General features: G+C 37.4%; 1 protein-coding gene across 1 annotated transcript; it reads right to left on the bottom strand.

Annotated features, from left to right (window-relative positions):
* Nucleotides 1–11,257: 11,257 nt before the first annotated feature.
* Nucleotides 11,258–77,103, bottom strand: LOC150077864 (uncharacterized). The gene is made up of 5 exons (XM_090384385.1): nucleotides 77,016–77,103; nucleotides 64,989–65,326; nucleotides 51,000–51,149; nucleotides 40,805–41,024; nucleotides 11,258–11,318 (listed from the first exon to the last, which is right to left on the bottom strand). Exons 2-5 carry the CDS (start codon nucleotides 65,263–65,265, stop codon nucleotides 11,258–11,260), a joined length of 708 nt encoding a protein of 235 aa, XP_090240511.1. The 5' UTR covers nucleotides 65,266–65,326; nucleotides 77,016–77,103.
* Nucleotides 77,104–121,734: the final 44,631 nt, after the last annotated feature.

Consider the following 121,734-nt stretch of genomic DNA (forward strand, 5'->3'; position numbering starts at 1 on the left):
CTCTGAATTACCTTGCGCATGACTAAATCATATGAAATAGCGAAGCAACTTCAACAACTCTCAATTAAAGCATAATTATATATTATTATACCCTAATTACGAGTTTCTGAAACATTGTTGTATACTTATTTCATAATAAAAATATTTTTTTAGAAAATGTTGAAACTTTAACAGGTTTCACAATGGACTGCTGTATTTGTAAACAATACTGATGCAGGATCTTTCGTCCACTTACCTAAAATAGTCCCTTCGCTGGCAATATTCCATTCCTGGAACAGGAGGAATCTCATTACAGCACTACAGTTAAACTCACTGGATACACTGCAATAAATAACTATTAAATCTTTATTGCGCAATGAGAGAAATGGAACAATACTGTTGTGAAGTCCTTCAGAGCTAGAAGAAGGGTTTTGTTAATTACAATGCAATTTTTGAATTTGTTCTAAAATGTTTACCATAAGCATAGAAAAGTAAGCAGAGCTGTCATCCTTCCCAAAATGAGGCTTCCAAACCTGTGTGAAGCATTCCAGGTGTGGCCAAATCATTTTCTAATTTGACCACATCAATGCTTTATAAAATGGAATAATCCCTTCTTTGTCCCTGCTAGTAAAGTTTCTATGTATCAATGACAAAACCCCGTATCTGTCCTAGTAGCCTGGCTGCTATTCAGAGAACTTCATGTCTGACTGCACAATAATCCTCATGGCCTTTTTCATTTTCTACCACCCTAAGTGTAGTACCACACAGTTGGTACGTTAATCTGTGATTACTAATACACATATGCAGTACCTTGCATTTGTCGAGGTTAAACTTCAACTGCCACTTCTCAGCCCGTCTGCCTAATTTTCTAGATTCTGTTGAGGTAGCATACCGCCCTTCCTGTCATTAACCATTCTGCCAACCTTTGTACCATCTGAAAACTTAGACATTCAGTCTGATGTACTTTCATCAATAGCCTTTGTGTCTAGCACAGCTGGTAGGATCACCGTCTTCCCCACACCGGGTGAAAAGACCTGAGCTCAAGTCCGTCGATGACGTGAGGTATTTTCATGATCCTTTTTCTCAACGTGACTGAGTTAGTCGAGCTCAGGCGAGGCTAGCGTGGTTTTTCCTCCCGGAAACTTGGATTTTTGGTCCATCAAGCAGAAAATCGACACCAGAAAACACCCAATTTACAGACAGTATATATATGGAGCAATATAACCTTAGTGGCTGATGCTCATACAACTACAACAACTACTACCTTCATCAATAAATAGAGAAAACAATAATGCGCCCAGCACAGACCCTGGTAGACTTACTAATGACATTACTCTCTCTATCTCTCTCTCTATACATTAAAAAAGTTTTCCTCCTAGTGATATTTCAATGGGAGAAGAGGTCGGGGCAATTATGTCACTACAAATGCGCAGGTAAATAATTACATTGTTGTCTTCTATTAAAAGACAACTGCCTCCATATCGTTCACCAACCTCGTGCACGTATTTCACTGTCAAGTACATGACTACGCACAGCATCATTTGATGTTCCAATTTAATGTCAGTTGATGAAGGGACCCGATATAGTTTGTATATTTGAAAATAGTTTAGTATTTTGTATTTTAAATATTTGTAGAGTTTGTAAATCATCATCATCAACTGTCAGCGTTCCGCTATTCGACGGGTCGCCATGTGAAGTCTCTTCACCATGCCCTGTCCATATACTTCTCTCCGTTGTTGATTTCACTTCAGTTTCCTCCTCTTTTAATGACATCAGTCTTTATCATATCCTGCCACCTCATTCTTTGTCTCCCCCTTGGTCTTTTGTCTCTTAATTGTAAATAAAACATTCTCTTTGGCAAACTCCTCTCGTTTATCCTCTTGACATGTCCAAACTACATATTTCAAACGGGACCTTTCAATCCTATTCTGGAGGCTTTCAACCTGAATTCTCTCCCTGATCACATCATTTCTGATTTTGTCGCGTTTTGTCTTTCCGGCTATGTTCCTCACAAATCTCATTTCTGCTCCCTGCATTCTGCTTTCATCCTTTTTCCTCATAGTCCAAGTTTCAGAAGCACATGTCACAATTGCTAGTAATAGGCCTAGTATATAGCCATCTTACACTTTAGTGGTATGTTCCTGTTCCAGATCAGACCTCTTGTCTGCCTATAGAAATTCCCGCCAGCTTGAATCGTTGTACTTATTTCTTCGTCTATCACTCCAGTCTTTGTAATCGTGCTTCCTAGATACTTGAAGTTAACCAAATTTAGCCCTTTCTCTACCATTGTAATGTATCCGTCAAGCTTGCCACTCCTCTTTAGAACCATTACTTCACTCTTCTCCTGACTGAAAACCAGTCCAAATTCATTGGCCATACTAGCTCAAATATCAGCTTGCCGTTACACTTGTTCCCTGCTCTCTCCCCAGAAACAGAGGTCATCTGCGAAGAGCATGACTTTCATCTGGTCCTGTCCAAGTTGTTCCACCACTCTACATTGCACATCATTCATGACAGCTATGAACAGTAGTGGTGACCTCCTTGCCTCAAACCTGATGTTATTTCGAAACTGTCCGTCAACCCCATCACTGTTCTTACTTTTCTCACTGTATTGGTGCACATATTCTCAATTCTCTCCGCAAGATGTTCCTCTATCCCCAAGTTCCTCGAAACCTCCCACACTTTCTCTCTCTCTCTCTCTTTACGACATCGAACGCTTTCTTTATGTCCAAAAATGCTATTCATAATTTTTTATTGTGTTCATAACACTTTTCCATCAGTTGCTTAATGCAGAAAATTAGATCCGCCGTCGATCTGCCAGGCCTAAAGCCATACTGCTCCTCAGCCATCCTACTTTCAATCGTTCCTCTTATCTTCCGCTCTAACTTTTCGTACAGCTTACTCACATGTGATGTCAGTGTGATGTCTCTATAATTGAAACACTTCTTCCTGTTCCCCCTTTTTGAACAACGAGATGATCAAACCTTCTTTCCAGTACCTTCAGCACCTCTCATCCCAGATCTGTAACCTTCAGCATCTCTCCGTTTATCTGCTCTATACCAATAGATTTACCGTCTTGATGTATTTCCATGCCTGCACTACATCATTTCACCTCAAGTCTGTCTGGTCTCTCTCCGTATCTTCTCTTTCATCTCCTCTTTTATGATCACTCTGCCTTTGTCCCTTTTTCTGGCTGTCCTGGACGTTCAACAGATTTTTAAAATACTTCTTCCATGTTTCTCTTATCTCTTCATCCTTGGTTATTAGATCCTTATTCTCATCCATTAAATATTTGCTCTGCTCACCATCTCTTCTCCTATTCCTCACCATACCATTCAGCATCTTTTTATTACTGTCGATATCTTGTCGTAAAGTTTCACTCCATTCTTCCAACCATAGCCTTCTCTCCTCGTTAACTGTCCTCTTGGCCTTTCTCTTCACGGTTTCATATCTCTCTTTATTCTCATAATTTCTGTTCTGAATGCATTATTCTTGTTTTCCATAGCCTCTCTCTCTCTCTCTCTCTCTCTCTCTCTTCCTCTCATTCCACAATGGGGGTTTCTTTCCATCTCTTTCTATTACTTGTCCTTCCGCATACCTGCTCTGTCAGTCCTACTATGCAGTCTTTGAAAGCTTCCACGCCATTCACCACTGTCTTAGGTATAACCTTCTTGAATTATTCTCTGAACATCGTCCTTTTTTCCTCTTCTTTCAACTTCCATACACACATAGTTTCCTCTCTCTTGTTATTTTGATCCTCTTCAATTTAGGGAATCTTAAAATCCCAACAACTAATCTGTGATTGCTGTCCAGGGAGACACTCGGCTGACGACGTTCTTCTGTGTCGCTCTTTATCCACGAGTGTATAGTCAAGGAGGGATTCCTGTTGACCGCCCCAACCGTATCGTGTCACTTTGTGACTCTTTCTCTTCTTGAACCTGGTGTTTCCTATGACCAAGCTGTTCCGTAAGCAGAAATCCAACAGCCTGTCGCCATCATCATTCCTAGGGCCCCAACCATATGGACCCAAAACGTATTCTAGTCCTTGTCTCTCTACTCCGGCTTTTGAGTTCAGGTCACCCATGATGACTATATCTCCACCTGTGATGTTCTCTTCGAGCCTGTCCTCAAACTCCAGTTTCTCCATTTCTTTGCAACTGGTTTGCGGCACATAACGGACTCTCGAGACCTACTGAATCGATGAATTTTATCGACCAATTAGGTTGTAAGTTGAATTTTATTAAATCTTCATCTTAGGATGTACAATTTTAAATATATTTTCTGTTAAAATATTGTATAAAATTATTTTTTGTTTCAAAAAAATTAAAAATATTAAAATATTCTAAACATTAACTAAAATGTGTATTTTTCTGCAGTACGCCATTTTTTCTGGACATATTTCTTTAAATAAAAATGCCAACAATAAAGATAGTGAATATACTGCGCCATCTATCGACATTTCAGTGAATTTAAATTTGATATTTCAGAATTTTTCATTTCTCCGTTTAGTAAAATTCAAAATTGACCGTTAGGTTGATTTTTTTTTTTTTTTTTTTTTTTTTTAATTTTCATGTTGTCATGATTTATACTGTTTTAAATAAATATATTATTATTATTTTTTGCTAATTTTAGATATCTAATTTGTTTTTCTTCCGAAGAATTAAAAATAAAATGAAAAAAATTAACTAAAATACTGTACATGTACACCATTTTTATCTGGTTCTTACGTTTTTCTTTCTTTGAGAGGAAAGTTTACACAGTGAAAGAAAGAAATTCTTACTCGAAGATTAAATCGCTCAGTGCTGTTGAAAATCAGTGATCAAGACCCTGTTAGAAGAATTTTCTGTGTTACTCTTTTCTATATGCATATTAATTGATAACATTAATAATTTCTCTTACTGACAAAATTCTATAAGACCCCATTAAATGCTGTGTATATTGACGATGACACAGATATTTCAAAAGGAAACGTGATTGGAAGACCTTTTTATAATGACCAAAACGCAAAAGTATTGGAACCTCCATTGTAATTTAAGTATCGTGGATTGATAAGACAGAAGAACACCAAGTTAATGCTGGACCTTAAGTTTCTGTAGACTAATTTTCAGGAAATGCATAAGGAAAGTTGTTTCCAAGTGGAGGGGATAAATGAACAAAAATTAGTTCATTGAACTTCGATTTGAACTGTAAATGAAGTCGACTAGCTGACTGGATCGGTTTCTAAGAAATAGGTTGAATTACAGATGGCCATTCAGAAGAACAGTTAGTAGGCGATCTCTAGGAGTTTGAAGGAGGATTTGTGGGCATCATCCGACAAAACTTCCAATCAAATCAAACCCTTATCCTTTTCCAACTGTCCAACTGTTCAAAAACAAATTTCCAACTGTCCATCTGTTCCAAAACAAATTTCCAACTGTCCATCTGTTCCAAAACAAACTTCCATCTGTCATTGTAGAAGTTGACAGCTTAAATAAATTCAAGGCAGAACTAGACAAACATTTAGGGGAATGGACGGAAGAAATGGGAAGGTTTTTTTTTTTTTTGGCTGATGCTATATGAACTTTCTTTCTAGCTTCATATACCTCTACTGATGGTAATATTAAAACCTCATTGTATATACTGCCCTATCATTAATATTCAGACACCCTCCGTTGATAGTTGGTCACGTCCTACACAAGTAGCACGTGCGAGAACAACTATAAATATGCTCGCAGATCTTCTAGGAGACAGACAGTAGTAAGACTGTAAAAATAAAATGCTACGATCGATGGAGTTAATAGACTTCCAGCGTGGAATAATAATAGGGTTCCACATGAGCACTCTATCTGTACTTGCCATTTCAACGGCAATGAATATCCGTTGGTCGACGATTGGTGATGAAACGGACTGGCACTGGCGCTGAAACCGTTAAGAAAACGACCCGGATAACCTCCGAAGTTGACCGAAGTGCCCTGCAAAGAATTGTTCGATAGGAATGCAGGTTGACGTTGTTGCAGCATACACAGGTTCTCAGTGAGACGATTGGGACATATATCGGAACCAGCATTTTATAGAGGATTCATAATTCTGTTAGAGAATACAAAAATCCTAGTATTTTACAATTTTTTAATCATCAATTTGAAATGAGAATTTTTTTACACATTTATTTGTTATTAAATAATTTAAACTGATTTTTTAAATATTAAAATAATTAATATTAATACAAAAAAATTCGCCAGGGACTGGGTTTAAACAGATCTTATTTCATGAAGCGAGGTTTAAATTTCCAGTTTTGCAATTGTCAACTTCGATAGTTTGCAAACAGGTGAGGTTTTTTTCCTTTCATACGGTCCACGGATTCAGAGGTATCGATAATACTTGTCACGTATATAACAAGAGATGACACATGATGACATGCTTGAATGAATCTGCAGGCGAAATTGTGTTTTATGGAGCTCTAGCTGTCTCATATTTACTTCTTTGCTTCAGCCTTTCCTTGACGTTAATAGTTTTATTTTTAGACTTTTTAGAAAACAACATTGTCATTTTTGGAAATGTAGTTTGTTATTAAACTGTGCAACGTCGGTATTACTGTAAGTTTACGTGTAAACATTTTAAGTATTTTAAAACATTTTTTTAAAGAAACGGAATAATACGAGGGGAAGTGCTTTATGGTATATGCTATATTTTCTTCTCAACAGCTCTAAAATCCGACATTCGTGGGGATTGAGAGGTGCCAGATAACACAATGGTATTCCTAGTAGTTGAGCAGTTTTGGAGAAGCACATTTTAAGGAATATTAAGCATTAACAACTGAACCAGTAACCATTCATAATGACTAAAAGATAATGCTAGTGGTTACAAAAGTAACACTTCAGTTTGCTAAATGTAGTCACAGCAGATGTTTCTCCCTTGAATTTATTCAACCCATCCATTCCATAACAACAGATGGAAGCCTGTTCCAATAATCAACGACCCGCCAGCTGAAGACAAACTTCCGCATATCTACCCTTCAACCATCCTTCCCCAACTTGAATTTATGCCCTCTCATGTGTGTAGTCTCAGCAAGTGGAAGAATGCCATTAATTCAGCTTGCTCGATCCTTTCTTCCCTGGTCTGGAGACGCTGCAATTTGCAGAACTGAAGCCTTTCTAGGTAAGAGCACTCTTTTGTTTCCTTCACAATCTCGTTGCCCTTCTCTGCACCCATTCCAGCAGATCTACATTCTTTCTAAAATGAGGCCTCCAGATCTGTATGAACGACTCAAGATGCGGCCTAACAATGGTCTTATTCAAAGGGATAATCACGTCCTTATCCTTGCTAGCAAAGTTTCTGTAGATCATTGACAAAACCCGTGCAGACATGTGTGCACTGCTCAGAGAATTTCATGTCTGACTGCACAGTTACCCTTAGGTTTTTTTTCATTCTTCACTACCCTGAGTGTAGTACCACACTATTCATAAGTTACTCTGCGATTACTGCTACCCATGTGCAGTACCTTGCATTTGTTAATGTTAAACTTCAGTTGCCATTTCTCAGCCCACAGACCAATAATGTTGTGTGAAATGGGAAGGCTTTTTTTTTTGGCTGATGCTGTATAAGCTTGCTTTCTTGCATCATATGTCTCTATAATGCTAAAAATGCTAATTTGCAATCTTTATCAATTTACATGACATTTTGATTTTAATAATTTGCTTTGGAGAAACTGGTTATGTGAAGTTAAATCCATTGTTCGCGAGCGTCAAGTGGCTGTTTCTGAAAAAGATTAAGAAGAAGAAGAACTGTTTATTGCAGGGGTGGCCAACTTAATTTGTGATGCGATCGACTTTTTTTCTTCAAAATGTGCCGCGATCTACCATCTCAAGAATTTCATTGCACATGGTTAAAAAGGTTAATCAACAGATTGAAAAATGTTGTTTATAAATTTTAAAATTAAATACAATTCAGAATTCTTATTTTAAATTCATACGTTTTTTAATTTATGTGAAGTTTGTGTCTTCGTATCATCTGCGAAGCTTTCAAAATCGGGGATATACTGTGATAAGGCCGACCCTAAAGAATCTTAAGTATGCAAGTCTGTAACAGTAGAGCGATTCTTCGTCTTTTTTTGTTTCAGTATGAAAAGGCCAATTCATATAGATATGTGGAACCAAAACAGGAATTTAAAAGTTCACTGCATTTTTTTACATTTGGATACTTTTGTCGGCAAACATATTTTCAAGTAATATTTTCTCCGTTTGAAAAATCTCATCGATATTTTCTGCAGTTTGTTTTGTATCTAAGTCGACATTAAATGGATAAGAAATATATTGAACAATGTCTTAAATTGTTTTAAAATCACTGAATCTGGTTTCAAAATCATCCACAACTTTCTCGATTTCATAACCATATTTTTCACTATTAAATTCAAAAACAGGATATTTTTGCAAATGATCTTGCATAACTGCAAAATGTTCGAATTTTTTTCCCTTTGAGATCCTTTGCCATTGCCAAAAATTGATATTTATATGCAGAAATACTACTAATCATATCACCCACATTTTTATTTTTTCTTGTAATTCCAAATTTAGATCACTTAATTTACTGGTAAAATCTGGAAAAAAAACAAAGCCAGATCACACAACCACACCGTATCTTGTAGCTGCTGATAATCATTCCCCCTTTGATCAACAAATTTTGAATTTCATTCAGCAAATTTCGAAATCTGTAGAAACTTACTCCGACTCAGCCACTTCACATCTATGTGTAATATCATATCCGGTTCATGTTCATCGAGGTGCATTTTGAAAAGTCTCATTTGAAGAGATTGTCCTCTGGAATTCACGATTTTGAAAGCCATGTCCATAATACTTTTAGTATTTAATCTCTTGCTGGCTAACACGTTTTGGTGGATGATACAGTGGTAACTCAAAAAATCTGGGAATTCGTCATCCTTTTGGTGCAATGCGATGAATCCGTTAAGATGTCCTGTCATTGCTTTAGCTCCATTTGTTGTTTTTGATACGAGCTTAAATAGTGGTAATTTAATTTTTTTTTCAATAAAATTTTTGAATGCGTTAAATAAATCAAGACCTCTAGTTCTTTCTTTTAACGAAATGTACGCAGCAGTTCTTCTCTAGTGGCAGAATCATCAAAAACCATACGAATAAAAACGAGCAATAGAGATGTATCACTAACGGCTGTAGATTCATCCAGTTGTAAAGAAAAGGCCACTCAATTACCAATATGAGCACGCAATTGTTCGCTCACATTTTTACTCATTTTTTCGATGCGTTGCATCACAGTATTTCGAGATAGTTGCAGATCTTGAAGAGCACTTTTAATTTCATTTTTGTTCTTAAAATTTTCAAAAAGAGAATCTGTTATTTCTAAAAATGCGTCTTTGATGAATTCTGAAAATACAAACCATTTTCTGATGACCATCAGAAAATGGTTTGCATTTTTTTGCAAGAAACGACTCACTTTAAATGATGCTACAGTTCCTGCTTTCGATTGTAAATTAGGTGTCACGAAGACATTTTGTTGTGCGAATAATAATAACATTTAGATTTTGACTAATCTATTTTTTATATACACGTATATTTAAAATTCTTCGTGATCGACCGAAATTAAAGCCACGATGGATTGGTAGATCGCGATCGACTTGTTGGCCACCCCTGGTTTATTGTATACAGAACGCACATTGCTGTACACAACACTCTTAACACTACTTTTAAAAATTGCACTACTTTCAAAAGATGAGGCACTCCTAAGTAGACTCTCATCTGATAGCAGGTGGTCTCTAGTGGAAAAGTAAAAAAAAAAACCAGATAGCTTTAGCTATATTGCAATCTTATAGCTCTGCAGCATGGCAGCTTACATCGAACAACTTTACAACTGTTTTGTCTGAATGTTGTCACCATAGACCACCTGCTGTCCGTTGAGGGACCAGTTAGCCCTGAAACAAACAGTGACAGCAGCATCACACAGACAAAAAAAGACCAATTAACCTCTTGGCGAAGCCATTGGTTGAAAATAGCGTAATACCAGACAACTCGTTACGAAGGAAAGGTTGATCTGCTGTGAGAATTAATACCATTGTATTATCTAAGCCAGGGTTTCCCAAACTTTTTCAAGCGCGGGGTGTTTGCAGATTTCTTGAACCTACGAGTACAATACTTGTACTCGTAGGTTCAAGAAATAATGACAGTACCATTAGGACATTTAACATACCAGTAATAATGCAATTAGGTATTCATTAACATCAGTAAATATAAATAAAAGATGGGTATTTCATTTCTTTGTTTATTATCAAAATTTTACATAAAATTAACATATTTTTGTGTCTGTTTTTGGGCAAATAAATATTTATTTAATAAGTATTTTTAATATAACTAGGTATTTGGTATTTTATTACATTTTCATTTCTTCAGGAAATTTTCTTATAGATTTATGTAGGTATATTTAAAATAAGTTGTTCGCGGACCGGTACCGGGCCGCGGACCACACTTTGGGAAACCCTGATCTAAGATGTTTAAATCCTGCTGGCCAGAAGAACAGATAGAACAAGATAGCCCTGGAAACACAGCAAGAAGAATTCATGCCTTGTTTTTTCATAGATTCAACTAATTTTGGATTGTAAAATATTAACACTAAGTTAAATACAATAAAGAATATGACCAAAATCTCCAGTTCAGTTATCCGATTTTCCAAAACTTTCGAATATCATTTCTAGAAGTACTGTAATATATCACAGCTTTTAAACAAATAAATAAATAACTTTTCTAACAAGAAAACACAAAACAATTTTATTTACAGAATACGAGGTTTTATTTAATATATATATATTTTTACTTAAACTTCTATAAAAATTAATACAGGAAATTGCATAAAAAAGACTCATTTTCAAAAAATAATTATTATCTACATAATTCGAATATTTATTTAAACAGTTTGAAAGGAACTGGCATTTAATGTAAGTAACAGACTTATCGAAATAAGAATACAAAATAATAAATATTAAATTAAAAAAATCAGGAAAAGCTAAAGAAATTAAATACATACAATACATCCGTTTAAATCAGGAAAAGCTGAAGAAATTAAAATACATACAATACATCCGTTTAAATCAGGAAAAGCTGAAGAAATTAAAATACACACAATACAACCGTTTATGATTAATCACACCATTTTGTTATTTCAGTTTAGCGCCCTCTACCCACAAGCGGATACCACACAGCAAAAATAATTGATATTAATTTGTATTATGGGTACAATAGATTTATAACTGAAAAACAAAAAACTTTAATAGTAAGAGCAGCTAAATTTTGGAAGCATCTGGGTCAGGATTCTGATGTCCGCTAATAACAGAAACAGTAGACCTGAAACATGTAATTAAAATAAATGGATTATAAGCGATAGCGTATCACCATTATGTGAATATTTGTGAAATTTTACCAATTAACTTGCACATTTTATATAAAATGAAATAAACTTATACATTGTGTATTTAATATTATTAATAAATATTTTAAATTGAAAAGTTACTATCTCCATCACATTTTGTAACTTATTATAATTAACAAAAAAACAATGTCTTGTTTAAAGGGTCCATCTCCTTTAGTTTTGACCATCAGATTGTTTTAAACTTTCCAAAACTTCTTTAATTTAAATTGCATTTAAATCAAAGAAATTTCATATTTTGTTTAGGCATTATAAATAAGTTTTTAACAATAATTTGATGTTTAACAACAATTCCATTATGAATTAGCAGATCAGCTTAAAAATTTACTGACCAACACCTGACATTCTCCTGTAGATCTTTGTACTGTTGCACCACGTATGCATCGTCATTGATTAATCTTGATAGGTCACGAAAAAGGAAAGTTTTTGTAGCCTTTTTCAACAAATTAAAATAAACGTCCCTACTTAATTTCAGAGGAATTAAAGGAAGGCGAAATTTAAGTGAGTCTACATTTTCTCTCTAAATGATATATTACTCTTTTGTACATTATTTTACCTTGCGGTTTCTGCTTTCTGCAAGGGTAGCTCATGGAGTATTGTCAATGATATACAGGAATTTTTCCAGCAGGGATAAGGAGGTGATTATTCCATTGTATAAGGCAATGGTCAGGCCACACCTAGAGTACTGTATACAGGTCTGGAGGCCTCATTTCAAGAAGGATGTAGAGCTGCTGGAACGAGTACAGAGAAGGGCAACAAGATTAGTGAATGGAACAAAGGGGTGCTCTTACGAAGAAAGGCTTAAGTTTTGCAAATTACAGTGTCTGGAGACTAGGCACCAGCGAGGTGATCTGATAGAGGTGTATAAAGCCTTGAATGGTTTAAGCATGCTCAATGCTGATGAGATTCTTCCTCTAGCTCAGAAAAATCACCTGAGAGGGCATAAATTCAAATTGAGGAAAGACAGATGTAGGATAGACGTGAGGAAATTTGCCTTTAGCCAGCGGGTGGTTGGTTGGTGGAACAGACTTCCATCCCTTGTGGTGGAGGTTGATATCCTAAATAAGTTTAAGGCTCAGCTGGACAGGTATTTGGAACGAACAGAGGGGTGAAGTGGAAGTGGGTTTTTTTTTTTTTTTTTGGCTGATACTGCATAAGCTTGCTTTCTTGCATCAAATGCCTCTACTAATGCTAATGCTAATGCTAATAACGTTCAAAAGCGTCAGCGGTTTTTATTTTCAAGAGGGTATTTTTGCGGTGAAGTCGGATCCAAGACACTGTCAAATCAACCTCCCCCACCTTCCAAAAGTTAGCAATATTCAATGCTACAATATGAATGACATCCTGTTTTAATGAGAAGTTAAAAGAAATGACTGGAAAGAAGAAGAAAATATGCCTGATTACGAACAGAAACGAAAGAAGATTATGAAGAATACAAAAAACTGGGTAAATAAAAAGAATACAAAAAGTAGTTGCTGCAGTACAAAAATCAAAAGAAGGCTTTTTGAATAATTACTCTGGCCAATTACAACATGGAATTTACGGCAGAGACAAATATGAAGATTTATCAGAAATCAAAGAAAAGAAATTAATAAATATATTAACTTGGATAAAATATCAATGTTTTGATATATCTTCAGAATCAGGAAACATATTTTCAGAATCTTCACGCAGATTGCTGTAGTAGGGTTTTAGGAGTATCAGCAACTAAGGCCATATTGCTCCGTATATACTCTCTGTAAATTGCATGTGTTCTGAGGTCAAGTTTCTGTTTGCTAGACAAAAAACTCGAGTTTCCGGGAGGAAAAACCATGCTACCCTCGACGGAGACCGACTAATTCAGCATTGCTGAAAAAAGGTCCATAAAATTCCTCCCGTCATCAACGGGACTCGAAATCAGGTCTTTTGCACCAAGGGTGGGGAGGACGGCGATTCTGCCAACTCTGTTACTCGCGGTGGCCTTGATGCAGAGGACAGGAATATAACATATACCTTACCCCCGGGGGCTCACATCTGGTGAGTATGGACTTGGCACACCTAGGGTCCTGAGCTGAGCTGGATATCATCATTCTTCTCCTTCTTGGTGATTCCCTTCTACTCTCTCTCTCTCTCTGAGTAATTCAGAAATTTTTTTTTTTTTTTTTTTTTTCAGTTTTTTTGCCTAGTGCAGCATAAGCCTCAGGCTCCCTTGCACCATATGGCTAATAATAATAATGTGCAACAAAGAAAAAGGCCTGGCCAAACTGAGGATTGCTGGTACCCACTGTTATTGCACTACCTCCAGTGGGTGTGGGATTCGTCCAGTCTCGGACAGTTCACTTATGTATTTTTTTTCTTTTCTTTTCTTTTCCTTTTTTTTTTGAGCCCATACCCCCAGTCTGGGCAACTATAGGTATGACTTTTTTTTTTTTACTTTTATTTATAATTTTTTATTATCTTATTTTACCTTTACCTTCATTTTATTATTATTTTTTTTTTTGTTTGTTTTTTTCTCCATGCTGGTTTCCTTAGTTTGGGTAGCTGTGGGTTCGGGATTTTGCTGACACCCACTATTATAGCACTACCTCCAATGGATGCAGGAGTTCGTCCTCTTCCGGGCAGACAACAATTGTAATGGTCTTTCTCCACTCGGCCAGGGATATGTCTAGTTGTGGCCTACCTCCACGTGGTGTAGAATGGCACTGGGCACGCTTTCCAGGTGATTGCCTTCCCGGGGGCAAAGAGGCCAGAGACAACATAACAACAAACTTAACACTGCCCACATTTTTGTCCGTTCTACAGGGTTTTGCATAATCACAGAGTACCATCGCAGAGTATTGCAAAGAAAAAATATACCTGAAAACCTTATTAAAATAGTGAGAGAATTTTATACAGAAAATCAAACAAAATTTAAAACTGAAAACACGTTATCTAAAGAAATACCAATTAGAAAAGATATACGACAAGGCAATTCATTGAATCAAACCATCTTCACTCTTATTATGGACAAAATTATTAGAGAAATAATTTAGAATTTAAGAAAGGTGTTAAACTAGGAAATAAAGAATTAAAAATGTTAAATATGCTGATGACTCTGTACTACAGCACAAACAGAAGATGATATACAAATATTACTGCATAGATTTCAACGAATTGCATAACACATAATATGGAACTTTAAGCAATAAAACAAAATCGTTAACAGTTACTAAGGTCCCTGCGAGAGTTAAACTGAAATAAGAAGGAAAAATAATAGAAGAAGTAATGAAATTTAAATAGTTGGGAATAGAAATTGAAAGCAGGAATGGAATGGTGGACTCCACTGTTCTATTCCTGCTTTTGACATGTTTTGACATCATACACTTGGATTTCAGGAAGATTTTTGATACTGTTGCCCATAAAAGACTGCTGTACAAACTGGAGCAATGTGGCATTAAGGGCAAGTTACTGCTATTAATAAAAAGGATGGTTCAGTGGAAGAAGACAGAGACGACTTATCAATGGGCACTGCTCTTCATAGACTAATGTTATTAGAGGGTTTTCCCAGGGTTCAATCCTGGGTTCATTGTTGTTTTCAATATCTATCAATAATATTGATGAAGGTATATCAGGTTTAACGTCTAAGTTTGCAGATGATACAAAGGTTGGCAGTGGTGTTAACGCAGTCATCAGGGTGAGTTACAGCAAGAAGATCTAGGAAAACTGGGTCGATTTGCGGAGAAATGGCAGTTTAAGTTTAACATTGACTAATGCAATGTACTACACAAGGGTAGTGGAGAATGAAAAAGACCTGAGGGCAACTGTGCAGTCAGAGATGAATTCTCTGGGCAGGGCAGACTACTGCCTGGAAAACTCATGGTGTTTTGCCAATGATATACAGAAAAATTTTGCTAGCAAGGATAAGGAAATGATTATCTATTTGTATAAGGCCATGGTTAGGCCGCATCTTGAGTACTGTATACAGGTCTGGAGGCCTCACTTTAGGAAGGATGTAGATCTGCTGGAACGGATGCAAAGAAGGGCACCAGATTGGTGAAGGGTGCTATTGCTAAGGAAGGAAACAGTTTTGCAAATTGCATCGTCTCGAGACTAGGCACCGGCGGACAGATCTGAGTGAGGTGTTTAAAGCCTTGAATGGATTGAATAAGCTGAATTTTAATGGCATTCTTCCAATTGCTAAGACTACACACATGAGGGCACATAACTTTAAATTGGGGAACGATGGTCGCAGGATAGATATGCGGAAGTTTGCCTTTAGCCAGTCGATGGTTGATTTTTGGAACAGTCCTCCATCTGTGTGTTGTCGAGGTGGATGAGTCGAATAAATTCAAGGAAGAACTACACAAATTCTTAGAGGATATGGATGGGTGAACTAAATAATTTTTTATTTTTCTTTGGCTGATGCTATATAAGCTTTCTTTCTTACATCACTTGCCATTGCATTATTGTGTAAGAATTACCCCAGTGTTTAGAAAGCTGCGTTACTACCCGCTTGGTGGCATTATAAAAGTTATTCACGTGTCGCTGTGAGAACCAATAAACGTGATACTGCAGATTCGTGTGAGATGAGAGATGAAAGTGAAATTGAACTCATAAACAATTGGACAAAAAGATAGAAGACTAACGGGAGGTCTTGTCAAATGAATGAAAGATAAGATTAGTAAAGAAATAAGCAAGAGAGACATAGGAAGACCCAAATTACAGTGGAACGATGCAATCAAAATTGAATGGACTTGATAAGTTGCAAGCTTAAAGTGGAAAGGAAGAAACAGAAAACAAGCTTAAAATTTGAAACTTTCTACTGTTATAAAGTGGACAAAGAACCTTTATCTTATACTGGCCTGCTAAACTATTCTTTAGACATGTGACATAATATTACATATTTTAACAGTAAGATGAAATCAGTGAATATTATACTGCTCTACGAAATTAAGAGAACGTGGTGTAACCAGAGGTGGACTGGCCATAAGACTTACCGGGAAAACCCCGGGAGAGAGGCAGAAAGTCGATGGAGACCGGTGTGATTTTGGCCATAAACACTAGTATGAGGTGGGTATAAGCTTTCTCCGGTAAGAATTTTTGACCCAGTCTGCCTCTGGGTGCAACGCGTGCAGTTTGCAATGAAGCTGCCGTACAAAAATTTGGTATAGTGGTATACCATAGAATAACGATGAAATGAGGAGACAGCGAGAAACTTCGAACAGGTATAAGGGACATTTTAAGGGTTGAATAAGAATTACCAAAAAGGTCACATTACATAATTCAATACAAGTTTCTTGAAAATGTGGTCACATGACATCAGTACAGTGGATAATCCCCTCCCCTCTAATATATCGAGCATGGTTCAGGGCTGTTTAGCCTTGAACCATGCTCGATATAAGGGTGACTATACTGTTCTGTGGCAACAAATCCCATTCTTCCATCAACAGACATTAGCAATGACTGCCGTTACGAGTGGACACGTTTTTCTGCGCTCTGTAATCAACGCTCTGGATTATGTATTTTTACTTTAATTTTCAGTTCAAATTTTATCCTCACAGCAAGTATTCATCGGGCGGATTCTAGTGGTGAGATATTTTCAGTGTCCATTGGGTTTTTCGCCGGATACTAGCGTTTTTCTCTGTTTCCTTTATTTGTGAGACTGTACAGTCACCATGCAGCTCATGGAATGGAAATAGAGAAGAGCTCCGATATAACGCGGCCGCTGCGCTGGTATATGGTCCTTGACTGAGGTGGGTGACCCCCATCAGTGCATACCCTGGGCTGAAAGAGTTCCCCAACATTTCTGTGACTGAAAAGTGCTCGGAACAGTATAATTATGAGTTCAGTGACTTCCCTTCTATCTGCCATTAACTGGCCATGGTGATGTGCCAACTTTTTTTCCTGTCTACTCCATCGAAAATCTGATAAGATCATCGACTACAGGGGCCATTAAAACCCCAGAAGTAGCCTCCCTTCCTCTGGGAGCATTTTTGAATTGGGTGTTCCCCCCTCCAAGTATTCAGGAGGGGACAGCCAAAATCTTTGCAGATGTGCTGCACATCGACAAATTGAGCTCAGACTTGTAGCAATGCCCAACAACTTCCCTATAACATTGTTCCGCGATCAGAGTAACGGATCCCCGCTAATCTGAAATCTGACTGATTTTCCGGATTTTGAAAAATATGGAGGGAAAGCCGAAAAAGGACGATGCAGCGCCTTCACAAGACCAAAACGACGATCCGGTGTTACTCGAACACTATGAAGATATAGAGGAAATCCCAATGGAACCCCTCCAGATGAAAATAAAGAATAAAAGACCAACGGTCCCAAAGTCAGAAAGGGAGACATGCTCCAAGTCGGCACAAAAGGAGTCGCAACATCCATCACTGTCCCAAAATGACCACATGGAAGAGAAACAGCAGGACATCCCCCTGCTGGACCCCACGTTTCCCGAGGGCTCGGTCATCGAGAAATTTCTAATCCTAAAAATGGAGCTCGAGAACCTGTTTAAAGAGCACACAAACAGGGTAACTACTGTCCTAAGGGCAGAAATCGGGTCCTTATTGACAAAATTGGAGATTAGCATTAGCATTAGCATTAGCATTAGTAGAGGCATTTGATGCAAGAAAGCAAGCTTATGCAGCATCAGCCAAAAAAAAAAAAAAAAAAAAACCCACTTCCACTTCACCCCTCTGTTCGTTCAAAATACCTGTCCAGCTGAGCCTTAAACTTATTTAGGCTATCAACCTCCACCACAAGGGATGGAAGTCTGTTCCACCAACCAACCACCCGCTGGCTAAAGGCAAATTTCCGCACGTCTATCCTACATCTGTCTTTCCTCAATTTGAATTTATTCCCTCTCAGGTGATTTTTCTGAGCCAGAGGAAGAATCCCATCAGCATTGAGCATGCTTAAACCATTCAAGGCTTTATACACCTCTATCAGATCACCTCGCTGGTGCCTAGTCTCCAGACACTGTAATTTGCAAAACTTAAGCCTTTCTTCGTAAGAGCACCCCTTTGTTCCATTCACTAATCTTGTTGCCCTTCTCTGTACTCGTTCCAGCAGCTCTACATCCTTCTTGAAATGAGGCCTCCAGACCTGTATACAGTACTCTAGGTGTGGCCTAACCATCGCCTTATACAATGGAATAATCACCTCTTTATCCCTGCTGGAAAAATTCCTGTATATCATTGACAATACTCCATGAGCTACACTTGCAGCCCGTCTGCACTGCTCAGAGAACTTCATATCTGCCTGCACAACCACCCCCAAGTCCCTTTCATTCTCTATCACTGTCAGTGTAGTACCACAGAGTTGATACGTTGCTCTGGGGTTGCTGTTTCCCATGTGTAGTACTTTACATTTGTCAATGTTAAACTTCATTTGCCACCTCTCAGCCCATCTGCTCAACCTTTCCAGATCCTGTTGCAGCAGCATAGTGTCAGTAGTGTCTTTGACAACCCTGCCAACCTTTGTATCGTCTGCAAACTTGGACATTAAGCCCGATATACCATCATCAATATCATTTATAAATACAGAAAACAATAATGGACCCAACACTGAGCCCTGAGGGACTCCACTAATAACATCAGTCCACGATGAGCAGTGTCCATTGATTACCACTCTCTGTCTTCTCCCCCTCAACCACCCCTGAGATGATACAGGTTGAAACAAATATGGAGAAAGAAAGGGCTCTGGTAAAATTGGAAGTATACCAAGCGAGTGGGGAAAACCAAATGCCATAGCACGTCCCATCCTATGCACAGGTGCTGAAGACATAGGCTACAGCCGCTACTAAAGTTGACCAAGCAGAGCACAAAGGGAAAATCCTCCTAAAAACACCAAAACTAATAATCCTACGCCCCAAAGATGGGGGGAAACCAACAACAAGTGAAGATATTAAAACTAAAATCATCGAATCAATAAAAGAAAACTTCAAGAGAACAAGGATCAAGTGAATCAGAAAGATGAGTTCCGGAATCACAATTGAAACGGAGACAAAAAAAGGAGAAATCAAAGCAATCATGGACAACCCCAAGCTAGTGACTCTTGGTCTAAACCTCCCTGAACCTCCCAGAAGAAGAGGCTCAACGGCCATCATATTTGGCCTTCCCAGGAACATCAACCCATAGGATCTAGTAGACGAAATCTACGAAGGGAACCTATGAGAGACTCTACCAGACCAAGACCCGAAAAAACTTATAACTCCAAGATATTCGCTCGCAACTGGGTCGTGGACTTTGCCCCAGTTGTCTGGCAGATAGTAAAAGACCTGACCCGACTATACATGGAATGGAGCTCACACAGATTTAGGGAGCATGTGGTAATGCGAAAGTGCTTCAGGTGCCTTAAGTTTGGTAACATCACACATACTTGTACACAAACGACTCCAATCTGCGGCCACATGAATACAAAAACTGCCTAAATAAGGCTAACAGTCCCCACATGCACAAACTGCAAGATACTAAAAAAGGATGCCAATCACGCAATCAGAGATTCCAACTGCCCAACCTACATTAAAGCAAAAAGCATATACCAGAACAGAACTGATTATGGCTATACACAATAAAAAATATAACCAGACAGAGGTTATACCTTTCAGTATAATGCACAGAGGGCCAGGGCAGTGGTGGACCAGTTGAGGGTGAGAGCTGATGAGGAAGGAGCCGATATCCTCATAATCCAGGAGCCCTATGCACATGATAAAATGGTAAGAGGGTAATCTTTAGCGTATAAGCTTATCCAAAAGAATGGGGGACACGCTATGGGCAGCAATATTAGTGCACAACCTGAGTATAGCAACTACAAAGGTCAGACAGCTCTGTACACTATTGGTTGCCTGTGCTCACATCATCTCACCAATTGAGACCTTCTTTGTGGTCTGCTTATACTGCAGACCAGGCCAAGAAATTATCCATACCACCAATTACTTAGTACCTACTAGATGTGTTACCCAACGAAAAATAATCGTAGGCTCAGATGTCAACTGCTGCTCACCTACACGGCACAGCACCACTAAAGACAGAAGGGGGAGCCACAATGGAGAACTCCTGGGGGATTTCCTCTGGTTCGCAGCTGACGGTCTTAAACAAACCAAACCAGCTTGCAGCCTACACTGGGAGGCGACAATTGATATTTCCCTCGCCACAACAAACCTGGCCTTACACGTCTCCAACTGGAGGGTGAGGACTCTTGGACCACTGGTAATCACCTTCCGGATCACAAGAAACCTTGCCAAAACCCCAACAACCAGGCAACAATGCAACAGGTTTTCCATTAACAAGGCAAACTGGAACCTCTTTGCTTAAAGGCTCACCGAGGCCACACAGTCTAGGCAGCAGGAATTGCTGACTGAGGATGATCCTGATGTCCTGCAATGAAAGATTACAGACGACCTCATAACAAAAGTCACGCAAACAGCAATGAAAAGGAAAAACCCTATGCTCGGTACGGTGCCGTGGTAGTCTCAAGAGCTACAAGAGTCGAGGAGAAAAGTTGCTAGAAGGAAACTTCCAGAGAGCTTGCAGAACCTGGCTGGTACATGAAGTGGAGGCACTCAAACTGTGATACAGACCGGCAAGAAACCAGTACACGGATAAGATTCAGAAAAGCAAAGAACACGCTTGGGAAGAGCTAGTGAAAACAATGGGAAACAGTGACCCTGGAGGGAGGGGGGACAAGGTTACCACCAATAAACTCTCCAGGGTGAAGTACTCACGACTACTAGAACCACGCAAGGCCATCTAACTACTACATGGGAGCAATCAATGAACATCCTGGACGCTATTTACAGGTAGCAAGTAACACCACAGACCGACCAAAAATGTGAACTCTGCCAGCAAAATGACAATTCCAACAGGCGGCTGCAAGGATCAGAAATATGAAGTGTCCTGGCTTAAACCAAATTGAGCTTGAAATTATGAAGCAGGTAGCGGACCTGGCGCCCAATCTACTCCTACAACTATACAACTGCTGCCTAAAAGCAGGATACTTTCCAAAACAATAGAGAACAGCCAACATAAAACTAATCCTTAAAAACTGTGGCAAAACCCTGAGCAATCAGAATCGTACCGTCCCATAGCGCTCTTAACCGTGGCAAGCAAACTCAATGAAAGCCTCCTTCCAAGCGACTGCAGCAGCACTATACTTCAACAGACATGAATGCACCAAACCAATATGGCTTCAAGCAGGGACTTTCCACAACTGACGCCATGATAAAACTCCTAATTGCAGCCAAGGAATGTCAAAATAAGTACCTCCTGACATTTCGGGGGACTTCGCTGGGGAGTTCGACTTCCTCTGGTGGCCGAGTGTCCGGGGAAGGCTCCAACTAGCACGAATCCTGTCAAACCTCTTTCCATCAGCTTTTACCTCTTGCAGAGAAAAACAAAAATCATAACTCCATGTTAAAGCCTAGCCAGAGAGGGTCCATAGGGGTATGTTCTGGGCCCATTACTGTGGAATATCGTCTTGATGAATTCCTACACACTGACCTAGGGGATGTCAAGTTACAGGCATATAAAGTCACCGATGACCTTATATTGACAGTGGCGGCTGACTTCAGAGCCCAGCTGGAAATCTCAGCAAATCGAGCTCTTATCACCCTGCAGAAATGGGCAGAAGAGAATGATCTCATCATATCACCAACCAAAACTACATCTGGGAAGGTCTTGGATCAAGGGAACCCTTGATCCAAGACCTTCCCAGATAAAAATATGTGGAGCTACATAAATTTTGCCACTCAAATGAGATATTTTGGCATCATTTTTGATTCAAACCTCTAATTAAAACCACAACTCAGAAGGAAAAGCGGTAATTATGCAGCCATGGTTTCCCGAGTCACGTGACAAGCTTGGGGACTATATAAATGGACACTGGCCCTTTATTACAAAGCCACTTTTATCCCAATAATTACATATTGCTGCTATTTTTTATCACAAAATGACGGTCACCAATAAAAGGATACTGGATTCAATACAACGATCAATATTGCTAAAAATAACACGTGCCTGTAACACTGTCAGCACTCCAGGTCCTGGTGGGGGTGCTACTGCTGGGTCTCGAAATTATCAGATGTGGCATGAAGTATTACATAACAAAGGGAATCACCATTACCTTCTTAGGACATACAATGGAACTGATGAATGGAGTAAAACAAGAAAAGAATACTACAGGCACAACTTAAGCAAATGTGGTAGACCAGGTGGTCAATCTCCTCTAAGCGTGAGGTCACGAGAAAATTCACCCTCCTCATAGAAAGAACCTATCCAAAATCATCTGCCTGGTTTCAGCCAAGCCTCTGCTCAACCTTCCTTCTGATGGGCCATGGCCCCTTTAATGATAAGCTTTCCATACTTGGACTGCTCTAGGATCCAAACTGTACTTGCAGAGATGGGGAAAGCTGGGAGCTTTCCAGTGCCCCATATATCAGACCTGCATGGGATCTTCACAACACGACTGAGGTAAATACCACATTATATCTTGGATTCAAAGGACGAGTATCCAAACTTCACCAGATTTGCTCAGGACCTCTTCGCAGAAGAAACTGGTTTGCGATCAGAAATTGAGAAACCAAACTTACTGTACATAGATGGCAGCTGTGGAATCCGATTTATCCTGCTGCCTACCCCAGAAGACATATTGGAAACCCCAGAAGGAGACAAACTACTGGCTGCAACGAGACACCATTGGGATTGACCCACTTGACAGGACCTAACTGACCTATGGGATGGGACTTGGTCTCTGGCGCAACTTCACAGAAGTGATCTCACTTGACAAACGTAGCTGTGCTGCCTATGTGCCATCTTGGCGATATGTGCCCTGCTCTTGTGGCATACCTTTATGAAGCAGATAGTGGACCTGGTGCCCAATCTACAACTATACAATTGCTACCTGAAAGTGGGATACTCCCCTCCCCATTGCTCCCCTCTGGTGGGGTGTGGGCTCACCCTGCTGTGTTGGGGTTGCCTTCCCTACTTGCCCCATATCTCTTCCCCCCAAGTCAGTCTCCCCCCTACTCTGTTTAAACTTCACTTTTGATCTACGCAATCAAAAATTTAACTGGCCAAATTAAAATGTGCATTACCACTTTTGACTCAGTGTCTCGTCCTTGAAAATTTTAGCATAGGCCCTAGCTACTGAAATCTCAGGAATCTAGGTGGTAAGGCCTGCCAGAGTAATAAAATTCTAAACTATTGGGTACCTGATCTGCCTCCACATGGCTGCGTGCAGGCAATGTTGGCCCTCAGCAGGGGTCCAGCGGCTAAATGGACAGAAGAACAACAGTACACATATACACAATCCACACTTTTAAATCTCTGGCCTACCCAGGAAACTGGTACATCCACAATGAAAGTAACATAGAGATGGGGGAAACCCCTGGTGCCACTTGACACTAAATACACACTACATGCTTCCATCAGCACAGGCCTTAGCACACCAAGCTACCGAGTTGGCTGTCCACATGCAATGCAATGCCCAAGGGCATTGCACAAATGTTCGATCAGATTTAAGTCTGCTCATTGTGCTGGCCATGGCAGTCATTGGATATCTTGTTTCAAAATATTTCTCCACCACTTGAGCTCTATGTGCAGTGGCATTTTCGTGCATGAAAAGATGATGATGGTACCTAAAAATCTGTTATCGTACCCTTATCAAAAACATGAAGAGGGATGCGACCATCGATTATTATTACGCGTGACACGAGAACATCGCCTCCACCGAGTGTTTCTTTTTGTTGTTTAAGGGATGGTACCACATTCCTCATTGTCTCCAGATGAAATAACATGTAGAATGTTTGTAGGCTAAAACTCAACTCATCAGAGAACAGAACTGTAACCAATTTGTCAGAGCTTCAAGTCACATGTTCATGTCCAGTTTTGACCAACCCTGCTGTAGGTTGGAGTTAATGGAATACAAACCCCCCAGGGGCTCACATCTGGTGAGTATGGGCTTGGCACACCCAGGGTCCTGAGCTGGATATCATCATTCTTCTCTTTCTTGGTGATTCCCTTCTACCTCTCCCTCCCTCTCTCTCTCTTTTTGGGTAATTCAGAAATTTTTTTTTGCTTGGTGCAGCATAAACCTCAGGCTTCCTTGCACCATATGGCTAATAATAACAAACCACTGCCTTCCTTGCATAGAGTCCACTTGAATTGAGCCTTCTTAGTCATTCACAAGTAGTTATTTTTTGGTGTTCCATCTCAGTTGGTGAAACATGTTGGCTAATCGTATTTATGCAAAAAAAAAGTAAGCATTGGATCAAAAGTTATACCTAGGTTGGTACTGTTTATGACTATTGGTATTTCCAGTCCACACGGTAGCACAGTGGTTATAATCATCCTTAACACATCAAATGAAGAGAGGCTGATTCGAATCTCGTCAATGATGCAAGGAACTCTGATGGGCTATTTCACTTCGTGGATGAGTTAGTTTATCTCAAGCATAGACAGCAAGGTTTTCTCCAGAAACCCAGTGTTTTTCATTCAGCACATTCAAACTGACCAGAGAACACAACCAATTTACACACACACACACACATGTATAGATGAAGTTCTTCAGTGGTGCTAATATGACATTTTTTATTGATATTTCAGGTTAAGAGACAGAGGCTTCAGCTGGATGATTCTTCAGGAAGTACATTACGGCTAATTTGGTTGGATTGATGCAAATGTTAAATTCAGCAGATATGTCTGTAGACTGCTTAATTTCGAACAGAGAACACACTTGATATCTGCACCTTCGTCATTGGGCCCATTTCTTGTGAGGATTTGAGGTCATTTGCATAAAGATGATGTATGGTTTTTCTATAGAAAGGGAAGTTCGGAGAAGACTCCTCTTGGGGTATTCCTGCTGAAATATATCTTGTCCTCGTGTTCTGATTATGGCAGATAACCACTGTTCTTTCTTGGTGGGTGGCACCAAGGAAGCAGAGTACAGCATCTGTCATGGAGAAATAATTCTCGAGCTGATGGATCAGAGAGCAGATTGTACAATGCAACCCTTTCTGAATAAAACAAAAGAAATTACTATTTGTGTTGGTTGGCAAAACTAGCACTGCAACCACTTTGTGAAAGTCTAAGTCAGCTGTCTGTTTCTATTTGATCTGTGGTTCGAATGTCAAAGGTGGGTCCCACAGGGTTTGGATCTTCTGGTCCCTTGGAAGTTTCTAATATTCATTAATCATATTTAACGCTCTGTCCACTTTTATGATATAAAGGTGAACACTGTTTAATGATGGTAATCAGAGTCTGCTACTTCAATGAGACTTGGATAAAATATATGGATGGGCTGGGGTTTAATATTGGAAAATGCAAGGTCTTTCATTTGGGCAATAGTAATCCTAGAGTAACATACCACTTGGTAACCACCAAACTGAAGGCTGTAGATAATGATAGGTAGTTGGGTGCGACTGCACCCACTTGATGTCTGCATCAAGTGAGTGCAGTCACACTCATCAAGTTATATCAAGTTTTGTGACGGGTGCAGATAGGATAGTACATGGGGATTTTGTCATTATAATATAGAAGCATTGCCAATAGAGATAAGGAGGGTATTATTCCATTATATAAAATGGTTCGGTTTTATCCTGAATACTGCATTGCTTTGAGACCCCATTTTGGGAAAGACTATTTGAACAGGTGACATGGGAAGTGTTTTTTTTTTTTTTTTTGGATGATGCTGCATAAGCTTGTTTTCTTGCATCATTTGCCATTACTAATACTAATACTAAAAACAAGAAGGTATGGTTACAGCTGACCCAGTAACATGAAAACTGGACAGTGAAAGATTGAAAAACGTTGCCTGGTCTGACTAATCTCGGTTACTGTTGCTGAGAGGGCCAGATATGGTGAAACAGCATGAGTCCATGCACCCATCCTACCTTACACAGCCACCTGGTGGTAGCAGCATAATCACGTGAGGAGTGTTGGAGTGTTTTCTTGCTGCACACTGGGTTCCGTGATAACAGTGGAGAAATATTTGGATGCCATAAATCATCTGGAAGTTATTTCTCACCAAAAGCATCCTTGGCTAGTTAATTGCTTATCAATCTGTGAATGGATCCTTTCAACAGGACAAAGTGCCACGTCACATGGGCATAATTGGGCAAAACTGGTTTCATAAACACGAGCGTGACTTCAGCCTACTGTGGTGTCCTCCCCAGTCACCAGATCTCAATCCAATTGAGCATCTCTGTGGGATGAGGTGGAAAACGCTCTTCACAGTAGTGAAGTGTGTGTGCTAGGTCACTTCTGCATAACTCCAAAGCCCAGTTTCCTTCAGAATTATTTATGGTGTTTCTTCGTCTTCCTTGTTTTCTTTTTCTTTGTATTTTGCCTTCCAGCATGTCCAGTAACATCCCTCTATGCCTCATGGTGTGTCCAATCCATTGTAGCCAGTCTTCTAATTCTTCTTAGAATTCTTTCTTATATATGTTGTAAAACCACATTATTACTCATTTTTTCTGTCTAGCTAATCTTTTCCATTCTCCGCCAGCACCACATTTCAAACGCCTCTAGTTTTTTCAAATTGGTTTTGTTTAATGTCTCTGCTGAATACAATGCAATTGACCAAATATATGTTTTCATAATTCTTTTTCTTAGATCTAGTGACATATTCCTTTGGCTTAGTAAAGAAATTTTAATTCTAAATGCTTGTTTTACCATTACAATTCTTGAACCAATTTTATTGTTGCAAGATGCATCCTGTGTTATAATCTGTCCTAGATATTTAAATTTTGTAACCTGTTCTATTTTTTCACCATCAATTTCAATATGAAATTGTTTTGGCTTTTTACTTATCATAATCTTTGTTTTAACCTTCATTCCATATTTCTTCACTTTCTTGGTTAACTGTTTTAGCATACTGGATAATATTCTTGGACTACCTGCAAAGATTACCTAATCATCTGCAAACTTAATTGTGCTAAGCATTCTTCACCTATCTTTATACCCAGCTTTTTACCATCAAATGCTTCTTTCAATATTAATTCTGCAAATATATTAAACAAACCTAGGGAAAGCAGGCATCCTTGCCTCACTCCTCTCTATTTTTGCTGTTTGTCATTTCTCCATTTATGCTTTCACCTAAGAATCTTAAAGTTCCTACTGCTTCTCTTGTAGATAAGTTCTTTCTAAAATGGCATTGTGTGTCCTCTACTGTTTGATGTGTAACATTCTATTCATATTTTTCATTTTTAATGCATATGATATGAGGCTGGTGTATGAGGCTTTAATGCATATGCATATGAATTTGGTTGGTGTGGATTTTTTTGGTATTGGCACTATGATAGTTGTACAATGTTCTTCTGGCCATTTTCCTTCACTATATGCTTTTGAAATCAATTCAAATAGTGACTGCTTGACTTGGTCTCCACTGTTCTTTATTAATTCTGCTGTAATATTATCTATACCATACCAAGAGCTTTGTTGTTAGGAAGTAACTTCAAAGCTAAATCAAATTCTTTTAGTTCCTAATTCATGCTTATAAAAGTTGGTTAAGGGCTAATTTTTAATCACTGATCCAGAAGGATGCAACTAGTCATTGTTAGCTGCCATTTACCAAACAGAGCAGCTAAACAATAGGATATTTTGGTTATTTTCATAAACATCCACTGAAGACTGTTTATTAGTATTAGCAGCGTTGTCATGAGATATTTTTGCACTTTAGGCAAATCAAGCATGCCCTTTTAAATAATCCACATGAGGGTGAAGAGCCCCTACCCAAAAAAGCACACTAGGCATTTGCCTGGATGCCTACCATACCATGACGGCAGTAAGTATTAGTATTAATAGTAGTAAATGATGCAAGAAAGCAAGCTTAAATGTCAGCATAAAAAAAAAAAAAAAAAGACAGAAAACAAACAGTAACAGTAACTTTTCACCTGTTCATCCTCCTCTAATAGTTTTCCCCTTGAATTTATTCAAACTATCCACTTCCACAACACCAGATGGAAGTCTGTCCCAACAATCGAAGATCTGCTAACTGAAGGAAAATTTTCACACAACATTCTTATGTGGCACAGTTAAAATTTTCAGAACTGCTTGTTTATAAGACAGTGACAAGACTATTGTGAGGCTAAAACAAGTTTTAAAAGTAAACACTTTGCTATACAATTAATGAATGCTATAGCAATGAAAGCTTGGACTATGCACTGAACTTTACAAACATTCTCATTTCTACAACCCATCTTCCAATATCTTAGTCTAAATTTCTCTGGTGGTAACTCAGCTGGCACAATACATCACTGCCTGCTACTTGCATAAAGATGCCTGTGTTTGATTTCTGTCAATGACAAGGAATTTCTAGAGTCCTTTTCAATCTAGGATGAGCTATCTCAGGTGAAATGAGCAGGGGTTTCCTCCCTGTGAGTTATTCTGAATTTTTCAGCTTGCAAACATGCGCTTCTACAGACAACACACACCATACAGATACGAGTGACAAGCTCCAGTACTGTTAAGATAAATGAAATGTTAAGATGAATGAAAAATTCAACATTCAGATTCTTTCTCTAAGAATGAGAGTGTGAGAAAAAGTGTGTGCGTGCACGCGCGCACACATTGTGTGTGTTTAGAGGAATAAAAAGAGAGGTAGAGAATTCATAAGACAATGACAACATGAAATAAAAATAAAACACAAATTATTAATTTAAATAATTGTTGCACTAAATAAAAAAAAGTGCAAATAACAATAAAAACAAACAGAACAGTTATCATGCAAAGCTGGTTAAAAATTTGCTTTATTTCTATCTTCCAATAATAAAAACGTAATGTTATTCATTATAAAGAGTATTAAAGATTCTATAAATAAATGCAAATTTTAATTCAAATAGTCCTTCACTTCCACTATTTCATAACATTAACTTACTCAGAACAACTACATCCCTTCAATAAACATGATTTTGCCACTACTCTAATGTTACAATTCTATAAAAATGTAGATAGAAGTAAACAAATACAGTTAAATAAAACAATATACCAAAATAAATGTTATAAAAAGCAAATGACCCTATATACATATATGTTGGCAAATACCAACATTATTGCCACCTTCAGGAAAAAAAAAAAAAAAAACAACTTACAAATAGTTAAAAACACAAATAACACACTGTTCAGGCATTGGTAAATACACATTGGCGACTAGTGATAAATTTTTAGCAGATTTATATCAGAATTAGAATTTAAAAAAGGGAACAGCTTGACTTATTAACTGTAGTGTATGTGCGTATATATAATGCTCTGGCCATATAACATGGCAGTGACCAAATCTAATAGCAAGTAATCTAATAATCTGCATTTAATAACATGTTCAAAAAGGGATAAGTAACCAAAAACTTATATCTCGTACATTTAGACACCCCAGTTCAAAATTTAAAAAATATATGCAAAAATTCTGGGATGTATTTTAGGATCTGTAACAAGAAAGTCTTATAAACAGGTGTCCAATTAATACACAGACTGCTGACAAAAGTAGCATCCAATTATTTTAATCAGTTCCAGAGCACTGATATGAACTCAAGCTGAAATGATGGATATAACTTACCAAGAAATGATATAAATAATTTTCAATCTGACAATGCTGTACAACAATGGTAGAATTCCTAATTATCTTCGAGGTTCTGGATCAGAATATTATTTGGAATGTGGCTGATTCCAAGTGAAACTGTCTTCAAGCACTAATAAATGTATTTGTTTATATTATAAAATATTAAAGTAACCATGAGGCCGTTGCTTTTATCATATATTATGGACTCTAATTTTATGCTGCCAGGGTGTAATTTATTTTAAAGTACAGATAAATGCCTTAAAAAAATTATAATTAACCTTTTCCAGAGTATGTATCTCTGTTATATTACAGTATTTATTGAACTGCAAACCAAGGGAATCAAATGACAAATGAAATTTAAAATATGGAATATAGGTATTCAGAGTAAAAGTATATTTTATGCATTTATGTATACATACATATATATATATATATATATATATAAACTTGATTATTTATTTCATGCTTCATGTTGCTATTAAGAAATAAACTATTTATTAATTATCAAATTGGTATATATGTGGCATTAATGCTATTGCAATATTTATCAATTAAACATTATACTGTACACACATTTTACTTAGGGCTTGATCCTATTTATTTTTGAATCCGTTTTGCTGGTGTATTTATAACTTGGATGGAAGGCATTTCAGGCAATAAAGCAATAAAATAAAAATTAAAAGGGCAATTTGAAAAGGAATATAAAAGGGTTAGGGAGGAAACTGAATGCAGGTTCTGAGGAGTAAGTAAGTATATATACATTTTTCAAGGTCACTTCTAGTATATTTCAAATAATATGTTTGTGTTTCTACAAACTGTCTTAATTTTCCAGTAGGTGAGGTTATCCGAGTTTCTCAGTAATTGTAGACAGTTTTTATATGGCAGCATGAAAATAAATTTTAAAATTGGAGGAGGAAACTCGGATAACCTCATTACATCAAAAGAGAAGACATTAAAGTGATTATATTAAAAGGGAACTAATGATTAATGATTTTTTTGCATTTTTTAAAAATTCTGATTGGATATTTGAAATAATTTCACTCTAATATTGAGCAACCGAGTCAAAATAGGAAAAGAATTAATATTTAAAGGCATTTACGTACAAAGTTTTCATTTTTATGAATTTTCAAAACTTCACACAGAAGCTCACTCCACAGAGTCAGCCACTAGCAGAAAACTCCCTGTTCAGGGACTTCACTCCAGAAAAAGTTAAACAAGGTTGGCCCCCTCACTGTATAGCAAAAATTATAATTTTGTATTAGCACATTTATTTTATTTATTTTCATTTAATTTTAGCCAGCTGATCAGAATACTGACATCAACCTTTATTTTCTAATTTGAAGCAATATATCGACCACTGAATTTGGGTATAATCACATATTTATTTTTATAGGAATGATTTATTTATGCCACTTGTTATGGTGTAGCTGTGTACCCTAATTTAGAACACATGTTCTAAGAATTTGGTCAAAAGTTATCAGAAAATGTGAAATAGACAAACTACTTGGGATTATTTCTGCAGTAAAACTACAGATTAGGGTACCCCGTACAACATAGTGGCTAGCAAAACAGTGGGAAAGCAGTGATTGACAAGTTGTAACTCTGCCACTGTCCTCCTAGGTTGATATGCCTAGGGTGTTTTTTCCCCCACTTGCCACTGTTTTCAAATCGCTAACTCATTTTCCGATTCAAAAGCAGCAGGATGGGGGAATAAACACCCTACCTAAGCTAAGCACCCCCTCCTCGATGGCGCAAAACAATCAGAAAGAAAATGCCTCCACAATAATCACCAAATCACAGAACTCAACTGTACAATCACTCTGTTCTACGACCATGCTCACTGCAAGGAAACAAGTGGTACCCAAATAATGGATTTAGCACTAAAAACAACAATGCAGCAAAATAACAAGATGGCATCAAACCCACCTCCAAACAACAAGGCTGTGAATAATAGAATGATAATTTCACATTTACTGCTACAATCCCAAATGACCATGTACTACTGCATCACATCCACCTGTCAACCACAGCAGGAGGTGCCTTCACCTGTCAAATACCACCGCCCTTCCTCGTTTTCATCGGTGTATTCTCTACTGGAGTTCAGCCATTTCTGCTTATTACTATTAATGACAATGTTTAATACTTCATCATTTTTAGGCAATACAGACATTTCAGAAAGTCACCTCATGCCTAATAATAAATACATTTATGCTTGCTATTAGTAACAACATAATTTATCCTCATAAATATAGTGTAATCAGCAGAGGTATGCAGAGGGCAGACAATAACTATATATATGTGAATTAAGTTTCTGCAGGAAAAAAGTAATGCAAAATCAGCAGTATAATTTTAGTATGCTACTAAAACATTTAAATTTTAATGTTATCATTTTAACATTTTTGATCATCATTTTGGTCAAATCTTTGCATTGTATTAAATAATATTTACTATCAGGAATAAAATAATGAACCAATATATACTCCCCACCATGACTTACGGAAGTGAATGTTGGGCACTCACCAAAAGAATGGAAGAGAAGCTGAGAACTACACAGCGAAGAATGGAACGAATTATATTGGGAATCAGACTGTTAGATAAGAAGAGAAACACATGGATTAGGCAGCAAACTCAAGTAAAGGACATTCTTATCAAAACTAAAGAACTAAAATAGTCTTGGGCAGGAGGACACATAGCTCGAAGGCATGATGACAGATGGACTAAGAAAATAACAGAATGGTACCCAAGAGGAGCTAGAAGAAAACCTCGACGACAAAGGCGGAGATGGATTCATGAGTTTGTGGGTAGTAAATGGATGGCCAGTGCTCAAAACAGAAGGAACTGGAAAGTTGCTGGAGAGGCCTTCATCCTGCAGTGGACTGAAAATGGCTGATGACTATCAGGAATAATATTTACTATCAATGGTGGCTGATACACCTGATGGCTATAAAAGATTTGGCTGTTTTTTCCCCCATTTCTGACAAAATCCACACATTGTACTCTTAAAAATTTTAAAAGTCAATACAGGCACTCCCTGGCTTACGTAATGCTCGACTTACAGAAATTCAACTTTACATAAGTTTTTGCCAGCCGGTGAAAACTTAAAAGAATTGTGGAAACATATTTTCATCCAGCAGGAATAAATGGAGGTATCTTGAAAATATCATAATGTGAACCCAATAACACATTGTTTTTTTTGGGTAATTCGTTCAAGACCTTGGAAGTTGAAATTTTTGCTATATAACTAAGCTATTTATCTCTCTAAAAGGTCATTTTAATAATAGAAATTGCACTACACTTTCATCATTATCATATGTTTAAGAAGGATATAGAGCTGCTGGAACGAGTACAGAGAAGGGTAACAAGATTAGTGAATGGAACAAAGGGTTGCTCTTACAAAGAAAGGCTTAAGTTTTGCAAATTAGTGTCTGGAGACTAGGCACCTGCAAGGTGATCTGATTTAGGTGTATAAAGCTTTGAATGATTTGAGCATGCTCAATGCTGATGGGATTCTTCCTCTTGCTCAGAATAATCACCTGATAGGTTGTTGTTGTTTGGTTTTTAGGAGCATTAGCAACTAAGGCCATATTGCTCCGGGGATATGCGGTGGTCATTTCCTGACCTTTCCGCATCCTCCGTATTTGGTGGCTCACAGGCTCGAACCCCGGTCTAATCAAGAAGCATGTGCTACGCACTGCTGCTCCTGCCCACCTGGCTACGGAGGCGCCTCACCTGAGAGGGCATAAATTCAAATTGAGGAAAGACAGTTGTAGGATAGATGTGCGGAAGTTTGCCTTTAGCCAGCAGGTGGTCGATTGCTGGAACAAACTTCCATCTGTCATTGTAGAAGTTGATAGCTTAAATAGATTCAAGGCAGAACTAGACAAACATATGGAATGAGTGGATGGGTGAAATGAGAAAGGCTTTTTTTTTTGGCTGATGCTGTATAAGCTTGCTTTCTTGCATCATATGCCTTTACCAATGCTAATGCTCCATTACAAGAATAAATTTTGAATGCCTTTGTGATATTTTTCTAAAACACATTTCTGGAAGTCACTACCATAAAACAATAAAAACAATTTGCACTTTCGGGTTTATTGGGCTTTTCTGTTAGCGCAACTATTATAAACGGCAGTAAAATCGATCTAATTGCAAATGCGATAATACCGATAAGAATCCTCTCTTCATTCCTATTTACTTATTGCAATGGTGAAGGGGAAGGGACCAACGGAAGGTGCAAGTGCTGGCAGTGCTAGGAAATGAAACAAAATTGATTTAGAAATGAAGATGATTAATTAAGAAGTACAAAGCAGGACAAAGTTTGTCTTCTACTGCATGGAATTAGGTCTCGCTGCTTCAATAGTGAATACTATTTTAAGGGACAGTGAGTATATAAAAGAACATGTTAAAGGATCAATGCATTTAAGATCAACAGTGATCACAAAACAGCATTCAGGTGCTATATCGAAGATGGAAAAGCTATTAATAATATGGATGGAAAATCAGATTCAGAAGCAAGTGCCCCGAGTCCATTGGCCATTCAAGCAAAAGCAAGAAGTATTTATGAAGATATTAAGGATAAGTATGGCGAATCCCAAGTGAAGTTTGTGGCAAGCAACGGGTGGTTTAATAGGTTCAAGTATCGTGCTGGTTGCTGCAGAGAAATTTTGTGATGTGTTGGAAAAAACCCCTTCTAAATCTCCACAGCTCCCAACTTCCGCAGCGGCATGCTTATCAGCTGGAGAGTTATAATTTTGAAATTTTTGTAATTTTGTAATTTTTCCAGCACATGAGATAAAAAAAATCGAATAAATAATTCTATTTACATGTTCATCAAACATTTATTTTTTAAGGAGATTAATATTGTATATAACCAGTAATATATTTAATAACAAAATGTAGCTTTCAAGGTAAAATGGACCCCTTCATCAGCAATATACAGATTCTAAAGGAATAATGACATTAGAGACAAAATTTAATAGATATAGAGTTGTGCATGCTGTGATGCATGCATGGCCATGAGATTGAATCAAATCAATCAAATTTGTGAGTGCTGCGTAAGCATTTAGGGAAGTTCTGACTTATGTAAAATTCCGACTTACGTAGAGTTCCGCGGAACGCAATCCCTATGTAAGTCGGGGAGTGGCTGTACAGTGGCAAGAATTGTTAACTGCATGTCATAAATAGATGCAGTATTAACTGCATGTCATATATAGATGTAGTGTTACCTGCATATAAATTATTTTATATATGTAAATATATTATTTATAAATTGCATATATTTATATGTAATTTATAAATAAATAAACACATCAAGAAATACTTAACTGCTGATTCTATAATCATAAATATACACTGTTCTTTAAATACTAAAATGATCAAATACTGTTATTGTTATTTGTTTTTTAGGAGCATTAGCAACTAAGGCCATATTGCTCGGGGATATGCGGTGGTCATTCTCTGACCTTTCCGCATCCTCCGTATTTGGTGGTCACGGGCTCGAACCCCGGTCTAATCAAGAAGCGTGTGCTACGCACTGCTGCTCCTGCCCACCTGGCTACGGAGGCGCCTGATCAAATACTAATATAATTATAGCTATAGAATGAATTAATACTCTATTCTTCCCTGAGAACTGCTGAAAAGATATTAGCTGATTCTTTATACTGGGATTCTTTATCAACCCCTTCAAGAAAGGATAACTTAGAAATTCTTAACAACATATAGTACCACAATGACTGCGTTAACCATGCCTATTTTTCTGAACAACGAAGGACTTCAATTTTAGAGATGTGCAAATAAATATTCAGTATTGCAATTTACAAGATTTACAATTATCTGGAGATATCTTAAAAAAAAGCAATCAGAAAGGAAATATTTTTTAGCTGAGTTTCTTTCCTAATTCTCTACCAGTTAGCTAACTTTTTATCTTATGCCTTAAAGCATGATAGGCAGAAAAATATGGCAATGCTTAGATCCAATTTTACATTTTGTGAATCAAAATTTCTAGTGCCCCAACTCATTGGGGTGCATAAGCTAAATCTCAGTGGTGCTATCAAATAGTTTCCCAAAATAATCTGCCTAGCAACTTCAATTTAAAATAAATACTAACAAAGATATATTATAACATGTAGTGAATAGGTCTGCTTCCAGGAATAATTTAATATTCACTAATAGAGAGCAATTCATCGCAGTACAAATAGTGGCAATATGAGGTATTTTACTGTGTGGCCATGACTTGATATATTCCCTGCCTTTCAACCACTCACAATAAAAAGCAGAAAGCATAGTTTAAAGAATAAAGTTAACCAGTATGCACTTCTACAACACTAATAACTGTGACATCTGCCTATATCTCAGGGGGCCAGCCCTGGTCTATCTATTATTCACCTTCAGCCAACAATAAATATGTAATAATTTATATTTTAAATGGCCAAATTATGAAGATGATATGATACTACAGTTTGCAAAACTGTCATAATGACCTAATTATATCCAAATTGCTTAAGTTGTCTCAACTAGATCAGTTAGAGCATTAACATAAGAATAAATTTTATGTTACTTTACTTTTTCAAATAATGTGACACTAGAGAAAATATGAGGTATTTATGATGATAAGTATCCTCTCTTTTTTTTTTTTTTTTTTTTGGCAGTTGTTGGCGCATTGGCTTCTGTGGCCATAATGGACCTCCCAAGGTTTTTGCAGTACTTTGATCCAAGCCCGAGGCGGGATTCGAACCCGCGACCTTTGGGTTGCCGGGCAGGCACTTTACCCACCTGGCTAGCCCGGTCGGCAAGTATCCTCTTAAAAACAGCCATATTCTCTATTTATATCTGCAACTTTTAGATTCTAAAATGAAGTAAAAATAATTGTATAGTTTTTATTATCTTTATAGAAGATGATACAAGTTTGTGTTTTGTTCACAATCAGATAAAATCAATTAGCTATTAGCAGTTCACAATTTTGAGAAAATGAGTACTTACTACAAAGGTATTCAGAGGAATCGACAACTATATTATTAAACTAAATCATATTAATATGATAACTGCCTTGTCAACTACAAAACAATTTAAAAAAAAAAAAAAGGTAAAAAAAAATATATATATACTGCCTTGAAAAAAAAACATTAATAGACAGCAAAATATAAAACTCTAAATAGACCGAAAAGGACTTCACATTTCAAGAATTATGATACTAATGGAATAACTAATCACTACAGCTGAAAAAGTGGTCCTAACTCCTCCCCATAACACAAACACAATAAAAAAGCTTGATATGGCAGCAGCTGTGAATGGAATGTTGATTCTCAACAATGGTATAGAAATATCAAAACTATCAACTTCATAACTACTTCAACCATCTTTAATTTCTACACATTACTTAAACTGCCTAATGTTCAACTGGCAAATCGACAACCTTCACTCAGTACAACAAATAAATGATTTAAAAATTTGGCCATGCATCTCCTAAAAAGCCGGTAACTATGTATTATCTTGTTTTGTAACTTTCTAAAAATTTATTCAAAATGTTGGTGCTTGGATAATATAAAAGTGTTTTAAATTTTCCTATTAAAATAGACTCTTACCTTTAAGATGTTTAAAGAAATTTTGTAGAAATGACAGTACAAACAATGATCCTATCAAATAGTGAATTTATACAATACTAATGATTTCAATTATTTCAGTACCATTTCAAAGTTTCTAATCTCAATATGATATATTATATGAAAATTAATAATAAAATTAACCTACATTCATTTTGTTATTAATATACGTAAAATTTCATAAAATATCATAAAGTTTCTAATTTTATCTTTATTGCTATCTATAGTGTACATAGAGGAAATGTTTTGGTTCAATCATAGTAAACTGTCAAATGAACTGTAACATCATTTCCTCAGTCAATTTATATTAATGGAATGGAATCATTTCCTTTGCATAAGTCAAGGATAACAATAAAGATAAAATTATGATAGTTATTTCCTTAAAATTGGAAGTTTGAAGAAAGGTCACTATCTAAGAACAAAAAAAAATTTTTAATGCAAAATTTGAATTAAAATTTTTTTTTTAATTCAAATATTCTGATTTTATTCTACAATTTGTAATGGTAATAATGATAAAAAAAGAATCATTTTAGAAAATTTATGTTCTTATTTTAGAAATAAATTACTATCAACCCATTAACTAAAGCTTATTTAACACTTTACTCTCTTTTCGGGGATAAGCACAGTGGAAGAGTCCAAAAAGAGATCAGCTATGTGGGCAAAAAAATCCTATCATTATGAAATGAAACCAGTTATCAAAATACCTGAATAAAACTGAAGAGCAGATGTTCAACATATGTAAGCTACTAGACCTCAAACAACATATGAGAAAAAAAAAAAAAAAAAACCACTGGGAAAGCAGGCAGCCCTACCTGACTAATCATGCATGGTCAAACAGATGATGTGATTATGTATGCTAATATGTATATCTCAGAAAAAAAAATAAAAAAAAGCACTAAACCCTTGAAGTTTTATAAGCCATCTTAAAACTACTATAATGAATTTAAATTCAAAACATACAATGAGAATGAATGAATATTTCTGGTGATAAAAATATTAATTTTTATCACCAGAAATCAGGACAGCTCTCAATGTAACAGACATAAGTTTAACCTAAATCCTCACAGAAGATAGTTTTTTTAAATTTCAAGAATGCTCTCATAAGCAAATCTGTGGGCAACCTGTTGGGCACTCAACACATTATTTTAATTAAAAGTGTTATAAATGTTGAGAAACATATCTAAAATCAATTAGAAAGTTATGGCAGACATGTAAATGTTACACTGGTCATCAAAGGTTTAAATATCATACAGAAAAAGTAAAGGACAACCAAAAAATATAATCCAAAGTTATAATTTATCAGTGAAGATTAAATTTGTAGTTCAATTAATTTTTAAAATTTTATCATTTCTAGATACAGAGATCATACAAATACTAAAGTTTTTCATAAAACTACCAATACAGGATGATATTTACATGACACAAAGGCAGCAGTATCATTTTAATTCTGCCACCTCCAAACATTTCCAAAGTAGCACAGTGGCTATGCCACTTGTCACCTGTTTGGAAAGCAAACAGAAAGTAGTGGGCAGGGCCCCCACTCCAAAACATGTCAGAATTTTCATTCCACAAAGCAGACAATATGATCATAGAATGCATAGCATTTACACACAACCCATGACAGCTGTCCCAATACTTATCCAAAAAAAAAAAAAAAAAATTTTGTTTTCTCAAAATTCAAGTTATAAATAAAACTACATCTTACAGAAAGATTTGAAATCCAAACTTCATTTCCTTACACAGAGATGCATTAAAAGAGCTTATTCATTAGTAATAAAAAAAAAAAAAAAAAAAAAAAGCAAAAGGAAGCCAAATAGTTACTAAGACAGCTCAGATTTGCCAATGCAGCTCTACCTAATATAAAAGAATTGCATCACTCTTTATAAATTCAAGACAGTATATAAATCAGACATAAAACAGGGACTATACTGAATTATCCCCTCCAAACCAAACCACCTGAATATACTATGAAAATTCAGGAGATTTAATTCTACAAAAGCCAGGATCCAATATGCACAGCACAAGCTTAACAAATTTGGTTTTACTTGATGTTAGGATGAATATACAAAAAATACAGTATCATCCCATGATTACAGAGAAAAAAACTTTTATTACTTTGGAAAGAGAAGGATTGTTGTCTATCCTATAAAAATATTATAGGCTGATCAGACAATTTTTCATAGCAGAAGAATTTGCTATTAAAAACAAAAATTTAACAGATGTTACACTCACATGATGTTACTCTGATGTGGGAAATTTCAAAAAAAAAAAAAAAAAAAAACCCCTCTCACATCTATCTTTATTTTTCTGTTCTGACACATTTTAATGAACAGTTTCACCTGATTTACAACAAAAGGTTGATAAGCTGGACTATCAGCTTTCTCAGAGTCATTCAATTTTAATTTGCATTGTTTTATGCCTTTAGAACTTATTTTGTTCTCTATATCTAGCTTTGCTTTCAGTTATTCAGTTTTTACATTTAAATTCATAAAGGTTTTATTTTAATTCATCTGGTTTTTAATTTCTAGAATCTTCCAGTTAAATATTAAAAAAGTTGCTAAAAATTTTAATCTTAGATGCCATATGCCTGCTCCATAACTGATTACTCCTCACACAAAAAAACTGAATTCTCTTCAATGCCAATTTCTGAGAGGAGAAAAACCAAAGACAGTTACTACATATTTTTAAACCTAAAAATAGCTCTGCTAGTTTCAGATGATTTAAAGGAGTTCATTAATAGAATGAAAAATATCAAATGATCACAAAAGCCAAATTTCTGTAATTAAGAAGTATTTTAATTACAGATGTTGGGTCTTTAAATTACTATAAATGCAAATCTGAAAACAACATTAGAAAATGGTTTTCAATAGATCAAAAATTGAAACCTCTGAAGTTTAAAAAAAAAAAAAAAAAAAGTAGCTCGTAGCTCATTTCTGATCTAACAATTCTAATCTACAGGGTAACCGATATATATATTTTTATATATAAATCTATGAAACCTGTATGAAGTAATACTTAAACGTGCAAAATGTGCACTGACTGTACATAAAAAAGATGTATTAAAAAGTAAACTATAAAAACAAAACTATCCTTTATATGAATGGCATATGTATATTTTTTGCACATTCAAGACATGCATTTGCTCTGTGTGATGAGTGATGAAGAATAATTACAAAAAATAATGAAAAATATGAACACAAATCTGTGAAAGAATTCTATGCCATTCCTGATTAAGGCATACAAGCATGCACTGTGCATGTGATGAAGCACTAATAGTGATGATAAAGGATGTTCAGAACCTTGGCTGCATATTGTAAACCAGAGTGTTGGCTCTTCGACGGCGTTCCTTGGCCTTCATGGTTTCTGCCATCAGGTAGCCAGCAGAAAAAGCATGGAAGAAGAAGGATACCACTGCTAGACCATATGCCCATGATAGATGATTAAAAATAGGATACTGGAGCCATGAGCGATCATAACACTTTCCACCAAAGACAGCAATGCCCAGAAAAATATTCAATGCTGCAAGAAAAATAAAAATTTGTTAAACTTGATGTAATGGAAACTTGAGCAAATTAGGTAACATATGCATCAAATCATATTTCAGGTGTATTTCTTTATTGAATAATGTATTTCTTCAGGGGTCAGTAACTCATACTGTACTATTATTCAAGAAGTGTTCACTGAAACTTCACCAGGTGATGTCCAAGTGACTGGTGGTCATGAAATGGAATTTGTGTAGGGGTACTTCAACAAATCAAGAGGAGTGGGGTCATAGGAGAAATGTCTTAACCAATCAACATAAAATTTCATACACATCTAGAAGATTATTCTAAATAAGTTCTAAAATTCTGAAAAGGTTCAGAGCTGTCATTTCAAATTTATAGCAATGTTTCTGTTAAGAAGAAATGGTGAGTTATGAAATCAGAATCGGGCCTCAAACCTTCTCAGGGACCAAAAAGAGGCTATGGAGTGGCACTGAGCCTAAAACCTTTAAGCTCGATACCACCCAGGAACCTTAAGAAAATATTTTGGAAAATTCATGATAAATCATAGGTTTCCTTTGGTAATGCCTAAACATTCAAAACATATATACTTTTTTTTTATATAGGTTTCTTTGAAGGTGGTGGGAATGGGAGTGGGGGTGGCATTATGAAATCAGGATTGAGACTAAACCTAAATATTTCCATGGTTTAACAGACTATGCACAGAAAGTTTGGTGTTGTTCTGACATTGCCCAAACATCTGAAACAGACTTGTTTATATATATAATTTCAGATATTCATCAAATAAATAAATAAAAACAAATAGGGAAAATAAACACAATGAGTTCTGTTTGATTGATTTCAATGAAATTCGAGATGGCTTCACAAATTTTTCTAAATATCCAAGTATAAAATTTCACAAAAATCCATGTGCTGAGAGTTAAATTGTTATATATGAATGGATGGACTAACATAAAAGACAATAAGCACTTTGTGCATTTGAAATTATGCATAAAAAAAGTATGCCAAAGTATTTCTTTTAAAAGACATGCTGCTTCTCAATTATTCTCGTAAATTCAGTTGCTGTCAAACTACAGCATACTGCAATCCCCCCCCACACCAATATCTATTATGAGCTCCTACGACGACTTGGGTCTTAGGAATTCACCGCACTCAAAAATCTACTGGCTCCAAATAGTATTAGTATTAGTAACGGGCGCATGGTGCAAGAAAGCCTATGGCTTAAGCAGCACCAGCCAAAAAAAAAAAAAAAAAAAAAAAAATCCGAACAAAACAATGATAAAAACAAAAAAAATAAAATAATAAAATAAAATAACATAAATAACTAAATAATAATAATTAATAAAAAAAAAAAAAAAAAGGAAATTAAACCTATCATCCTATGCGCTTCCCTTACCCGAAAGTACTATCCAGATGATCTTTGAATTTCCCCAAACTGTCGGCCTCTACCACCCACGAAGGCAACTTATTCCAGTAATTTATAACTAGCTGGCTAAAATAAAACTTCCTGCAGTCCAATCTAAACATTTCTCTCCGTAACTTGAATTCATGTCCCCATAGTTTTAGCATCATTTATAATCTTGAAAATTTTGTCCTCATTCCTTTTACTGACCTCTCAGAGCCTTAAACACCTCAATCAAATCTCCTCTAAGGTGTCTAGTTTCCAAACTCTGCAACCCACATATTTGAAGTCTTTCTTCATAAGGACGCTCTTTTGCCGATCTCACCAGGCGAGTTACCCTTCTTTGCACCCTTTCAAGAAGCTCGATGTCTTTCTTTAGGTGCGGTCTCCATACTTGAACAAGTATTCCAAGTGTGGTCTAACATAAGCCTTATATAATGGGATTATCACGTCCCTATCTCTGCTTGCAAAAGTTCGATAGATCATCGATAGGACACCATGGGCCTTCCTTGCAACCTGTTTACAATGCTCAGAGAATTTCATGTCTGACCGTATCGTAACACCCAAGTCCCTTTCCTCCAGTACTGGGTTTAGTTGAACTCCACCAAGTGGATAAGTTTTTTTGGGATTACTGTTTACCAGGTGTAACACCTTACACTTTGTTGGATTAAAGCACAGCTGCCATTTTTCTGACCATTCCTGATGGTCATAGATAGCAATTCCTGATGATCATAGATAGCATAGTATTCATAGATAGCAAGCTGCCAATTGAGTTTTTGAAACCATTAAGTTAAATATTAAACTTTAACTTAAATATAATTATATTTGGGGAACCAATTCATCCAACAGTGTTATTTGGGGAACAAACATTTTGAAGCAAAGTGAAATAAATCAGGTTTGCAGAAAAAAAAAAAAAAAAAAGGTTTTTTTTTTTTTTTTTCTTTTTTTTGTCATTCTCAATGTCATTGAAGACAAAGAAATAGATGACAGATGAAGAAGTGGATGTTTTGCAATAGTATTTCTGTCAAAAACTCATATACAGTAGCCTTCAGTTTGGAAACTTACAAGTGCATACAGGGAAGCTTAAACTATAACAAATTATCCCAAGTCTTGCTTGGAATTTTAACAATTCCTCATAGCAGCTGAAGCTCTTTAGAGTTAGAGAGGAGGATATTCAGAGCTTCTCTTTCTGGTGAAGCTTTAGAAATGCTCTTAACAGTCAAGTCTAGATATCACTGCCATTGTTAAGAGGGCAAAATTTGCAACGATATCTTTCAGAATTGTCTAACAGACAATCCAAGCAAAAATCTGTGTAGGTAGAAAAAATCCTAGGTAAGCTAACATTTGAAAGCATATTGTACTGGTAAACAATCCTGTGGCTATGCTATTTTAATATGAAATATATATGTCTACAGTAAAATTTAATTTCAAGTTCGTGTCTGGATTTTGGAAAAAACCTCCTGTTTTCTTCCTGCTTACAGTGAAAGAGTCTTTTGAAAGTCACCACCTGCTACCAGCAAGGTCAAGAAAATTTTTAGCTAGAGTACTTTTATTATACTTGTTTTCTTTAATTATATTTTTATTTTATATTGTGACAGCCATCACAATCTCCACCATCCAAAAGGGGGAACCATATCCTCGGGATGCAGCAATCCCTTCTGTGGAAGATCAATTAAAATTTTTTTAATGATATTTAAGGCACAAAACTTAAAAGTAAATGCCCGTTTTGTAAAATTCAAGCAAGAGGAATTAGGGATTAGGATTAGGCAAGAGGAACTGGCAAAGCCTTTCAGAGCATTCAGCAAACCATTCTTGAATGTGACTGTCTTGGTGATGCAATGTATTATCCTGATGGAAGATGCCATCAACATCAGAGTAGTGGAAATGGTGAGGGTATGTGAGCAGCAATGCTAATCAGCTTTCTTGCACTTGTATCACAGGGCCTAAGCCAGGGGTAGTGAACCTATGGCACGCATGCCCAAAGTCCCATGCATACAAATTTTTTGGGAACGGAATTCAGAGTCCCAAAAAATTTCAAATTTCGAAACAACATCACTCCAGGAATCCACCTTGAGTCATGACCTGTGCACACACTTGTTCTCTCTGCCAAGCATGTAGTGACATCACGCCATTCAGTAAATAGCTGTATTCATGCAGTGCTTTGTTTGAAGTCAGAGTGGTGAAACATACTGACAAAATTGTGTGATTATTCAAGAAATGTTTTGAATATCACCTTCTGAGGGGCACGCAAGGGTAGTTTTTTAAAAGATATAGCCAATTTTGTCTCGCACCCTTGAGGCACCTCCATAGCCAGGTGGACAGGAGCAGCAGTGCCTAGCACACACACACACACTTCTTCATTATACCGGGGTTCGAGCCCATGACCACCAGATATGGAGGATGCGGAAAGGTCAGGGAATGACCACCGCATATCCCTGGAGCAATATGGCCTTAGTTGCAAATGCTCCTAAAAACCAAATAACAAACAAACAACAACTCGTATCCTTAAAAAAGGTTCACCACCCCTGACTTAGGCTAATGCAGTTAAAATTTCTCAAGACAAAAACCCCACTGGCTCCAGCCTGCACTAATTGCATCAGGAATGTGGGGGGGGGGGGGGTCCACCTCTTGCTGTTGTTGCCACATTACCCTTCAGTCCACGTGATATCAAAGATATTCACCCAACTGCCACACCATCTTCCTATCATATGCTGCCCAATCATGGTATTCACAACACTAGGTGGGATGCAGATGTCTGTGATGTGCAGTCAGGAGAGGCTGCTGAGTTCACCATTTGTTCAGCTCAACTGATGGGGAATACATTGAATAGACCTGCTGTAAAGTGATCAGAACTGATTTTTTTTTTTTTTTTTCGGCTGATGCTGCATAAGCTCATACATTTGCTTTCTTGCATCACATGCCACTACTACTACTACCTGCAAGATAAAGTCTGCCTTTTTTATGGCTAGCTGAATAATTACCGAAAATTTTTCTCAAGAGTTTATTATGGATTTAATAATTAATATTAAAAATATATTTAATATTTACTAATATTTTGGTAAGCCAATGATGCAAATGTACTGTACTAAATGTATATGAGTAACTAAGAACTTTGACCTTGACTATCACTTCCCACCAATGTTCAACAGCTGGCATATACCCATATTCTACATATATCCAATTTGACAGGGTGTATGTACTATTCAGAAAACTAGATATTCATATAGCCCAAACTTTTCATATAAATTATTTCACACCTTGTAATGCCAAGGAATTATGACCAAGATTCTGCATTATGAATAAATACTATAGGGTAGGTTCTTCTCTGGAGTGACTATTATTTTGCTTTGATTCTAGGGCAATTGAAAACTGTTCTGATGGTCACAAAACACTTTCCCTGTGGCTGTCAAAGTAATGGAAAAGCATTTTATGTGAATCATGAAAAAAATCAACGTGCCTTTACCATACTTTTATTCTTATATGCAAGAATATTCTCTTGTGCCGTTGTTCTTTGTTATTTTCCTTATTTTTTAAGTGTAACATTACCAAGCAATCTCTTGTAATTAATCGTTTTGGTAAAGTAATTGGTACTTTCACTGTGCCTGAGTTTCTCATTTCCAAATTTTGACTAACAGCCCAAAGGGTTAAAATAATAAAATAATATAACAAATAAAATTAGTAAAAACAGCTAACCACATAAAGAAATTGGCAAAAAGTTAGAAGGCCAGTAGTAGATGTGTTCTGTTTATTTGTGTTAGGATTTTGATATTTATTTTGCCAATAAACCTAACCAACTAGTTCCTGCTTGGTTAGATTTATTGACTAAAATATGGAAAAATAAGCTAAATGGCTAAAATGAGGCTAAGTTGCTGAAAGCTGGAAAGCCTATAGCAATAGGCAGGTCATAATCTCATTGCACAAGGCAATTCTAAAACCACACTTCGAATACTATATCCAAGTATGGAGACCTGGAAATAGACACTGAGCTTCTTGAAAGGGTCCAAAGACAGGTAACCTACATATTGAGATTGGTACCATAAGAGGAAGGACTTCAATTATATGTGCAACAGAGCTTAGTCAGGTCTCCTTTAAAGTGCGCAACCAGGCACCTGAAAGGAGACCTGACTGAGGTCTATAAAGGCTCTGAGAGGAGGTAGTAAAATGAACGAAGACAAAACTTTCACTGCTGTAACAAATTCCAGAACTACAGGCCATAAATTCAAATTACAGAGGAAGAGGTTTAGACTAAATTGTAGGAAGGTTTCTTTTAGCCAGCAAATTGTTGATTACTGGAACAAGTTCTCTGCAGGTAGTTAAGGCTGACAGTTTGGAGAAATTCAAAGGTCAACTGGATTGATCTATTTTTAATCTATTTTCTTATCGTTTTTTTTTTTTTTTTTTTTGGCAGCCAAAGCCTGTGACTTTCTTGCACTATATAGCTATTTAATACTAAAATCCAAAAACCAGCACAATTTTCAGGTTGCCCTTTTTTTCGATGCTGCACCTGCATCATGTTCACTATTTCTGCATTTCTTTCTACACAGTGCACATTGTCTTTATGCTTATTGCTTTGAAAATTACATCACATTTTGCACAATTGAAATTTAAAAATCACATTTACAAAGGTCACTCAAATGAAAACTGCCAAACTATTTCATAAATAACAAGGTAACCATGCATGGCAATCAATAATGTTGTTCCCGATACGTTTGGCACACTTCCTTCTATGCTGCACTAATGCCTGGATTCCTCAAAAGACATTTTGTTGTTAGTGTTGAAGCCAATCATGCAATGTTGTGTGTTAGCCTCTTTATCTGAAAAAAAAGTGACATAAATTCCTGGCTTTAAATGGTGCAGAAGTACAGCATAGTATTTGTCACTGTTTCTCCTCTCTCCAGGCAATGTTCCAGAATCACTCCTTTATGACCCCCAGAATATTGTGAGTAACAGTTCACGTTCATACCATCCAAGAAGCATGGAATATGCAATAAATCATCAATCCTTGTGTGTGAGTGATATATATATATATATATATAGGAATACCTCACACAGCACGGTTAATTCTTTCCAAAAAAATACCGCGCTATGCAAAACCGCGCTGATCGAGGTATTGTTAGTATGTATTTTAATGTAATGTGTTCCGACAATTTGATTATATGGGTCGAGTTGCAAAAATATATAGGTGTTAGTTTACTATAAATTGATGCACACAAAGTTCTTGCAAAAAAAGAAACTAAAATGATAAAAATGAAAAATACTAGTAAGTATTTTTCATTTTTATCGGTAATTCAGTTAAAAGATTTTTTCCAAACAGCTCTCATGTTGTTCGCAGTTACAAATGATTTTTATTGCAGTATGTACATACCAAGAGCAGATAAGTTAAGTATGTACTGTATTTTTATTTTAAAAAATAACTGATTGGCTTAGTTTGCACAGTTTTTTCTTCTTTTTATCTGCATACATCTCTTTATAACAATAAATGTCATTTTGCAATGCCTGCCTTATTTTCATACCTCGTTTGATGTTTGGATCTGCTATCATTATCAATTCACAAACTCCATCTACTTTAGCAATCAACGTTGACAATTCATCAATTGTGAATTCTTTTGTGGATGTAACATTTTCTTCTTCTTCTTCTTGATTTTCTTCTTCTTCATATAAGCGTTGCTGCTCCATTTCCACAAGGGTTTCATCAGTGAGGTCATCAGAATGAGAGTCAATGCATTGATGCGCACTGTCACAATCCAAGATGATCTTTCCCAAGGTACACAATGTTTTCAGAAACTGTTTTGATTTGAGATTCAAAACTGGTACAATTAACATTACCGCAATTCGGTAAAAGATTTTTCCAAACAGCTCTTGTGTTGTTCGCAATTACTTCAAGCCATGATTCACATATGTTTTCAATGAAATTTCGGATATTGTAACGTTTACAAAATTCACATAAAGATATGGCATCTTCTCCCATTGTTACATTAACGGCTTGTCCAAATGTACACCTTAAATATGGCAATGACGCCCTGATCCATTGGTTGTAACAACGAAGTTGTATTCGGTGACAGAAAAATAACATTGACATTTCTCTTCAGGTCCATAAGATAAGTTGGATGACCTGGCGCATTGTCTAATAGTAAGAGAATTTTAAAGTCCACGTTATTGTCTTTGCAACAGCATTTAACTGGAGGGCAAAAATAATTTACAAACCAATCTTCAAAGAGCTGTTTCGTTACCCAGGCTTTCCTATTTGACCACCATATAATAGGAAGAGTATTTTCTGAACAGGTTTTTAGAGCCCTTGGATTTTCTGATTTATATATCAGCATAGGCTTTAATTTAAAGTCACCAGATGCATTTTCACCTGGTAAAAGGGTTAATCGATCTTTGGCAGCTTTATATCCTGGTTGAGTTGATTCTTTTTCTACCAAATAAGTGTTTGAGTGACGGCATCTTCTTCCAAAATAATCCCGCTTCGTCCATGTTGAAAATTTGTTCATCCTTCTAACTATTATCTTCAATCAGTTTTTTTAGTTCATCACAAAATCTTGTAGCTGCTTCATTGTCAACACTGGCACTCTCACCACTAAGTCGAACATTGTGGAGTCCCATACGTTTTTTAAACCTGTAAAACAAACCAAGGCTTGTACAAAAACTTTCCTCTTCCTTGCCATTTTCTTTTGTTAGTAGTGAATAGAGGCTGCTTGCTTTAGCTTGAATCATCATCTGACTAAACATCAACAGAATTCTTTTCTGGTTACAGTCTTAAAACCATAACATTAACAGACGTTCCATGTTATCATTTCAGAGCTACAATTTTTAACAATCATTTTTGACATATAAGATGCTGTTGCCATTCCATGTTCTTTTATTTTATCTTTATTCTTTAGAAGTGTTTGTACCAATGATTCGTTCATATTCTTGTCCCGTGCTATCTTAGCACATGATGCACTATTTTCATATTGTTTTATAATTTCTAGTTTATCATCTAGTGTCAACGATTTATGTTTAGAAGAACACTCAGCATCATTACATTTCTTCTTTCCACCCATATTTGCGTACAAAGGTGTAACGTTTTTAAAAAATAATTTTTAATAAAAATACACAGCAAAAAGTATTTGTACAGCTTACGCACAGTAAACAGCCTCACTGCTGGGAATCTAGAGTGATTACTAATGTAAGAATGCTAGCAGAGTCCTTTTAATAATGGGAGTTGCGACAACGGTTAGCATGGCCTTGAATCCATAACGCATTGGCCTATGTACTCTGGCATTACAATACATACATATCAAATGTATTGGTGCATAATGCAGTTAAATTTTTTTCAATTTGTAAACTGCACTATAACGAAACTCACGCTGTTCAAAACCATGCTATGTGAGGTATTCTTGTATATATATATATATATATATATATATATATATATATGTAGAGAGAGAGAGAGAGAGAGAATTAAAAGCTGATAGGAATAAACTTCATAATAATCATGCAAACTTCATTTATAATCAGCAATATAGTGCCAAAATAAAGGAAATATAGTGCCAGAATAAAGGAAATACTGTATATATACAATGTTTCCTCCTTTCGAAAATGCATACATTTTAAATTTCTACAGGGTGTTCTATAAGTCTGAAACTGTAGTTAACTATTATATGTATACTATGCTCATGGACACAACAATGCAACTGTTTCTGCAGACCAAGAGAACAGCATGCATTGTTTGAGGTGAACTGTTATTGCACAGAGATCTCCCTGCACAGTAACAATTCATTCTTTAACATGCTTGATACTACATATTTCCACAGAATATACCTTGGCTTTAAGATGGCTCCAGAAGTCCAGGAGTGTAAGGTTAGAGGATCAAGGTGACCATTCTACTGGTCCCCACCTTCCAATTCAATGCTGAGAAAATGTTCATCTGGCCATTCATTAATCAGAAGGCATGCCATCTTGCTGGAACCATTATTTATTCGTTCTGATTACTGAGATTGCTTGGAAAAGTTTTGTTCTTCAACATATCAGGGTAAAACTCTCTTGTCACTGTATTCAGGAATTAATGAAATTATTCAGTCCTCCAGACACCACAGACATTCAGTCATACCATACCATACCATACCATACCATACCATACCATACCATACCATACCATAATTTAGTATTTTTGGACAAGTACCCTCAATTGACATACAAAAATTTGCCTTATCGCTGAAAACAAGAGTCATTCTGAAAGAAATATTCTCTTGCACTAAGTGCAATGCCCATTCATATAACACCACATATCAATCAAGATCATTCTCACTCAGTGTCTGAAAAATCTGCAATGTTTGTAAGGATGCCAACTGGTTTCTCCTTAAGGTGCAGTGAATAATGGATTTTAATACCCCAGTTTCCACAGACATGCATGCAAAGAGTTGTTTGAGCTGAGTGCAAACCATCCAAGCATTGCTGTCCCTGCTGTTCCACTAGAAACACTACCCAAAGACAAAATTATCATACTGTGGAGGGAAGAGTTTGGGAGGAGGAAGAGGCTGATAGTTCCAGATTTATGGGACACCCTGTAGATTAACAAGAAATATGTATAACTGTTAAACTTACCAGTTATAATCTGCAATAAGAAAGATGTCGCCAGGATTAAAATTTCATACTTGAGAAAGTATCTCATGAGAATTAGACTGACCAGGAATAATGATAACATGGTAAAGATTATAGCAAGGCACATCACAGCTTGTACAAACATCATCCAACCTAAAATTAAAATAATAAAAGATGTATTACTGTGCAATACTAGAGCAAGTGTTTTGAGAAAGAATAGCATGTTTGAGAGAGAGAGAGAAAATGAAAACCTCAGAAGTTTTTAAAACAAATATTAATTACTTAAATCATTTAATTAATTTTTAAATTTAATGTTTATTTATTTTATATATTTCCATACTGCATTATTTATGCTTTAGTTAGCCTGCCTTCTTTATCCACAACTGAAATTCTTCTTATATGCAAAATATTAACGTTGCTTATTTTTTCTGTTTTAGATTGTTACAACTGACACAGATAACCATAATGTGTTGCATACTTGTCTATGGACAGTATAAAAGACACTATTTTTCTTTTAATAATATAATAGTAAATGACAAAAATGTATTTTTAACCTTCTTATATCTCATTATAAGGATTTTATAATGAATGCCTAAAAATGAATGAACTTGACTATCAGTCAGCATCATCATCACTGCAAAATGATCTGGCCATTTCTTCAACTGATGGTTGCTGGTTAGTCTCTGACTACAAGTAACTTAGTTACACATCATTATTACTTATGGTATCTTCTTGGAATAGAAGACTAAAATATCTTACTTCCAACCCTTCATCTAGAAACAATTTGTAAAGGCATGACCATAACTGAGGGGCTGGTGTATAAGTACAGAGTCAGTTAGCTAGCTGTATTTTGTGGTATCTGTATGATACCACAAAATACCATAATATTCTTGAACTCTATCATGCAAAGTCTTCTAACCTATGTGGCTATCCTGGATTAAAAACAGAAAATTTATTTGATTATACAAGATGTGCCAATAAAGTTCCCGGACTGATGCAATAAAAAGAACACAAAGTGAAGGAGCTCAAAAATGGTTTTATTTTTATTCAAAGTAATCACCACCTGATTGAATGCACTTGTTACACTGTTCTAAAAGAGTCAGCAAAGGCATCCAAAGAGATGATGTTTAGTTCAGTGGTTATGTTTTGCTTTATGTTCTCGGTATCCTGAAATCTTTTTCCTCTGAGGACAGTTTTCACTTTGTGAAAGAGGAAGAAGTCCGTTCATGCTAGATCAGAAACATAGGGTGAATGGTTGATCTTTGATATCATAATAATGATATCAAATAATGATTTTGATATCATAATAATGATTAAGTGGTAGGAGACAAAGTGGCTATAAAAGGTCACTGCTCTTCATGGGTTAATGAGAAGGATAGAGTAGAAAATGACCCCTTACTGTTTTTAATATTTCTTAATGATAATGATGTAGATATTTCAAGTTTAATGACCAAGTTTGCTGATGATACAAATGTGGTTAATGACAATAATCAGGGTATGTTTCTTCAAGAGAATTTAGATAAATTAAGAAGACAGTCTAGAAAATGGAAATTAAGATTCAACAGTGATAAATGTAATCCAAAATGTCATCTCATTTGGGTGGTATCAAACTCAAAAGTGCCATGCAAAAAAGAGCTAGGGGTAATTGTACAGCATGATATGAAATTCTTGGAAAGGTGCAAATAGACTTATAGAACAGCCACGTGGTTCTGTCAATGATATATAGGAACTTTGCCAGCAGGTAAAAAGCAGTGATTAATCCATTATATAAGGCACTGGTTAGGCTACATCTGGAATACTACAAACAGCTTTAGAAATCTCATAGAGCTATTGTAAAAAGTGCAAAGAGGAGCAACAAAATTAGTTAAGGGCACAAAAGATATTTGTACAATCTTTAGAAACTAGACATCTCTGTGGTGACCTAACTAAAATGTATAAAGCTTTAAAAGGTTAAGTAAACTAAATGCAGATGGTATCTTTACCCTTTCTCATATGACATATACAAGGGTACTAATTTGAACTGAAAAAGGGTGGTTGCAGAATAGATGTATGGAAATATGCACTCAGTTAGAGGGTGATTGTTGGAATAAACTTCCACCTATGGTTGTACAAGTTGTTAGATTGAATAAATTTAAAAGAACATTTGGATAAATTATTGTCCAGCAAGAAAAATAAAATTTTTTTCATACCTCTGAAACAAAAGTTGCAGATTCTAAAGAAAACCGATCTGCTGATTCCAAAAAAAAAAAAAAAAAAAAAAAAAACAAGTCTCAATCATATCTCCACTGAAAGATATCCTGAAATTTTAGTAACTTAATGAACAATCAAATATATAATAACACACATGATATCTTAGAAATGAGTCATTCATTTTAAATACTCATATATAATATACTACATACATTCTATTTCCTTATAGAAATGTTTGCCATTCAGAGAATTTTTCTCATCATCCAATTTGCTTTCCCTCTTAAGAAAGCAGCAGTAATTTCCCACCATGGCAGTAGCCCAGTTGGACCTTGGTACCACTTTTTCATCCTGGTTGTGTACTGAAGAAAACATTTCTCTTGACCATCACTTACATCTCTAAAATTGAGGGGAAAAATTGAAATAGGAATGAAGAAAATGAATTTTCGAAGACATTCAGCAGCCCATATCTTTATAACACTACAGTAAAGTTGACACCAGAGATTCATAATTATCTTACTTTCTTCTTCCAAGAAATCCATGCATGATTCCTTTAAATGATCATCAAACTGCTAATTCAGTATCCTGTAGTTCTGTTTCAAATACAATATCTTTAAAAAGTTTCTTTGTTTGAGGCCCAATGAAAATTCCTTCTTTCAGTTTTTCATCTGTTAAATTGGGAAACACTTCTCTTAGACAGCAGAATCCACTTCCTTCTGTACCCAAAGCCTTAAGAAAATTCTTCATTAATCTAAGCCTTATATGCAAAGGAGAAAGACCCATTTTTGGATCAACCAGAAGAACATATTTTATACTACTTCACCCTGGTAAAAACTGCTCCATCTTTTCCCAGTGCTTCACAAAAAAATGTTTTTCTCTTGCATGATTGTCCCACAAATATAGAAAACAAAAGTATTTACAGTAAAAGAAGAGTTTGAATTGAATTACCAGTGAGTAATTCAATTACCTTAAAATCATCACAGACATTAGCATTAGTAAAGGTACATGATGCAAGGAAGCAAGCTTATATAGCATCAGCCAAAAAAAAAAAAGAAAAAAACCTTTCTCATTTCACCCATCCACTCGTTCCAAATGTTTGTCAAGTTCTGCCTTGACTCTATTTAAGCTATAAACTTCTACAATGACAGATGGAAGTTTGTTCCAGCAATCAACCACTTGCTGGCTAAAGACAAACTTCTGCACATCTATCCCACAACCATCTTTCCTCAATTTGAATTTATGCCCTCTCAGGCTTGTTTGTTTATTTGGTTTTTAGGAGCATTAGCAACTTAGGCCATATTGCTCCGGGGATATGCGGTGGTCATTCCCTGACCCTTCCGCATCCTCCATATTTGATGGTCACGGGCTCGAACCCCGGTCTAATCAAGAAGCGTGTGCTACGTACTGCTGCTCCTGCCCACCTGGCTACGGAGGCGACCCCTCTCAGGCGATTATTCTGAGCAAGAGGAAGAATTTCATCAGCATTGAGCATGCTCAAACCATTCAAGGCTTTATACACCTCAATCAGATCACCTCGCAGGTGCCTAGTCTCCAGAAACTGTAATTTGCAAAACTTAAGCCTTTCTTCGTAAGGGCAACCCTTTGTTCCATTCTTTGTTGATCTTCTCTGTACTCGTTCCAACAGCCTACATCTTTCTTAAAATGAGGCCTTCAGACCTGTATACAGTACTCAAGGTGTGGCCTGACCATTGCCTTATACAAGGGGATAATCACCTCCTTATCCTTGCTAGAAAAATTCCTGTATATCATTGACAAGACACCATGAGCTACTCTTGCAGACCGTTTGCACTTATCAGAAAACTTCATATATGCCTGCACAATTATCCCTAGGTCCTTTTCATTCTCTGCCACTGTCAGTGTAGTACCACAGAGTTAATACGTTACTCTGGGGTTACTGCTTCCCATATGAAGTACTTTACGTTTGTCAATGTAAACTTCATTTGCCACTTCTCAGCCCACCTGCTCAACTTTTCTAGATCCTGTTGCAGCAGCAGCATACTGTCATTAGTGTCATTAACAACCCTGCCAACCTTTGTATCATCTGCAAACTTGGACATTAAGCCTGATATACCATCATCAATATCATTTATAAATACAGAAAACAACAATGAACCCTGAGGGACTCCACTAATAATATTAGTCCACAAAGAGCAGTGTCCATTGATTACCACCCTCTGTCTTCTCCCACTCAACCATCCCTTTATCCATAGCAGCAATTTGTGCAGCAGTCTTCAATGTGCAACAGTATCAAAGGCCTTTCTAAGATCCAAATATATGATATCAAAGTTATTCTTTGCATCCAGTTCCTTTGTAACTACATCATAGTATCCAATCAAATTGGTCAAACAAGACTTCTCCTTAACAAACCCATGCTGTCTCCGAGCTATAACTGAAGTCTTGTCTAGATGATCCGGCAATGCTTCTTTAACCAGTGCCTCCATTAATTTCCCTGGAACAGAAGTTAAACTAACAGGTCTGTAATTACCTGTGTCTCCCTTTGATCCTTCTTTGTGGAATTCAAGCATAATCATTGTACTTTATTGCGCTCAGGTTCTTGGACATACTTTCATGTTTCTTTCAAGCCAATAGCATGAAACAGTGGAACTGACAATAATGCTTTTCCTTTGCTGTGAACCTGCTTTTAAACTTAATTTTGAGGTGTCAACAAATAAATACCATCCATTAGGATTCTGTTCAATACCCAGTTTGTTCAGAATACCACTAATACCTTTACAGAAACACATGCACTTTCCATAATGAAATAGTTTGAAAACTCTTTGTGAAGTTTTCAACATACTGTAATTTTATTTTCTGCTTCAAGTAACTTCCAATGATGTAACCTAGAACTAGGGAATTCTGCCTAGTCTTTACATAAGTTTAAATCATGAACTAAGTCACTCAACTCTTCTTGCTTAATTAAGTACAGTATGTTATAATTTTCTGGTTGGTAGTCTAAGTCTGTTGAGAGCAGACAGTGCAGCAAAGTGTGCAACACAAGGATCCTTGCTATAATCATCATCGCTTCATTTATCCCATGATTTTGGGGTAACTGGTATCGGCAAGCCTTCATGTGAAACAGGCCTTACTGCAGATGACATATTAGGATATTTGATGTTGTACTTGCTTTTTCTGGACATCCCTGCTATATCTGTCACAAATAAATACCAACTGTCATTGTGGTTATTTTTTTTGGTAGTTGTTGGCGCATAGGCTTCTGTGGCCATAATGCACCTCCCAAGGTTTTTGTTGTTGTTATTTGGTTTTTAGGAGCATTAGCAACTAAGGCCATATTGCTCCATGGATATGCGGTGGTCATTCCATGACCTTTCCGCATCCTCCGTATTTCGTGGTCATGGGCTCGAACCCCGGTCTAATCAAGAAGCGTGTGCTACGCACTGCTGCTCCTGCCCACCTGGCTACAGAGGCGCCCCCCAAGGTTTTTGCAGTACTTTGATCCAAGCCTGAGGCGGGAATCGAACCCGCAACCTTTGGGTTGCCAGGCAGGCACTTTACCCACCCGGCTAGCCCGGTCGGCTCATTGTGGTTATGCAGTTCTTGCAACACCACAGGAACAGCAAGAAAAAGGCATACTTTTAATATTTCCAGTTAGCGGCATCCTCAGATTTGTGATATAAGTAATACAGCACATTTGTGGAGCCCAAGTTTTGTCCTGATCACCAGTCTTGAAACAAAACTACAAACAATACGCACATTTAGGAATACTGCAGATTTTCTTACTCTTAAATTTTTTGTTTTTGTAAACTGTCCACACAAAGTAGAAACTGTGGATAATTCAGACACTTTGTTTGCTTCTGCTTAAATGTGCAGAAAACTGTACATGTACTCACAATACAACTGTGCTACTGTTACTGAAAGAGAGAGGTGGTAGGCAGACAAGGTTGAATATGTTAACCATCCCCAACATTACTGCCATCTATGAGCACATGCAAACATTATTATTTGCAGGTAATACAAGAGATCAGTCATATCTAATTCCCTAAATTGTAGTAAGATACATGTATTATGGGAAAACACAACACAAAAACCTGTATATGTAGAAAGCGTGATGTGACGTGATATGAAATTGTAAGAATTATTTTCTAAATCTATGCATAAAAATTTACTGCAAACAGCTGATATATTAGTGGAGGTAAAAATCACATTGGCCAATGTTATTAGGAGGAATAGGCAAATGAAGTAGGTGACTTTTTTTGGCTGGTGTTGTATAAGCTTTGTTTCCTTGCAGCATGTAACCAATGCTAATATTAAGTCACTGGCCTATGCTTGAGAACCATGTATTGGAATGAGCAATTAAATAATGATAAAATGGCAATGACAATACCAGAAATGTGATACCCTTATTTGCAATAAAATAGCAAATAAGCAAATAGCAAATAATAAAATACTGTTATTTGCAATAGCCACTTCATAAAGAGAGAAAAAAAAAAAAGAAAGAAAATGTCTAGTTTTGAGGAAAAAAGACCAAGACTTTTCAGTGCTATGGTTTTCATGAGGATTGTTTTTGAACCTTATCAGTCAATGGTATGTTAGTCAGGCATATCAAGGCTAATGGATGCTTCATCCATGTCAGTGACCTGAGATAATGGATACTTATAGGTTTTCAGACTTTTATGATAGAAGACTTCTAAAAAATTGGTGACTTTTTTTAGAAGATACTAGTTTCTAAACTTCATCTCAGGTCATTGACATGGATGAAGCATCCATTAGCCTTGATATACCTGGCAAACCCACCAATGAGTGATAAAGTTCAAAAACAGTCCTCATAAAAACCATAGCACATAAAATAACAAGGTCCACTGTAGTTCTCACCTAAACTGCTGACAACAAATTTAAATAAGATTGTTATTTTCAGAAGAAAAAAGATGCTGAAAATAAAGTTCCACTGAGGTTTTTGTGTTCATGAGAAAGGTTGAATGAATGAAGACTGAGCTAAATTGTGTACAGAGAACACGTAGAACCCAAGAGGCTTGTGCAAAGAACGTAGTTTATTGGTATGGGATATGTTAAAATACTATTTAACAGATAATATAAATTTTTAAATAAAAAAAATTATTTAAATTAACAACCCTATCCAAAAAGTAAAATTGGTAGCCTACTTAGTAAATATCTACATATATTTTTACTATTTCTTATTTTAATATTTTTTTGTATGTAAATGTAACCAAGCAATCTTTGAGGTAAGTTACTTAATTAACAACATAGACATCATTTACTAAAATTTGATAGAAACACAAGTAACTAGAAGCAACCAGACTATAATAACAAGAAATGTAAATAAATGGCTGTGAATCAACAACACTTATACAACAGTTATATCAGGAGTTATATCAGGAGTATCAGGAGTTCAGCTACTCCATTAGATGTCTGTATTAATAAACTGTTTAAGGGTCACACTCATAAGGAATGTGATAAGTAAATGACTGAAGGAGAAAAATTCTGCATGAAAAAAGGATATATGCATCACTAGAAGTTCTGTGTTAGTGGAATATTAAAGTGTGGGAAGCAATTAATAACAAGACAGTGATAAATTGTTCCAAAATGTGTGGAATATAAAATTTCATAACTGGGACAGAAGATGACTTTTTTTTTTGTAGAGAGACAATGATATTGGCAAAAACTTTATAATCCTGAAAACAGAATAGGATTCTTGTAATGCTCCAAAAACACAACTCCTGCTGAATTCTGTGAACTGCATTTGTTTGATGAAGAATATGAAGAAATTCTTGGGATTTAAAAGTAAAATAGTGCTGTATATTTGGCTGGTACTAATTCATGTTTATAACCCTAAGCACACATGTGTTTAACTATTTAAATGGCACACCAGTGTACATCAGACACTAAAATCAGCAAAAATGAAACAATTATGAATTTAAATATCTATTAAAATCGCTTAAATGTGAATTTCAGTATCTGTCTAACATGACATTTGCTTTCAATCTCCATTATTAATTATTTTTTAATTGGAAAAGTTAATCTGTAAAAACATTCTTTATGGTGCAATGCATGTCAAATCACAGATCCTTTTCGGCCATACAGTGGATTGTAAAATTTTTTTTGGATAACAAGACTACTGTTTCTAATGACATTTTTTGATCTTATACAATATACTGTCAAAATTAAGAATAAAGTTTGAAAAGTGACAATTTTAAACTATTTCTTGCCCAAAATACTGAGTGGTGAAGTAAAAACAATCATGTACCAGCTGGTATGGTTTTTTGTATAACCACTGAAAGGTTAATTTGAGTTTAGGATTTTATATTTGGTGTCTAAACAATTAATTATTTTTTAACTTCTTATAACTGTTTTTATTACTTAGTACTTGAAAGGTCAACTTATATTTTCATTTAAACTGATTAACAATTAAAGAGCAGGAAAATAATATATAGGGGACATGTGATAGGATAGAATGGTATCCAAAAACTATTATAAAGATCTTATACAGCTAAAGAAGGAAATGTGGAATGGTTACAATTGCATGATACTGCCACAGTATATACAGATATGAGGTGTGGCAATAAAGTTCCTGGACTGGTGCTGTTGTGGTCATGTTCAGTGAGTTTGAATATAAACAGAAGTGGTATGTAGTTCAAACTTCCTCTAACAGATGGTGATAACAGACTGTCCAGCAGGCTGACAGGTTGCAAGTAACAACCAGTTTTGTCAGTAGTGTTAATGTTCCATGTCACAATTTTGCAATGCAGCTATGAATATCAAATTTTGCTTTAAACTGAGAAAATCTGCAACAGAAACATATGAAATGTTAAAAACTGTCTATGGTGATGAAATGCTGTTTTACTAGTGTGTCTGAGTGGTATAAATGATTCAAAGATAGACGTGAGGATGTTTGCCATGACCCAAGAAGTGGGTGTCTGTCAACCTCTCAAAATGAGGACAGAGTTGCAAAAGTTCAGGAACTTGTGGCAATTAAGAAATTGTCGTTTGACCCTCAGAATAATGGGTGATGAGTTGGATATGAATAAGGAGATGATTCGTTAAATTCTGCAAGAAGATTTAGAGAAAAGGAAAGTCTGCACAAAATTTATGCCACACAGCCTCACAGATGAGCAAAAACAACAAAGAGTGTCAACATGCAAAGACTTCATCCAGACTTGTCAAGACAATCCTAATTCCCTTGACCATACTGTCACTGGAAATGAGTGTTGGGTGTTTCAGCACAACCCACATACGAAGCATCAGTGCATGCAGTGGATTTCAAAATCATCAGCAAGGTCCGAACAATCTTGTTTACAGAAGTCTAGGATCAAAACAATGGTGATCACATTTTTCAATAAACAAGGTGTGATTCACAAGGAATTTGTACCTGAAGGGGAGAGAAGCAATGCTGAATTCTACATACAAGTCCAAGGTGAGACAGGCAGCTGGTTCTTGTTGCACAACAATGTCTCTACCCATTCCACACTTGTTGTGAAGTGACTCTTTTCAGAAACTTTAAGAATGGTGTAATAAATGCATTGAATCAGGTGGTGACTACTTTGAATGGGCGCCTCCGTAGCCAGGTGGGAAGGAGCAGCAGTGCGTAGCATACACTTCTTGATTAGACTGGGGTTCGAGCCCGTCACCACCAAATACGGAGGATGTGGAAAGGTCAAGGGAATGACCACCGCATATCCCGGAGCAATATGGCCTTAGTTGCTAATGCTCCTAAAAACCAAATAACAACAAACTACTTTGAATAAAACTCAAACCGGTTTTGAGCTCCTTCACCTTGTGTTCTTTTTATTGCACCAGTCTGAGAACTTTACTGGTACACATCATATGTAACAATACTATGAATCACATAACAAAGGCAAAAGCTGGGTATGAGAAATCATTGGCAAAAAAAAAAAAAAAAAAAGCTAAGAATGAGAATAAGGGGTTTTTTTCATAGGTCAATGCAAAAAAAGATGGCAGTAATTTGTATAGTTTTCCCTCCATGCCTGAAATGATGAAATTAGACAATCCAGCCAGCACTGCTGCCAAGTTGAACAGGCATTTTGTATCCATTTTTACAATTGAAAACACATTTGAATGAGCAGCCAAAGTGCAGCAATGAGATTACTAATATAATGACCTTTGAGAAACATCTATTTGAAAAATTATTGAGAAGAAAAAGGTACCGAGGTAAATGGGATGCATCTAGTCATATTAAAGAATACAGCAAGGGAGTGCCTCACACCATTAGGATTTCTTCTACTAAGATGGTCATTAAATGCTAGGGAAATTCCTTTGGACTGAAGGAGAACAAACATCTCATTCATGAGTAACTACAGACCAGTGAGTTAGACTTCTCTGGTGGGTAAGATAACTGCGATTGTGATTAAGAATGCAATTTGAAATATCCTGAAAAGAATGAATTCCTAAAGTGGTCACAGTATGGCTTTGTAAAAGGAAAGTGTTGCTTGAAAAACTTGATTAATTATTATGAGGAAGTCATAACATGTTTAGTTGCTGGAGACAATTTTGATATCATATATGCAAATTTTAGTAAACATTTTAATTTAGTTCTCTATGAGAGGCTGCTGTACAAACTGGAATGTGCTAGGATTAATGGCAAAATCCTCAAGCGAAACAGGTGCTGGCTAAATGAAAGGATTCAGAGAGTGGTAATTAATGGTCACTCTTCAGAGTGGACTGATGTGACAAGCAAAGTCCCTCGGAGTTGCATCGGACCTCTCCTTCCTTCTGGTTTTCCTTCTACGATATTTATGAGGCTATACAGGGAGAGCTGTCAAAGTTTGCTGATGATTTAAAAGTAGGTATGATGGTTAACAAATGGGACCAGACTGTGCTTTTTCAGAAAGACTGCATTACACACATGGGCTGAAAGATGGCAACTGAAGTTTAATCCTATTAAACTTCAGGTAATGCTTTTTTGCATTTGGGGAAAAAAAATGTGGACGTGACATATAGACTATGGATATGGCATTAAAGGTGATTCAGAATGAGAAAGATGTATGGGCTATAATGGAAATAGATATGAAGTTTTCCAAGAGATGACCAATCAATGACAAATAGGACCTTTGCCTGCAGGGGGAAGGATATTAGTCCTTTTTATAAAATGATAGCGAGACCTCATTTAGAATACAGTATTCAGATCTCAAAGCCTCACCTAAAAAAGGACACAGAACTTCATGAGACGGTCCAAAAAAGAACAACTAGATACCTCAGGGATGATCAAACAGGTGTTTTCACATTGCATCCCTTTTGTTTTTGTTTCACATGAAACAGGAACATGGAAAAGAATACAAAATTTTGGGATGCAATAAAGATTAGATCTCAAGAAGTTCACCTTTGGGCAGGATGTTGTTGATCACTGGAATAAGTCACCTGACCAGGTACTTGAGGTAAAGAGTCTGACAAGGTTCAAAAGGGAACTGGATTGTTACTTTTTAGAAATGGGCAAATTGTGATTAACTAAGGATTTTTTTTAGTTGCTGCAGTAAAAGCCCAGATTGTTTACATCTTATGGGCTGTACTAATATTAATTTGGAAATACACATATAGGTAGATTAGCTTGGAGAAAAGCTGAAATTTTAAAAGGAAAGGTACTACAAAAGAATTCAGTATCACACCCTTTAATAGGTTTCCCACAGTTTTGAATGATTATTCTTGGATTGATCCCCCACCCCATGAAATGCATTGTTGTTACAAGTACTGACTATTTCACAGACCATGCGTGTGCATGTGTGTGTGTGTGTGTGTGTGTGTGTGAGAGAGAGAGAGAGAGAGAGAGAGAATTGACGACGTGGGGGAAATGACAAATCTGTAACCAGTAGTTCCTTCTCCTCCCCCCCCAGATTTACTTGTTTGACAAAAAATAATAAAATAAATAACTGTTAGTAAGTAGTAATTTGATCTGTCACTGCAATCTGACCCTACATATTTTCAATTGCATTAAAGTTGAATTTTTGTATTAATGCACAAAAAAAAAAAAAAAATTCAAACATTAAAAACAAAGGCATTAACTCAAACATTAAAATTAACAAGATGGTATATCTACTGTACTGTACCATATTTCAAATCGTGCAGTTTATTAAAATTTTATTTTTTATTATTGAATTTAAAGTTAATATTTAAATAGAATAATGTGGAAATTACAGCAGAATTTATCTGAAAAAGCAAAAATTCATTTGACATGACATTACATATTCATTAGAATAAAATTTTGGTTCAATGAAGTGAAGTTTGTTGTTGTAACAGAATTTTACAGTATAAAGAACTGAGACCAAAAAGAGCAGAGATCCTTAACAGTCAACCAGAAAGGAGATGGCACAGGATGGATAATGGACTTTCAACAATACACTGCATGTCTAATAACAAGTTTATTTTATTTATCTCATATATGGATATTTAATTCATCTTTTTATTTAGAATATTTACTGGTGAGTTGGCTGTTTTATTATACAAAGAATTAATCATGGGGATTTTCTCAATAACAAACAGTGCAACTATTTACACAGTTGCTGAACTCATTAATTTTATGAAATACAGGCAAGCTGCAGAAGCACTGTTTATTATAACAGTGCTTTTCTGAGACTAACTAATACATTTGATTTTCCTTAGCTATTCTTTGAGCAGCATGGTGCATAGGTAAACGGACGGTTTGAAGACAATAAAGCACTCAAAACCTACGTTGGTATTATTATGTTTATTTCCGAAATGTATATATGTACATAATGGAGTCAAACATTTCATGGTATTTTCTTACCACTTCATCAGTGACAGCTGTCTTTGCAATATCATTGTCAACAAAATATCACTTCAGTCACAAGAACTTGTTCTTGTACTGATTTTCCTTGTTTGGATGTTTTCATTGGTTAGAATTTTGAATAAATAAACTACTGTTTTACATTTATATAGGCACCTATAAACATTACAGATATATAAAGCCAGTTAGTTAATATAAGTAGTACATTATATTTCAGACATGTAGCAAATAGTAATAATTCATGATTAATAAAAAAAAAAAAGCAAAACAACTACTTTTATGCATAAACCATGAGCATTTCATTTCTGTATATTACCATATTGCCCCTTCATTCTTCCACTCAGCACATGACAACAAACAAAATATACAGCACTTCAGCTACAATAATGATATATGTATATGAATAGTGTGATATGGTATGAAAAAAAAAATAATAATAATTGATGGATTTATATTGGTCTGATTTTAATGAAACTTGGGAGGATTTAATAAATCATTCTAAAAAAAAAAAGCCAAAATTACATGAAAATCCATCAACTGGGAGGTGAATTATTACATGTGGACAGGAGAACAAAGAAATAATAATTGCTAAATTTCTACTGCAGTGATTCTAAAGAAATTTAGGATAGCTCAACAAACTTTTCTAAAACAGTTAAATATAGGCACTTTATATATGCTAACATGCCTAAAACATGATAGGTTCATATACAAATTTAACTAGAAACAACATTCATAACTGGAAAAGAAGTTTTTAAAATTAATAGAATAATAAGATCACCACAGAAATAAAACAAAATTATAAACAACTTGAACTAGAGGCAATGAAGAAGAGAGAAAAGAACAGGAGTGTCATTCGCTCTATAATTCTGCTGGTCCTGAATATAAGGGAGGGTTATGTAAAAAAGAAAAGGATTCAATTTACTAGTATCTGAAACAAGGAATAAATGTTTTTTAAATTCAATTTTTTAATTCAATGTTTTTTAATAATTATTAGACGAAAAGTTTTATAAATATATTTAAGTTCGTAAACACAAAAAGATCTCAAATCTACTTACCAGGCTGCAGCCAATCTCGAATACTTTGATATTTCTCATTAAAAATCCAATAGCAACCATTAAACACTTCATCATACTGATATGGCGGATGACGATAATTACGAAAGCACACATCCCAAAGTCCAAGTCTAACAAATTCAGCATAGGTCTCAGGGTAAGATTCAAGCCAATAAGGACTTGCGAATGATATAACCAAAAGGAATGTTGCAAAGAATGCAAGAATGCTGCCAGTCAGAAGCAATCCAGATGCCCTGGGATATCTATGCAAATCACCCATCGTGAATAGGAAAAATACCCTAATTCAAAATTAGCCACCTGATGTTTCTTAAAACCCACACCTAATAAAAATAATACATGACAAATTAGTTATATGATTTCTATACTACAGGTGTGATTATATGATTTCTACACTACATTTATTTTAAATCAAAATAACACTTAAGTTTAAAATACAAGTGTAGTGAATGCTAAAAATATATATTTAATCATTTCCTCAAATCATGGAGGCAATGATTGAGAATGCAATACAGGATTACACATTTAAAGAGAAATGGTTTTCTCAAAGGAAGCACAGTTTTGTAAAAGTAAAATATTAGTTAAATAATCTAATAAATTATGACAGTACCATCCTTGACAGGATGCTGGAAACAGCCTTAACCCTTAATATTAGTATTTAGTATTAGAATTGGCAAATGCTGCAAGAAACAAGCTTATACAGAATCAACAAAAAAAAAAAAAAAAACCTCACACCACCTGTCCATCCCCTCCAATAGTTTGTCTAGTGCCACGAGTGGTGAACCGATTGCAGGCGTGCCCAAAGTGGCATGCATACAAATTTCTTGGGCACACAGAATTGAGTGTCCTAAAAAATTTCAAACTTCGAAACAACATCACTACCTTGAGTCGTGACCTGCACATGTCTGTTCTTTCTGCCAGGCATGTAGCGACATCATGCCATTCAGTAAATAGCTGTATTCATGCAGTGATTTGTTTGAAGTCAGAGTGGTAAGACGTACTGATGAAACTGCGATTAAATGTCTTGAATATCATCTTCCGAGGGTAGCCTTTTAAAAGATTTGGCCAATTTTGGAAGTTTGTTCCAACAATCAACTGGGCTTGCTCAAGCCACTCAAAACCTTAAAAACCTCAATCAGATCACTTGCAGTTCCTAGTGTCCACACGTGGCAATTTGCTGCAGAACTGAAGCCTTTCTCAGTAAGATTACCCCTTTGTTCCCTTCTGTTTATCTGTACTATAGAAAAGCATATGATTGAATCCTGCACAAGAGGCTGCCATATACAGTGGAATATATTGGGATCACGGGCAAAATCCTTAGATGGATTACAACGGGATAGCTATATGACAGGAGTTGAAGGCATAATTAATTTTTACTCTTCACAATTGGCTAGAGTTAGATAGATCAATCCCAGCGTCACTGATTAATGGTGTGATCACTTCTGTTTCTTATTTTCTTAAATGACATTGATGAAAGCATACAGGGAAGTAATGTCAAAATTTGCAGTAATGTGATGATTAGAAGAATGGTTAATAATCATTTGACATTTAGAGATGGCCAAATAAATTACAACTTTCTGTTTTCTTGCTTCAGACAAGATCTGAAGTACTAATAAAGCAATAATAATTTTACTATAAGAAATGAAAAATGATTCTTCGGAAGGTGCTTAATCACTCCTTCCCCACTTTTGGGCAACTAGCATATATAATTAATATAAAAAATTCAAATAAATCTGAAAGTACAATAGTACTGATTAGCTTTCTTTATATACAATATACATACTTCATATACAAAAATCTAAAAAAAATAGCACTAATAAAATGATCTAGAATCGATTGATTCACTACATCAATGCTATTTACTGATCCAAGTGTAAACCATTCAACTCGTCCTGCAGAGCATACTTTATGCAACTCTTGAAGCAGTCAGTAGGTTTTTTTTTTCTTTTTTAATCTTTCTTGTTTTAAATAAAAATTCCTCTTTCTCTCATTTTTTTTAATTATGAATAAACTTTTCAGTCTCTAGAAATTAATTTCATATAAGAACATTGGTTTTCGACTTCTCATATCTTGGCACAAGGAAGGCATATATTTGCACAATTATTTAGGATGCAACAGTGATTAAAAAAAATCCAAAAAACATGGAAGTCAAAATTTTGTTAGTAGCATTAGCAGAGGCATATGATGCAGTACTTTACCAACTGCTCATTTGAGAATATATTTTAAAAAATCATCTATTTTTACTCAAAGGTACCAACAGATTACCAATCAGATATGTATATATTAAAGCTAAAAAAAACCCAACGATATATCTATCTCTATTAAATTCTTATGCAGATATAACACAAATTTTGGCATATGATATTCCTAAATCCAGAACCGTGCTGAGGGTGAGGCGAATGAGGCTCTTGCCTCAAGTTAAAGAAGAGGTTCCCAAACTTTCTCAGTTCACAGCACCCTTAGTGTCCCAGTAAATTTTTCATGGCGCCCCTGGGCCAAAAGAAATACCTAACACAGTGGTTTTCGACATTTTAATAATCCGATTCTCTCTGTGTATATATATATAATATTAAAAAAATATGTTATATGATAGTTATTATAACAATATAATTATAAACAAAATTACAATTAATATTACAAATTATATATACTTATATAATAATTTTATTCTTTATATAGAGGTACTAAATAAACATCAATTATAGATTACTACAAAATTAAAAAGCTATAGTACAATGGATACTGTACACCTTTTTATAATGAAATAAATATATGAATTTCAAAAAAAAAAATAAATTTAAGTAACTTAAACCCAAATTACATGGCAGACCTGGAATGTTGTTGCAGCACCCTAGTGTGACGTGGTACCCTGGTTGAAAACCACTGGGTTAAAGGCTGAAAGGGGTACCAAAAGAAAGATTAAATAATTGCCAATGTTGCCATCACTAACAGTCAGGTGCAATTTTTCATTCGTGCCTCAGGTACGAAAATGGCTTGGTACAGCCCTGACTAAATCACTAAAATGCTAATTAAAAGGCAATAAAAATTCTTTCATCATAAATTAATATTTAACAAATTTTGTAATTTTTAGTGATTGCTGTAAAATGCAATGTTTTACACTTGGGAAACATCCTCAAAATAATTTAAACACTTGGAGGGGCTGAATTAAAAGCAGTAGAAGAAAAAAGGAATTGGAGATTATGATCTAGGCAGACTAACTTCTCTCCAGACAGGCAGTAAGGAGATCTTCTGATGTCCCACAATCTACTGAACAACTGCTTGTACCAAATACGGAGGATGCGGAAAGGTCAGGAAATGACTACTGCATATTCCCAGAGCAATATGGCCTTAGTTGCTAATGCTCCTAAAAAACAAATAACAACAACTGCTTGTACAGATAAGGAGCTTATAATTTCAATATACAGGTAGCCCTCGTATAACACGGTAGTTAGGTTCCTATGAAATGTCGTGTTGTGTGAAATCGTGTTATACGGGACTAAGAAAAAAAAGTACAAAAAGGCGGGTTATGTTCCAAAAGCTAACAAAAATACACCATTCTAGCTTTCATGTATCTTCTGCTCTCTTTAATTAAAAAAATCAGTAAGCTGGGTTTGTTTGCTTTTGCTTGATAAATCTTTGTGAATTTCATTGTATGGAGCTAAGCATTTTTGAAGCTCCCTTTTGAACTTTGGGTTCCTTTCATTCAAGAATCTGCATTCAAAAAATAAGATTCCAATTGCTCGGCTAACTTCCCGTATGCTTTTCAGTGAAAAATTTGGAAGTTTAGAATTTTCATCTGCGCTATCATCCTCGGACTTGATTTGGTTTCACCTCTGATGCCATTTCCACCAAATCTGTTCGCCAACCTCTTTTTCTACCAGTAATTCTTGAACACTGCCAGGAGTAATCCCAGAGAAACGTATCAACTGTGTGGTACTACACTGACAGTGGTAGAGAGTGAAAAGGAGCTGGGTGTAATTATGCAGGCAGATATGAAGTTTTCTGAGCAGTGCAGACGGTCTGCAAGAGTAGCTCATGGTGTCATGTCAATGATACACAAGAATTTTTCTAGCAGGGATAAGGAGGTGATTATCCCCTTGTATAAGGCAATGGCTAGGCCTTATACAAGGGGATAATCACCTCCCTTGAGTACTGTATACAGGTCTGGAGGCCTCATTTTAAGAAGGATGTAGAGCTGTTGGAACGAGTACAGAGAAGGGCAACAAGATTACTGAATGGAACAAAGGGCTGCTCTTACGAAGAAAGGCTTAAGTCTTGCAAATTGCAGTGTCTGGAGACTAGGCACCTGCGAGGTGATCTGACTGATGTGTATAAAGCTTTGAATGGTTTGAGCATGCTCAATGCCGATGGGATTCTTCCTCTTGCTCAGAATAATTGCCTGAGAGGGCATAAATTCAAATCGAGGAAAGACAGTTGTAGGATAGAGTGCAGAAGTTTGCCTTTAGCCAGCAGGTAGTTGATTGCTGGAACAAACTTCCATATGTCATTGTGGAAGTTGATAGCTTAAACAGATTCAAGGAAGAACTGGACAAACATTTGGAGCAGGTGGATGGGTGAAATGAGAAGGGTCCGTGTGTTTTTTTTTTTTTTTTCTTTTTTGACCTTGGTTTCTTGCATCATGTGCCCTTGCTAATGCTAATCATATCTTTTTTTTATTTTTTTTAGGAGCATTGGTGACTAAGGCCATGCTACTCTATGTTTATTGTCTATAAATTTATGTGTGTTCTGAGGTCAATTTTCTGTTTTGCTGGACAAAAAAAATGAGTTTCCGGGAGGAAAAAACCATGCTACCCTCGACTGACTTACTCAGCTACGTTGTGAAAAATACCCATAAAAATTTCTCTCGTCATCGACGACATTTGAATTCAGGTCTTTTCCACCCAGTGCGGAGTGAAGGACAATTCTATCAACTGTGCTACCCACGAGGGCTTCAGCAGTCATATCATCAAAACCTTCCCCTCCTAGTAGCAAGTTCTACTATTGCACCGATTCTGTTTTTTCTCAGTACGACCATATTTCCTGAATGAACTGACTCTGGCCATACATTTTTCCACACACATTTAACATTGACAGTTTTACTTCTTTCAGCAATAAAGCTATGATTCTGATATAGCTCACAATTAAGAAATGTTTCCATGCCTCCTTACTTCAATAGATTCGGAATCAATTTTTTCCAAAATCCATTGTAACGATTTTCTGATGTAATGAGTTTTAAAGGTGGATATAATGCCTTGATCTAATGGCTGAATGAAAGAAGTTGTATTAACCTAGTACAACCATGGTGGTAGGAACATAACTTCAATGTTTGGATGACTTAAATCTTTTGGATGGCCTGGTGTGCTATCCAATAGTAATAAAACTTTGAAATCCACATTTTTCCACAAGTTCAATAACATGAGGATTTCCCAACAAAATGAAATTCATGGATTTCTCTTTTTTTTTTTTTTTTTTTGACTAGCGAGTCAACAGAGGGGATTCAAAAACAGTGGAAACATTGAAAAATTGCATTCAACATAACAGCAGGGTTCCCCCCACAAAAAAGCTCAAAAATACCCTGTTATGCGAGATTTACTGAAATTCTCTAACCGTGTCAGAGCGAAACAGTATTATATAAGTACAGTGTTGTGCGAGAATTGCCACAATTTATCAATCATGTTAGAGTGAAACCGTGTTGTAGAAGTATTGTGTTATACGGGGGTTGCCTGTACTAGATAACTGTGAGCCCAAACTTGGAATACCACGTCCAGTTTTCAAAAGGCTTGAACATAAATGTGTCTAATGAGACTGGAACAGGGCACTCATAAGACTTTGACTATGTGGGCTACAGAATTTGGTAACTAGATATGTAGAGGAAAGTTGATTAAAGTTTATAATGTTGAGTGAGAATAGTAAAACATGAAGGTGACATTCACGGTATTGAATGACACTAAAACTATGGGTTATATATTTTCCAGGGATAATAATGGAGTCACTGGTAAAAGAAGTAATGCAGGATCACCTAGACAAGCCATAATTATACTTCAAATAGCATAGGTTTCTTAAGGAGAAATCTTGTTTGACCAATTTGAATGACTACTATGATGTGGTCACAAAACAACTGGATGCAAAAAATAATTTTGATATCATATACTGTACTTGGATTTCAGGAAAACTTTTGATACTGTTGCATGTAAAAGACTGTATAAATTGGAGCAGTGTGGCATTAAGGGCAAGTTGCTGCTATGGATAAGGGATGGTTGAGTGGGAGAAGCCAGACAGTGGTAATCAATGGACACTTCTCTTTGTGGATTAATGTTATTAGTGGAGTCCCCCAGGTTTGGGTGTTGGGCCCTTTGTTGTTTTCTATATTTATCAATGATACTGATGAAGGTATGGTATATCAGGCTTAATGTCCAAATTTGCAGATGATACAAAGGTTGGCAGGGTGGTTAATGACAGTATTCTACTGCAACAGGATCTAGAAAAGTTAGGCAGATGGACTGAAAATTGCCAATTGAAGTTTAACATTGATAAATGCAAAGTACTGCATATGGGTAGCAGTAACCCAAGAGTAATGTACCAACTGTGGCTACTACACTCAGGGTAGTGGAAAATGAAAAAGACCTGGGGGTAATTGTGCAGTCAGATATGAAGTTCTCTGAGCAATGCAGACAGGCTGCCAGGAGAGCTCATGGAGTTTTGTCAATGATTTACAGCAGACTCTCGATTTACCGGGATCGGATTAACTGGGACACTTCAAGCCTCCAATTTAAAAAAAAATCAACCAGAAATCATAAAATTCAAGTAATAACTAGAATAGGTATAAACAGATGTTTTGCAAATCGTAAATAAGTAAAGTTATAGGTCATCATTTGGAGACTAATGTGCCTATTATTTTGTTTCGTTATTTATGTCAGGGATATCGAAATTTTTTTTATACTAAATATATATATATATATATTTTTTTTTTTTTTTGTTTGTTTAGAAATCGCGAAAATGATGGGTAAACGCAAAGGAGTTGCACTTTCAGTTAAACAAAGACTTGAAATTATTCAAAAGTTTGAAAACGGCGCATCCGTTAAATCTCTAATGAACCATTATAACGTTGGTGACCAAACCATACGCGACATCGCAAAAAAATAAAGGGAAGCTATTAGATTTAAATTCGACATCGCAAAAAATAAAGGGAAGCATCGTATTGGACACACGAGTAGTACGTGGTAAGTTTTTTTATCTATCACCATATATTCTTTACGTAGGTTGCTGAATATGTTTCGATACAGTAAGACCCCGACTTACACAACTACGGATTTACGTAAATTTGGTTTCAGTCAATTTTTATTTTTATTTATTATTATTTTTTTTAGGATTGTAAAATTTAAAACAACAACAAAAAATAATAATAAGTAATCAATAACGACGATCACGGCATGCACAAATTGCACAAGTGAGATCGAAGTAACAAGCAAAAAAATAGGGAAAAAAAGAGAAGATTCTTACAATTATTTACAGTTTTTTTTTTATATATGACTGAAGATTTCAGTGAAGGGGACACACATTTCACCATACTAACGTAAAAATCCACAGAATTCCAGCTATCGGTATTATCGCAAATGAAATAAGATCGAGTTTACTACCCGTTTATAATGAATTGCACTAACAGAAACGCCCAATAAAACGGGAAGTGCAAATTGTTTCTATTGTTTTTTGTTGACCTCCAGAAATGTGCTTTAGTAAAATATGAGCTCGCGCGGGGTAATAATAGTGAGTTTTCGTCTTAACCCTGTGAAGTTCTTTACAGAAATTTTCATTTTGAACGTTATCATGGTGCCAACTAAGAGAATAAGTGACAGCGGTACTAGTAAATCTATGAAGAAAAGGAAAGCGATCGAGTTGGATCAGAAAATTAAAATAATAAGAATGTAGGAAAATGGTCAAACAAGTATTGCGCTGAATTCAGATTTGTCAATAATAATATAGTAGCAATATGTTACTAGTCATTCCCGAGTTACGTAAAACTCGACAAGTAAGACGTCCTGGAACCTATCTCTTACGTATGTCGGGGACTCCTGTATTTTTGGATTAACCGGGAAATCGATTATTCGGGATTTGTTTTTTACCATCTATTCCGGAAAATCGAGAGTCTACTGTACAAGAATTTTGATAGTAGGGATAAGGAAGTGATTATCCCATTGTGTAAGGCAATGGTCAGGCCCCACCTTGAGTACTGCATACAGGTTTGGAGGCCTCATTTTAGGAAAGATGTAGAGCTGCTGAAATGACTACAGAGAAGGGAAATGCGATTGGTGGGGGGAACAAAAGGGTGCTCTTACCAAGAAAGGCTTAAGTTCTGCATCTGGAGACTTTGAGGTGTTTAAGGTTTTGAATGGATTGAGCAAGCTCAATGCTGATGGGATTCTTCCTCTTGCACAGCCCACACGAGGGGGCACACATTCGAATTGAGGATGGACTGTTGCAGAATAGATGTGCTGAAGTTTGCCTTTAGCCAACTGTTGTAGTGGAAGTTGATAGTTTAAATAAATTCAAGGAAGATCTAGACAAACTATTGGAGGGAATGAATAGGTTAAAATTGGAGGTGCATTTTTTCTATTTATTGATTTATTTATTATGGCTGATGCTGTATAAGCTAGCATTCATCATTTGCCACCTGCTAATGCTAATATTCAACCAAAGGTGAATAATTATATAATAGATTGTAGAAAGTTTACCTGTAACCAGGAAGTTGTTAATCTTTGAAATAAATTACCTTGGTTTGGAGAATGCAAAGCCCTGCAGGATCAGGCATATAGGAAGGGTGAAAAGTTTTTTTTTTTTTTTTTGATCGGTTCGGCAAAAATGTGGCTTCCTTGCACCCTGTAGCCAATGCTAATATACTCATGGGTTTCTAAAGCAAACTTTAAAAGGAAAGATTTTAATTAAGTTGCATATTACTAAGGATAAATACAGAGTGTCAAAAACATTTTACTGCATTCTTGTGAAGAGAATTCAGCATGACAGCATTCAAATTTCTACCACTTTATTATTCATGGTGGGGATGCTGTCATAAGTAACAGGTGACTCACTGTATTGTAGATTGCAGCACAGAATGAGTTTCAAAGAACTGAAAATGATACTAAAAGTTTAGGAATGCAGTGAAAGTGCAACGTATATGGAAACATCAGTATGGATCTTATTCACCACTTTATTCAACAATCACACAATTGTTGTGTGATTACACGATAGACATGCTACAAAAATACCAATACAAAATGTGCACAAAGTAAGATAAAAAAACAATGTTGCAAACTAAACAAAAAGAACGGTGCTTCAGATTTTCTGCTAGCAAGGTCTGGTAGTGGCTGTTTGGAAATATACAAAATACACGTGTGTATTTTGTATATTTTTGTATGTCTACCATATATTTTCATTCTCAACATTTCTTACAAGGATATTAATGATTTTGAGGACACAAGCAAGCATGTTTTCTGTATAAAATCACGGTGAAAGAAATAAGGAAAACAGATTGTTTGATTTCCATTTTATGGATACTTTTGCCTCTCCAGTAACAGAAAACAACTTTTGCTTTCGTTAGAGATGACATTGTTATCTGTGAGTTGATCTTAATTTCTAATATTGTTTATAAAAATAGCATCATCAAAAAAAGTGAATCCACTATACGTCTAAGATTCAGGCCATCGTAACAGCTGTTTCGAGACTTACTGGTCTCTCATCAGACAACAGTTGGCCTCTATTAGTGAATGTGTGACAACCTATAAGTAATATAATGAGTATGGATGAGCAGCCAAGAGGTTTGCAAAATAAAAACTGCCAAATAAACACATAGAAAAGGTTGCCTGTAGGTTGAGACCCTAGTTCTGGGTCATGTTTATCACGACAATACTGTGAGTTGGACAAATTGCAGATTCACCTTTCTTTTGTATAAAATAATATTAGCAACTTAGGTCAAATCAGGGATAAATGGTGTCATCTCTAATGCAAGAATATGACAGAGTCGACAGCCAGAGGTTGGCTTCTGTCATTGGAGGGGCCAAAGCACCCCTAAGATTGAAATCGAATATGGAGATATATGCAGTTTTCATATTATTCCAATAACTGCATTAAAATATAGCCCTGCAACCTTTAATTGTAAACAATTGATGTTTTAACTATCAATTAGAATGTTGGATTTAATCCCAAATATGCTTCATAATATTTGAATAAATGCATGCTTTACAGAATATATAATATCTCTGACAACTTTTGCTTTATTAGAACTCATGCCACATTGAGGTAACCAGAACACCTTTGGACTTAAACTGAAACTAGGATGGGGGGGCAAACTGGCTCAGGTGGCAACTGGTGCTGGGTCCAATAGCATTTGTAGTGTGTTTTGGTCATATATATATATAAAAAAAAAAAAAAAAAAAGACCAAAATTGAACCACAAGGGCCAAATGCAAACCAGTCTGCCCCGAAACTAGGCTACTCGTTAATAATTTTTTTCACATCAAAAATTCTGTGCAGTCACACCCATTAGTATAATGTGCATATCTAAACTTTTAACTTTCTTCAAATATTGCATTTCTTGAAAAAAATGAAGTTCCTAAAAAAGGTTTTATTGAACTTCTTATTGAAAGTTGCAACCCTATTAGGATCCATGGCATGTGATAAAAAATTAAATGTTAAAATAGAAAATATAAATAATGAATAAATAAAAAATATATAAAAATAAAAGGAAATTAATCTTGCAAAATAAATAAGACAAATGATATATTATTACCTTCAGCTCAGTTTTAGGGCTAATTTTTTAAGGCAAGAAATTTGGTTCATAAAGCTCTCCCTTCTAATAATTCTCTAATGCTTGATTCAAGAATTCATTCACTTTAAATTATTTTCTATGTATTAAAATTAATAATAATTTAACAACAAAAAAAATTAAGTAACTCAATTTTGAAAGTTGTGGTTGAATAATTATCCCAGGTCATTTCTACTCTATTCTAAATTGCTAGATTCTCCGTAAGTACCAATCTATAAGACACACCCAGGTTTTAGAAGTTTAATTTTCGAAAAAAAAAAAAAAACTCATTGCATATATCTGAAACACAAATTCACAAGTATTCACAAATGAGCTTACTAAAAAAATGTCAGTGTAGAAACTCAATCTCACTTGTACAACTCAAAAATTCTGTGCAGTCACACCCATTAGTATAATATACGAGCCTGAACTTTTAACTTTCTTCAAATATTGCATTTCTTGAAAAAAATGAAGCTAAAAAAGGTTTTATTGAACTTCTTATTGGCAATAACGACCAGGGGCAGAGGGATACATGAAAGGATTGATTCAAATATATTATTCATCTTATAGTGCAAGGAAGCCACAGACTTTTAGCCTGAGATTAAAAAAAAAAAAAATCATCACTGGAAGCACCTAATATGCATTCAGATGATAGACTCGGGAAAATATATATGTAGTAAAAAAAAAAAAAATTCTTTCAGGAAAATCAACAAAAGTTTCAGAGTAAAATAATAAATGTACATAGGAAATATGATGGTGCACGTAATAAAAACCAAAATGTGAAAAACTGCACAACGACAAATAATTTTTTTCAATCATGTTATGAATGTTTAATCTAATGTAAACATACTCTGGATCATTTTGTGGGACCAGTAACCTTGTGTTTTAAGTACAGGCACTGGCCATATAAAAATAGCATCCAATGCACATAAATCATTAACACAGTTTTCCGCAAACTGTATATTATTGATATCTTGTCCGATCATATTACAACCTGTAATCCTCCTGTCAAGTGTCACATCGTTTCCGTTAATTAGAAGATATTCTAGCAAAACATTACGCAATGGACGGATGTTACTCATAATAACAACTCAAGCTTAATGGCGTGTAGCGCAAAATTCGACCTTCATGAAGGATAGCAAAATTTCAGTTCTAGGAACAGCAAAATAGACGGAAGCTACATTTAACTGTCTAAAGTAAATTAAATATACAACTTACCATACAGCTGAAAGAGATGTGAATATTCTTAGTTTCCTACATCCTTTAACTCTCCATAAGCATTGTGCACGGTTTCACGAATGCAGCCTCACCTGTAGGAATAGGTGAACACCCGATTTCGCGAGCAGTTACTCCAGGTAAACAACGGAAGTTCAGGTGCCACATACCACGGGGCGCAGTTCCGAGCGTGTAGCTCAAAGGCCAGTGAACAGGAGTGGGTGGACTCTGGAACATTGTCCCATTAAGGTTATGGTCATGAAGCCATTCTTTTAAATATACTTTGTGATTGTGTTCGCGTTAAACTGATGATGTCAGAACACGTAAGCAAAAAAACCGTCTTGACTCAATGACTAAGAAAGTAATTCTATTGTGTATTTGACTTTTAGATAAACAACGACAATATCAAAGAACTTGAAAGAAATCTCAAGTTATTTCATCTATTATGTTGAGATTTTCTTAGTATAATAGATGAAATAAGGTAGAGTTCCAGTCACGCCTTCTGATATCTTGGAACAGTCAAACTGATATCTAACTTGAAGAAAATGGATATTGAATAGTGGGTTTTGGCTACGCTCTGAGCCGTGCAAAAGGGGAGGGTGCACTCGATGCAAAGCAGTGGGACCCGACACAGAGGTGAGGCCCCAAAACCACTTAAATGTTTATAACAAAAGGAAGGGGTCCTCAAACCAGAAATGCACTTAGGTCTCCAAATAATACCGCACGGTCCTAGAGCTTACACTTGGAAAAATGAATTCACCAAGGTTGGGGAGGGTATATATTTGAAAAATACTTATTTCCATTTTCTTCAGTTTGTAGGCCGGGGTCATTAGAAAGGGCGTGAAGTCGTAATATTGAATTAAATTTCTAAACCTATCCCCACTGAAATTTATAAAAAATATTTTTAATTCCCCTATCCAGGTATCTGTGAAGGGTGTAACATAAAACTGATTTACTAATCTAAAAAAATTTCGATTTTATTTAATTATAATAGAATAAAATAGTAAATTAAGAAAAATTATGATTAGGAAACCAATTAACGATTTATGTCACGTTGAAAATAAGTATCATTATATTAAGTTAATCGCTGTTATAAGGAAAACATAACTAAAGTTGTCTCCTTGAGAGAGGGGGAAGGAATTCCTTTTCCACAAAAGTATGTAGCCAAAAACGACACAGCATTCAATATTTCTTTCCTTAAGTTAGATAATTAGCTTGACTGTTCCAAGCCACCAACAGCGTGACAGAAACGCCACCTAAGGAAATCTCGATATAATAGAAAAAAAAAAATCTTTATTTTATTATTTTATTTTTTCCCCCACAACATATGGCAATTCGCATGTAGGTCAAGTTAAAAGCGTTAAGCACAATCACACTTCATCAAGAAGGCTAAATGCTGGTGATAATAGCGAACACTTAGGTGTGGCAATGGAAGTGTACTTCAAAAGGAAATTGTCATAGTGTGCCAGCATACCTAAAACAGTGCCTAGACTTCTGTCGATCCCGGGCGAAATATTCATCTTCTTCCCCTCGTAAAAATTAAAGATGGAATTCGTAAAATTAAAAAAATAAAGGAAACACCTAAAAATTATTCAAATCATAATTATTTCTTTAAACTTTAACGACTAGTACATTATTTATATAAACTTAAAAGTGTTCGCGCCATTACCCTTACGATATTTACTTGATATGAATTTGTCTATAACGTCTGATGTTTTTATATCTTTTAGTATATCTTGTTCTATTGACATAATGGCTAATCCATTAATTCTCTCTTGGCCAATTGTTGCTCATGAATATGTTTAAATCATTTTGAATCTTGAAAAACTCCTCTCTCCAGACGCAACCTTAATTGGTGATGTTGAGATTCTAAGCAACCAAATTTTTTTTTCGTTTTAAAACATGCAAAGTTTGGATTTCTTGAAGTAACTCTTTGGCATCGATGTCGCTGCTCCCGTCTTCGGCAGTGAGAATTCCTTCGCGGTGTTGACATTTCGTTTCTATTGCACTTTTAAACAAATTCATGAAGTTTTCTGATTTTACAATATGATGAAAAGCCGAGGATATTTCATTCATCTGATCAAATCTTTCGTATAAGCTACCGATAGCTACATCGATCATTATATTAACAAATTCCGTTTCAAACCTTTTGGTTGGATCAATAGAGCTTTCATTTGATAAAGTTTCATAAGTAAACTTCCAACTCAGTTGCAACGTCTATAGCTTTATCCATGCACATTTAAATTCTGATATTCTAAATTCGTTTAATTGACTAGGAGCACCATCTATCAATATTTTTGCAGTGTTCATATCAATTGTACTACTTTGCATGGCTTTACTTACTTTATTTATACTACTCAATGTTTCATACCAAACAACTACACTTATTACACCGACCGGGCTAGCCGGGTGGGTAAAGTGCCTGCCTGGCAACCCAAAGGTCGCGGGTTCGAATCCCGCCTCGGACTTGGATCAGAATAAATGCAAAAACTTTGGGAGGTGCATTATGGTCACAGAAGCCGATGCGCCAACAACTAACAAAAAAAAAAAAAAAAAAAACCCCACATTTATTTTATTGGCGGCAGTAAATCCTTGGTTTGCTCCTTCGATGAATACAACGTACTTATTAACGGGAAATGGCTCCCTCAGAGCCAAGTTACATGAACCTTGACTTGAGCCAGACCCTTACTGCACCTGTGGGGGGTGTGGAAACTTGGTCTCATGTTTTATTTGACTGCTCACAGTATCTTCAGGCACGTTTAGAGTTGTTTAGCAGTGTAGGGGATCTGACAGAAGATAACGTAAGTCCCTTAGTAGAAAGCTGTAGGAATTTTAATGCTTTACAGACATTTTCAGTGACTGTTTTTAAAAGAAGACTAAAAATAAGATCCCTTCACCCTCGAGGAAATTAGATGTAGGACGTACAGATGAATTATTAAAGAAACATATACTAAGATTATTTGTTTAGGTTCTCAGCTGGTTGGAAGTCGCAGATCGGATGCTTCGATAGAACTCTAATGGGAGGATATACAGGGACCCTCGGGTGTTAACAGGATTCTCATAAGAATGTTGATTGTTCTTGGGCGTGATACCTGAAATGAAAAACTAAGGAACTAGATGGAAACATAGTTTACAAGCATAACTTCTTCTGAAACTTATGCAGTTATAACTTGTGTGGTCTTAAGTGACATCTAGAGCTGTGACCATATAGATATGAACTACCGCATACATACACTTGAAATCTACATGAACTTAATGAAACGTGTTTTTCACAACGAGAACTTTTGTAAGTGAAAATACTCCATTCTGTTACCTATGGACTGTCATTGGAATTCCAAATCATACACAAGTTGGGACTCTCGGGAAAAAGAGAATAATTAGAAGTCTTCGGCAACTAGAAGAGAACCACCTGAAGAAGAGTTTTAAGACTTATGTTGGCACAGAACGGAGAAGATTACTGGGACTGACTTCTTTCTTGAATGAAATCAAACTGGACAGTTCAACTTGTGACTTCATTTGAAAATAAGAAAATGTACTGAGAATAATTGAACTGTGGTGAAAAAGACAAAGACTAGGAAATCATGTATATATGTTAATATAATTGTTACAATTGTTTTGCTAGAACATCCTCCTAGCCATGGAGTGGTTGGTCTTGGTGACTTGGGACCAAAATTACCTATCTCCTAAGAACAGGAGTGTTTGATCGAAATACTCAGACCATAATGTATATAACTACTAGTTTTTTTTTTTTTTTTTTTTGCCGGCTCTCCGGTAAGGGCAACCTGGGAGCGGGATTGCAAGCACTCGCCAGTATTGCACTACCTCTGGCGGGTGCGAGATTTTCGGTGGTAATAACACCGGTACAGAAGGACTGTTGACCCAGGCCCAGTGCTAGGGATGGGCACCAGGCAGCAGCTGCCCATACGTTGGCTGCACCCTGGTGGCATAATAGCCTGACACAAACAAAACAATACACATTAATATTGCACACATACACTGACACTTTTCAGGCCCATTATGGAGAGTTCTGCACCATAACAGAGGACAAAGGTGGAGATGGGCTAAGGCCTAGGAGCCACCCCGATATAAGAACACACACACACACACACACACACACACACACAGTACCGTGATTACCATTAAATAGAATGGATATATATATATGATAATGTCTATAAAACTGTATATAATTTTGTATATAAATTGTTTATATCATGAGAATGTACATAAAATTGTGTGTGTAAATAAATGGGAAAAAATGACCACATCATAGTAGCTAATCAAATTGGTCAGACAAGACTTCCCCTTAACAAATCTATGCCTGTGTCAGAGTTATAACTGAAGTTTTGTCTAGATGATCCTGCAGTGCTTATTTAACGAGTGCTTCCATTAATTTCCCTGGAACAGAAGTCTACAATTATTTGTGTCACCCTTTGATTCTCCTTTGTACCTCCCCTAAGTCCAAGAAAGCTCTCATAATTATGGCTAAGGGTTTGCTTACTTCCTTTGCTGCCTCCTTTAATATAACTGGATAGATCCCATCCACCCCAGGTGCCTTTCTTATGTTTAACTTCAACGATTTCTCCTCCAGTTTCCTCTCAGTTATTACAAAATCATCTATCACACTGCCAGAGTTTAGTTCATCTCTGGAATTCCCCTCCCTGAATAACTCCTCATGTGTGAATGTAGATGTAAAATACTCATTTAATTTGTTAGCCACCTGAGCAGGATCATCAACAGTGGAAGCATCGATATCAACTGGACCAATCTGATTTATCCCCTTCCTTCTAGAGTTTACATAGGTAAAGAACTCTTTGCTGTTTTTCTTTGCATAATTTGCCAAAGATTTCTCATAATCTGCCTTTACTTGCCTAACCTCCTTTGTTACTTGGTTACAAACCAGCTTATATCTATCGTAGGCTTCCATGTCACTCATTAATTTATGTATCCCATTCATTTTTCTTCTCTGCCACATGTCTCATTAGTTCATCTGACATCCATTTAGGCTTCAACCTTGAACAATATTTCTTTGTTGGTATGTAAAGCCTAGTAACTTCCAAGATTAATTCTTTGAATGCTTCCCATTTTGAATTTGCTGTTGGTAACATCATCAGTTGGTCCCACCGTATAGAATTTAAATACTGTCTCAGACCTCCGTAGTTGCCTTTACGAAAGCAATAAAGCAATAACCCTTCCCTTTACCCTTGATGGTAGTTACCTCTTTGAGTAAATCCCACTTCAGCACACTGTGATCACTGCCACCTAGTGGTTCCTTTATCTACAGATTCTTAATGCATGAAGAATCACTACTGATAATTAGATCAAGATCAAGAGTATTACTCCCTCTAGTTGTCTCCCGAACATGCTGATGTAGAAGACAATCATCCAATAAATCAACAAAAGCCTTGCTAGTGTGAGTGACCAACCCACAAATTCTAGTCAATATTCGGGAAATTAAAATCTCCCATTATAAGACTCTCTGATTTACTGGCCCACCCTATTTCCCTGTACAATTTTTTATTATACTCATCAGCGTCATTAGGCCTATAACACACTCCTACTCTCAATTTTGTTTTCCCAGTGCTTATGTCTCACCAAAGTGACTCGATACTGCACTGTCCAGCGATGTCGACTGGCTGTACTTCCTTGGATTTTATGTGTTTCTTAACTAATAGCATAACTCCTCCTCCCTTCCTATCCTGTCTATCCTCCCTGTACACATTGTACTCCCCAAATTCCAGTTCTGCATTCCTTATGTCTGTGTGAAACCACGTCTCTAATGTCTCAACAATATCAGGATGTTTTGACCAACACCTCAAATTCATCAAATTTATTTACCAAACTCCTAGCATCGGTGTACATTCAAGTATACATGCATCTATTCCTATCCTTAGCTACCCTAACACAACCCATGTGTTTACTTGTACCACAATGACTCCCAGCAGTATCTGAAATCTTGTGCCTCTTGTTTTCCGGGCTTCTGCTCATTCCAATAGAAGCAGTGCAAGATCACTTTCACGTCTGCCAGTGGCTACTGTTAATCTATTAGTCCGTGTATCCCCCCCAATCTAGCAGTTTTCCGACCCACCTAACACTGCCTTGATAGCATCAGCAAATATTCTTGAACCCTTTCTATTTAAGTGTATCCCATCCTGTAGAAGCAGTCTCTAAATATTGAACAATGGGTCTATTAACCTTATTCTGTTTACAAAAATATTTATCTGATAACAAAACACTTATTTTGTCGTTTTTTGCGTTTTATAATCGTTCATTGGTGTCTCCCATACGAGAATCCAACAGTAGTCGGCAACATATTTGGACTCCATTTTCCCTGGTATCTTTTTCTCCAATTGAGAAATATCTTGGTGAACGGTTTCATCGAGTATTTCTCAAATGGAGACCGCTCCCAAGTTTTAGGAAAATAGTTTAAATGGGAATGGATTAAATGAGCTTTAACGACCGGCCTTGATTTTCAGTCATTACCTACGATATTTGAAAACGGAGAGTGATGAGAACTTTTTAATCACATATCTGAGTTTTTGAGCATATGTCCTACGACAGGGGTCGGCAACCTGCGACTCTTCAACTTTTAGCCCACGTGAAGCAAAGTTTGAAATGGAGTCAGAGGACTTAAAAATCAAGGACATCTGGAGTGCAAGACTAAAGGGCCTTAAAACTGAAATTGAGGATTAGGAGTGGCAAAAGACTGCTCTTGCAATTCTACATAAATGGACGCTGATAGATTAGTTGAAAAAGCAAGACTAAATTGTATTCTTTGCGTGGTGTAGTTTACCGGACAAGTATATAAATTTGAAAACATTTGCGTTTGGACTACTCTCAGTTCGAACATGAACGTTCAAGAAACCGTCTGAACAATGAGAGTCTCTCAGCATGCTTATATTACGGCATACTTCCCTCATGTTCAGAGACTAGCTCAAGAAGTTCAGCAGCAAAAGTCACATTAATTAAAAATATTATTAATAAATAATATTTCAAAATATATGTTGTTTTTTTAATAAAACACCTTCCTACTTTATTCCATTTCTTAAAAACTAACCTCCCTACAGCTTGAGCTGAAGTGCGGATCTTTGGATTCTCTTTTTTTTTTTTCTTTTAATTAGATCAAAAATGGCTCTTCGCTCAAAAAAGTTGCCAACCCCTGTCCTATGAGAATCTGTCGAAATTATTTCAGGGAAGAAATTGATGCCAACCAACGTTATTATGGTTATATTAGTGATATAGCCATAAAAATAAAATAAAAAAGCATCGGGTTTTTTAAAATGGAGTGGCAGAGATATAGCAATTTAATTTAAAGACTTATTTTCTAATTAATATATCAATTAAACAAAGTAATGCGTAATTAAATAACAAACATCCCTTTTAGCATTGATGGAAAACTGAAGTAAGAAGTCCTCCTTGAGAATATAGCTGTTTCATCAAGTGACTCGTTTCAGAGATCTGGATTCGAAATCCTTCGAAATTTGGCGACATCTTCAATTGGGGCTACAGTTAGTCTGTCTCATACTAAAAGAGTAGGGCTACCCTAGAGAGTTCGAATTTTTCAGACCTAAAACATATACAGTATACTGAAACTTAATCGCAAACTTGTACATTGATAATACATTGGCTAATTATGTTTTCAGCTTCTAATGTGCTGAAAAACATGAATTCTGGCCTTACGTTTTTAAGCATCCAGAAGCAAACAAGAAAATGTCACCCCTCGATCCAAAGCTAAAAAGGTCTGTTGTTTGTTTATTTTAGCCCCAACACCCCTCCCAAAAGAAGTGGCAAATCGATACAGTTGTGTTTTTCTGCGCATCAACATCTTGGCACTAGTGTATTATATCTACACAAGTGTGTGTTCACGGACCAATAAAAAAAAAAAAAAAAAAAAGAAATAACTCAAGGGAGGGGAGAAACTCTACTCCCTATGCTTTAGATTCACAAACTACAGCCCCAATCGAAGAAGCCTTTAAAAATTTCTCCACCCTCCGACTGGTTCCGAACCAGGACCATCGATGGAACTGCTTCTGGGCTTCCATGTTAACATCATCCTGTCTATATTATTATAATGTCAACAATTAATAATAATTTTATGTTTTTTTGGTTTTTTTTTTTTTGGTACGTTAAAAATACATTTGATTACTTGGTAATTTCATCCGTCCTTATATAAATAAATAAATGCCAATGCCTGTGTATATGTACTGCTGGAGCATAGCAGGGAGCCGTGATGCAACAGACTTTCAACAGCCTGTGATTATTGGTGAAAGGTGGTGTAAAGTGCATTTAGTGTCTAACGGCACCCCAGGGGTTTCCCCCATCTCCGCGTTGCTTTCATTGTAGGTGTTACAGTTCACTGTATAAGTCAGAGATTTAAAAGTGTATGGATAGTATATACATGTAGTATTGTGTATTGTTATTCATTTAGCCATTTAGCCGCTGGACCCCTGCTAAGGCCCAACATTGTCCACACTTGGCACCATGGTGACAGACCAGGTACACCAGTATTTTGAGATAAGTACTCTGGCAAGTCCTACCACCTAGTTTCCTGAGATTTCGGTGGCTAGGGCCTATATACAGGGTGGGTGGGAAGTCACTCCCTATTTTGAAAATGTTATATTTCCTAAAATATACAAAATAGCACTGCACTTTTTTTTTTCTGATTTACAGCTTATTGTTTGCCATTAGTTCCCTAAAAGTTACAATGAGATGAGATGAGACCCCCAGCATTTTCCACACATTTTTTTAAACGGGCAGGTACATTTTCTGCGGCCTTCCTTAAGAATTGGACAGGAACACCAGAGATGATGGACCTTGTTTTAAAATGCATCAATATTCTTAGGTTTACTCTTATACGCTTCTTCCTTGGCTCATCCCCATAAAAAGTAATCACATGGGGTTAGGTCTGAACTTCGTGCAGGCCATTCTGAGGGTCCCCGACGGCCTATCCAGCATCCTGGGAAATGCTCATTGAGCTACTCCCTAAAAGTCAAGGCAAAATGCTGGGGAGCACCGTCTTGCATAAACATCAACTCTTGAGCGTTTTCCCATGCAGAAATTGTAGGCACACAAAATTTACAACATTTCTAAGTATTGTTCACTGTTCACAGTGTCTCGTACCAGATATGGTCCAATGATACGAGAAGAAGTTATACCGCACCACACCGTCACTTTCGGCTTGTTCTGCATTCTTTCAACCGTCTCCTGGGGACGGTGACGTTTTGAACAGGTCTGAAAAATCTTCCTCCCATGCGAGCATCATTTCAAAATTCAACACGCCTGTCCCAATCTTCCGGGAACAATTACTGCACATAATGTGGCTTCCATGGTCGATATTGTAAGTCTTTATGGAGAACAACATGGACAGCATGACGCTTTAAACCACTCTCTCGTGAGGCCTACTGTGTGGATTTCTAAGGGCTTCGATCGAAAATCTCTTTCAGTTGATTCACATCTGCCTCAGACCTTGACATCGAAGGCCTATCGAATCTCTTGCTGTCCACTACACCACAAGTCGTCAATAACTTTTGTGACAGTTTTTGATTGTTTTTGGATCCAAAACAGCATGCCTGCCATGTTGACTCCTCCACCACCATTGCACTTGGACAATTGACTGTCACACCTCATACCTGGCTGCAATTTTAGCTCTTTCCTGAATGGATAGTACACCGACCATTTCTATGGGATTTCACAGGGATCTGAAACAATGAAAACAGCATAAGTAATGGCATACAAGACACAATAAAACAACATACAGTTAATTCCAATACATGCATCATTTTACCGGATATAACAATTTAAAAATAGGGAGTGACTTGACACCCACCTTGTATATATATATAAAAGGACGAGCGCTAGAATTGGTTAGGCCCAGAGGGGTACGCTGAAATTTAGATATTTAATTTTATCGTGGGGCATTCACTTTTCGCTGGCGTTACAGGTAGAGTGGGGGAAAAGACTGAAGGTGGAGGAAAAGGTAGAAGTATGGGGACGAAAGAGAAGGCGACCCCCGATGATCAGTGAGGCAGGCCCATGCCCCAATAGAGGAAGAAGAAGGGGGAGACGTGGTCCCCCACCCCGCCGCTGGGGAGGGAAGATAGAACCACGCAAGGGAGCGTGGTTTGGAGAGCCAAAATGGCCAACAGCATAGCTATGCTGAGTCTTTGTTGTTGTGGTATTTTCATTCATAATTCAGGAAGACATTCATGGGATCAAGGTCCAATCTGGTAAGGTCCACGTCATAGATAGGTGGTTTGGTCACACTTGGGACGCATGTCCCGCCCGGTTGTCACTTGACGATCGGTAAGGTCCATGTCAGAGATATATAGTTTAGTCAAAATTGGGATGCGTGTTCTCCGTCCGGTTGTCTCTTGGTGGTCAATGGATTCGAGGATCGTCGAAGCTTTGTGTTCACTTTATGGTAGTAGTATCGTCGAAGCTTTGTGTTCACTTTATGGTAGTAGTATCGTCGAAGTTGTGGCTATATTGGATCTACGTGGTTGAGATACAGTCCAGTAATCACTTGGCAGTCAGAGGATTCAGGGAGAGTCAAGGTTTATGGTCACATGTTGGCAGTGGTATCAGCAGAGTTGCAACTATGTTGGATCCACTTGGTTGTTGTTGGCAGGTTGTGGGCGTGGCAGGCGTCTAGCAGAGAGACCCTGAGCGTATTTAGAGAAAGCTCTGTAAGATTCTTCGTTTTGTAAGAGGTACTGTTCCTGATTTTTTGGGATGAACTGCAGTTGGGTTATGAGGAGGCCGCGGAGGTCGTCGTAGAGCTCGCATTCGTGCATCAGGTGGTCCCATGTTTCAGGGGAACCGCATGTGCACAGTGGATTATCAGCTGTTCCCAGCATGGTCAGTTTGCTACGGATTGCACCGTGCCCAGTGGTGTGGAAAGGTGAAAGGTGATGTGTGGTGTGGTATATCCCTCTCAGAAACAGCGGATTTAATGGGCTGTTCCTGACTTATCATTGTGCGAGTGTGTGGGGTGATCCACAGAGAGAGAGAGAGAGAGAGAGAGAGAGAGAGAATCTTTATTGCAGCATTTGATTGTAACTGGTTACAAGGTTAAGTATTGCAACTTTCCTTTCACGGTTAAAAGGCCTGTAGTTTAAAGATAATTGGTGTTACAAAAACATTAAAAATATTAAATAGCATAAGCCATTCAAGAACAAAAACAAGATGACATTAAATGATATAGGGATAAAACGAAATGACAAATACATATTCAATTTACAGTAGTGACTATTGTCCTCACAGTTCATGGCAGAGAGAAGCAAGAGCACTGTCAGGCTCGTTTACCGTTATGCTCACTAATTAATTCACAGGGGTCTTCCACCGAGGCAGTTTCACTTCCGTCTAGACGGTTGCGATGGGTTGCAAAGCTTTATCAAGTGGTGGCGCTACGTCCCCTGTGGTCGCCATTCCCTGTATTAGTTAAGGGGTTTGGCGATTGGCAGATGCAGCTGACAGTTCGCAGTCCCTTTAGGTTGTTGGGCCGAGTATCCCACGTCTGTATCGTCGGTTGGCAGCAAATTTCTTAAGGTCGGCATCGAAATCCTGGATTCGTCCGAGCATATTCGAACGATCTGATAGGTGGAGAGGGCAAATAGTTGGGGTGGCTCTGAGCTCGGCAGGCGAATTCCTCCAGCCACAGAGATTCCAGAATGAAGGAGATGTGATCAGACCGGTCAACATCTTTACTGTGATTATCAGTCTTTTTTCGTCAATGAGAGAGGGCAGCCTGGGCAGTCCCAGGGCCTGGGCCATTTCAGTTGTATGAACATGGGGTAGTAACCTGTGCTTGTAGGTTACCCATTTGAAGAGTCAATATTCCGCTGCCCAGATGGGTTTTCTGATCGTAGGTGCTGCTGACGCCCATATTTCAGCTGCATGAAGTAGTGGGGACGGGGATTTTTATTCTCATAAGCAGTACTTATTATAAATATAACAGAGCTGGGCAGGTGAAATATGGGCCAGATTTATTTATGCGTCATTCATTTCAAAAATCATTTAATCTTTCTTTTGGCGCTCCTTCAGCTTTTAACCTGAGGCAAGTACCTCGTTCGCCTCGCCCTCGGCACGGCTCTGTGGTTCATTGATATTGATCGATTGATATTTATTAATAGTCTGCGCGGTAGCACAGTGGTATCGTCACCGTCCTCCGCACACCGGGTAGAAAAGGCCCGGGTTCGCATCCCGTCGATGACGTGAGGAACTTTAGTGGGCTTTTTTCACTCCGTGGTTGAGTTAGTCGGTCTCAGGCATAGAGAGAGAGCAAGGTTCCCCCCCCCCCCAGAAACTGGGGTTTTTTCGTCCAGCAAAACAGGAAAATCGACCAGAGAATACAATAATTTACAGACAAAATAAATATTGGTGGATGTAGTCATTTACAGGGGACCCTAATATCATAATTTGGTTTTGATATTTATTAGTTAAAGCGGTCCCAGCCAACCAATGGTAACCCTGCTGTCAGTTACACATAATTTAGCAGTACTCTTATATACTCCCTCTCCCGTTTGCCCAAGTACAGGGAGAGAAAAAACCTGCCATGACCAAAAAAGATTGATATGAACAAACTGAAAATAATCAAATTACATAAAAATAAATACACATATAATTAAATTTCAGACAAAGTCCAAACTTCATTGGAAAGAGCTACATCTGTTGGAAAGCCAGCAGAGCCAGTAGCTGCCGAGAATAGAAATTCCAGCACAAGGAGCTGCCGAGAACAGAAATGCCAGCACAAGTGGGGATGGGGCATAGTGTTTTTTGACAAGCGGCACCGGTGCTTCCGCACAACTCTGCATTTGGATCTCTTGTGAAGTAAGACAGTACCGTCAAGGCCAGATAGTGTATGTTGATGTTTACTTAGTGTGGGTTATGTTGTTCGTCTGGCCGCTTAGCCTAGAGTCCGTGGAGCACCACAGATCGCTAGTTACCGTCACTGTCACTGGGAGCCGGAGCAGGTAAGAAGGAAGGAAACTCTGGCTGGCCAACCCTGGGGTTCGCCTGTGCTTCCCATGGAGGGTCAAAAAAAAAATTTTTTATTTTGAAATAGGAGAAGGGGTGAGAGACTGAGGAGAAAAAAGAAGGTAAGCAGAAGAAAGAGGGCGAGATAGGGCGCCCCTCCCACAAAGTGAGGAGCCCACCCTAACTGAGGAAAAGGAGAAAAGATTGTGAAGTCAAGTGACCCACAAAGTCAGGTTGCCTAATGGCATGACCTTGCATTTAACAAGTCAAATGCCAGTCCCACTCCCAGAGGAGTATTTATGTGAGTTCCTACACAAGTAGGAAAATCAGATATTGTCCTACACTTCGAAGAGAAGAGGTGCCAGCAAGTGAGTGGATCCCACATTGGGCAAGGACCCAGAGTCAGCAATTAAAATCTTCAGCCAAGGGTGACTTATAGGCAATGAGCAGTGTCCCACGCTGGGTAGTGGATTTGAATCATCTTCTCTTAGGGGATAAGAGGAGGCACATGGATTCATGAAACTCAAGGACTGCTTGGAGTTCTTGTGTCTATTGTAGAAATGCCTTTTTTGGTTGGTGGGTTTGTAAGATACTTTCCTTTTTGAACGTCGAGAGATTCCTGTTATGTCAAGATAAAGATCAATATCCTGTTGGTGTTTTCTTTGATTCCATTCAGGATATGTTCTGTGAATTGAGTTTTGGGTTCATTATAAGATGGGGTGCGCTGAACAGTTTGCTGTAGGTGAATTTGACGCATTTAAAATACAGTCTGGGCAAAAGTAGCGAAGACTTTGTAGTTCGTTTCGTCAATTATGTAGAGATGTTCCTGCCCATTGGGTATATTTCCAGTTCTGGTAATTAGGAGACTTCTGAGTAAATCATAAAGAGGCAATTATACATGAGGTGAATCCAGTCTTCGTCATCACCGCATGTGCAGAGAGGAGAATCGGTGAGACCCAGGACATGCAGCTTCGCCCTAAACGATCCATGACCAGTGAGGAAGAACGAGACGTGAAGGCCTGGTGAATACCACGGAGGAGGTTTTGGTGCAGTTATAACTTGTGGAAGAAATCTTTTAGTTGTTTCACCTTTGGCTGTTTGCTCCCAAGATCTTTGCCAATGCTGGAAGAGATTAGAGTAAATCTGTTTCATTTCGTTTTTTGGATCATTAGCTAGATCGAGTGTTATATCCAGAGTGGTGGTGGGAATTCCTCTCTTTATGTGGTATGGAAGGCCGCGACGAATAACCTCCAGGTCCAGAGGAAGAGTACCTGCTAAGACCTACAGGGCAGGATTACTGACTGTGCGGCAATCTCAGGTCACAGAGAGTAGGATATTGCGTTGAATTGTATGTAACTTTGCTTTATTACGTGCAATGATGGCACGAGGGAACCATATGCCTGCAACCATTGCTACTTTACAAACCATCTTCTTACCGCTGGTAAGAAGATGGTTTTGTAAAGTAGCATGAGAGTCCTCCTCTTCAAACACCAGTCTGTCTGCTAATTCTTACGATCATGGCAGCATAACGACGTATTTTGTTGGAGAGGTAAGAACGTTGAACCGGGAGTCAAAGGTTACTCCTAGATATTTGAGTTCTGTTTTGAGTTGCAATGTCTGCACAGAGATTTTAATTTGGGGCAGTCTTGTTATGTCCAAGGATCCTTTGAGGAGGATAGTCTTGGTTTTTCCCCAGAGATGATTAACTTGTGGTTGTTTGCCCAATTTTGGAGGATCGTTAAGGCAGGGGAGGCAATTTGCTCAAGCTGAGTTCTAGAAACAGCTTTGATAAGGAGGATGAGGTCACCTGCATAGGCCATGCAGTCCACAGGGCCTAGATCCATAAGAAGAAATCCATCTAATATTAAATTCCAAAAAGTAGGGCCCAAGAACTGAGCCCTGTGGACAACCTCTAACAACTGGTCGGGAAGTTTTCTGAAAATTTGTTTGAACAGTTATTGAGCGATTGAACAGGTAGTTCTGGAGACAGTATTAGTATTAGTATTAGTAACGGCCGCATGGTGCAAGAAAGCCTATGGCTTATGCTGCACCAGCCAAAAAAAAAAAAAAAAAATAAATAAATAAATAAATAAAAAAATAAATCCGAACAAAACAATGATAAAAACAAAAAAATAAAAATAAATAACTAAATAATAATAATTAATAAAATAAAAAATAATAAAAAGGAAATTAAACCTATCATCCTATGTGCTTCCCTTACCCGAAAGTACTATCCAGATGACCTTTGAATTTCACCAAACTCTCGGCCTCTACCACCCATGAAGGCAACTTATTCCAGTAATTTATAACTCGCTGGCTAAAATAGAACTTCCTGCAATCCAATCTAAACATTTCCCCCCGTAACTTGAATTTATGTCCCCTAGTTCTAGCATCATTTATAATCTTGAAAATTTTGTCCTCATTCATTTTACTGATGCCTCTCAGAGCCTTAAACACCTCAATCAAATCTCCTCTAAGGTGTCTAGTTTCCAAACTCTGCAACCCACATATTCGAAGTCTTTCTTCATAAGGACGCCCTTTTGCCGATCTCACCAGGCGAGTTACCCTTCTTTGCACCCTTTCAAGAAGCTCGATGTCTTTCTTTAGGTGCGGTCTCCATACTTGAACACAGTATTCCAAGTGTGGTCTAACATAAGCCTTATATAATGGGATTATCACGTCCCTATCTCTACTTGCAAAAGTTCGATAGATCATTGATAGGACACCATGGGCCTTCCTTGCAACCTGTTTACAATGCTCAGAGAATTTCATGTCTGACCGTATCGTAACACCCAAGTCCCTTTCCTCCAGTACTGGCTTTAGTTGAATTCCACCAAGTGAATAAGTTTTTTTGGGATTACTGTTTCCCAGGTGTAATACCTTACACTTTGTTGGATTAAAGCACAGCTGCCATTTTTCTGACCATTCCTGAAGTCTATCTAGGTCTCTCTGAAGAAGCTAAACTTGACAGTGATCATTAACTACTCTCCCAATTTTAACATCATCTGCAAATTTAAACATCACGCCCTCTATCCCTTCATCAATGTCGTTTATGAAAATTAAAAACAACAGTGGTCCTAATACTGATCCTTGGGGAACCCCACTTCTTACATCAACCCAATCTGAGGAACAGCCATTTATCACAACCCTCTGCCTCCTGCCCTGAAGCCATCCTTCTATCCATCTAAGGATTTTCCCAGTGATTCCAACCTGTTCCAGCTTATAAAGCAACCGCTCATGTGGGACTGAGTCAAAGGCTTTGCTGAAATCTAAATAAACAATGTCGAAATTATTCCCTAAATCCAGCTCGTGAGTGACCCTTTCGAAATAGCGAACCAGATTTGTTAAACATGATTTTCCCTTTACGAAACCATGCTGAGTATCCTTGAGAATTTCAATTCGATCCAAATGATCCTGAATTCCACCCTTGATCATTGCCTCCATGATTTTCCCTACTACTGAAGTCAGACTGACAGGTCGATAATTTCCAACTTCACTTTTAGAGCCACCCTTATGTATGGGAGATACATTTGCACTTTTCCAATCCAAGGGAATCTCCCCAGAGTCTAATGATGCTCGCATAATTAGCCTCAATGGTTCAATGCACTCGCTTGCCGCCTCTCTTAAGATTATAGGGTATATTCCATAGAGTGGTAGAGTTTGAGTGGAATATTGAGTTAACGTAATCTCTTGACAATGCCGGCCCATCAGATGGAATCGAAGACACCAGCAAAGTCAATGGAGATAGTCAGTAGATATTTTTCTGTGGTTGAGTTTGCTGTGTTGAGGAGATTGTTTATAGCGTCTTCAGTGGAGCATCCTGGCCGAAAGCCATACTGCATTGGAGAGTCTAAGTTGGCTGTCTGGTAGTAGGTGGATAATCTGGATTGAAGCAGCAGCTCGATTACCTTGCCCAAGACCGGGAGAAGAGCAATGGGGCGGTAAGATTTGGATAGAGTACGATCTTTTTCTGGACCTTTTAGGATGAGTCGAAGCACCGCCTGTTTCCAAGAATCAGGGGAAAATTCCTTTCGTAAGGCATTTGTTGAACAATGCTAATAAGTGGTTCGGAAGATGTATTGCTGCTTTCTTGATGACCTCAGCCTCAATATTATCGTGACCAGGGCATTTATTTATTTTTGTTCTGTCAAACGCTTTGTTCATTTCCTCAGAGGTGAAAGGAAGTTTTATTTTATTGTTGGAGAAGGCCTGGTTGTCTTGCACAATTTTCCAGTGCTTGTGCTCGTGCTCAGAATTTGGAGCCAGATCTATATGGGAACTAGAAATATCCTGTTTATTTCTATCCAAAGATTTTTACAGTGAGAAAAAGACGTTGAGGGATTTGTAAACTTCTTCAATGGTAAGGCGAACTACCAGTTCTGAGTAATTCAGTGGCAGCAGATGAAATACAGGGTGATCCAGAAGTCAGTATACAATTAAAGAATCGATATTTCAGTGAATTTTTGATGTATGGTAACGAGATTAGCGCAGAAATGCATAGAATTATGTAGGGTTTTTTTCCGAAAGAATATCAAAATTTGTTACAAATGTCCACCAAGTGGCACTGTACCATGAATGACGTCGCGCAAGTGTTTGCTATAAAGGCATTGCAAGAACAACAGCTAATCAGTTTTGTGAACGTTTGGGAAAGAAAAAGAAAAGAAGCTAAACGGTTATATTATCATTACCGGATAAAGCACTATTGGTGAAATGTTATTACCTTAACGCTGAATCTGCAACTGCAGCTTTGCGATCTTTCCGTCAACTGAAGGGTATGCGACATGGTAAAGGACCAATGACTGTTGCATGATTAAAGATGATGATGATTAAGAAATTTGAGACAACTGGTTCGTTACAAGATCGTCCACGAAGTGGATGACCATTAACATGTGCTACAACTGCGGCTGCAGTTGCGGAAGACATAAATACTCTAATGGCATCATCATCACATGGAGAAGCAAGCTCTCGTGAAGTTTCACGTCGAACTGGCGTCCCATATGGGAGTGTGTGGAGAGCACTAAGAGTAGTGCTCCGTAGATATCCGTACAAAATTCAACACCCTCAAGAACTTAGGCGTCCCAATTTTGCAAAGCGGGAAGCTTTTGTGTTATGGTTCTTTCAGCGAATTAAAGAACATGACAACTGGCTGTCAAATGTTTTGTGGACGGATGAAGCCCATTTCACTCTCAATGGCACTATAAACACACAATTTCAGAATTTGGGCGACGGAAAACCCTCGGGCTTACACGGAAACTCCATTGCTTGTGGATTGGTGTGGTGTGGATTCACCTCTTCTTTTGTTATAGGGTCATTTTTCTTTCAGGAAATCAGTGGCTCTGGTTTTGAAACTGTCACAGGTCAGCATAACGCTGACCTGTGACAGTTTCAAAACCAGACTGAGTTATCCTTAGCCTGCGGGAAAGGCAAGCTTTGGATGTGACATTCATGCAGGATGGAGCACCACCCCATATTGCTTCTCCTGTGAAACAACTGTTACTCTCCGAGTTTGGAGAGAATCGAGTGATAAGCCGTCATTTTCAGCACGAATGGCCACCAAGGTTTCCAGACCTGCGATTTTTAGTTATGGGGCTACATGAAGTCACGGGTTTACACAAAGTCCCCTAACGTCATTGGCAATGCTAAAAGACTCTATACGACGGCAGGTATCAATGATACCTCCAGAAATGCTGTTTCATGCTGTCCATAATGTCGTTACTTGTCTACAGGAGTGCTCGACAACGAAGGCCGTCACATTGAACATTTACTATAATGAGGTGCTTTGTAGTGTTAAAGATCAAGCGCCACCTGGTGGCCATATTTGGAAATAATTTTGACATTCTTTTGGGAAAAAACCCCACATAATTCTATGCATTTCTGCTCTAATCTCGTTACCATACGTCTAAAATTCACTGAAATGCCGATTCTTTAATTGTTTACTGACTTTTGGATCACCCTGTATATCTTAAATATCGTTCTCAGTTAAAAAAAAAAAAAAAAGGAACATTTCATATTTACAAGATTTCATGACTACGTTTTATATGACCCTAGATTCAGAATTCTGATGAAGTCACACAGAGGCACCGAAGTTTTCAGCAGGTTGATTTGTTTCATTCGCGAACTTGATGATGATGAATGCTTTCTGTATTGATATTAATTGTTTGACGTTGTATGTTTAAATTGATTGAATTAGTAGAGTTGGCCTAATCATTGCCATCTCATGCGTGTAGTCAGAGCAAGATGTTGTTATAATAGGTACTGTATTTAGCATCAGCGACTAAGGACATATTGCTCTGTGCATGCTGTCTGTAAATTGCGTGTGTTCCGAGGTCGATTTTCTGTTCTGTTGGACGAAAAACCGGTGTTTCCGGGAGAAAGACACCATGCTACCTTCGTCTGAGACCGACTAACTCAACCACGTTGTGAAAAAGGCCCATAAAAATTCCTCCCGTTCATTGATTGGACTCGAACTCAGGTCTTTTCCACCCGCTGTGGGAGGGGCGGCGATCCTGCTAACTGTGCTGCCCATGGATGGATGAAACAAGCATTGAGCTTGTTTCATCCATTCAAGGCCTTATACACCTAAATCAGATAGCCTCGCAGGTGCCCGTTCTCCAGACGCTGCAATTTGCAGAACTAAAGCCTTTCTTCATAAGAACACCCCTTTGTTTCCGTCATCTCGTTGTCCTTCTCTGTACTCGTTCCAGCAACTCTACATCCTTCCTAAAATGAGGCCTCCAAACCTGTATGCAGTACTCAAGATGTGGCCTGACCATTGCCTTTACACTTGAACTTCGTAGACTGTAATTTTCAGGAAATACGCATGAAAGAAAGTTGTTCCAGAAATTAAGTAGAATGAATAAATGAGGAAGAAGAAAAGTTGGTTCTGTGAGTTTGAAGTTGGAGAGTAAAAGGATATTAAGTGACTCCGGTACGTGTTCGGACTGCTTTGGAAAAGAGAACGGAAATTACAGAAGCCAATTCAGAAGAACTGAGGAAAGGCAGTTCTACAACTGTCTTTCCTCAGTTTGAATCTATGCCTCCCTCAGGTTCGTAATCTGAGCAAGAGGAAGAATCTCAACAGCATTGAGCCTGCTCAATCCATTCAAGGCCTTATACACCTCAATCAGATCGCCTCGCAGGTGCTTAGTCTCCATAAGCTGCAATTTACAGAACTTAAGCCTTTCTTTTGAGAGATATAAGACAGGACTGAGTTTTAGAAGGATTGAAATTAACTAATTTATCTTTGCCCCACTGGAGAATTACCTAGAGATTAGCTTTTAAACAATCGGTAATGAATATTCTAGAAGTTGAAGCTGTTTGTGCTGGGTAAGGTTTCTCAAACTGGAAGGTAAAATGCAATGTGCTATCATCAGCAAAACTATGGATAGGATTTCCGGTAAATTGAAGAAGGTCATTAAGATACAAGAGGAAAACAGTGCTAGAAAGAACTTAACCTTGGGGCACCACCAGCAAACCATAAGACAGAAGCTTATTTAGAAGACCGTTATGCCAAACATGATCAAAAGCCTTTGATATGTCAAGAGAAACTACTTGAGTTTCACCAACTTTTCCATTGAGTTTGTCCATAGATGGGTAACATAAGCAGAATATCACCATTGTATCGACACTGACGAAATTCATACTGTTGATCATCGATTAGAACGAAGGTTTCTAGATCCTTTAAAAGTTGCCGGTTGATTATTTTTCCATTACTTTAGAAAGGGTAGAAGTAAGTGCAATGGGGCGATAATTGGATTGGAGGGATTTGTCACCCTTTTTAGGAACTGGCTGGATATGAGCAAATTTCCAAGCAAAAGGAAAAACAACTTTGGAATAAGAAAGTGAAAAAAGGCGACACAGAATATGAGAAAGTTCAGGAGCACAGGTTTTGAGAACAAGTGGAGAAATACCATCAGGCCTGGAGCTTTATTAGCATCATGATTGATCAAAATCCTTCTGACATCCTTTTCACAGAACACCACAGGGGTCATTGAATGGTGTGTACTGGGAATGGTAGGAAGTGGTTTACCAAGATCATCAATACACGAGTTGGAAGAAAAATAGGATGCTATCAAGTCAGCTTATCTTTGGTTGAAGTGGCAATAGAACCATCTGGTTTTGACAGAGGTGGGAATAGATATGAGCAAAAGTTGCAGCCGATAGCTTTGGCAAGAGACCACAATGCTCGGCTACCATTTGGACAAGAAGGAAGTTTTCTACTCTTGGCCTGTTAAAATAAAAGAAATAAAAATAAAGAGGATAGAACGAGAAATAAAATAAAATAATAATAATAAACAAAGGACGAAAGAAATTTATTTCAAATAAGGTGTAGCTAAATAGATAATTCTGATGAAATAATTTCTGCTCATGAATGCGCTTATTGCGCGTGTGCTTATTACACTTGATTTACTATTGTTGAAAATGGTTTTTAGGTTAACCGGAGTCATGTTGTACATGTGACTTCCACAATATGATTTCTTTGCTTAATTATTTCTATTTTATGAATCTCAATATGGTGGATTAAATTTGTTCCATATTATTTATAAATTTTGATTTATTAATTTAAATCGAAACAATTTTTTCATATTATTAACATTTAATGGATAATTTTATACAAATTTTAAAATTTAATTACACAACACAGAAATATTAAGAGAAAACAATATCCTAGACCTCATCATCACACATGAATCAGATGACATAACAGGGCTGACAGAACAGGAACCAGTAGCAGGAAGTGATCACGGAGTTCTACGGTGGATGATGACGAGAGAGGTAGCAGAAGTAAAAGGCAAAGGAACGGGTTTTAATTTCAGAAAAGGAAATTACGATGCCTTAAGGTACTGCATGGCCTCTATTAACTGGGTAGATATCGCGCAGAGAATGAATACAATTGAACTGTGGTATGCTTTTAAAACAATCACAGATGCCTTGAATGCGTATATACCATTAAAAAAATACTCCACGAGAAGGGTTCCAAGTTGGATGAATAGTGAAGTTGCCGCGTTACTTGAGCAGAAAAAGGTGGCATGGAAAGGTTACAGAGCAATAAAAAGTACTGAAGCCTATAAGAGCTACAAGGTGATGTGTAATAGAGCCACAGAAAAGGTTCGACAGGTAAAGGCAGTTTATGAGAAAGCACTAGCAAACAGAGCAAAGAGGGGGGGATAAAGAATTCTTCACATATATAAATGCCAAGAAGAGCAGGACAAACCAGATCGGACCTTTACGTAAGGGAAAGGGGATAGTATTAAATACAGCAGCTGCCGTTGCAGATGAACTCAACAGTTATTTTGCATCGATATTTACAAATGAAAAGCCTTTTATGACAATGGGAAATTGTGGGAGCGAAGTTAAAAAATATGTAATTAATGATATTGAAATTTCGCAAGATTATTTAATGAAAAAACTTTCGAGCCTACAGAGCAGTAAGGCTCCTGGAGTTGATGGAATATACCCTATAATCTTAAGAGAGGCGGCAAGCGAGTGGATTGAACCATTGGGGCTAATTATGCGAGCATCACTAGACTCTGGGGAGATTCCCTTGGATTGGAAAAGTGCAAATGTATCTCCCATACATAAGGGTGGCTTTAAAAGTGAAGTTGGAAATTATCGACCTATCAGTCTGACTTCAGTAGTAGGGAAAATCATGGAGGCAATGATCAAGAGTGGAATTCAGGATCATTTGGATCGAATTGAAATTCTCAAGGATACTCAGCATGGTTTTGTAAAGGGAAAATCATGTTTGACAAATCTGGTTCGCTATTTCGAAAGGGTCACTCACGAGCTGGATTTAGGGAATAATTTCGACATTGTTTACTTAGATTTCAGCAAAGCTTTTGACTCAGTCCCACATGAGCGGTTGCTTTATAAGCTGGAACAGGTTGGAATCACTGGGAAAATCCTTAGATGGATAGAAGGATGGCTTCAGGGCAGGAGGCAGAGGGTGGTGATAAATGGCTATTCCTCAGATTGGGTTGATGTAAGAAGTGGGGTTCCCCAAGGATCAGTATTAGGACCACTGTTGTTTTTAATTTTCATAAACGACATTGATGAAGGGATAGAGGGCGTGATGTCTAAATTTGCAGATGATGTTAAAATTGGTAGAGTAGTTAATGATCACTGTCAAGCTGAGCTTCTTCAGAGAGACCTAGATAGACTTCAGGAATGGTCAGAAAAATGGCAGCTGTGCTTTAATCCAACAAAGTGTAAGGTATTAGGAAACAGTAACCCAAAGGGGCTTAGAGGGGAACAGGTATCCTGTGTGTTATCAGACACTCAGCCTAAAACACTGATGGATCCAATATCTCTCTATTACAGAAGATTTAGGAGAAGTCCGGTTGGCCTGCCTCCCTAAAATCCACTCATGCACACCTTCTCGATGGTAAGCCCTGTTACGTCACTTAGGTGGCAACGAACGTGTAGAGTGGTTCTCTTCAAGACGCCTGGTCAGCGTGAAGAGGAAAAGACCAAACCCTCCAGCAATATGAAAGCACGACGAAACAAATGGCCCTCAGTCCCCAGCAGCTTTCACTCTCCCTCTTACGGCAGCGAGAGGATTAGAGTGGAAGCAGAGGGTGCTAAGAATCTCTGGGTACGACCAGGCTGCCATGCACGGAAACTGAACTTGGCCTGTTATAACGTAAGAACACTCATCGGTGAAGACAGGATATTAGAGCTGGAAAAGGAATTAGAAAATGTGAATTGGAATATCATTGGTTTGGCTGAAACAAGAAGAAGAAATGAATCACTTATAAGTTTATCAAGTGGAAATCTGCTGTACACCAATGGAAACAGTGAAAGGAGTGAAGGTGGAGTTGGGTTTCTGGTCCATAAAGATTTTAAAAACAACATTTTGGAATTCAAAAGTACATCACCAAGAGTGTCAAGACTAATACTCAAGATTTCTAAGAGATACAAGCTAAAGATTATAATGATTTATGCACCAACATCGAGCCATGATGATGAAGAGGTTGAAGAAATGTACACCGAAATTGAGAGTCTTCTAGATGAGCAGAAAACCCACTACACTATTATTATGGGGGACTTCAATGCTAAGGTTGGAAAAAGACAAAACAGCACAGAAAGGGGAACTATAGGAAATTTTGGAATTGGTGAAAGAAATGAAAGAGGTGAAAGACTTGTGGAATTTGCAGAATCTCAAGGACTGTCAGTAATGAACACTTTTTTCAAGAAACGGGTGAACAGAAAGTGGACATGGAAGAGTCCAAATGGATTAACTACTAATGAAATCGACTTCATCCTCACTAACAGAAGATATATTGTGAATGATGTTACCGTCCTGAATAAGGTAAATGTTGGAAGTGATCACAGAATGGTAAGATGTACACTTGATATAGATGTAGGAAAGGAAAGGAAAAAACTGACTCGAGTAAATAATACAAAGGTCTTTGAGATAACAGAAGAGGAGAAAAAGCAGTATGTACTGGAACTTAAGAACAAGTATGAGCTTCTGCAGACTGCTGAGGACCAAGATATCGACGAGGAATATTACAACTTTTTGAAAGTGATAAAGCCCAAGAAACCTATAGGGAAAAAGAAATCCAAAGAAGAAAAAATTAGTCAAGAAACACTTGTCATGATGAACCGAAGACGACAAATGAAAAGCAAGAAAAACACTGACAGGGAGAAAATTGAGTATACTGAGTTATGCAAAGCCATTAGAAAGAGACTCAGAGAGGACATAAGAAGATTTAACACAAGAAAAGTAGAACAAGCATTAAGGGAAAACAAAGGATTTAAATCAGCAGCCATGAGCAGTAATACAGAAAGACAAATGATACTGAAACTGAAGAATAGCGATGGTGTACTTATAAACAGCAGAGAAGGCATAATTCAAATAGCAGAAGACTACTATAGAGAATTATACAAGGAGCAGGGGAATGATGCCAGCAGTGGGGAAGATGGATTGCAAAGTAGCAACACATACGACATACCCAATATTCTTCCTGATGAGGTAGAACATGCATTGAAGAAAATGAAGAATCAGAAAGCCCCGGGGGAAGATGAAGTTACTGTAGAGTTGTTAAAATTGGGAGGAAGAGACATAACACAAAAACTGGCAAGGCTCTTCACAAAGTGCATTAGAAAAGGTGTGACGCCTAAGCAGTGGAATAATGCAATCATAGTTTTGCTGCATAAGAAAGGAGATAAATCAGAAATTGGAAATTATAGACCAATTAGCTTGTTATCCCACATCTACAAGTTGTTCACAAGGGTCATTACTAACAGATTAGAAAGAATACTTGATGAGAATCAACCGAAAGAGCAAGCTGGCTTTAGGACAGGATTCTCAACTATGGATCACCTTCACGTAATATCACAGCTAATGGAGAAAGCAAATGAATATAAAACACCATTATGCCTGGCATTTGTGGATTATGAAAAGGCATTTGACTCCATACAGCATAAGGCAATGTTTCGGGCACTGGAAAGACAAGGCATTGATACCCCATATATTATGATTTTGAAGAAAATATACGAGAGTGCTACCTCCTTTATTAGACTAGACAAAGACAGTAGGAAATTTAAAATTGAGAAAGGAGTTCGACAAGGAGACACAATATCTCCGAAGCTGTTTACTGCTGCCCTTGAGGAAGCTTTCAGAAGATTAGACTGGTCGCAGAAAGGAGTCAATGTGAACGGAGAGTACCTAAACCATTTACGATTTGCAGACGACATTGTGGTCATAAGCCATGATCCCAAAGAATTAGAGGAAAATCTTAATCAGTTATGCACAGCTAGTAAGGATTTTGGACTAAAGATGAATATGGCTAAAACAAAAGTAATGATGAACAAGTATGCCACAGAAAGGGAAATAATGATTGAAGGAGCAGTAATTGAAAAGGTGGAGTCATATACTTATCTGGGACAAGTTATTAGCTGTAATAATGATAAATGGCTGGAAGTCAAGAGAAGAATAAATTTTGGATGGATAGCATTCAGGAAATATAGTCACATACTGAAGAGCAATATCCCAGTTTGTCTGAAACGTAAAATAATGAACCAATGTATACTCCCCACCATGACTTATGGAAGTGAAACTTGGGCACTCACCAAAAGAATGGAAGAGAAGCTGAGAACTACACAGCGAAGAATGGAACGAATCATATTGGGAATCAGACTGTTAGATAAGAAGAGAAACACATGGATTAGGCAACAAACTCAAGTAAAGGACATTCTTATCAAAACTAAAGAACTAAAATGGTCTTGGGCAGGACACATAGCTCGAAGACATGATGACAGATGGACTAAGAAAATAACAGAATGGTACCCAAGAGGAGCTAGAAGAAAACCTGGAAGACAAAGGCGGAGATGGATAGATGAAATTCATGAGTTTGTGGGTAGTAAATGGATGTCCAGTGCTCAAAACAGAAGGAACTGGAAAGTTGCTGGAGAGGCCTTCATCCTGCAGTGGATTGAAAATGGCTGATGATGATGATGATGATGAACCCAAAAAAACTTATTCACTTGGTGGAGTTCAACTAAACCCAGTACTGGAGGAAAGGGACTTGGGTGTTACGATACGGTCAGACATGAAATTCTCTGAGCATTGTAAACAGGTTGCAAGGAAGGCCCATGGTGTCCTATCGATGATCTATCGAACTTTTGCAAGTAGAGATAGGGACGTGATAATCCCATTATACAAATTTGTATAAGGCTTATGTTAGACCACACTTGGAATACTGTGTTCAAGTATGGAGACCGCACCTAAAGAAAGACATCGAGCTTCTTGAAAAGGTGCAAAGAAGGGTAACTCGCCTGGTGAGATCGGCAAAAGGGCGTCCTTATGAAGAAAGACTTCGAATATGTGGGTTGCAGAGTTTGGAAACTAGACACCTTAGAGGAGATTTGATTGAGGTGTTTAAGGCTCTGAGAGGCATCAGTAAAATGAATGAGGGCAAAATTTTCAAGATTATAAATGATGCTAGAACTAGAGGACATAAATTCAAGTTACGGGGGGAAATGTTTAGATTGGACTGCAGGAAGTTTTATTTTAGCCAGCGAGTTATAAATTACTGGAATAAGTTGCCTTCATGGGTGGTAGAGGCCGACAGTTTGGGGAAATTCAAAGGTCATCTGGATAGTACTTTCGGGTAAGGGAAGCGCATAGGATGATAGGTTTAATTTCCTTTTTATTTATTTTTTATTTTTATATTTTTTTTATTTATTTATTAATTATTATTATTTAGTTAGTTATTTATTTTAATTAATTAATTTATTTATTTTTTATTTTTATTATTGTTTTGTTCGGATTTTTTTTTTTTTTTTTTTTGCCATAGGCTTTCTTGCACCATGCGGCCGTTACTAATACTAATAGTAATACTAATACTAATATTTTCGTGTATTCAAATGATTCCACTGAACATTTTCAAAGTACTGGATATCATTAAAAACTCACTATTACGGAATTATTAGTAGATTAAAGCTGTTTTTTTTTATTAATACGCATTTTATGTATTTTAATAAATTGATATATTTTAAAAATAAAATAAACGCACAAGGAATGGAGAATTTCATATTTCAATGGAAATAATGAAAAAACCTGTGAAAGTTTTATTGAAACCTGAGAATAAAAGGTATTAATGAAACCTTTGAAAGCTGATAGCACTTAAGCGCATGAAAAATTTAGAGTAAATAAAGAATTATTTAAAGACTAAAAAACGATCTGCCGAATTTTAAAATACGTTATGCCTATACACAGAAATTGGTGGAATAAATTGAAATATGTTTGCGAATGAAAAAATATGTCGGGTTTTTTTTATTTTTATTTCTTTTATTTAATTACCAAAGAGGGACAGCATTTCTGCGAAACAAAATGAAAGAAAAACTAGAAGTGAAGTCTACAACGTTCACTGTCAGTTATTCAATGAATGCAAGTCAAACATCGTTTTTTATAATTCCTCAAAGCCATTAAATTATAAAAAAAACGAGAACTGGTGAATTTAAAAAAAATAAAATAATGAAATTTTTGTGTAAATATTATAAATTAAAAAAAAAAATGTAAACGTGACAATGTTTTTTTTTTTAGTGTCTTCGTACTAGCAGGCCAAATAATTGATGCGTCATCTGAAATCGAGAAGATGAAAGCCTCACAGGCATTAATCATAAAAAGCACATTATTAAATTCCATAAATATCTATTTAATAAACTACACCCTTCTGTAAGTGGTGATAATATATTATTCATGCTAAAATGTAAGATATTTTGACTAGCGTCATTATATCACAGATATTATAATTGACAGTTATTAAAGTATACATACCACGTAAGTAGTGATGCAGACGAGAGACATGAGTGGTCTCTGGTGGCCAATCATAAAAACATGTATTCCCCACTAAATCGTATTTATTAATTAAAAATAAAGTCATGAATAATCTATAATAACTTTAATTTAATGTTTACTAATGTGTACATATTAAATTGAATTTATGTGACCACAGTGTGGCTGTGGTATTATAATTTATATATTTATTATATTTGATAAAAGAAAGCATACAAAAACAAGATTGGTATAATGGAAGAATTTAACTTCATAAATGAAAGGTGTGAATCAAACATACCGTCCAATCACAGATGTTTATAAACACAAGATAATAAATTTAAGATAAATTTATTTTTTTCTTTAATAAATAAATCCATTTTATATAAATTATAAAAATTAATTAATTTATATATTTATCCAATTTAAAACATTTACGAACGAATTTCTTTAGATGCATATAAAATTTTAATGACTTTTTAAACAAGAAACTGAATAAAACGATCCCGGTATAAATCTTCTCTAGGGATTTGTTTAGTGTATTCAGTTTTAAAATAAATTTTAAAGATCACAAAGCTTATGTTTCGAGGAGGTATGGTACGATTATTTGTGGATGAGTCACTAAATAAAAATCATTCCTTCAGTTATTTATAAATTATTTCTTATTACTACAAAGGAATGCTATCATGTTAAAGGGGTGATATAAACCGGTAAAAGACCGCTGTTTATAACAAAAAAAAATATTAATAAGACATTTTACTTTTAATAAGTATTTGTTAACAAAAATTACTATTTCTTGGTATATTCTCCACCCACGACCCATGTCAGATACTTCAGCGTTTACATGCGGGAGTTTTTGCGCTCTCCACCTTTTGCTAACATCGTCACATATGTTATAGTGGATTTTTAGAATTCTTAGACTGTTGTTCGTAAACAACATTGACACATCAACTTCCATCTAACTTAAAAGCTCATGTGATCTAAATGAAAATTAAGAAGCCCAAAAGATTTTAACTAGAGTTTTTCGCCAAGAAAGCAAGCAAACCGACCAGACATACACTCAATTTACATAATACTCGTACCTGTGGTGTGTGAGATTTTTTTTCAGGAAGCTCTAATATAATAATATGATCTCTCAGATATAACTCCACATATGTCCCCTAAATTTGGTTTATAAATGTTAACAGATATTATTGAAACTATTACTTTTTTATTTAAAAGAAGAATCATCATTGTACTCGGTTGCATAGATGGTTTATAAGTCTCTGCTTTCTCCCCCTTGTCTTCTTGTAGGTGCAAGAAAAAATCAGAAATTATCACAATAAACGTGATTTAAAAAAAAAAGCTTGGAATTTTTTGTGTGTAGGCTATTCATATAGTATTCATAAATCGCTCTGATGGAAAGGAAGTAACAATGTTAACACATTTAGCACTGCTCTGTGGTGACAATTGTTTCCTACTTAGTAATCTCAAAAAAGGATACATTGCCAAAATAGAAGCTGGGAAAACTGCTGTTTCGTTACTAAAAATACTTTTTGGGTTAGAGAACTTTCAACTTTTAGAATATTCGTCAGTAAATTTTGTGAATCGCCACTATATTTTTACATGTGTCATCTGCGCTTCATGAGATCCAGGCTCGTCTCGTGTTGTAATTCTTCCAACAGCTAAAGACCTCGCATGTCGGCGACCTGTATTTGGGTAGTTAAAGAAAAGAAACGAATACTCAAATAATCTCTGATTATTCAAAAGCGTATAAATTTGCATTTAATAGAATTGTATTCTAATGCCATACCAATTGAATAATTATCTCGTTCTGCTGAAGCGGAATACCTTGATTGTTATCATTTACCACCTTCCCAACTTTTATATCATCAGCAAACTTTGACATCTTAATTTTTATACCTTCATAAATATTAACAGGGTTCAAGAACAATATGAGTTACAGTATTGCTTACCACCCTCCCGACTTTTGAATCATTAGCATGCTTTGACATCATAATTTTTATATCTTGATAAATATTAACAGAGATCAAGAAAAATATGGGCTCCGGTATTGAATTCCTTATTGAATAGCCTTTTTTCTCCATTTAACCAAATTTTCATCCACCATAGTACCTTCCCATCGATGGTACGCTGTTCAATTTATACAGCAGGAGTTCATGTGTGTCGGCATAAAAGTCTTACTAGAGCAAGACTTCTATGCCGACGAAAGCCACTCATTTGTTACACTGAGTGGCCGCTTTATTAGGTTCACCTACCTTTTTCATGAAATAGAACGCACTTTCATTAACAGAAGCACATGTTCATACCATGCGATATAAAACAGAGTGGGCAGATATATAGGAATTCATCTTTTCACATTTCATATTTTGTACCTCATCATCACTTCGGAACCAAATGACATCACAGGGCTTAAAGTACAGAAATAATTGGCTGGTAGTGATTACGCCATCGGTAGTTGGAAGATGTTTCAGTAGTTAAAAGTAATGCACTGGTTTTAATTTCAGAAGAAGGGACTATGGCAGTTTAATGCGCTATATGGCAACTATTAATTTGGTGGATTGCAGAATGAGGCGAATACGTTTGAATTATTGAACATCTTTAAAGCAAAAATCACAGAATCCATGAACACATACATGCCATTAAGAAAATATTGCAGGAAGAGGATGCCGAAATGGATGAATGCGGACTTGGCCTGTCTAATAGAGCAGAAAAAGTTGCATGGGACAGCTACAGAGCATTGAAGCTTACAACAGCTATAAGTTGATCTGTAATGCACATAAAGTTTAGGGAGGCCAAGACTGTGTATGACACATCGGATGGAAAAAAAAACTAACTTCGCGTCCCATCGATGACAGCAGGAATTTTTATTGGCCTTTTTCACAACATGACTGAGTTAGTCAGTCTCAGGCGAGGGTAGCATGGTTTTTTCTCCCGGAAACACTGGTATTTCGTCCAGAAAACAGAAAATCGACCTCAGAACACACGCTATTTACAAACAGTATACATGAAGCAATATGGCCTTAGTCGCTGCTCCTGAAAACCCTACAACAACAGATGCGTATGATAAAGCACTGGCTAAGAGAGCCCAGAATGGGGACAAGTAATTTTTCATTTATGTGAATACAACGAAGAAGAAAGCGAATCAGATCGGACCCTTGTATACGAGGTGTGAGAAAGTTTTAGATCATTTTGTTTCTCTGACGTTGCTAATGAATTGAAAAGGTACTTTGTATCGGTCTTTAATGATGAAAGAAACATCATGCTGAAAGGAGGCTGTGCGAGTGAGGTTGTGCTATATGAAAATAGTGATTTTTAAATTACTGATGACTATTTATTATAAAAACTTTCGAGCATAAAGGCAAGCAAGGCTCCTGTAGTTGATAGCATATACCGTACACAGTAATGTTGAGGGAGACCGCAGGAGAATATATTGAACCATCGAGGTTAATTATTAGAGCATCTTTGGAGATTTCTTTGGACTGGAGAAGTATCAACGTATCGCCAATATATAAAGGAAGAGTGAAGTCGGCAGATACAGACCGGCTAACCCGAACAAAATTTATACACTTGATGGGGTTGAATTAAAAACAGCAGAGGAAGAAGAGCATCTGGGAGTTACAATACGGCAGATAAGAAGTTTTCTGACAGTGTAAACAGGCAGCCAGGAAAGCCCATGGTGTCCTATCGTTGATTTATCGAACATTATCCTGTAGAGACAGTGAGGTTATAATCCCGCTATATAAGGCAATTGTAAGGCTGCATTTGGAATACTGTGTTCAAATATAGGGACCTCATCTGAAAAAAGACATTGAACTTCTTTAAAGAATCCAAAGACAGGCGACTCTCAGCTTAGTCGGTGCTTGGTAACAGGAGCGACTATTTTTACAGGGATGAGATACACTTGAATAGAATTGGTGCAAAAATGTGTTGATATTATCGAGGAAGTGATAGATCGGTCGTAAAACTGCTAGCTTTGGGGGGGGGAGACACACAGACTAATAGCTTAACTAGAGCCGCAGGCAGAGAGGAAAGTGATTCTTCTTGCATGCTACTATTGGTACGTGCAGCAGCCTGGAAAACAAGGTGTCTGGGACTTCACGCTCTGCTATGGATCACCATGGAACAAATAAATACATGGTCTGTGTTAGGGTAACTAAGAGTAAGAACATATGCATGTACACTGCCCTACCATTAATATCCGGACACCTGACTTTAGATAAAAAAAAAGAGCTTTTATTGTGTCATTTAATGTTTTTTGCTGAAACCTTTTGCTTTTATGACGGCCTTCAATCTTCGCGGCTAACTCTCAACCAGCTTTTTATAAATGTCAGGTTAAACGTTCCTCCACTCGCAGCCACCAGTTCGAGTTCGGCCTTGTACTTTGAAGCTAGCAACTGCGCCATTCCTGGTGCTGTCCCGTGGTGGTGCCCAGAACTCCAGCGCCTCCGATGGTAGGCCAACTCCAGGAAAAGAGCCTTCCAACGAGCGCAACGGTCCTGGCCTGCCGCGGAGGTGGAGGCTCTCCGCCAGCAATACAGAGAAACCAGAAATATATACACGGCTACTATCAGGAAACGCAAGCAAACATCATGGGAACACCTAGTTTCCACAACCGGAAACATCGATCCCTGGGGCGTAGTCTATAAAATCACAACCAACAAATTCCCAAGAGGGGAGGTAATGACAGCAACCATAATCCCTCAAGGTAACATAAAAACCTCCTGGGATAGATCCATCAATAACATATTGGATATAATTATCCAACCAGCAATGGATCCTAGTACAAGTCGACAACAGCAACTCTGCCAGGACAACAGTATATAGAGTCCAGAACATCAAGAGCCGCCCTTCACTATTGAGGAGCTGCACGCCGCAACTAATAGACTCCGCAAAAATAAATGTCTAGGATCAGACCTACTTGAACCAGAGATTACAAGGAAGACTGTGGAGCATACCCCATACCTTATCCTCGACCTGTTCAATCACTGCCTGCATACAGGAGTCTTCCCCTCTGACTGGAAGATGGCTAGCATACGCCTGATTCTGAAAAACCCGACCAAGCCTCCAGAAATCCCATCTTCATATAGACCGATTGCCCTGTTATCTGTGCTAAGCAAGCTTTTCGAATACCTCCTACACAGTAGAATTACAGTACATTATAATGCAGCAAATTTATCCTCTACAAGCCAATATGGTTTCAAATAAGGATGCTCAACAGTTGACGCACTCCAGAACATCCTCACAACTGCCACAAACTCCAGTAGAAAATATTTCCTGATTATTGCCACAGACTTTGCTGGGGCGTTCGACTCACTCTGGTGGCCGAGCGTCCTCAGCCGACTAAGACGTGCCTGTCTTCCCGGAAACCTCTATAACACCATAAGAAGCTGCCTCACAGTCAGAGAAATAAATGTCAATGCACACTACTGCAGAGTCAAACGCCAGGTTTACAGGGGCTGTCCCCAAGGCTCGGTACTGGGGCCGCTCCAGAATTTTCTAGTTGCGCTCTGCAGTCTGCAGACACGGTCAGAATTAAATCATCTGCATAGACTTGATGACATCCTCACCACTAACCTTAATGAAATTATCAGGCCTATGCAGATGAGCTAATCCTGGCCGTGTCTGCAGACTGCAGAGCGCAACTAGAAAATTCTGCAAATCAGGCTCTCTCGATATTACAAAACTGGGCAAGGGATCATAATCTTCAAATCTCTCCAATGAAGACTAATTCCATATTACTGAAAGGCTCCCTCAGAAGACGTCCACAAAATAAGATAAACGAGACTACAATACGTTTCACTACTGAATTGAAATATCTAGGAATAATCCTGGTCTCAGGACTTACATTCCTCCCACATTTGAAACACCTGCAGACAAAGTTAAGGAACTATACTGCCTTGGTCGCCAGAGTTACGCAGCGGGATTGGGGCCTCAACCGCCGCACTCTCTAGTTATTCTACATAGCAGTATTTCTTCCGGCGATTACATACACCGCAGGGATATGGTATCCGAGAGCAAAAATAGCAGTAAACAGAAAGAAGCTCGAAATTATTCAAAGATTTATCCTCCTTACCATTACCAGTGCCTGCCGTAATGTCAGCACCCATGCCCTTCAGGTGCTGGCAGGCGCCCTCCCTTTGGACCTGGAGGTGATACGATGCGGGTTCCTCTACCAACTATCAAAAGGCACATCGGTGACGTTCATGGACCACACCATTGATCCCACTAACAACTTGAAGGCTGAAAAGAAGCATCTTAGCCTCCATTTACAGCAGACCTGGTTAGATAGATGGGCTAACTCCACTAAAGGAAATTTATTCCATATATCAATAAGGTATACCGCAAGTCTCCTTTATGATTCTTCCCCGACCTGCATGCAACTTTCATGCTAACAGGTCATCCATCAGAGCCAAGCTCTCAAGTCTTGGAATTATTGATGATCCCCTCTGCCACTGTGGAGAGCTAGAGAGTTGGAGTCACCTATTGTATGACTTCCCTTTCTATGAGGACCTTCGCTGCATTCTGATTACCAGAATTAACTTCAATCCAAAACTGCAGGAGCATTACTTGTTGGACAGGACAGAGAGTACAAGGCCTTCTCGCAATACTGCCAGGAGCTCTTCACAAGAAGAAGTTTCCTACCACTGGAACGAACGAACGTACACTTGACTAACTCGTCTTGCCCAAATTCAAGCGGAACTGTCAACTTGACTACCATTAATATTTGGAGGGGATCTCTGTCCCACGAATGACAACACTGTTTTGGACCTTCCTGATTTAGACTCTTCACAAACTATAATATTATGCAGTTCTGCTGAGCAAGTGACTAAATAGACGGGAGCCCTGAAACCGCCCCCAAGTCAGACTGCAGTGAACATACATCTCTAATTTTGACTTAACAAACGGGAAAAATCCGAGGAGAGACCCCTACTAGTGACAGGAGTCCAGTGATAACCACACACCTGACGACCAGACCTGCAAGCTCCGAACTCGTAGTGACAAGTATACATCGGGCGGGACGCATGACGTACAGTCCCAAAAGTGACCACAATCAGGCTCGCCGGACTCTGAAAAAGAAGTGTCGGGATCTTCGTTCCAGGTGTGACACTCCACCAGCATAGCTCAATTGCTGCCATTAAGCTTTCCTTGCCACGCTCCCTTGCATGGTCCTTTTCCTCCACCACCCAGGCGGGGGAAGGTTACCCCTGGTTGCTTTAGCCCTACAACCAAAAACTTAATAACAACATCAAATCGATCGCATAACCAGTACTCCTTTTGGCTGACCCCTATTTGTAGCGTTGTTGTTTTTTTTTTCCTAGGTCCTAGCCACTGAAATCTCAGGAAATTAGGTGGCAGGACCTGCCAGAGTAAATAACTGTAATACTGGTGTACCTGGTCTGCCTCCACTGGGCGGAGATTGGACAACGTTGGGTCCCATTAGGGGCCCAGCGGCTAAATGACCAGAGGAGCAACACGACATTACACTTTTGCAAAATCCATATACTTTTAAACCTCTGGCATTGACAGTGTTCTGTTTCACACCCACAATGTATACTAAGCGGAGATGGGGAAAACCCCTGGTGCCGTTTGGCACTAAACACACTCTGTGGTTTGGACGATCTCGACGTGCACGTACTCGACGATCCATTGCATCCGAAAGATGCTCGATGGGGTTCAGATTAGTACTTTGGGCTGGCCAATCCAACTTTTCCACACCCATATCCTCAAACCACTCTTTTACGACCCGAGCAGTATGGCATGGCGCGTTGTCTTGCTGATACAGGGTATGGGCCTTCCCCGAAGTATTGACGTATTGTTGAGGTGCATAATTGCTTAGAATGTCCTGGTATTGCACAGCATTCATGGTTTTGTCGATTACGTCCAATGAGCCCAAACCAAACCATGAAAGGAGCCCCCATACCATAACACTGTCTCCACCAAACTTCATTGTTGGAAGGATACAATCAGGAAGGAACTGTTCCCCTGGCATTTGCCACACCCAGGAACGGCTATCAGACTGGTAGAGTGCAAACCTCAACTCCTCTATCCAATTTCGTGTCATCTTGCATGCCTACTTTTGCAATTGTCTGTTTGAAGCCCAGTGACCATATTTATAGCAGGTTCAGTGAAGTGAGTGTTGCATGCATAGGACCTGTTTCCTCGGCGCCTCCGTAGCCAGGTGGGAAGGAGCAGCAGTGCGTAGGACACACTTCTTGATTAGACCGGGGTTCTAACCCGTCATCACCAAATACGGAGGATGCGGAAAAGTCAGGGAATGACCACCGCATATTCCCGACGCAATATGGCCTTAGATGCTAATGCTCAAAATAACAAACAAACAAACCTGTTTCCTCATCCATGGAGGGGTGTCTGGGTATTAATGGTAGGGCAGTGTATACTTGATGTACACTGATGCTAGGAGCATTGTTAATAAATTTGAAGTACTGATTAAATCATCAAATGCAGACATTGTAGGAATAGAGGAAACATGGTGTCACTGAGACATACGTGATGCTGAATTTGAATGTGGGGATTAGAATCTATACAGGAAGGACAGACTTGACAGGAGAGGTGGAGGGATTATGCTCTTAGTAAAGAAGCATTTTAAATCTAAGGCAGTCCATCCAGTTGACATGAGTGACGAGTGCAATGTTGAGTCACTTTGGTGTGATATTAACACCAGAAAAAAAATGAGAGCAGGAGAGTGTTACAGGTTTAATAACTGTGATGAGTATACCAAACATCTACACAGAGAAATAGAGTGGGCCAGCAAATGTCTTATAATGAGGATTTTAACTTTCCAGACGTTGACTGGAATTTGTAGGTTGGTCACACACGACTTTTGTGGATTTCTTGTGGACTGTTTTCTATAGTCTCAGACAGTTTTTAAACTGTGTGCAGTGGGACAAACTGATGATATTATAAACAGCAAATTCTAAATGGAAAGAATTCAAGGGAGCTACTAGGCTTTTTGTTCCAACTAAGAAATACAGTTCAAGTTTTAGGCCTAAATGGATGCCAGATGAACTATTTAGATACATGGCAGAGAAGAAAAGTTCATGGGATGCATATCAATTATTAGGTGAAAAATGGGCCTATGGTAGATATAAATTAGTCTGTAATCGAGTCACAAAGAAGTAATTTAGGCAAGCCAAGGCAAATTATAAGAAGTCTCTGGCAAAGATGTCTATGGGTTAACTGTTGATGACCCTGCTCATGTTGTGAACAAATTGAATAGGTATTCTGCATCTAAATTCTGGATAATACAAGAGGACATTCTCTCAGATATGCCAGACAAGCAGTACTTGCTACATGGGAGTCTAAAACGCTGATGCAACTGATATTCGGGTGACACCCAAGTCAAGTGGACCCAATTTCGGCGACGTCCGGACGGTCTATGACAGCCAAATCCTCTGCTTGCACCTTCACGATGGTGGGACTGTTAGTAATCCTGGGTATAACCTCCATGCACAAGTACATGGTGGGTGACCACCCAGGTGTGAGCCAATGTAAGCAGGGGTCGAGGTGTGGCGCCCACACCACATGGAGGAACGCCGCCCCTCTATGTTACCAGGCAGTACTAGGTGGTAGATGACTCTCATCAACCGATGAAATACCACCACTTTGCTTATTGGAGGCTTGAAGTGGTGAAACCCATGTTTAGTCTCTAGAGCTAAGGTCCGGCCAACCCTTCCCTATCTCTTCCATCATGCAGTATGACTGATGATTTTTGAGGTTATGATGAATGTCGTGGCGAGATTCAATATTCCTTACATTTCGAGGGTACAGCTCTAAAAGGGTGTTCGCAGGCCGGCCGCTAGTTAGTACACCGGACCAAACATATTGGTAACTCTCTAGGAGGCTTCGGGATCAGCTAGTGTATAATCTTGCTACCTCTACTCTGCCAGATAGTGACTGGAGGGAGTCCGAGTAGTGTGTATGCGGGGAGCATTGTCGAGGCCACGTTATGTCAAGGATCTGGGTATATTCTTACCACATGTACGCCATATCCAAAAATTTCATTACTTCATACAGCATGTCCCACCCACTTTTTCTTACTATTGAATACACCATGAATTGTCAAAATAATAGAGCAAGCTTATCTGCGAAAAGATCTAAACCTCCCAAGGACTTCCTAATTCATTTCACAAATATACGTGATCTCAATTCTAATCTCAACGATGTCCATTTCCACTTGCAGTCTTCCAAACCCCATGTACTTTTTCTGACTGAACCTCAGTTATCAGTTGATTCAACTACTTCTCATCTCAGATGTCCAAATTATTTGCTGAATGATTCCTTTCTCCTCAAAGGTGGTACTTGTGCATATGTCCGTTCTGATATTCCCTGTCAGAGACTTGGCAATTTGGAATCTCCTCTCTTTGATCTTCTCTGCTTAAAATCTCTCTTTTTTTTTTTTTTTTTTTATGAAAACCCCAAACACGAAAGGTATCAAAACCTATAGTACTTAGTACCATGCATGGGTTGAAGGAGAAGTATGGGGAGAGGGGGATGCCGGAAACTTTGCTCTAGAGACTAAACATGGGTTTCACCACTTCAAGCCTCCAATAAGCAAAGTGTGGTATTTCACCGGTTGATGAAAGTCATCTACCACCTGAGTAATTTAGGAGTTATCTAATTTAATTGTAAGGTAATATTAAATTTATTTTCCTTACGTTCGATTATCCGAAAAATTTGGCTATCCGGAAGAGGTCTGACATCGATTATTCCGGATAACTGATGGTCTACTGTATTTTTTAATTATATAGAAACTGTACACTTTATAAGTTGGAACAGGTTGGAATCACAGGGTAAATCCTTAGATGGACAGCTGAATGGCTTCAGGGCAGGAAGCAGAGGGTTGTGATGAATTTCCCAATTCTTACATCAACCCAATTCCTCAGATTGGGTTGATGTAAGAAGTGGGGTTCCTCAATGATCAGTATTAAGACCACTGTTGTTTTTGATTTTCATAAATGACATCGATGAAGGGATAGAGGGCGTGATGTCAAAATTTGCAGATAATGTAAAGATTGGTGGGGTAGTTAAGGATCACTGCCTAGCAAAGCTTCTTCAGAGTAATCTAAAGACTTCAGGAACAGTCACCAAAATGGCAGCTATGCTTCAATCCAGCAAAGTGCAAGGCACTACAACTAGAGAACAGTAACTCCAAAATAACTTATACACCTAGTGGAGCCGAATTAAAGCCGGTAGTGGAGGAAAGGGACTTGGGTCAGACATGAAGTTCTCTGAGCATTGTAGACAGGTTGGAAGGCCCATGGTGTCCTATCGATGATTTATCGAACAACTGCTAGTAGAGATGAAGATGTCATAATCCCAATATATAAAGCCATTGCTAGAGCACACCTGGAACACTGCGTTCAAGTATAGAGACCGCACCTAAAGAAGGACATTGTGCTGAAAGGGTCCAAAGACTGGTAACTCGCCTGGTGAGATCCTTAAACATGTAGGCTGCAGAGCTTGGAAACCAGGCACCTTAGAAAACACTTGATTGAGGCGCTCAAGTCTCTACCTCATTGTGTCAAATTCATGTGTTGTCTCTACCGTTCTCCAAACTGCACTAATCACTTGGAGCTCTTTGACTTCCTCTCTTTGCAACTTGACTTTCTCCAGTCCAACTTTCCTAACAGTGAGGTAATTTTCCTTGGTGATTTTAATGTTCACAATTCCAGCTGGCTTCCGTTTTCTAGTCACACCTACCCAGCAGGTCGAGATGCTGAGGCTTTTGCAATTACTAATGACCTAGCACAGATTGTTCATTTACCTACAAGAATACCGGACAATCCTAATCATACAGCCAATACGCTTGATCTTTTTCTCACAAACAACCCTTCTAAGTACAAGGTCGAAGTGAGAGGGCCTTTAGGCACTTCAGATCACAACTTGGTGATTGTCTTTTCTCCAATGGAACCTTTATCTCATGGCTATTCCCAACCTCGTATTGTTTGGCATTACAAGAATGCAAAATGGGATGACCTGCGAGACTTCTTTTCTTCTTTTACTAGGTCTGATTACTGTTTCAAAACTTCTGATGTCAACGTTTGCTCAGATCGTGTCAGTGAAATTATTCTTGCAGGAATGGAATCCTTTATCCCACACTCCACTTTAAAATCTCGTCCTTTATCTAAACCTTGGTTTTCCAATAAATGTGCTAAGGCTGTCCAAGAGAAGAATGTTGCATATCGTAATTGGCTTGTTTCTAATTCTTCAGTTTAATTTTCTGCCTACACCAAAGCTCGCAACAATTGTAAAGCAGTTATTAATCAGTCCAAACTAGAGTTTGAACAGGCTAAGAGTAGAAAAATTGCTTCTTGCCCTAATGGTAGCCGAGCATTCTGGTCTCTTGCCAAAGCTATTGGCCGCAACTTTTGCCCATCTCTGCTCCCACCTCTGTCCAAACCAGATGGTTCTGTTGTCACTTCAGCCAAGGATAAAGCTGACCTGCTAGCATCCCATTTTTCTTCCAGCTCATGTATTAATGATCTTGGTAAAACACCTCCCACCATTCCCAAGACACTCCATTCAATGCCTCCTGTGGTCTTCCGTCAAAAGGATATCAGAAGGATTTTGATGAATCTCGATGCTAAGAAAGCTCCAGGTCCTGATGGTATTTCTCCACTTGTTCTCAAAACCTGTGCTCCTGAACTTACTCCTATTCTTTGCCGCCTTTTTTCACTTTCTTATTCCAAAGGTGTTTTTCCTTCTGCTTGGAAATTTGCTCATATCCAGCCAGTTCCTAAAAAGGGTGACAAATCCCTCCCATCCAAATATCGTCCCATTGCAATTACTTCTACTCTTTCTAAAGTAATGGAGAAATCAATTAGCCACCAACACTTAAACTACCTAGAAATCTTCCGTGTGATCAACCGTCGCCAGTATGGATTCCGTCAGTGTCGATCTACTGGTGATATTCCGGCTTATGTTACCCATTTATGGACTAATTGAATGGAAAGGTTCGGTGAAACACAAGTAGTTGCTCTTGACATCTCAAAGGCTTTTGATCGTGTTTGGCATAAAGGTCTTCTAAACAAGCTTCCATCTTATGGTTTGCCAACTGTTTTTAGTAATTGGTTATCCAGTTTTCTCTCTGATCGCTCACTGAGGGTGATGGTAGATGGCTCTCTGTCTTCTAACTTCTCCACTAATGCCGGTGTCCCCCAAGGTTCAGTTCTTTCCACAACTCTTTTCCTCTTGTATATCAATGACCTTCTTCCATTGACTGGAAATTCTACCCATAGTTTTGCCGATGATAACACATTGCATTCAACTTTCCATTTTGAGAAACCGTGTCCTGCTCAATCAGCTTCAACTTCTCGAAAATCTGCTGCCAATTCCTTAAATGGCGATCTTCAGGTAATTCTCCAGTGGGGCAAAGACAACTTAGTTGATTTCAACCCTTCTAAAACTCAGTCTTGTCTTATATCTCGCAAAAAGGATTCTTCTGCTCCTATGCTTATCTTTAGTGACACTCCGATTTCTATGCAAAATGATATATCTCTTTTGGGGATTACCCTGACTTCTAATCTCTCTTGGCACAAGCACATTACAAATATTGCTTCCTCTGCATCTAAAAAAGTTTGTTTTCTCTTTCGCTCTCGGCGTTACTTTTTTTCAAAACAGCCATTTATTCTGTATAAATCGCAAATCCGCCCTGCCATGGAATATTGTTCCCACATCTGGGGTGGTGCCCCAAAAACCTCTCTCAGGCTTCTTGATTCCATTCAGAAGAGGGCAGTTAGGTTAATTAATGATTCATCTCTAACAGAGTCTCTCCACTCGCTGTCTTATAGGCGCACTGTGTCTGCTGCATGCGTCTTCTAGAGATGCTTCCATGGTCACTGTTCTTCTGAATTGGCTTCTATAATTCCCGCTCTCTCTTTCAAAACAGTCCGAACACGTGCCGCCACCAGCCAACATCCATTTACTGTCCAACTTCAAACTCACAGAACCAACTTTTCATCTTCCTCGTTTATTCATTCAACTGCCGTTTTCTGGAATAACCTTCCTTCATACGTATTTCCTGAAAATTACAATCTACAGAAGTTCAAGTCCAATGTCAACAAATATCTTCTTTCGTCTTCCCAACCTCCAACCCAAGAACGGTACTAAGTACTATAGGTTCTAATACCTCTCGTGTTTGTGGTTCACATAAAAAAAAAAAAAAAAGCAATTCTTTAGGGGAGGGATGCAAGAAGTTCATTAAACTCTAACGAGAAGCTAAATGACTTTGTGATAAATGAGAGAAAAGTGGAGGAGAAATTGTTGAATATGGACATAAAAACGGCACCTGGCGTGGCTGGAATCTATCCAATTTTTTTAAGGCAGCAAAGGAGGTAAGCAAACCCTTGGTCATAATTATGAGAGCATCCGTCAATTCAGGGGAGGGATCCATATGGACTGGAATTGTGCGAATGTATTCCCATTTCATAAAGGGGAATCAAAAGGAGAAATGAGTAAATACAAACCTTTTTAGCTTAACTTCTGTTGCAGGGAAAATAATGGAACGACTTGTTAAAGAAGTGATGCAGGACCATCTAGACGGGATGCAATTATACTGCAATCACAGCATAGATTCTTGGAGGATACGGATGGGTAAACTATGTAGGTTTCATTTATTTTTTTTTTTTTGGCTTATGCTATATAAGCTTGCTTTCTTGCATCATAATTTGCCATTACTGCTACTACTACTACTAACCCTCATGGTCAAATCGGTAAAAGTGCAACTGTACGAGGACAGACTCCGATTATGCGAGCTACAGAGCTTGGGAACCAGGCACTTCAAAGGGGACCAGATTGAGAGTTATAGTGGTCTGAGAGGGGTTAGTAAAATGAATGAAAGCGGAATTTTCACTTTATAAAGAAGTCCAGAACTAGGGGCTATAAATTCAAATTTCAGGTGGGGGATGTAGTTTAGACTAGACTGTAAGAAGTTTTCTTTTACCCAGCGAGTCGTTAATTACTGGAATAAGTTGCCTTCGCAGGTAATTGAGGCTGGCAGTTTGAAGAAATTCAAAGATAAACTGGGTAATTACATTCATGAGTGGGGGAGTGCACACTTTATTGTTTTTTATCTTTTTTTTATTATTTATTTTATTTTTTTAGCCGGGGCTTTCTTGCACACTTTCTTGCATTAATACTCTGCTTCCCTCGTGGGAAGCAGAGTTGATAAGATCGCCGTCCTCCCCACAACGTTGCGGAGAATTAACTCATTCTCAAGCGAGGGTAGCATGGTTTTTTTCTCTCTTAAACGCCGGTTTTCCTTCCAGCAAACAGAAAATCGACCTCAGAACACAAGTAATTTACAGATAACATACACTGAGCAACGTGGCCCAAGTCGCTGATACTGCTAAAAACCCAACAACAACCATATATTGTATGTATTCTCTGATCTCTGTTTGCTTTGCTGGTCGAGAAAACCATTATTCTGGAAAAAATTATGCTATTCTCGCTCGAGACTGACTAACTCATCCATGGTGCAAGAGAGATAGCAATGCTGCATGTGTGCTATTCAGTGTGAAAATGGGTAAGACGAAAGTTTTGAGCAATTTTCACTTAGCAGTCGGCGCCAAACATGCCGGTATGAATATCTCCGAAATCGGAACCCTGCTGAGGTTTCCTCGTGCGACTGTGGTCTATCGAGACTGGATCAATAACTAAATGATATCCAGCTAACTGCGAGCCTGTGACTGAAAACAGCTCACTGATGCGAGAGACAAGTGGAGGCTGACACTTGTGCAGGGTAACAGAAAGTTACAATCAGTCTAAACCAAAGACGTTTCATAACGCAAGAATAGTTGTACCTAGTGACAGATTGGGTATAGCAGCCGAGGACCGGACTGTGTTTTACTGCTATCAGCAAAATATAAGAAAGTATGGTTACACTGGGCTTAGGAACAACAACACTGTACGATGAAGAATTGTAAAAAATGTTGCCTGGTCTAATTGTGAAACAACAGGAATCCTGATTCCTGTTGTTTCACGCTAATGAGAGGATCAATGACGAAAACAGTGAGTCCATGAATCCATCCTGCAGGTGTCAGAAATGTAGGCTGATAGTGGAGATATAATGATGTTGGGGTGTTTTCGTGGTACACACACACTGTCCTTATTGATACCAGAGGACCAACATTTCAATGCCACTTGTTGACTTAAAATTGTTTCTTAGTTCTGTGCAATCTATCCATCTGCAAATGGATTACTACAACATGATAACATGCCATGTTACAAGGGCAGAACTGTATTGGTTCCAGTAACATAAGAGTGAATTCAACTTACTGGGGTGGCTTTCCTATTTACCATATCTCAAACTAATTGAAAAGTGTGGGACGAGCAGAATGAGATCTTCTAAGTCTCCATTCAAATTGCAAGAAGGTATGTAGGATGCAAATAAGCCATGGATACAACATGGATCAGCGTCCCTGTGGCACGCTTTCAACACCT

The sequence above is a fragment of the Mastigoproctus giganteus genome, chromosome 11, assembly GCF_048544385.1.
Source record: "Mastigoproctus giganteus isolate SK-2022 chromosome 11, ASM4854438v1, whole genome shotgun sequence".
In the NCBI taxonomy this organism is placed as follows: Eukaryota; Metazoa; Arthropoda; class Arachnida; order Uropygi; family Thelyphonidae; genus Mastigoproctus; species Mastigoproctus giganteus.

What these genes read in the sequence shown, in the direction of transcription:
- LOC150077864 (XM_090384385.1), bottom strand. Translation starts at nt 65,265, where the DNA reads ATGGGTGATTTGCATAGATATCCCAGGGCATCTGGATTGCTTCTGACT. An exon ending in TCGAGATTGGCTGCAGCCTG is followed by an intron (nt 51,150 to 64,988) that starts GTAAGTAGATTT and finishes TTTTAATTTTAG; the next exon opens with GTTGGATGATGTTTGTACAA. An exon ending in GTTTACAATATGCAGCCAAG is followed by an intron (nt 11,319 to 40,804) that starts GTTCTGAACATC and finishes TACATGTTTCAG; the next exon opens with GTCTACTGTTTCTGTTATTA.